At 42.8% G+C, this 144,179-nt stretch overlaps 6 protein-coding genes and 1 non-coding gene across 11 annotated transcripts; 3 read left to right on the top strand and 4 right to left on the bottom strand.

The window, feature by feature from the left end:
* Positions 1 to 7,317: 7,317 nt before the first annotated feature.
* On the bottom strand, positions 7,318 to 15,276 carry atf7ip2 (activating transcription factor 7 interacting protein 2). Of its 3 annotated transcripts, XR_011696711.1 has the most exons (13): positions 15,175 to 15,276; positions 14,707 to 14,782; positions 14,436 to 14,567; positions 13,483 to 13,575; positions 13,253 to 13,299; positions 13,082 to 13,122; positions 12,945 to 12,991; positions 12,687 to 12,732; positions 12,342 to 12,430; positions 11,919 to 12,050; positions 11,512 to 11,699; positions 8,094 to 8,600; positions 7,318 to 8,063 (listed from the first exon to the last, which is right to left on the bottom strand). XR_011696711.1 is itself a non-coding variant. In XM_071542135.1 (12 exons), exons 2-12 carry the CDS (start codon positions 14,776 to 14,778, stop codon positions 8,390 to 8,392), a joined length of 1,098 nt encoding a protein of 365 aa, XP_071398236.1. In that variant the 5' UTR covers positions 14,779 to 14,782; positions 15,175 to 15,276; the 3' UTR covers positions 7,318 to 8,389. The 3 variants fall into 3 exon arrangements, 2 of the variants coding, with proteins under 2 accessions (XP_071398236.1, XP_071398237.1); XM_071542135.1 differs by having other exon boundaries at positions 7,318 to 8,600; XM_071542136.1 differs by lacking the exon at positions 15,175 to 15,276 and having other exon boundaries at positions 7,318 to 8,600; positions 14,736 to 14,817.
* A 1,506-nt stretch (positions 15,277 to 16,782) lies between these two features.
* On the bottom strand, positions 16,783 to 33,546 carry emp2 (epithelial membrane protein 2). Its single transcript, XM_071542132.1, has 5 exons — positions 33,370 to 33,546; positions 21,632 to 21,949; positions 20,211 to 20,319; positions 19,981 to 20,121; positions 16,783 to 18,856 (listed from the first exon to the last, which is right to left on the bottom strand). Exons 2-5 carry the CDS (start codon positions 21,707 to 21,709, stop codon positions 18,687 to 18,689), a joined length of 498 nt encoding a protein of 165 aa, XP_071398233.1. The 5' UTR covers positions 21,710 to 21,949; positions 33,370 to 33,546; the 3' UTR covers positions 16,783 to 18,686.
* Positions 30,442 to 30,528, bottom strand: trnar-ucu (transfer RNA arginine (anticodon UCU)). Its single transcript is given in 2 exon segments — positions 30,442 to 30,477; positions 30,492 to 30,528. It is a non-coding gene; the product is annotated as a tRNA-Arg (tRNA).
* Positions 33,547 to 58,849: 25,303 nt separating the features above from the next.
* nubp1 (nucleotide binding protein 1 (MinD homolog, E. coli)) lies at positions 58,850 to 74,048 on the top strand. Its single transcript, XM_071542133.1, has 10 exons — positions 58,850 to 58,893; positions 60,432 to 60,536; positions 60,656 to 60,789; positions 64,292 to 64,360; positions 64,728 to 64,760; positions 64,912 to 65,002; positions 65,131 to 65,285; positions 68,822 to 68,932; positions 71,275 to 71,461; positions 72,853 to 74,048. The coding sequence occupies exons 1-10, from the start codon at positions 58,863 to 58,865 to the stop codon at positions 72,903 to 72,905; spliced, it is 969 nt and encodes a 322-aa protein (XP_071398234.1). The 5' UTR covers positions 58,850 to 58,862; the 3' UTR covers positions 72,906 to 74,048.
* Positions 74,049 to 76,340: 2,292 nt separating this feature from the next.
* Positions 76,341 to 100,622, top strand: ciita (class II, major histocompatibility complex, transactivator). Of its 3 annotated transcripts, none has more exons than XM_071542129.1 (22): positions 76,341 to 77,856; positions 88,015 to 88,065; positions 89,403 to 89,444; positions 89,594 to 89,653; positions 90,205 to 90,297; positions 91,100 to 91,165; positions 92,187 to 92,234; positions 93,527 to 93,745; positions 93,839 to 93,889; positions 94,059 to 94,172; positions 94,561 to 94,626; positions 94,783 to 95,000; positions 95,273 to 96,645; positions 96,872 to 97,396; positions 97,916 to 98,095; positions 98,341 to 98,412; positions 98,533 to 98,613; positions 98,721 to 98,804; positions 99,337 to 99,420; positions 99,533 to 99,616; positions 99,893 to 99,976; positions 100,094 to 100,622. In XM_071542129.1, exons 1-22 carry the CDS (start codon positions 76,377 to 76,379, stop codon positions 100,164 to 100,166), a joined length of 5,148 nt encoding a protein of 1,715 aa, XP_071398230.1. In that variant the 5' UTR covers positions 76,341 to 76,376; the 3' UTR covers positions 100,167 to 100,622. The 3 variants fall into 3 exon arrangements, with proteins under 3 accessions (XP_071398230.1, XP_071398231.1, XP_071398232.1); XM_071542131.1 differs by lacking the exon at positions 76,341 to 77,856 and adding an exon at positions 82,826 to 83,107; XM_071542130.1 differs by lacking the exons at positions 98,341 to 98,412; positions 98,533 to 98,613; positions 98,721 to 98,804; ... (2 more) ...; positions 99,893 to 99,976; positions 100,094 to 100,622 and having other exon boundaries at positions 97,875 to 97,940.
* Positions 100,623 to 104,985: 4,363 nt separating this feature from the next.
* Positions 104,986 to 106,465, bottom strand: dexi (Dexi homolog (mouse)). Its single transcript, XM_071542134.1, has 2 exons — positions 105,501 to 106,465; positions 104,986 to 105,164 (listed from the first exon to the last, which is right to left on the bottom strand). Exon 1 carries the CDS (start codon positions 105,927 to 105,929, stop codon positions 105,660 to 105,662), a length of 270 nt encoding a protein of 89 aa, XP_071398235.1. The 5' UTR covers positions 105,930 to 106,465; the 3' UTR covers positions 104,986 to 105,164; positions 105,501 to 105,659.
* Positions 106,466 to 106,793: 328 nt separating this feature from the next.
* clec16a (C-type lectin domain containing 16A) lies at positions 106,794 to 138,677 on the top strand. Its single transcript, XM_071542128.1, has 19 exons — positions 106,794 to 106,970; positions 107,500 to 107,628; positions 109,091 to 109,224; positions 109,797 to 109,945; positions 113,346 to 113,451; positions 118,300 to 118,423; positions 118,858 to 119,032; positions 119,357 to 119,407; positions 119,904 to 120,020; positions 126,685 to 127,015; positions 129,908 to 130,019; positions 130,230 to 130,330; positions 131,320 to 131,439; positions 131,650 to 131,759; positions 135,196 to 135,240; positions 136,773 to 136,823; positions 137,102 to 137,230; positions 138,355 to 138,475; positions 138,661 to 138,677. Exons 1-19 carry the CDS (start codon positions 106,897 to 106,899, stop codon positions 138,675 to 138,677), a joined length of 2,196 nt encoding a protein of 731 aa, XP_071398229.1. The 5' UTR covers positions 106,794 to 106,896.
* The last annotated feature ends 5,502 nt before the right edge of the window (positions 138,678 to 144,179 follow it).

Here is a 144,179-nt window from a genome sequence, read left to right as displayed (position 1 = left end):
GGGCGTCAATTCAAATGCAAAAAGCAAAAGGCAGTAAAATCGCTTTTTTATTTATTGCATTTAAATGAGTAAAGCGATTGATACGAAGGTACACACGTTTAATGCCACCCCCTCACCCCCCAATGCCCCTCACCTCTGATCCTGTTGTCTGACATCATCCACCTGATAGGAGGGAAGGGACGGAGGGAACAGGACGCCGTTCTGCCAACACTTCACTTTAAAACTTTAAAGAACACATTTGCTCCCTAATCACTCATGCTGCTCCCTCTGCTCCACCTCTGCTTTTTCTCTCTGGTTTCTCTGCACCTTTTTTTTTCCTCTTCCTCACCCTTTTTTTTCATAACCTCTATCTCCTCCGCTGTCAGCTCTAATTAGGCCCCTGTGTGTGTGTGTGTGTGTGTGTGTGTGTGTGTGTGTGTGTGTGTGTGTGTGTGTTTTTTTAAGTGGTCTTGGGAGGCCCATCGTTCTGCTATGCTTCTCCACTGGGTCCTGTTGGTCGACAGGAGACACACACACACTCACACACAGACAATTGCTGATGCTGGAAACAGACCGTCAATGTGGGTCTAATGACTCCCTGTACAGTTACTCTCCCACTCCTTCCTACACAGCATAATATCAAACTGTCCCTCACCAACAGCACAAGTACGGAGGAGCAGCCCTTCCTTGGAACCTGTAAGCCTAAATGTTTCCAAATACTGCCATCTATGCATGTATATTATTTCGAAAGGGAACAAGGAATACACCACGATTTTGGGGAAATTGGCCTATTGGTCAACTTAGCAGTTAAGTGATGAGAGCAGAGACACCAAAATCATACATGTGTCCCCGGTAGATCATTCACTCCGGTGCTCCATGCTAACACTTTAGCATACACTATGTTGAGTGATAGTAGGCGACTAGCATTATCCACTATCCAAGTAAGAAGACTTACCTTTTAGTAATAACAAGTTTTTAGTTTTTATTATATGGCCTATATATTCCTAAATGTAAAAAAGAAAGTGAAATGTTATTAATTCAATATAGCTGATGCAAGCCGTGGTTTATTATTGGAACTATTTCAGGTGGAATTGAATTATATCCTATGTACTGTGTAAATAAGAATGTAATTTCATTAAAAAAAATACTGTATATGCATCATATATGTATTGTATGTATGTATGTATTTGTATATATATAGCACACAAATTCAGACACACATGCACATAGACTACCTGTCATTAGTGTTAAAGTCAAAAGGAAACCGCATTCTGAGAGCATCCTGCTTCCTCAATGTGATGTATTTCCTGTTGATGGATATCGGATGTCGGGGGCGGGACATAACGCAGGGGAGGGATCATTGAAAAGTGTACACCAATGGAAGATCAGTTAGGGGGAGAAAGATTTGATGGGAACGGCGGAGGGGCGGGACAGTTCAAAAATTAGTGATGGTTTAATTGGTTGGAATTTTTTACCACTAAAGATTTTCCATTTTCCAGGAAGTAAAAGTAATGAGATTTTGAAAAAAAAAATCAATTTTTTTGTGTATAGGTGTATGGTCTGATAGAATGAGCTAAAACTGCATTTTTCATTTCAGCATCTTATACAGTACATCCCAGTGTGACTTATAGTGGCTTATGTGTCAGCCTGTATAGGAAAGTCTATGTGAAGTCCACATTTATACTGACACTGTCAGGATAATGTATAGTGCACCATGTTAGAGTGTGTGTGTGTGTGTGTGTGTGTGTGTGTGTGTGTGGAGAGAGAGACACTTTAAGAATACCGGTTAAGTACCATCTGGCCATCTAGCCTGCACACACTGGAGACATGCGACCTCTCAAACACTCGCTGCATTGGCTCTGGACGTCCCGCTGAACCATTTAACAACCATAAACAACATCCCCGAACACGGTTCCTCCTCTTCTTTCACTGTCACCCACCTCTCTCTTCGCGCTCTCTCCGTCCTTCCTCTCTGAAGCATGCCAAAGAGGGGGGGGGGGGTAGAATTGAAAATGATGACGGATGTAAGGGTGGGTGAATAATTTAAGATCTTACAACCACACATGCTGAGAAGAAGCGAGCACTCGCATGATACACAGACATTTTTGAAAACTGGTACATACTCGAGACAAGCGCACATACATTGTCACGCATGTACAAAACCACATACGGTACCTACATGTACACACGGATCTATAATGTGTAACTGCAACTCAGCTCCTGTGAGCTTAGGAGAGCTTTAAAGGAAAAACCCAACCTCTACTCTTCCAATTATATCAGCAATTTATCATGTTCACTGCAGTTATTTTGCGATGAAGTGTTGTAATTTACTTATTTGGTGTATCCACTTTCCCTCAACCTGCCTCGTCTACTTCGACTTCGGTTAGTGATTTACTACATTTCCCAGAATGCCTTTCAACAACCCCCAACGAACATGCCTGAACGTGTTAAATTCAGCTGTGGGTTATGTGTGCAGGTGGAGAGAGTGACAGGGATAGCGATAGTAAGAGCAAGAGAGTGAGAAAAAGTGACTCGCACCCTTTACTCAAAATGCAACATGACTTGTGGCTGCATTGCATTCTGGTCTATTGAGGCTGCTGTCGGTGGAGAAATTGGTATCTCTTCCTCTTCCACGATGGATTTCTCCCTGTATGATCATTGAATGCCGGTGCAAAATAGTGAGTCTACACAGAAGCCCTCGCTCTTTGATTCTGAGGAACTGACACCAAAACCACATCCGGTTCAGCATCAAAGTGCCTCTGGTTTTAGGTTGGCGTTAATCTCACAAACCTACAGTCTGTTGCCACTGGTGACATGTGACAAGTACTTTAATTTACATTTATTTAAAGTACTTTAGTTTACTGATGTGTCTGCAGACACAGCAATGCAAATTACAGTACATTTATTGTTCTTTGTAAATAAAACTGATTCTGAAAACTAGCTCAGTGACCGCATTTACATGTACACATTCTGGATAAACAAATAAATTACTGGTTATAGTCAGTATTTAAGTTGTTTACATGCATCTTCATATCCCATTTATTCTGTATAAGCTGTTTACTGTATGAGCCTCTTCATACCCTGCTCATGCATATCCCTGTTCACATGAATAATAGAAACTGAGCTTATACAGACCGCAAAACCCAACAGTAAACAGGATAAGGTGTACATGATAGTTGGGATAAGAGCAGGGTTATTATCTGGGGTTATAAATTGGATGTGATGTTAACATGCCCCCCAATTAATAAGCTAAATACTCGAGTCCCCTGACAAATTCCAAATTAGGCAGCAGACAACAGTAACGGTCTGTGTGATACTGATGTGGAGGTGCAGGTGCAGGGCTGTTAACAGCGGCTATGATAATGCATCAGACGTGTGTGTGTGTGTGTGTGTGTGTGTGTGTGAGAGCATTAGGCCGCCACAGCAGAGGCGTCAGGGGAGTAGACAAAAACACACACACAAATCTGCCTGTAATGTTAATGTTGCATAGGAGGGGTACAACAGAAGTCTTCATTAGCACACCACAGATTATGTAGCCACACACACACACACACACACTGACTTAGTTATCAGGCAGACACAGTATAGGTGAGATGTTGTGCAGACAAATGGTTTACAGTGCAATGGTTGGCGTCTCTGTCAAAGATAGGAAAGCAGCATGGTTCCATACAATTGGCTGAGAACGCTCTGAGCAAGACACATCACCCCAACTCCAATACTGTGGTTGTCCTGGTCAACTCTGATGGCAATTGACCTTATTCACACGGCAGCCATTTTGAACACACGGGGTGTGAAACTCTAAGATTGGCATAAATAGTGTTACTATAGTGGAAGATTGGCATAAATAGTGTTACTTCAACACATAAGTGCAGATTTCAGATAGACCGAACAGTTACCAGATTAGCTAGCAACATCGCGAACAACGACGACAACAACTGAATTTAGCAGGAAGTTCGTTAGCTAGCGTAGTTAGCAAGCTACTAGCTAGCTACCTAGGCTACACTCTGGTAAGTAGCGATATTGGGCCATTAAAATGTGAACTGATATCCCTCTGATTTGTTTCTAATATGTTTTTCAGTGGGGAATTTTGTGAAATACTAAATGGATGATGCATCTTAGTACACAACAGTACAACAGAGCTGGTTGGACTCACTCTTCCAGGTAGAGTTTCCCACCCTGAATGTTCAAAATGGCCGCCGTGTGAATGGTCAATGCAACACACTAGGGGTGCATCCCAAAGCTCCAAAAATCACTCTTCCGTGACCCGGAAATGTATGTTTGTGCTACACGTTGCTTGCTGTCCCAATAATGGAGGAGAGAAGCCGATCCTGGAGGATCTAGGTGGAGGATGCACAGGTGTGTCCTGCCCAGGAAGTCTTCCTCTCAAAACATAAAAGCGTACAGGGTTTTGATATGTAGGATGGGCCTATTTTAATTCGAATATCTCACACAAGCAATGCTGCAAGAGTCAAATTTGTTGGAATTGGGCCCATCAAGAAAATGTATTCACCAATGTAGGAAAAAGTTTTGTCCATGAATGTGTGTTAAGACCTGTACACTATAGCCCATGTTAATTATGAAAAGAACATCGGCAGCACAGACCAAACAATGCAATGGGTGTCCATAAAACTTTGATTGGCTATGAGGCATATAGTGGGCTCAGGCTACGTCAGTTCTGATAGGGCCACTTCATCTAATACACATCCATTTTTGATGATGAAGTAACAAATAAACTGTCCCAAGTGGCCTGCACTTTCCCACGCTCCCTCCTCTCCTCCACTCCATTCCTCCCCATGCCTCCTCCAAGTTACTTCCTGGTAGGAGAGGAGTGGAGATCTGAGAATAGTTCTTGAGTTCAAGTTCAAGCTGTATGCTTTACACAGGCCAGTGAAGGTGGGGTTGGGGAGGTAGTGGGGGAAGACATTAGGGAGAAGGTAGTGAGAAGCTAGAGGAGTTCCCTCACCATCAGCCTTATATCTGGTATCCTATACTGTTGTATCACAGATAGGCTAGATAGTACACGTGAGGGCTGATCTAGGGCTTTGTGCTGGGCCTCTAGGAAACTGTCAAAACACAGCTAATATTGATGTAAAAGTGATACCAAAGTACGCCACCGGTCTGTAGAACATTCAATGGATTTTACACTGTTTGCTGTACTGAACTGAGTTGAACTGGAAAGAGCTATTTCATTAATGAGACTGGGTACTGGGTACTTTTGGGGTAGAGCTGATTTGCTAGCTACACTTCCAGTCGCTCTCTTAATGCCTCTTTGCATTAAGTTCTTAAACCTGCAATAAGCGATATCAGACCTTATAACCAGATGGAGATGTCATTGAGACATAATGATATAAACCAATATCCACACAGCAGCAGCTGTGTTGCAGTTTTCACCTCTTTTCTAAAGCTTTTTGTCAAATTCTGGTCCGGAACGAAGCTCCTTCCAGTCCATTCAGTAGCTTTTCATTTTTTTTTTAAACTAGCTTGGCTGTTTAAAAGCAGCACTCACCCCCTCCCATTCCTGAAAATGTTCTCATAATGGTGGAATCGATGAAGCGAGCGAGTAAACTTGAGTAGTAAACTTGCTACTTCACTTGTCATTGTGGGATCTGTCAAAGTGAGACTGGTAACTGGTGAGCCTTCTCCGTAGGTACATTTAGATGCAATGTTTGTCCTTGGTAGGCCTCTGTAGTGCAGTGGCTTTGCTGTGTGTTATTTACAAATGCGTTGCAGTTTCTGTCGCCCTCTAGTGGTCAGAATATCTCACTTATTGAGTCAACAAAGGTAAAGATTTGGTTCAGTCAATGTACAAATGATGGTTTGGATAGGTATGTACTTGGAAAGGATGAGTGTGTACACTGCTGCCGGGCTTTTCCTGCTTAGCCCTGCTTCTCAGTATACAAACCTCCTCCTATCCAACCTTACCAGACAGAGCCACACAAACATGTCGCATACGCAAGTAAGCACACTCACAATAGTGGAGCAATTTGGCTGATATTCTTCTCGCCTCAGTTTAAGTGCAGAAACAGCAGCATCAGTAGAAAGTGTGTGCGCGTGTGTGTGTGTGGCTGGAAAATAGGCCTGAGGCGTTTCGCTTTCCTCCGCATTTAATGAAACCATTCGACAACTCAATTAGGCTGCTCTGCTTTCATTCCACGCCGCGCCTATTTCTCCCGCAAAGTCACAAATGTCAAGCACCCGCGACAAGCCCTTCTCAAAGGCAGCCAATTACAGACTATAAAAGCTATAAAACTATCTCCCATCCATCCTTTCCCTCCCTCTCTTCATCTTTGTCTTCCTCTCTTTTTCTTTCCTCTCCCACTTTCTAGTATGAGATGGAGTCATAATATATTTCTTTTTCCCCATCCATAGAAACATGACTTTTGCCTGTATTTCTTCAGTGTTTTTTTTTTTTTTTGGCATTTGGTCTCATCCTCCTTTGCTTTGATGACTGCTATGCATCTAACATGATGCCACTAATGCTAGGTATTTTGTTATATGCCCTCTTTTATTGTAGCATCATTGCAAATAGGCATTTGAAGAGTTTGGTTCCAAAACACGATTCAAACATTTGAAAAAAGTGACACTGATACTAACAGAAATCTCATTTGTTCTTAATTGGCAAGTATTTCAATGAAGGTTGAATCTAAAAAATAAATATTCCTCCTCCATCCCTCTCAATCTCTCCCTCTTTCCTTCTCGCTCCCCCCATTTATAATTCCATCCCTCTATTTCTCCAGGGGGGCAATGGTTGGGTGCAGGTCTAAACAGCGTGCACCGCTCGCCTCAGGCCTCTCTGTTAGCTGCTCGCCTGTTATAACACCGGAGAGACTGAGGCTACACTGTCACGAATAACAAATAATACCCTCTGTCTCATGCCCTTTAGATTTCTCCATCCTTTAGCTCTCTTGACACCTGCAGGATGGAAAGGAAATGCCTTTATCTATATGTTAATTAGGCAAACAACAAGGCTAGAGGTATGCATGATGGCAATCATGCTCACAGGCAAGTTGTTTGATGAAAAAAAAACAAAAAAAACAACACATTAGTCATTATTGCATCATTTAAACTTCTTTATATTTGAACTGTTTTGTCCCAAAATGAGATCTTTAGCATTTGAAAAAGTTACACCTACTTGAATAAAATGATTTAAATTATGGTTTAAAGGTAACTTAACTCTTTGGTTGACAAAATTACCCTTTACAGACTTTCATATTTTAGAAACACCCAACAATGAACTTCACATATTGATTTTTTTTTTTTTCTAAACGTGGACTTATGGCATTTTGGAATAGAAGTTTTCATTTGTTTACCAAAAGACTCAGTTAGAAAAAAGCATATAGAGCGCACAGCTTAAAAGCACTAACCCAAGATTTGTTTTTATCCATATTAGTCCATAAAGACTGTTGGAAGAGACTGACTTTATTAACTTTAAACTTTTGGCAACTTTATTAACCCATCAAAACAGTCGATTTTACATATTTCACATTTTACAAACTCATTCATATAATTTAACTCAAAACATCAACTGCTTTATACTGTATCAAGAGCTCTGACAATCAATGAGACAGAGAAAAAGTTTTTTTTTTTATGGCCCGCAAACAGTAACAGTACAAATAAAAGAACACCTCGAAGAATAAGAAAAAAAAAAAAAAAAAACTATATTAAAAACATATATACAAGAGTTGTTCAATGTCTTGCATAAAGACACTTGAATGGGACACATCGCTGCTGCTGCTGCTTTAAACAAAAGGGAGGATAGCAATGGAGCTGAGGTCGGGTACAAACTTCTCGTAAATGTCAGCTTTTCAGGAATTATTACAAAAACTGTCTTATGTTCACATGGACGGCCATGCATTTTTGAAATGATTCAATGGGTTCTGAAAGGGTCATAAAGCTCTCTTAATCCATAAAAGAAAACCGTGTAAGCCTTTGATTCAAGTAAAAAACGTGAAAATCTTCAAAGTCGGAGTTGCACGGTGCCCACAGTAAACTCATAAACAACACAGGGAGAGCAAATTAAAAGTACTGCTGTCTTCTTGCTTTTAAAGTGACCGCCCACCATACACACACACTCATTTTGAAACCTGTCAAAACATGCCTTAGAAGGTAATCACTGGAAAATCATATAAAAAAAAGGTGTATTTATTTCTAAATCCAATAGTATGAGTAGACAATCTCGTAGTTGGTACAAGACGCGTTCTTTAAAAAATGTCATCTACAAATCCAATCTTTTATTTTCATTATCCAATTATTCCACTGGGTCAATGAGGTATATGTAGTCTTATTCAGTGAATGGCATTACATTTCCATTTCACCCCATCTTGGATTTACAACCCAGCAAGAAAAATAGTCTCCATAGGCTTGCGGAACAGCAACACCTGCATCCCTGGATCCCAAATCCTGCTCCCGACTAGTCGGGTACGGTGGCCGGGACAACTTTGCTGTAGGGCCCGTACCGGCCGAACTTGTCTTTACCCACCACGGCGAAGCACACCTTGTACCCGGGCTTGTACTTGCTGATGATCACGCACATGGGCAGGGGGATGGCCGTCACCTCGCCGAGGGTTTTCCAGTCCGGGAAGACGCCGCTACCCTTAACCTTCTCCACCGTCATGAGGATACTGCAGGAGGGAGAGAGAGAGAGAGAGAGAGTCAGAGAGAACTTCATAAGTTTGTAAAGTGAAAGTAAATTTGACAGAGATAGAGAGAGAGAGTGAGGGGGGGGTATAGAGGGAGGGAGCAAGTAGGGTATGACGTAGAGAGGAGGAAGGGAGAAGAGGTCAAGGATATGAAGAGGGAAGAATGTGATAAAGAGGGAAGGGAGGAACTAGAAAATATGGAGGGGGAGAGAGGATGAAGAGGGAGAAAGAGGGAAGTGGCCGAGAAAGAGGAGGAGCAAACCAGTCGGACACAGGGGGAGGAGACGGAGGTGAAAAGGCTCAGAGGAGTAAAGGAGAGACAAGAGATGAAAGGAGAGAGTAAAGCAAGTGAGCAACTACAAAAACGTGTTGTGGAATGGCAGGGAAAAGAGTGGAGGAAGGCCGCTAACTGGCTGCACGCTGCCTCCATCTGGTGGCCATTTTGTTGAAGCTGCACATCTTACACCTTTCACACCAGACTAGTGACCTGGGCACATGGGTCGACCATCAGTGTTAAAGTGCAAGTCAACCCTGCAAAAGAGACCGGGCTGAGATCCGGGTCAAAGTCCACTCGGTGTGAAAGTTCAGTGTTTGTCGTCCGCCATGTTGAACGCATCGTGTTGCTTTTAATGACGTGATGACATCCGTAGGACAGTCCCATGCGTGAGGCTTGGTGTGAATCGCCTCCTACACAGATGGGCCGAATCAGGGTACTGTAACATTCCCGGATCACGTGTGTGAAAGAAGTATTAGGCTCGCTCTTCTAAGCACCTGGCTTGTTAAAGAGAGGGAGTTGTTTCGTATTCATAGTATTTTGAGCTATGAAACGATGGGCTAAGAAGAAAGATATGTCAGTCTATCTTCCATCACCAATGCAAACACTTCGAGAACAGTATGTGAATATAGCCTGGGTTTAGCTGGGTGAATACTGTATCTTTAAAGCTGCAGTAGCGAGACACAGGACACAATTTGCAGAAACCCCACAACCTTTCTGTGGCCCTTTGTGTCAGCACAGATGGCCTCCCACCTCTAGGCTGTAAAGGCGTCGATTTGACACAGTCCACGGCCCAAGGAGTTGAGCCTATGCCAGCCAGAGATGTCTCCACAAGACATCTCATGAGACTCACGACAGGATGCGCCCACAGCAAAACGAGGTTTGGTACTCTCTCACGCATTCCAAAGGTAAATTAACAACCGTTATCTACCAGCCTATCAGTGTGAGACGGACCCAGGGACACTTAATGAACCGCACACATACACACATGGAAATGGAGAGTCTTCCTCCTTTCTTTATCTGAAGTGCAAGACTGTTCTGAGGAATTAAAAGGGACAGTCACAACTGTAAGAGACTGGAATACACATTGTGTCATCACTGAAGAACCAAGAACTGTTTCTTTACCCTCTCCAGGGCTTCACCCACTCTCATTCTCCAAATCGCCTTAACTAAGAATCGCGTGCAAGAAGTTTGAACCTCGCTTCTAATAGTTAGGAAGTTATCAACGCCCGGCCAGCGAAGATTATTTTCAAAGCCATTTAAGAACGAGATCATTTAGTCTTATTCAACAAAGTTAGAGAAGTCAGAAGCTTCAACTCCTTCTTCGTCCAACTGCAGCCGAAAGACTGAAAGCTGAAAGCCAGTCACGCTGCCCTCCCGTGGAGGAATCATCAGAGACCTGGTTCTACTCCATCCCCTGCCGTTGCTAGGCAACCCGACCGCGCCGAGCTCGGTGGGATAAGGAAAGCCAGCCCAACCAGTGGGACTTCTCAACAGAACAAGTAGGCTCTGATCTATCCACGTCTTTGCTGCTGAGAGTTGATGCAAAAGCTTCGATTGAAATTACATAAATAATTCAGGAAAAGTTAGGATCTTATAGTTTAGTCGCCCTATAGCTTTCCACCTCGTTTCTCTGATTGATTGACCCACGCTTACATAACTACATTTACTGTTGCGAATTGTTATTCCCAAGTTTCATTCCAATTTCCCTTTCATTCTTATTTTGTTTTCATTTAATTTCGTCTATTTTTATTCTATAGTTTCAGTGTTCTATTCTGGGTGATCATTATATATTCCTTATCTTATTCATTTCATTGATTATGGTTATGCTTAGTGAGTAGTTAAATAAATATTTCCATTTATTGCAAAAGTCGTTGTTCTGTGTTTCCTTGTCTGCAGAGAAAAGTAATCCATGAACTGAAAAGATCTCACAATTTTCAGATTGATGACTATAGCCAAGGTCTATTTTCCCTTCATCTACGAAGGTGGTGCCCCTACGAGTGTAATTTGATATCTTGATCAAAATATTCATATTTCCATACCTTTACTTCATTCTATATTCAATGTTTTCGACTCTACACGCTACACTGCACTGTGCAGTTTTCGCACATATGCGACCCCAGATGGGAGCAAGAGAAATCTATGGAGTCTCAATTAAGGGGATGTGATGCTCTTCTTTGTTGTAGCCCCATTTTGTGATTTAGGCTGATAAGATGGGTGTATTTATCATATTTTCATATCATGTTTATCTTTGTATTTGTCATAAACATCTTGCATGATGCAACTTTAACCTACATGGAGAGGCCTTCATGTGTTACCATCAATGAAGCCCCTACAACAGGATGTGCCTTTAATAACAATAATAATGCGATACGTTATTGATCCATCCCTGTAGGTAAATTCTCTTTTCACTTGCCCCAACTCCACAGGGAGGTCAGAGGTCAGGCTCCGCTACAGAGCAGCATCCCCGGAGCTGGTAGGGAGTCAGGATCTTGCTCAGGGACACTTCAGCAGGGCAGTGGGACCACTTCGGAAGGTTCAAGCGCCTGCCGACACAGAGCTCGGACCCATCTCCCCGTTCGCCGCGCCCCCACCCTCTCGCCCTGCGCTGCGTCTCACCTGTAGCTGTCCATAGGGGGCGCCGAAGGGTCTCCCTCCTCCGCGTTCCAGAACACGGAGAGGCCGGGGGGGTTCCTGATGAGGGCCAGCTGCAGGGTCAGTCTCTGGGGGATGTTGTAGGAGGCGGCCTCCATGCTCAGGACGGAGGGGAAGGGGGTGGCGGGGAGAGGAGGGTACGAGAGCCCGTTCTTAGGGGTAGAGAAAGTAGGGATTACAAAATGAATCATCATCTGGGTATGTCATTCTACGCTACATGCTACTTTTTCCGGTTGCCAAATATCATTTAGAGGTCATAATCTACTCTAAAAACAAGTAAAATAATGGAAGTGGCTGGTTAATTCCGGGAGTGACCGGCCACGGTCGGCCGTTAACAAACAAAGGTTCCTTGCCCCGAGTGTGTGTATTACCTTCTCTGAATCTGTGTGTTCGGGGCTGCTGTCACCAGGGAGGTGCTCCACTTTCACCCTGTCAGCCTTCTGCTCCTCCACCTTCTCCTCCTGGTGGTCAGCTGACTCTTGGTCTATCACAATGAATGGCCTCTGAATGAAACCAAGCGGTGGAGAGGACAGATCAGGAAAGAAAGACAAGAAAGGAAGGGAGACGTTATAATGGGAAGACTATCACTTAAAAAGCCATGTAAACTATTGACAATGGCTATCTGCGATATATTCTACACACTCAGCTGGATTCTATGTCACGGCACATTTTTAGCCAGCTTGAGAATGTGTCTTCAATTTTACAGTAATATATTAATGATCAAATCCTGCATGGAGCATCTTCCAAGATTCTAAGCTCAACAGATATATGAAATAAATGTTGAAGCATCCTACCTTGCACGGAGGAGAGACGGGAGAGTCACAGTGCTTAAGAATCGGAGGCGGCGGCTCCTTGCTTAAATCTGCTATGGCAGCCTTCAACGCTGAACACGGATTAGGCAGATTAACAAGCGACAGAAGAAAGGATAGGAAAGAGGAGAAGAAGAGATGACGCTAGCATGCATTGACTCTTCATGTTGTTCCATTAAAGGCATTATAACAGCTTGTCGTGTCAATTTTCCCCACCGCCAAGGGCAAGAAATGTCACCAGAAACGGAAACAGAGAGGCCAGACAGATGATATTAAGCATACTCGAAACTTTAGCTATTCAACCGTTCTGTGGTGTGTATGAAATCTTACCTTCTTTATCTGCTCGCATCTTCTTTAGTGACTTTTTCGTGGCTTTCTGGAAAGGGAAAGCACCGGTCTCAATACGTGCTAATACAGGTTAAGATAAGCCCACCACCTGCTTTCACTGTATTTCTGCCCTTTATGGAAGTTGTGATAATGAAGTATGACGGTGACTCAAAAGATAACAAAAAAAACCTACATATCAAATCATTTCCCTCGTCACTGTATGCTACAGTGAATGAGAGAATAGACAATGAATAAATTTACCATTGTTCCAACGAGCTCGTCATTGACTTCCATACTATTATTGCCCACTGAAAAAACAACACATCGCATTAATAATACATCATGCGACTAACAAATGCAAACACTCATGAGCGCACACATCCTCGCAGGGTCCTTACTGTGTGGCACGGTTTCCATGACTTCATCCGCTGTGTCTGACCTGCAGAATACAATATTACATATTACATTGCGCCAAAGCTGACCGACTCTAAATGACAAGTGTACAGTGCTCTGCAATGGTTTCCCAACTTTCTCTGAGGACTAACATTGCCAAACTTGGCTCCGCATACCTAGACATTTCCAACTTGCCTGGAACTACAGGAGACAGCAGCGGACTCTGAAAGACAAACATTTAAGATCATATTTGAGTCCATCCAGACCATCAAGTATTCATCATTACTTTGTTAAACTGCAGCTACAACTGTATGTGCACGCGCATGAGGGCTTTGACACTGTGAGCATGCCCAAGTCCCTACACTGTTCACGTGTGTGTGTGTGTGTGTGTGTGTGCGTGTCCAACCTTTTTCTGTGTGTCTTGAGTCCCGTTGATCCCCATCTTCATGATGTAGGCAAGAGCTTCATCTCCTCTCCTCTTGACCCTTTTAATGTGAGCCTGAAAGACAGAGAGAGAGAGAGAGAGAGAGAGAGATTATTTACATTGATGATTTTAATATTATGGTGGTTTTATCGTGATTCTGTAAAGGTTTATGGTATTTATCGTTATTATTGATTCACTTAACACACACACACAGACACATTTGGTTCTTTTGGTTCTAAGGGAGAGGAGAACGGGCAGGAGGATAAAAACATGGATAAATAGGTGGATGGTTGGATAATGTGCATCTGTGTACAGTTCAAGCGGATTTAGTCTATGTTGAAGACACATGAGGTAGAAAAGGACATGAACAATGGATAAAGCAAGGATGGAAGACTAAACAGATGAAGGATGGCAAAAGCTTAATGATTTACCAACAGATGTCAAATGTAGATAGGAGGGAGGGAGAAAGATGAAGGGATGGGTAGATGGATTATACTACATGCAGGGCTCAATTCTGACCTTGACTTATGAATTACGCATGTCAAATTTTGTTAGGACTGAGTGTATTATCAGTATGTATTTTCCATATCAGAAGGGCAAGTTTTCAATTCAATCTTCGTGTGAAACAACAGAAAAGTAGGGGTTTGAATAGTTAATGCATTAGGCTTAAAGTATCCTAGTTGACTTGACAAACATATCTACAGCGCTGTAACCTCTCTGTAATATTGAATGCATAATTGAAGTCATTAAGTGGAAGATAAAGTTGAAGAAAGAACACCGATCGATTCAATGAAGAATGTGTTTGTGTGCAGCTTTAAAAAGAGCAGGCATATAACACTAATGTGGCAGTATCATCAAAACCCAACCTACGCCCATGCACACACCACTTTCTTGCTGACTCAGTCACTCATGCCATTGCAAGGACACACACAGACCTCCAGTTTGTGGATGGCGGTTTCATAATTGAGCTCACGCTCCATCTGTTGAACCCTTTCTAACAAACACTCCAGCTTGGTTTCGGTCTGTTTCACTGCACTGTGAACCTCCTGCTGGATCAGTGTCTGCACCTGTGGACACACACACACACCGACACACACAGCAGAGTTGCACAAATGTTGGTTATATAGTATTCATATGCACATGTAAATATATGCATAAACTCAAGCAAGTACACAGTCAGTAAACGTTTGTAATGCTGCCTCTCACTTCAGATTTGGAGATCATCTTCTTCTCACCACTGGCTTTGGGAGGCGAGGTGTTGGGCATCCTCCTCTTCATTATTCTTACAAACACACACACACGGGATAACAAGCTAATGTGCTGAGTCCATAGCTAATGAACGTTATTTTATGTGTACCATTAAGAACGAGACTCCTTTTCAAGACTATCTCTAGCTAATTTAATGTTTGTGACATTAACTTGCACGTTAGCTACCTTGGTGAACATGTTGTGTAACGCTACAAGTTCAGTCGGATTTGTCTGCAGTCACGGATAGGGCGTCATACCAGCCAATTAACTTTTACACTTTGTGCTAGCCTTCATTAACTAGCTAGTTAGTTAGCTAACGGTTAGCAACACTAGCACAACAATACTAGCTAGTTGCAAAAGGAGAAGGCTGCCATTCCGCTCCAGGTGTTTGAAAGACACAACATGAAACCCAACTGCAATACATACCTCGAATAACTCAACAAACTCAACGTCTACAATTATCTATTATCTATTATCTAGTTTTCATTCTTCGTCTTATCCCAACATTCATACGATGATGCCTATGACTGAAGGAACGGAATGCGAAACAGGACAAAATACCTCGTGAGACGTTGCCTGGTGTGGACTTGCCTCTTTTCTTCGTTTTGAGGCAGACGCAATCATAGCAGTGAAAGCAAACCAATACCGAATCTAAAATCAACTCTATGACACATATTCTTTTATTTTGCATTTTCATATACTATATGATATAGACTAAGTAGTGTTACTTCTTTGTCATGTTTTAATTATTTTCTTATAGCCTACGCTTTATGTTAAATATCTTTGAGACTAGTGAAAAGCACTATACAAAAGAAAAGAAAAGAAAAGAAAATAAGATTGTTGTTATCATTATTATTGTTAGTTATTATTGTTGATGTGGTTACAGTAGGACTCTGTGGAGGGAATCCATCACCTTGACAGATGTATGCGGGCAGGTGCTTCACTGCTAAGCCCTCACAGCCTCCTTTTATATGTATATAGCTATATATATGTATAATGCATTTATTTATTGAGTAATTTATGGAAGGGTACAGAATTAACAGTGTTACTCAATGAAAAACAAGGAGCCATATTTATTGTTTATTGTAAAATACATTTATTGAGATCAACAACAGGTGGGTGGGGGCGTTCTCTTTCCATTTATGTCAACAGGGAAAGAACTGAAATGTCGATGGATTGTTCCATGCTAGATGTTTCTACATATGTTCCACAATCTCTTCTAGAACTTACATGATCTGTGGTTCTGAGATCAGAGCAAGATGCATCCAACCAGAAACAAGTTCAATCATTTGATGGAGTGCCTGACAGGACTCTTATTCTGTAGCCTGAATCTAGAACAAACAAAAAAACCTGCAGATGGTGTAGTCTCCACTAGATGTCGCTAGCAGTCCAATGTTTTAGCTGGGCCAGGTGAATAAGACAGAGTAAAATCTAACAGGTAACAGAAGCTGCCTGTGACGTAGGTGAGGTCAAAATAAATAGTATTCTAGTTCATCGTCCTGTATATGAATCTGTCTAGCAGTGTGGAAGCAAATGAGTTTGTGACAAGCAGAAACATTTCCATTTGACATTGAACACACACTTAAAACCAACGGTGAAGCTAACAGAAAGCATTTAGATAACTCCTTTACAAAGATAGATCCTATTCCGGACGACCTTCAGCACTTTAACATTGAAGCAAAATGAGACTCACTCAATCGATATGGAATTAATACTTCATTAAGCATTACAAACATTTCAACGGCAAGAAATGAGTTTAAAAAACAAATCACCACAAATACAGTTTTGGCTTCAAAAATTCATATGTTTGGCTTTAGCTTGAATGGTTAGGAGCCAGTATGATCCCATGGTATTTATTTAAGTCTACAATAAACTAAACTATCTAATTCTTCACTACGGGAAAAAAATATCACAACCATAATGCAAAACATTTCCAACTCAAGTCAACAGTCTACTCTAATAATAAGTCAACTCTTACAAATAATGATTGGTGTAGTGTTTAATTTCTGCGACAGAATTTGTACAGAAACGATGTGAAGCGTTAAAAATTTAATATTGGTCTGATTGGAACCAAATACATCAAAACTGTACACAAATGTATAATAAACACCATATCTCCTTCACCTGCCTATTGTAATTGTTTACTTTAGGATCTCAATATAAGCTAAGGGGATCAGTTGAAAGACAAAAACATGTACATGCGAAAAAGTCGAGGATTCTTAATTGGCGAGACTCTCTTGAGAAGACGACTTAACAAAATCGGAGGGACTCTCTCTCAGCAACGGTCACATCCTTGGCCTCCAATGTGTTGTTTTGATCATTTTCAAGTATCATCTTGAGATAGCAGAGCAAAAGCTTCACTTCCATTTTCTTTTCCCTAAATCTTTTATCGGTAAGCGGATCATTTAACCGGCTCTGTGGTCCTTTGCCAATGCCCAACGTGACTCTACTCCTATCACAAAACAACCCAGTACACTGTTGGCTATAAGCGCATAGCTGAACTGAACACTTGAACACTTCTTTACACTTATTTGTTACCTAGAAACTGTTTTAGCCTCAAAACCCCCATCAAGAAAAACAACAATAGTTTCCCCTGTCCTAGGTGGTTGTGAAGCCCAAACAGATCTTCCAAATTGAGGCAGAAAGCTCAAGAGTTGAGAAGTAACTCTGCAAATTGGTGGCAGATAACTCTAGAAATAAGATAAATGCATTGCTGTCAAATCCAGGAACGCATGTGCAAAAGAGTTTTGGAGTTGTTTCAGTAACGGACCAAAGGAACAGTTGCTTGGCCACAGAAGGGAAAAGCTACGGCAAAACTTCAAAACTTCAAAACTACTTCATACACAAAGCTTTAGAATCGATAGGACCCTAAGAAAAACACACTTCGCTACAGTGGTTTCAAACAATAAATAGCTTTCATCGCTTTTCAGTGAGGCCTTGAACACAATATGATCATCATAACAAGAAAAAAAAGGTGTTTTTCGTTCTGATTTCAAGTTTACACGGTTCTACGTCTTCTTTTCAAATCCCAAACGTCACAGCACAGCATTGGTTCCTTTTTCACCGTCGAAACACGAGCGTCAGTAACATGATAAAAACACAAACAAAGGGTTAAAGTCCTACATATCATATCTCCACTACTGCTTCACTACACTTCCAGTATGCTACGGTTAACATAAGATTGTGTATATTTTTTAATCATTTTAGTATTTCAGTCTTAGACATATGCTTTTTTGGCATTTACCTGAACTATACATACAAAGCGAATATGTACAAAATAAATTCCTTTGACTATAGCTTCACAAAAAAAAAAAAACGTATGGACCCGTCGGAAAGTCCGGGGGCTGCGTCCCAATAAGACGCATCCCCCCGCCTTGCCTCCTTCACCTCTTTCCTTTGTGATCAATGATTTAGGACATGTCCCGATGAGTGGAGTTGGAAGGAAGCAGGAGACAAGGAGGCAAGGAGAGGAGACAGATCAGTTGGTTGGAACGGAGCTTATGTCCCATGTAGTGGCTGAGGGGTTTAAGAGGAAGGGTGAGGTGGTTCGGGACTGCAGTGAACGGGGTTTTGAGTGTGCAAGGTGGGCCCAAGTGTGTTGCTGAATGTTTCGGTGGTGTTTTGTCTGGTTCTGAACCTGAGATTTGAGACTAGTGGATTTTTGGTATAAGCGCCCATCTTCATTTCTACTGGATAATCTAAAACAACCTTTAAAAAAATGTTGGATTTGGATTGGCTGGTCGATTTGGCTTCAGCGGTTACGCAATTGCCTTACGTTCGCACTAGGTGGCAGCGTTGTGCATGTGTGTGAGAGAATGCGTGCATGTATGCATGTGTGTCTTATGTGTGTGCATGTGCGCGTGCTTGAGTGTCCAAGTGTGCCTAGTCATATACAGTATGGGAATATCTGCGCGCGTTTACATGGAGCCCCGTCCCGTCTATTTGCGTTTCCTGAGCACCAGGTACATGAGGCCGCTGACGAGAGTCATGGGGAAGCTGACCCAGGCCAGGATGTAGGAGGAGCCGAAGGAGCCGGCCTTAATACTGCCCACGTGGAAGGTGTCCTTCTGAGCCGTGTAGATGGACGCCGCCACCATCACGCACAGAGCTGGGGAGGAGGAGAGAGGAGGAGGAGGGAGGTTACACATGGGCAAGATGGAGATGGATATGAAGATGAAGGTAGAGAGAGACAACAACAACAGAGACAGATTAGTAGATTGATTTCTGGTGTCTGGTATCATTGGCCAGAAATCTTCTCCGCTCACAAATCAAAACTTAAGAGCAGAAACCAAAATTACTAAACAGCAGTGAGCGAGCACTCTATCCAGAGAAAACCGGACTCAACCATGGCTAAACCTGTTGCAAATTTTTTTTTCCCCCACCATCTCACCAGGCACTGAGAAGAAGACATTTAGTTCCAAGGTATGCACAGGTTACTGACATAAGTTACATGATTTCTGGGTAATGAAGTCCTTCAAACTTTCAAAAATGCAACCACTTATCATATGCTGCCACTTGGGGTCGCTAAAGTATGAAATTGCCTAATGTAGCTATAAGTGTAGTTCACACAGCTCACAACCAGCTGTGCTCTAGACCAGTGATTCTCAACCTTTTTCATATCAAGGACCCTTAATTTAGTCCACATTAGAGCCACAGACCCCCATTTGATGAGATTGTATCTCTCTGACCCAAATCTGAGAATATTTTTATTGCTAGATATGATTTTGTCCAGAATTCCATGACTATCTGTATTGTAGGTAGAGAGATAACAGTGAAACTATGATCAAAACAACCATTCTTCTACATTCTCTAATTGTGTTAACTTCTTGTAAATGAAATAATGCTGAAGTTTAACAATTCATCAATTTGCTGGGGACCCCCTGGAACCCCCTCAAGGACCCCCGGTGGTCCCCGGACCCCACGTTGAGAACCACTGCTCTAGACCTTTTGAAGCCTTGGACTAAACTGAGATTTTAGCCCAATGATGTCGCAGTGCCACATGCCAAAGTGGGCTAACCTTGACCCATGGCCCGGACTAGCAGATCCTGCTCTGGAACCTGGTTAACTCCAAGTTGACAGGGTTGACAACAGAATTTTAGCCCAGGACTTACTGGTGTATTGTGATAAGGGAAGTAAAATAGCTTCAGCTTAACACTTAGACTAGGACTCAAGATTGTGTGTGTGTGTGTGTGTGTGTGTGTGTGTGTGTGTGTGTGTGTGTGTAGTACTCACAGGACAGTAGCTGGATGATCGCGGTGAAGACAAATCTCTCTCCCTGTTTCAGCCTGAAGAGCTGAAGGATGAAGACAAAGAAGCCGACGCAACACAAAATGGTGGCCAGGATCATAGTAGCCTGGACCGCCTGCAGATAGGCTGGGGAGAGAGAGAGAGTAGGAAGCATTATGCATACATACACACACACACACACAGACATACACACACATACTCATACACTGTGATACCTGCATCAGCAGTATGGCTCCTCTCTACAGGGTAGCAGGTGACGTTGCAGGAGTACCACAGGTCAGAGTAGATGACAGCGCCTCCTGGTGGCGTCACCACCCACCACGCCTACAGCAGGGACAGAGGGACAGAGAGACAGACGGTTGGCTACAGGCAGCTGGAAAAACGACCTCAATACTTAAAGCTCGATGTGATAACTTGGCACGTCAGCAGCTACTCTGGTCAGAATTCGCAACCGCACTTTACTGCTGTCGCACTTTTGACTTTTGACGTCAGACAACAAACAAGTGCGTACTGATCACGTAAAAACTCACGACACTGTATGCTGCTTGGGATAAAACTGTACACAGAAACACTCACAATGCTGTAAGATACTTGGGGTAAAACACTGTGTCTGCCGCTGTAGAATACTACTCGCAAAAGCTAACAGGCTAATACAGCTACGATGCTAACGTGACACGGTAGTTAGCGTTAGCGTCTACCAGAGGTGGGGACTCAAGTCGCATGACTTGGACTCGAGTCAGACTCAAGTCACAGTTTTAATAGCTTGAGACTTGACTTGAAGCACGAAGAGAAGACTTGGGACTTGACTTGGGTTCTGGTGACTTGGGACTTGACTTTGACTTGTACTTTGATGACTTGAAAAGGTTTCTAAAGTCTTGACTTGAGATCTTGTGTTTGTGTAAATGACTTCGATTGGAAGTGATGAGATTTGTTCCAGCAGACGACTGAATTTAAATTCTGTTTTCTGAATTTGTATGGAATGACTGAATTTATTGAAGTTGAAACTGATTATAGAAATCAAACTCATGATGCTCTTACCAAGTTTTTATCCTATTAAAACCATATTGCATTGAGTCCTAGATATTTAGTTTTCTTTAAGATATTAAATTGATACTGGACTCTTGATTTGTTCTGACTTGACTTGCTGTTCTACATTTAGACTTGAGACTTGACATTAATGACATGGACTTGACTTGGACTTGACTTGGTAATCTACATTTAGACTTGAGACTTGAGACTTGTACCTCAAGACTTGAGACTGACTTGGGACTCGAGCGAAGTTGACTCGGTCACACCTCTGTCGTCTCCTAACATAGTACCTGATGTAACATAAAACGCATCACTTGTAAAGGATTATGACCCAGGCCAGGATGTAGTATTATGGTGAATTATCCAGAACACCACGCTCAGAATTGGCTAGAAGCCCCTCATGTTAATGTTGATGATTTCATTGGAGCTTGGAAAGGCAAATGTTTCCCGAAACAAAATGTTTTACCACAAAAAAGTCATCACATTGACCTGTAATGTGAGTCAGTTCTAAAGCATTTCAGCATTCTGAAACCACCTAAAGTTTTACAGGGTAGAGTCTGTCTATGTGCAGGTTTCATTCTTACTTGGTCCCACGAGTTTTACTCACATTGTGTATGGTGGCAACGAAGAGGAGGATGGCTGAAGCCACGTGGAAGAGGATGATGAAGGCTAAGACGATCAACATGGCTGCCCTTCTGTCGGTCTGTCAGTCTGACTGGTTGTGGGCTGGTTGTCGGGGGCAGTTAGCTCTCTTGCAGGCTGTCTGTCTCTCTGGCTGGCTGATTGTCAGTCTGGCTGTATGGCTGTCTGTCAGTCTGTTTTGTTGGCTGACCGTCTTGCTGGATGATGGCTGGCTGGTCGTCGGACAGGCTGGTTTGCAGGCTGATGGTCAGGGGCGGAACGAGGTTTCTCACATGAAAGGAATCTGTTGGCAGCGGCACATAGATGTAATGCTTTAATACCACATGTAAACTTTAACATTCTGGCTGCACTGCTGCTGCACCATTGCCCCAAAACGGTTTAAAAAATCCTGCAGTACTAATGCAGGATAAATGCAGCATGGGAGGACTTTGACAATTGCTACCAATGTGCATCCTTGATGTCAAATGCGTTGGTTGGACATGTCATGTTTTTTCACAACCTCTCTATTAGGAATGCAAACTTTATCTCCACAGCGATGTGTAATAACCGTGGGTGCTGGGGGAGGAAATGCTGTATCGGCAGTTCACATGCACTAATCTGTTACATCTGCAACCAATTACCAAAAATATGTCCAAACAACTGTGAAAAAAATGCTGGGATAATGATATAGCCTGAGAAATATTTAGAGTATGAAACTCATGCCTCAAATTACTGAAAACGCTACTGGGATTTAAAGGTGTGTGTGTTGTGTCTATATGTGTGCCTTCATGCCACACATACCTGTATATATATATACAGTATATATATATACTGCGTGTGTGTGTGTGAGTCTGTGTGTGCACAGTAAGTGGGAGTGTAGTATTTACTGTACAGTGATTGAAGGCCTGAGGCTAGACTTAATGAGAGAATGAGAGAGTTGACTGTTTATATCTTTGAGGCCACCTGTACTCTGATAGTCAGCCTTTGTATATGCAAAAATATATATAGGTTATGATGCATGCAGAGCTTTTTAAAAGGCCCACAGATGCGTTTTTTATGCAATTTTCATAAATGGTTCATAAAGGTCTATCTACATCATGAACTTCTGAAACAGTCCCCCCTTTTTTTCATTTGTGTGCAAGTCTCTCTTTCTGTTTGTTCTTCTTTGTTTATATTCTCCACCATGAAGTGTCTTGAGGGGGAAAATGGTTGCAAAATACCAAACGCAGCCGGAAATCGCTCTTCTTTTTGTCTTTCAACTTTTTGTTTATCCGGGAAAGGGTTTTGCTCAGCATGTGAGACGCTTTGTCAGCACCGTCCTGCTTCACATTCATGCTGTTACCCACGATCACATCTGACAGAATTCTGAAAACAAGAATATTCTTTGCAACAAAAGACTTGTGTGTGTTGAGAAATGTTTTATAGCAAAATTTAAAAGGCTGAGTGAATATCTCGACTCTGATACTACTGCTACTCCCTGTTCTCTGTGCATACTGCACACTTCAAACTCACCCTAAACACCCTATGTGAAGGGTAACACATATGAGCACGTGCACATACACACACACGCACACACACACACACATAGATGCACATGATTCTGGTTTCACTGACTTAACATAATGCCTATACTCTCAACAATGTGCACACTTAGAAGCTGAGTAGGCAAAGACACAAACACGTTTAAAAGCATGTGTGCAGACACACACACACACACACACACACACACACACACACACAGCCAGACAGCAGAGGAATTAGCCCTCTCCGCCAAAATGGAGTCACAGTAAAAACAGCCTCTCCCCGCCGACAGGAAGCAGCCCACAGATTTTGTGTATGTGTGTGTGTGTGTGTGTGTGTGTGTGTAACATTTGGCTGTGGGGTGTGCCAGGGGATAGGCCAGCCCCTGTCTGGGGTGGGGGATGAATAGAAAAGGGGGGGGGGGAGAAGACATCAAAAGTAAGCTATACACTTTGATTCATGATACATGGGGTTTAGATAGAAGAGTAAACAGTAGCTGCCTTTCCAGCTTAGTGATCTGAGAAAGAAGCTGCATTAAACTATGAAGTGGCATTTTCCCTTTTCCCCTTGAAACACACTTGATTTTACCCTTGAATGTAAGAGAAAATTCATAGATGGCGGCTGAAATTGGTCAATAAGTGTAAGCCTGCATATCATATCGCAAAAAAATGTCCAGCAGCAAACAAGTTATTACCATAAAGAATACAATGCAGGCCTATAGCTCCACATACAACTCATACAATAGGGATGCTACAGTATGTTTGAATATACAGTGGCGTGTCCAGGATATTTCTGCATGGAGTGGACATGTGGGACACAAACGTTTTATTATTTGGGGTGGTAACAGCACGATGGAGGCATGACTGTTGTAGTTTCACAGTTGTGTAAAATCCCACTCAATCAGCCAATCATAACATTTCATAAAAACTGCATTCCTGCAGTGGCCAATCAGTTTTGGGCTAATCATGTTACTTTTTTCTGTAACGGAGTAAAGTAAGGCATTACTGTTCCAGTTTCAGTAATCACAGAGTTACCGATCTAACAGACTGGTTGTTTCATTCCTTAACCTCTTTACTGGTGTAATATCTATCAAAAGATGCCTTCAAGTCACGTCGGAAATATCAGGATTACGAGTCGAGCGCGCATGAACGAGTCAACAAAGTAGTAAATAAGACCCAGAATGTCGGAATGCAATGCTGCAGGCTCTATCTTTATTAAAAACCTTTAAAGAAAGATTTAGTGTCTGTTGTTATTTAGACTTCTGCTGGTTATGTGGGTTTAGTCTGCAATATTTATTAGCCCAATGAACACAAGCAGCACAATCGTTGTAGTTTGTAATGCAAAAGTAATGTAAAGGAGTAAACTAATAAGTAATATAATAGTAGTAGTAGTAGTAGTATACTAAAAGTAACGAGTAATGTGGAATTTCCTACTTTTTCCCGGTAACCAGAATGCATCATTTTGAATTTACATTTGTGGCGATCTATGGAGAGCCACCTCTTTTATATACAGTAGGAACATTCTTTGGAGCAGCCAAGTAAATAATCTCCCAGACACACACACACACACACACACACACACAGCTGGATCTGATTCCGTCCGCAGCTGCCTCCCCGTCTCGGCGAGAGGAGAGGAGGGGAGGACCGAGGGAGGGGACGGAGGTGGAGAGAGAGAGAGAGAGAGAAGGGAACCCCACTGGAGGGAAAGGAAGGAGGAGAGAAAAACAAAAACACACACCACACACACAAACAAACACATACACACCTCCCAGCCTGCCAAAGAACGCCGTGTTCACGAAAAAAAAAAGTACAAACCTCTACCGGAGGGCTAAAACGTAAAGAGAGAGAGAGAGAGAGAGAGAGAAAATATTTCATCCAAACGATGCAGACTGCAGACATAAAACCCTGATGGTAACTGACATAGAAGAGATACATACAGTATATGTAGTGTGTATGTGTGTGTGTGTGTGTGTGTACAGTAAGTGCATGCCCCATTGTGCTTGTAATAATAATTTTAATAGTAATTCTATTTATATAGCACTTTTTTTTTAGCAAACTTACAACATGCTGAACACCAAAAGATTAAAACAATGACATCAAATAAATAAAAAAGAAGTAAAGAAATAACAATAAACAGAGAAAGAGAAAAAATGATTTTTAAAGAGTATGTTTTCAATTGTGATTTAAAAACAGTGACAGACCCTTCTAATATAAGCCGTTCCATAACTTGTTGTCATATGTGTGTGTTGTTGACACTGCCGTTAACAGTAAAAAAAAAAAATCATTACTTTTATTATCGCCTCTAAATATCAGATAGAAGGAGAATTATCCAAAAAACTATGATCAAGCAAAACGATTACAATTTATCATCATTATCTTTTCAGTTGATTTTGTCAATCAGAAAGATGATTGTCATTTTTGGGGGTGCAATGGAAAAGTAATATGATCAGTAATGGTAAGTATAGTAATACTTTTGAAATGAGTATGAGTAATGCTGTATTAATTTATTGGGAGTAAAGCGCAAAACACTTGTTCATAAAGATAATGCTCTCATGTTCTCTCTCTCTCTCTTTCTTTCTATGTCTCATTCACTCTCTCTCTCTCTCTCCCTGCTCTCTCTTTGTCACACACACACCCGCCCCGACTCAACACACACACACACACACACGCACACGCACAGTAACCTAATTGTGGACGCCCCGTATTCCCCAGGGAACCTTGGGAACGGTGTTGCATTGCAGAAGTTTCGCTCGGCCGCTGAGAGCGAAGTGTGAAATCACTGATACTCACCTCTGACACCAGACGACAGCTGCACACGCACACACACACACACACACACACACACACACACACACACACACACACACACAGAGCACAATCATAACCACATGCATAGCATATACATAAGCCCTGCTGGCCTGGTATGCATAACACGGATATTTCACAGATACACACACCTTAGCTATCATAATAGACATATGCACACACACACACACACACACACACACACACCAAGGGCTATCTCCCACATTAGGTGACAGCTGTGGTGCGTCAATCATAAAAGAAGCAGCTATAGCCTTCACCATCCCAGTTTGTGATAATCATATATTCATGATTCATCACTCTCATTAATAAACGAATACAATCTGGATTACAGTTGCACTCATCTAATCAACCTTGGCTAGTATAGTGGATAAACCAGTAGGACTGGTAGGTATGATGGTGGGGTAAACAACAGATGGGAGTCAGTCTACTAAAAAATTTATAGTATCTGCAAAAAGTATGTTATTTTTCTGAGTGATGCTGATGTTTTATGGAACTATACAATGCGGGTTTTATCAGGTTTCAACACTCAACACATTAAAATGTCCGCGGAAAGTTTTCAACTCACCAAAACGTTGTGTGGTTTTTTCCAAGGCAGCAGCCCTATGCTTCCATGCCATGGCACTGTATGCAAAATATCGTACGTTTTGTTTTCCCTTGACGCAGTTCCCCTTTGTGTTCAACTGCCATTTTGCATCCCCTCTAAGCATCAGGCTGAATTGAATTAGGGATGCAAAATAGCACGAGCGAAAGTCATCTACTGGTTGCTGCCTCTGTCTTGGATGAGGAAACTGACAAGATTCAGAGGTGGAAAGTAAGTACATTTACTCAAGTACTGTACTTATAAGTACAGTTTTGAGGTACTGGCACTTTACTTGAGTATTTCCAATTTGTGAGACTTTCTACTACATTTCAGAGGGAAATATTGTACTTTTTCTTCCACTGCATTTATCTGACAGTTACTAGTTACTTTGAAGAATAAGGTTTTACATGCAAAACATACAATAAGCTCATAATAAAACATGATGCATTGTTAGTTTAAACTCCAAAGAAGTATATGGAGCAGTTAGATCCAACAACATTAAACTACTTCTTACAAGTTAATGCTTCAATAATTTAACACTCTGAAAGATTGAGGACTTTTACTTTTGATACATAAGTACATGTTACTGCTAATACTCCTTTACTTTTACTTAAGTACATTTTTGAATGAAGGACTTTTAATGAAGTATTTTTCCATTATGGTATTGTTGCTTTGACTTAAGTAAAGGATCTGAGTACTTTTACCACCACTGACAAGATTCAGGTTTGGGAATGTATTCACCATTTGTTTGAATGAAACTCCACATTCCTAGCTGACCAAGCCATCAGATATCAAAGGTTTGGATTTTTGATGACTTAGTACAGGGGGTGGGTGGATGACAGATACACAGGCAGACGTATAGACCGGCTGCAATTGTGTAGTAACTCTAATACTAGTCAGGTTCTTCCCTTTCTTCCCAACATCCAGTGTTGGTCCCTGCCAGACTCCAGCTACCTAGCCTGACACACAGACTGACAAACAGGCAGAAACACTGCCATTCCTCCTCTCCACTCAGCCTTATAATAGGAGGCTGGGGGACTCAGTGTGTGTGTGTGTGTGTATGTGTGTGTCTGTGTGTGTGTGTGTGCGTGTACCGACCAGTTCCCTTGCCTGGTGGAAAATGCTGACTTTTAATGTTGTACTTTTTTTTTTTTTACCCTTTTCATAAAACACAAAGCCACAGACTTAACTGGGCCTCTGAATCTCATTTTCTCCATCTCTCTCTCAGTCTCGCCATCTCTCTCTCTTTCTCTCTCTCTCTCTGTCTCTCTCTCTCTCTCTCTCCATGGAAAATACGGATCGAGGAAGAGAAGAGGCAAGATAGCTTCCAGTCGAGCCCTCTGGCCCCTTATTAGGTCCAACAGCTGAGAGTGAAATGCGACATTTCCTCTTTTCCCAGAACCTTTTCTCTTGGATACACATTGGAAATCACTCTGAGTCACTGAGTCAATGAAACACTGATACATGATTTTAAAAGGAAACGTCCTTTTTTTAGTTTGAGTCAAAGTTCAGGAGAACTCCTCTAAACATGTTACTGCCAAAACAAACCCCATCCCCCAAACCCACAGTGTCAGAACACTGCAGAAACCTTACACCCTGTACGGCAGGCTTCTAATGTGTGTGTGTGTGTGTGTGTGTGTACACAACAACAATAGCCATTGAAGGCTTATTTTTAGAGAAAACACAAAAGGCAGATCTTCCCTGGAGCGACGCCAGTGACCAAACAAAGCTTTGTTTAGGAAAGAGCACACACACACACACACACACACACACACACATACACATGACTGTTTGAGCACTCATCCCAGTGAACACGGAGTTCCCCACCTATTACCCGACAGTTTCAGAATTAAAAATACATGTGGTTGAATCCCTGTACAGTATGGATCCACAGCAGGCGTTCTTACAGACAAAAACACCAATTGGCTGGCTACCAAAATTCAAAGATAACACACACAGCTCCCTGCATTCCATGGTATCTAAAAAAAAAAAAGCGTCCTCTGGTGAATCCATGCTCTGGGTCAAACCATCTTAGGTCTAATTGGACCCGAAAGAGAAGAAGAAGTATTAGCCAACATGGAAACTCATGCAGAGGAATGATTCACAGCAGGATTTCAGCCCCAATTAAGCAGAGTCACAGGCATTAGTGTAGATGAGGACGTATTATGTGTAGTAATGGGGCAGCAGCAGGGCAGCAACTATGTAAGAAAAGAGTTTTGGTGTCCAGAGGCAGTCCGGTGATTAAATCCCCGAACCCACTGACCCAGGATCAGATCCCACCTGGACTTTCCCTATTTTGTCTCTAAATTACAAATAAAAGTCCACTCTCCTGTCTAAAAAAGCCTGTTTATAATGATGGGTATGTCTTGATTCGATTATAAAGTAATAACTATCTCTCACTGGAGCAAATGACCTATTTTATATTGGCTTTCCACTGTCTATTATGTCACTGTCACTTTTACTTCTGTTAAGTTTCTTTTATATTGTTGCTGCTCTTTGTTTTCTCAAGCTTTGTACTGTCAAGCTAATACGGGCTCAGCTGTTAGACAGACCAGCAATTACTTGATCTGTACATTAATTGGAAATGGCAACTGTAAATAATACTGACTATGAATGCATAGATATGGTAAAATATTGTATTGGTATCTGGGCAAAATCGTCTATTTCAACATTAAATCCAACAACCGCTGCTGATGGCACTGGCGCATTTATTAGGAGTTTTATGGTAACTCCAAAATCCACCAGTGCCACCACCACTGATGGATCTGGTGCTTTTATTAGAAGTTTTACAGTAATCCAAAACCACACCTGTGCCACCACCACCGCTGATGGCACAGGTGTCTTTATTAGTAGTTTTACGGTAACTCCAAAATTTACCAGTGCCACCACTGCCGATGGCACCGGTGCGTTTATTAGAAGTTTTATGGTAACTCCAAAATCCACCAGTGCCACCACCGCTACCAATGGCCCCGGTGTGTTTATTAGAAGTTTTACGGAAACTCCAACATCCACCAGTGCCCCCACCACCGCTGATACCACTGGTGCATTTATTAGAAGGTTTACGGTAAATCCAACAGTGCCACCACCACTGCTGATGGCATCAGCACATGTTCACATTAAGCTGTAGAAGACTGGCTGCCTTGTGGCTTCCAAATGAAATATTTTAGCTATGTTGAGTTTTGCTGTGCCCTATAGGAGAGAATGGAGACATCACACTGCAGACATTGTTCTGTAGGATGAAGCCTACATTCTTGGATAGGGGTATGGCACGTGTGTGTGTGTGGGTGTGTGTGCGTGTGTGTGAGTGTGTGTGTGTGTGCCTAAACACTTCCCTCAGTGGAGACCTGAAAAATGGACACACACACACACACAGCCGTTTTTCCTGCTGAGTTTAAAGACTTCCCTCGGACACACGAATTCTTTCATGTTGAACGCTACCGTGGCTTTTAGGTGTGTGTGTGTGTGTGTGTGTGTGTGTGTGTGTGTGTGTGTGTTTTCACACGCATTCCTTGGGTGACAGCGCTGAGTAATGACTCCCACATGGCAGCGAGGAGTGAGGGAACACCGCACAGGGAGGTAAAGAGAGGAGACAGCGTTCCAGTTATCTCTCAACACACTTACATCTCCTTCCTTGCATCTGTCTATCCTCACATCCATCTATCCATCCATCTTCTTCTACACCTCTCTCCATCACTTCCCACTGGTTCAATAATAGTTTTCATCTGTCAGCGCCTTGTTACACCCCCCCCCTGACTGATCCTCTTCCTATTGGATATCACACACCTCTCTCTCCCTACTGCCTGGGACTGTTCTACTGAATGGATCCAACCTGTGACCTTTCAGTTACGGGACGTTCCCGGCCTAAAAACTCGACTCCGGTGGGACTCGAACCCACAACCTTTGAATCTCTCCGCTCTGCCTAGAAGTCCAATGCGCTATCCATTGCGCCACGGAGCCGCTGCATGTTCCCCTCCCCCTAAAACAGCATATGAACAGACGGACCTGTCAGCTAGTTTGGATGGAAGTTTCTAACAAATGTGTTGTGTGCAGAATTTGTAACTGAAATGTTGGTAATTCATATTTTCATGCATTCGTTCAGCTGGCTACTTGCTTGCTTTAACTATAAGTTCACATGTTCCTTTGTATGTATGTACAGTATATTTGCATGTTCGATGAAACCCATTCAAAACCCATTGTACAGTTTTTTCTCATGTCCTGAAAAATGAAAATAACTCAGTCCTCCTACAGGAATTTTCATAATCAGAACCAACAATTTACCACTGAACCCATGGGAAATCATAAAACCACCAGCCAGCCCAGCGGAGATATATAAGCTGACAAGGTCCCATGCAGGGATTCTCCTGACCAGCTCCATCAGATAGGAAGACTGGAAGAAGAGCGAGAAGTGAGAAGAACACGAGGGTTTGAGGGGTTTGGAGTTGTGTGTAAAAGTGAGGAAAATAGATTAGTAAAATATGAGAACTTCTGAACTCTAATAAAGCGAACTGGTAATTCAATTTTAGAGTAGCTGCTATTACAACTATGGTGACCTATCAACTGAAGGTTCTCAATTTTGCTCCGAAATGCTATATGTCCATTTTGACGAAATTTGGGAAACTTGAAATTCATCATTTAATATTTAATATACACATGATTCTTGAAAAAACACAACATTTCTTGTAGGAAAAGGTCTTAAGATGATGTTCAATGTGTTTCACTTATATGCCAAAAATCATTTCTACTTTTATGTCACCAATTATTTAAGAGTGGGTGTCAATTTTTTGGTCAATGGGGTGTCAGTGTGTGTGTGTGTGTGTGTGTGCTCGCGCTCCACAGTAGTAACAGCTTCCTGCGGTGTCTCACATCTGTACTTCATTCACACACACACAATAAATGTGCAAACACACACAGACAGACAGACAGACAGACAGACACACACATATACAAAACACAACAAACATGATACACATGGACACCCTACTCATTACAAACAGATACTACACACTCACACACACACACACACACACACACATGAAACAGCCTTTCACACATAACATACACTGTTGCTCCTTCTCTCATTGGAGGCAGATGCCATTGCTGTCTCACATGGACAGACTGGAAATGACAGAGGAGAGGAGAGGAGAGGAGAAGAGGAGAGAAGAGAAGAGAAGAGAAGAGAAGAGAAGAGAAGAGAAGAGAAGAGAAGACAAGAGAAGAGAAGAGAAGAAAAGAGAAGTAGAAAGCCAAGAATATCTGTAATGTCATCAAGAGACTCTCTGGAAACTCTCCATTAACAGCGAATGGAATAAAATATGTGTTTGACCTTTTACATGCAAGCAAGTGTCATTTCAGGCTTTGGGAGAGTTCCTCATGGATACAAATATAGACAACCATAATCATAGGAACAATGTGTGTGAAATCTGTTTTTTGGGTGGATCTTTTCTTGAATTTGCACTTTTCTGTTCAGCAGCAGTTTCCTAGACGATGTTGCAACATGGAGGGTCCAAATTTAATCTGGTTTCACAACTGATATGATGAAATGAGATGGGTGTGTGTGCTGACCTTCAGAGTCTCTCCTCAATTTTCTCTCTCCATGTGTGTGTGTGTGTGTGTGTGTTTTGCTGTCAGCATCTATAGGGGCTTTCATTCCAAAAACATTCTCCATCAGCCTCCATTCATTCCTCATTCTGGCTGGCTAGCCCAGTCTGAAAAATACTAGCCACACCGGGCCAGCAGGCTTCAATTCCCAATCCCCTGTCACCAGACACTGCACTAAGTTATTCCCATATTCAAACACAGGGGGGCGTCCTTCGTGAGAGGAGGCAGTAACCTAACACACTGCTAGGAGATTTGGTGTCTGCTTCAAGGAAACTAACATGCCAAGATTTAGCCTGTGACTATTGCAAGGCAGCAGCAATAACATTCAGCCCCAGTATTACACCAGTACATAGTAAACTTAATATAGCTTTCACTCACTGTCTGTACCTATAAGTGCAGTTCAATGACAGCCTTACAAAATGAACTATAGAAGGATACTATACAAATATAACAGCAAAAGTATAAGTCTCTGGAGGAATACTATAGGAATACTATAGCGATATTATAAGAGATAAAACAAATAAAGTACTATATTAAGTACTATAAAGTACCATGAAGTACTAAGGTCACTACTGAATACCACAGACATATTATAAGGAACTATAGTAATATTATAGGAACATCATAGTGATGCCATATAAAGTACTATAAGATCACTATTGAGTACCATAGACACACTATTAGTGCCTATAGGAATATTAAAGTAATTTTTCATTAGAGCAGTCCGCAGCAACTCTCTCTCTCTCTCTCTCTCTCTCTCTCACACCCACACACACACATACACACACACACGCACACACACGGGCGGCTGACAACGCCCCTTTCATTTCCAACGTCCGAAACTTGGAGCCACTCAGCAGAAGTTATGATCTGTGTAAAAATACCCACACCTCCTACGAGGGGGAAACACGGCAGCAGAATAACCTACTGTATGATCAATCATCCTATAATATATCCATATCATAAATGTGAATGACAGATATCACAACAAATCCTTAAGGAATATTATAGGAATATTAAATACCACAGCAGTAAATACGGTTGAGACGCACCATGAATCACTATAGGAATAAACATAGGATATAAAAATATAAGTCTCTATAGGAATATTATAGTGTTTGAATGTGGCATGAAGTTCATATAGAAAGTTCTGTGCAGGATTCAAACGATATGCAAACTAAATATATAAAATCTACTCACCGGATTTTTTTACCGAGAAGGAAACACAAAGCTGTGTGTGGCGTCCCAGACGTGTGTGTGTGTGAGTGTGTAAAAAAAAATATAGAGAGGGAAAGGAGGAAAAAAAGAGAGAAAGAGTGATGCAAGTAGCTTCCAAACGTGACAAAACGGCAGCCTGGGATCCTACTAGTAGTCCAAAAAAAAAAAAAGTTAGTTAGAAATGCGCGGTCACTGCGCTCCGGCTGCTGTGAACGCGCGTGGGTGGGCTGGAGCTGGGGTGTGGTTTCGGGTTTTTAATATGCTGGGAGGTGTGTGTGTGTGTGTGTGTGAGAGAGAGAGAGAGAGAGAGAGAGAGAGAGAGAGAGAGAGAATGTACCTTTCTGTGTGTGTGTGTGTGTGTGTGTGTGTGTGTGTGTGTGTGTGTGTGTGTGTGTGTGTGACACGAGAAGTTTGGTGACAACAGTTTAGGGCTTGGCGGGAAAAAAAGTGTCTATAAAAGTATTATGGTGTCAAAGGGGAAGTTAAAAAGCTGACTAATAATATCTCTATTTTCATCTCTGCTTCCCCCCCCCCCAGAACGCAGACAGAAAGAGAGAGAAAAGAAAACAAACGACAAAAAGAAGGAGAGATGAGAGAGGCAGGAAAGGACGAGGGAGGGAGGGGAAGGCAGGTCAGACGGACAGGAGGCGCGAGGATATTAAAAAAGATGAAGGGGGTGGAAGAGTGGAAAAGAGAGAGAGGGAGGAAGAATAATGGAGAGGATAAAGAGAAATGGGGAGAGGAGAGAGGGAGGGAAGGATACGGATAAAAAGGGAAAAAGGAAAATACAAGGGGAGGGAGAGAGAGAGAGAGAGAGAGAGAGAGAGAGAGAGGCCAGCAACAGGAAGGGAGATTTACTGACAAAGGAAATGAGAAAACCCCTTGTCCTTCCCCTCTCTCTCTCTCTCTCTCTCTCTCTCTCTCTCTCTCTCTCCCTCCCTCTCTCCCATTGCCATACTGACATACCGGTGAATCGGAGCAAGCACATCCTGTATACCCTATATTCCCTATATTGTTGTATATTGCTATACTGCATATAGATATTTTTCATAATTTTACAATTCACAATTTGTCACCTTTCCTATATTTGCACATCGTCTTGCTCAATAAGACTGTTTCCTACTGTTACTGCCACTACTTGTCAGGTCACTCACCTGTCAATCAAACAGTGTGGGCGGGGTTTGGAGTTTCTGTTGATGCAGTTTGAGTTTCTCTTTTCTTTTGTCTGTTCAGCCATGGAGGCTATCGCTGCTCATGCTAACTACCTAGTTCTTATTATTATTCTTCTTCTTATTCCAAACAAGCCGCTGTTGCTGCTGCTGGAAATGTAAAACGCATCACTTCCTGTGAGCCAGAGGATTTTTTCCCGGGAAAGTCCTACCAGACACCAGGTGTTTAGGACAGCAAATGTAAAAGCTTTCATGAACTGGGTATAGGTGGAATCAATATTGTGTTGTACCAATGGGACAGACATTTACTTATATGAAAATGTTGTGGATTATTACATTAACGTTTCATCTAACCTCTTCTAATCTATTCACAACAGGTGACAAAGCTAATAGCATAAAGAACCAACATCTATCCATTTAAAAAAAAAATAGGGTCATGAAATATCTCTCTCTCCTTTCCCCCCTCTCTCTCTCGTTCCTCCCCAGCTGTTGCACTACATTTCTTTTACAGCAGTTTTTGCCATCGTTGTTACCCATAGAGACACACAGGCACACACTCCGAGGCAGGGAGGGAGGGAGGGAAGGAGAGCATATTTGGTGGGACCTCTCAAGTAGTCTTGGTAATCTCTCAAATCATCACAGCTATGTCGAAGGCACACTATACAAACCCCTCTCTTTCTCTCTCATTCTCATTCTAACAGAGTGGATCTATATGTATAAGCTATAAAAAATGATGTATTAATTCAGGAATCTAGAAATACCAGATTTCCATATCATACACAGTGCTTAAGAATTTATTGCTTTGCATTTCGCGGAGACGCTAACTCCCATATGCTTATGTTGGCTGTGCCACTGTGTATTTTGTACTGTGTTTTGATTCCATTCACTTTCATATCTTTGGCTCTTTTATGTGAATTTGACTATATCCTTTAACTATATTGTATTTACTGGTCTGCAACTTTTAGGTTTGAAAAAGAGATTCTTAATCTCAGCAGGACCAATCTGGTTAAATAAATGATAATAAAATAAAAAAGAAGGGTAAGAATCAGATGAATGATGTCCTAGGTGGTGGGGGGGAGGTGTTATATAAAGCAGTGATTCTCAACCTTTTTCACATCAAGGACCCCTAAATTAGTGCACATTAGGGCCCCCATTTGATGAGATTTTGTCTCTTGGACCCAAATCTGAGAATATTTTTATTGGTAGATATGATTTTGTCCGGAGTTCCATGACTATCTGTATTGTAGGTAGAGAGATAACAGAGATACTATGATCAAAACAGTCATTCTTCTACATTCCCTAATTGCGTTAACTTCTTGTAAATTAAGTAATGGTGAAGATTAACAATTCATCAGTTTGCTGGGGACCTGGAACCCCCGCAAGGACCCCTGGTGGTCCCCGGACCCCACGTTGAGAACCACTGATTATAAAGTATATTTTTATTATTTTTCCAACTCAATTGGTTTGATGACATTTTTCACTGTTCTCAGTGTCACAGCAAAATCATGTGTTTATTCAACTCAGAGTGTAAAAGTGAACACCATGCCAGTGTTTACACAAGTCCACCCCCATCAGTCAATGTAACAACTGCTAGTTTTGCCTCAGAGCCATATCAGCTCTATGAGTGGACAAGCAACTCTCCACTCAACACATGTCAACATGTCAATAATTGATAACTGAAAAATCAACACTCCAATAATTGACTGTGATCGGTTTTATACGGGACAAAACTTTCCATGATGACCTCACAATGCCGGCTGCGCATTGCCACGGCGACATGTGGCGGCAGCGGGCCCGGTGTTTCCGAGGTTGCCGTGGGGACGGGGGGTGGGGGGGGGGACAGTGGTGGGATTCTTTTGTGAGGTCACAAGGAAGCGGTTAGGACGTGGGCACGAGGTCGTTAAATTGACGGGGGCATTGTCTGGTCCAGTTACGCGGCCCATAATTCTTTGCGTTTTTCTGCAGAAGGTGCAGTCCGCATGAGACCGGTAAAATCTTCACACTCAAAGTGAAGATAAGAATATAAGATCCGATAAGAATGATAAATTAAGACACAAATGCTAGGAAAACAAATAGAAAATGAGAGAGAAGTTCTGTTTTTTTTGGTTATTTTCAAGTTTTGTGTCCATTTTATTACATTATCTTGACATCTGATTCATTAACTGTTGATCTCCCATATTGAATGACTTTCTCAAATATGAAAAATGAATGAATGAATTGTCGTTACCATGGGCAAAAATTCCCATTAGACTGCAAATAGTTTTTAAAACGGCTTTTGTTTGTACACAGACACACACACACACACACTCATGCATGTACACTCTCAAGAATTAGCACATATGCATGGGGTTGCACACACACACACTCTTACTTAATGCAGGCAGGGCAGGAATGGGTGGAATCCGTATGTGCTGACTGTGCAACATGACTTAATTATGCAGTTAGGCGTGCATTGGGCAGATTCTCTCTCTCTCTCTCTCTCTCTCTCTCTCTCTCTCTCTCTCTCTCCTTGCCTCCTAGACTTGGACACACGCTTTTCTTGTTCCCTTGTTCTTCCTCTCCCACTTTCTCTCTCATCTGCATGTTTTTATATTTTGCGGCTGCCCATAAAATGTCACAGAAATAACAACAACAATAACAATTTTCCTCCATCCTTAGAGGTAATATCTCCTAAATGTGAAAAGGAAACATTGACTACGTTTACATGGACAGCAATAATCCGACTATTGGCCGTATTTTAAATAATAAGGCAAAATTCAGATTAAGCTGTTTACATGGGTTGCTTATAGACCCATTCCATTCATATTCCTGTTTCCATGCGGGTCAAAGTCCGATTAACAGGACAAAGGAGAATCAGTGGAGACACGGACAGTTTAAGACTTTATTGAAAACTTCATAATATCCATTTCCCTCCAAATCCTGAGCATGCTGACAGTTTCAGCCTCACCCCGAAAACGTTGGGACTTCTTCTTTCTGCCGTCAGCCATCTTTTTCCTCTGTAAAAAAAAAAAAGGTTCGCTGGAGGGTAGGTGTCACAAAAAGCAGCTAATCCTCCGATAGAGAGTCCTAGTGGGATTAAGGTGTTTACAGTCTCAAATGCCCTTCAATAGTGAGACTAAAATCAGAATACTGCACATGTCTTATGACCTTATTCGGGTTAAGGTGATCAGAAAATGCAATTTCTTATTCAGACTGTTGTCTTAATTGGGTTAATATTGGATTATTGCTGTCCATGTAAACATAGTCAAGTCTACTTTTGCAGACTAAAGACCTAAAAGTGAATATCAGTGTATTTCCCCCTTGATGTTGATGCATAACGGTTGTTGGAGTGTCTTTTATTTTGTCAGTCTCCTGCTGCACGGCTGTTGTTCATTTCAACACCATGTCACCCCAGATAACAGCCCACACACACACACACACACACACACACACACCGCCCGCAACAAATGTCTGTTTAAACAACAAAGCAATCCCATCATCCTCAGCTCCTCGGCCGGCCGACCCCACCACCACCACCACCACCATTAACAAAACACACTCACACACACAAACACGCACACACACACAGGGATGGTGGGAACAGGTTCAACCTCTTTTGCCAGGTGTCAGATGTCCACCACACAGGCAGACACTGCAAAAAAACACACACACACACACACACAGAGGACACTGTACGTCACTTTAGACACACTGCACATATCAGTTGCCTCCTATTGTTATAAACCTATAGATGGAAACAAAAAGGAGTGCAGATCTCCACCCAATAACCCTCCTAATGACCCTCTTTAGTACAGTACAGTATATCCCACCTGGGGCAGAAACACATCACCGCTGCCTCATGGAATTCTATGTATCTCCACTGTTGAAAAAAAAAAAAAAATCTCTCTCTGTTTTTTGTCAGTGTTTGCCTCTTCCTTTGCCTTCTATAATCCTTCATCAACATATATCTAAATATCAAATACTCAGCATATATTCTTCTTTCTCTCTTTGTCTCTCTCCGTTTCAAACAAGGTGAATGGGAGGGGAATACCACCCAAAATTCTGTTTCTTTTGCCTATGATTATTCCCTGCAACCTAAAAACATTAAAAAACAACATTTTTTTTTACTTTACCGACCATACATTTTTTGGGGAATTTATACTTTGTATGACTTTCATGGGTCCCAGGGTGAGGAAACTTTGTCCGGATAAAATACCATGTAAAGTTCCAATACAAGCAAAAAAACGAAAAGGGAGGGGGGGGGACATCAAAGTTGCAGTCAGGAAGTTGCCTTGCGATGCTAGAGATATGTGAAAATGTTTTCAAAATGAGGCAAATTAGGTGAAGCGGACTTGTTTTCACTCAGTTGCCATGAACAGTCTCCATTTTAGATGCAAGATAGGAGAAACCAAGCCTACCGTGTGAAACACAATATTTGAAACATGCCTTGTTTTCTCAGTTCTTTTCTCAGTGTAAGGCCCAGAGGCAAAGACTACTGCATAGTGAGTGTGGAGAAGGGGCCCAACACACACACACACACACACACACACACACACAGTGGTGGAAAGAGTAATGTCCTGCTCAAGTAGAAGTACTGTTACTTTGCTGCTATTTTACTTAAGTAGAAGTGAAAGTACTGGTGTAAAAATCTACTGAAGTGAAAGTACGTCATTTAAAATGAACTTAGAGTGAAAGTTACTTTTTTTGAAAAGAGATGTGATCTTTCCCATGCGATTCTGAAAGAGTTCAAACTAGATTCTTTTAATTGGAAAAACAGAACATTTCAAAATAAAGTGCACAAACAAAGTAAAGCCAGATTGGTAACACTTTACAATAAGGGTCACTAAGTTAAGGGTTAGTTAATGCTTAATAAGCATTAACTATGCTTAATAAGCATTAACTAGCCCTTAGTTAACTAATGTGTAATTTACTAATGATGTTCATGTACTAAGGTATTAATTTATACATTATTTAATAGTTTATAAAGATGACTATTAAATAATGTATAAATTAATACCTTAGTTAACATGAACACCATTAGTAAATGATTACCAGACACATTAGTTAACTGTTAATTATTAAGCATAATTAATGTACCCTTATTGTGAAGTGTTACCGCCAGATTCCTCTTCTCACTGTGAATCGCTTCACAATTTACATTTGTCCAGTTTCTGTTGCTGATGGAGAAACACAACATCTGTCCTCTGTAATGGAAGTGATTTAAAATGTACAACACTTCAGCAAAAAACATATTTAAGTGAAAGTAAAGTAAAACACTCCAAAAAGTACAAGTACACAAACAAGTTGCATATACACATACAAGAAAACGTACAACAGCATAAACCCATTCAAGCCACATATACAAATAAAGCGAATCTTTATGGCTCTGAAGTGGCCACTCTTGCATGTAAAAGTGGATGAATAAGTTTCAGTCATGAAAAAAATCGATTCGCATGCCTCTACATCTCAAACTATATTTTCAAACGCAGATTTTTTGGGGGGTTTATGAAACTCCACAGCAGCAGTAATGATGTCGTCTGCTGCTGGGCTCTTTCATCTGCAGCGCTGCCTCCTGTGTGTCCATTAAAACCCCCAGAAATCCCTCCATCTCTCCTTCCCCAGCACTTCACCTCTCTGGAAGCATGCCAGACACACGCACACACACACACACACACACACACACACGAAAACACACACAGGGAAACAGACACACACACACCCAGAACCAGACAGGAAGCATCCCCCCCCTGCTTACACACCTCCCCGGTTCCTGTTTCTCACAGCATGTGTGTGCGTGAGTGTGTGTGTGTGTGTGTGTGTGTGTGTGTGTGTCCACACAGGACAGCAGATTTAACTGCAGGCAACCAGTGGAAGGTAGATTGAACTGACATGGGGGGGGAAACTATACATAGATAAGAGAGAGAGAAAGATAGAGGGAATTAGTGGGGAAGAAAAACCATGAAAGAGTGATAGAGAGGCAGAAAATCACAGAGAGAGAGAGAGAGAGATAGCGACAGAGCCAGAGAGATGTGATTGCAGAACAATGCTGGCGGTTAAATTGTTTTTCACACCTCTCTCCTCCCTTCTTCCCTCCTCTCTCCTCCCTCCTCCCTTCCTTTCCTTTCCGAGATCCAGAGAGATGGAAAGAGTAGAAAGAGTGGACGTGGGCGGTTTACGGCAGAGAGAAAGAGAAGAGAGAGAGAAGAAGAGGAGGTAGCTGTGGAATAAAAGAGCGCACGCACACACACACACACACACACACACACAAGCCCAGAGACCGAGTGTGTGTAGCCAAACCAGTCTGGTAAAGATTAAAGGTCTCTACTGTCCACACACACACACACACACTACTTTCCATCGCATTTGCATCCTCAGATTTTCATTCATTTGCCTAAGCACACCTGGCCGAGGGAGGGAGAGAGAGAGAGAGAGAGAGAGAGAGAAAGTGAGAGAAGGTGGAGTGACTCTAAGATTTAGGTCAAGAGCCCTGCCATATCAGACCACTTTGTGTTTGTGTCTCACACACACACACACACACACACACACACACACTAGAGCCTCCCCAACCCCATAAGTCAACAAGGAAATGACCACTGCAACAAGTGCTACACTGATAAGAAGGCCGCCATTACAGAGAAATCTGCAATTTACACACTCCCCCTAGTTTATCAGCATTTTCGCTCTTAGCTGATGCATGCACACACTCTCACACACACACACACACACACTTAGATACACACACAAACACACATACAGACGCACAGGCAGTTTGATTCATAACCTTTATTTGCTGTCTAAATACAACATTTAATGATCAAGATAAGATGTTCTCACAGACAGGTATATGTGTGTGTGTGTGTGTGTGTGTGTGTGTGTGTGCATCCAAGTATATCTGATCATGTACATGTATTTGCCTACAACACAATATCAAGATTTTCTGGATTAATAATAATAGAATTACAGACAACGATAAAAATGAATGGCAGCTATTTTCTGATATAATTAGAGAGTGGAAAATTGTTTCATTTTTCAATTGGTTTCACAAAGGCAAAAATGAAACGGTCCAGAGCTTGTAAACAAAGCCGTTTGATTATTGGTCAGACAGTTGGCAGGTAATTTCATTTTATTTTATTGCTGCCTGTACTGTATCTGACATTATGGAGCAGCATCAGGGTCTGTTCATGTTGGTCTTCATTTGGAGGCAGATCAGCAGGCTTATGAATGTCAAGAATGCGGTTATTAAATCATTTGATAATACAGGCATTTCGAGGAGGACGCTCTGAAATCAGATGATCTTATCAGAGAAGAAGGATGGCTCTTGTTTGCATTTTCCATACCGGGACCAGTGAGGTAACATGTAAAAATCTGAAGAAGTTTCACCATTCAACAGGATGTGAAGATGTTGTTTTGAACCAACTCCAATGGTGTTCTCACCAGACATGAACTGCCCCGGAGTCCAGTTGGAAGCGGCCTGAGACCAGCTCTTCGAGGCGGATCAGAGAGCAGCTCTTTGGTCCGTACCAGGGTTCGATTAGGGTGTTCACACCACCCAAAACGATCCGAACCAAGGGGGTAAACACTCCCGGGTTTGATTCAAACAGACTAAACAAGGCTGGTGAGAAAGCATCCTTTAAGTCTTTGGATGGAAACATAATGTATTTCACAATATAGTATACTGATAATTTAATATTAGATGTTCCCAAAACACAGAACATACAGTCTGGAACCTCCCCCTCCCGGTTTCAGTGTTGATTCACATCTACATAATTTCCACTTTTAAAGAATAAAAAAAAATGTAAAAATTATCCCCACGTCGCCACCTGAACCAGCTGTGTGAACCAGCTGTGTGTGTGTGTGTGCGCGCGTGTTTGTTTGTTCATATGAGAGATACTGTTCTATTCATAGACAGCAGATACACTGATTCATTTGTATGGTAGGAAATACAGTGTTTAGCTTTTTCTTTTGTCTTCGAAGTTGGAAACTGTCCAATGTGTGTGTGTGTGTGTGTGTGTGTGTGTGTGCATGCATGCAGTAGAAAACATTTATATCTGACACTGTGTGACCAGAAATAGGCTGCTAGCCCTGATCTTCCTTCCGTTACACAAACACTGAGACACGCGAGGACACTCAGAGACACACACACACACACACACACACACACACACACACACAGTTCTGGCTTCCCTTCCTTGGAACAAAGATATTTTCATTGTCATCAACCCCCCCCCCCCCACACACACACACACACACACACGGTGTGGTAAAACTGGTGGATTTTATGGATATTATAGGTTATTTTTTAGCAGTCTATGCGGTGCTGTGTTGCTATTTTGAGTTTTTGTAGCTTTCTAGTAATCTCCTAAATGTATATTGTTTGTTTGTATTGTATTGTTTATATATGTTTTACTTGCCTTTCATGTTAAGTGTCTTTGAGTGTCCATAGCCTATGTTGTCCTCTTAGATATACAAATGTACAACTTTTGGTTAATTATTCTTTTTATTGAATCACAGCGTTTTCTTAGTAGCCGTAAGCCCAAAAAGTCTGTGAAGCCAGAGTTGCAGAGTGACTGGAGAAATATGGTGGAGAAATTACATTGAAACATTAATGCTGGAAAGAAATGACAAACGTTTAAGATTGTGTAGATTGTGTGACATTGTTCTGAAACGGTTGGTTTGATGCTAAAACTAGCATAAAAATGAACAACAAATATTGAGTGAAACCGCTTTTATCATATCATATCATATGTTTCAACAACATGGAGTGACACTATTCCATGTTTCTTTTTTAAATGAAAAAAAAAGAGCACAGCAGGTTTAATTTCTGTCCTCCTGTCAGCTATTGCAGTCAATGGAAAATAGAGCATCTCCAAACATCGGTTTTTCACTTATGGAGCATTCAACCCTTGTAAAAATAAATTACATACATCTTTATTTTGTCTAGATAAAGTACACAAAGTCTCAGAATTTTATCTTGAAAACTGAATATTTACTTTGAAATCCGCCTTTGTATGGATGGACAGATCTTATCATGGGTGCTGCAGAATAAACATGCGTTCTTTGTTGTTACTTTCGCTACATCTGGCCGGCCCCGTCCATGACTGCTTGCAGTCCGAGTTTATTTTTACTATACAGTGTAAACAGTTAATAAATTATAAAAGGGCTCTTGGCCCTAAAGGTTGTGAACAAGGCAACGTGTCGGTGAACAGGAATTAAAGCGAGACTAATATACCATAGCATTAGAAGCTGCCATGTAGACAATGACAGAGTGTTACCCTGTTACCCTGCAGTGTTGACCAAAATGTTATACAGTGTGCGTATCACAGTGATAAAGGTGATGATACATCTGGAGGTTTTGGGCAATGTAGGCAACACTCCCAATACCAACTAACCAAGTGAAAACACAGGAGTAACATCTATTCAAGTGTTGCCTTGCAAAAAGATTCTCCTGTTTGATTAAGAGATTAAGTGTGTGTTAAGGCAACTGCTTTATTAATCAATCAAATTAATCTTTAATAATTGATCATCATATTTGACCAGACATTTATTTTCCCTGGTCATCTCTGCCTTAACAGCTGAACCAAAACACAATCTATCTGTCATTAAGAGCTGAATTCTACTCCCAGTGACTCAACAATAAGTCCATTCCATCCTCCACAGAAACCTTTCCCTGAACACCCTCAGTTCATTTCAGCCACCAGTATCAACTGTGTTTGAGTGCTTTTGCGTCTACTCTGTAGTTGTGCATTTGGTTGTACCTTTGATTGTTGTTTCTCCACTGTTGATTTGTCATCCAGTAACAAACATCCATGGACTGGATTGAAGGAGAAAGGGTCATCTATAGACCCATCAAGGTATGTAAGCATTTATTGCAGTTAAATTGTAAAGATTTTGAGCTGTAATTGAAATGTAGCATAAGAGGCTTTTGAGTGACATTGTTTCATTTCCTTCGAAGGCATTGTTCTATGTGCCGATATACACAGACACTGTACAGCTCTGCTGGGAGAGGAAATATTACCTGTCACAAGTAAGAACAACTTTTGTTTCAGGCCCACACAAAACAAAACACCTGATAAGTTCTGGAAAAGTGTCTCTTATACTTATACATGAGGACATCTGATGTTGTCCATTCTGTTGTAGAAAAAACTGATGGTGCAGTTGTTGAGGCTTCAGCAACAAAACCATCTCCCATCTGAGCCGACAGCTGAGGACATGACTGACTGGCTGGTGGAGCGGGGCAAGAAATCTCTCAGGGAGCGGTGAGACTTACTGAGACACAATCAGACAATCCACCACTCTATCATCAACTCTGCACATGTTAAGATAGTTTGTTTCTAATGAGAAGAAAATAGAGCAACAGTTAAGATGACCCTTCTTTCTATTTGAAGATTGTGGAGGTTTGAACTGGAGGGTTTTGATGAGAGTGTCCAGCCTCTCCTCTCGCTGGTAAGACCATGATCATGAAAAGACTCAGACTAAATGATCACATAACACTAGATTGATCATGTAAATATGTCAAATGTTAATGCCGCATTTCTTGTTTCAGGTGTGGGAGGTGAACATCAGCATGAAAATGAGAGACATTGAGTTTGAAGCCCAAATGGTGCTCAACTCACCTGAAGTCAACAGTCCTTGTTTTCAGTAAGTCACATTTATAAGATAAGATGAAACTTGAACCTGATTCCAGTGGGGAAATTTGGTCTTTGCAGCAGCCAATTTTAATGAGATAGATTAAAGAAAATGTGTATTTCAACTCATTTTGAGCATCTCTTATTGACAGAGACCCTCAGATCATCCGTCTGGCTGACAAAGCCATCGGGAGCCTGATGGAGAAGCAGCAGCAGCGGCCCGGCTCCAGCCTCCTCGGCCCAGAGGAAGTGGTGATGCTGGTTGTGCCCAAAGTTCTGCAGGGCTTCTGGATTCATCCGGCGAGCCTCTCGTGCGTCATGCCCTCACTGGGGCTCAGCGACCTGGCTGTGGGACTCACCAAGGCCGTTCAGGATAAGCTCTCCGCCTCTCTGACCTCCATGGACTGTCAGGCTGCCTTCTCCCGCTCTATCCGGGACGAGAAGGTCCTTTCTATCCAGGAGAAGGTGAGAGAGAAGTTCACACCAGACCTCCTGGTGGAGAAGCTGAACCGCTTTGAGCCTGAGCTGCTGACCAGGATCGTTGACGTCACAGTGGGGGAAATTTGTGTGATGTTTGAGCCACAGAAACACACAGAGGTAAGAAGACCTGCGCATAAGTATGATGGAGTAGCAGCATAAGATACTGTGGAGTAAAAAACAGTTTCTCTCCCTCTTCAGGTGGAACTAGGTGATTCCACTCAGCCAGCTGTAGAGAATGGAGCCATGAACTCCACCCCCCTTGATGGAGATTTGAGCCTCGAAGAGGACACAAGCCTCCCAACTGAAGATCTTCTGGTTCCCCTGAGCCTCCCTACTGAAGATCCTCTGGTTCCTCTGAGCCTCCCTACTGAAGGTCCTCTGGTTCCTCTGAGCCTCCCTACTGAAGCTCCTCTGGTTCCTCTGAGCCTCCCTACTGAAGCTCCTCTGGTTCCTCTAACGCTCCCTACTGAAGGTCCTGTGGTTCCTCTGAGCCTCCCTACTGAAGCTCCTCTGGTTCCCCTGAGCCTCCCTGCTGAAGCTCGTCTGGTTCCCCTGAGCCTCCCCGCTGAAGCTCCTCTGGTTCCTCTGAGCCTCCCCACTGAAGCTCATGTGGTTCCTCTGATGCTCCCTACTGAAGCTCATGTGGTTCCTCTGACGCTCCCTACTGAAGGTCCTGTGGTTCTTCTGAGCCTCCCTACTGAAGCTCCTCTGGTTCCTCTGAGCCTCCATACTGAAGCTCCTCTGGTTCCCCTGAGCCTCCCCACTGAAGCTCTTCTGGTTCCTCTGAGCCTCCCAACTGAAGCTCCTCTGGTTCCTCTGAGCCTCCCTACAGACGCTCCTCTAGTTCCTCTGAGCCTCCCAACTGAAGCTCCTCTGGTTCCTCTGAGCCTCCCTACAGACGCTCCTCTAGTTCCTCTGAGCCTCCCTACTGAAGCTCCTCTGGTTCCTCTGAGCCTCCCTACTGAAGCTCCTCTGGTTCCTCTAACGCTCCCTACTGAAGGTCTTGTGGTTCCTCTGAGCCTCCCTACTGAAGCTCCTCTGGTTCCCCTGAGCCTCCCTGCTGAAGCTCGTCTGGTTCCCCTGAGCCTCCCCGCTGAAGCTCCTCTGGTTCCTCTGAGCCTCCCCACTGAAGCTCATGTGGTTCCTCTGATGCTCCCTACTGAAGCTCATGTGGTTCCTCTGACGCTCCCTACTGAAGGTCCTGTGGTTCTTCTGAGCCTCCCTACTGAAGCTCCTCTGGTTCCTCTGAGCCTCCATACTGAAGCTCCTCTGGTTCCCCTGCGCCTCCCCACTGAAGCTCTTCTGGTTCCTCTGAGCCTCCCAACTGAAGCTCCTCTGGTTCCTCTGAGCCTCCCTACAGACGCTCCTCTAGTTCCTCTGAGCCTCCCAACTGAAGCTCCTCTGGTTCCTCTGAGCCTCCCTACAGACGCTCCTCTAGTTCCTCTGAGCCTCCTTGCTGAAGCTCCTCTGGTTCCTCTGACCCTCTCTATTGAAGGTCCTGTGGTTCCTCTGAGCCTCCCTACTGAAGGTCCTCTGGTTCCTCTGAGCCTCCATACTGAAGCTCCTCTGGCTCCTCTGATGCTCCCTACTGATGGTCCTGTGGTTCCTCTGACACTCCCTACTGAAGGTCCTGTGGTTCCTCTGAGCCTCCCCACTGATGGTCCTGTGGTTCCTCTGACGCTCCCTACTGAAGGTCCTGTGGTTCCTCTGAGCCTCCCTACTGAAGGTCCTGTGGTTCCTCTGAGCCTCCAAAATGAAACTCCTCTGGTTCCTCTGAGCATCCCCACTGAACCTCTTCTGGTTCATCTGAGCCTCCCTACTGAAGCTCCTCTGGTTCCTCTGACCCTCCCTACTGAAGGTCCTGTGGTTCCTCTGAGCATCCCTACTGAAGCTCCTCTGGTTCCTCTGACCCTCTCTATTGAAGGTCCTGTGGTTCCTCTGAGCCTCCCTACTGAAGGTCCTCTGGTTCCTCTGAGCCTCCATACTGAAGCTCCTCTGGTTCCTCTGATGCTCCCTACTGATGGTCCTGTGGTTCCTCTGACACTCCCTACTGAAGGTCCTGTGGTTCCTCTGAGCCTCCCCACTGATGGTCCTGTGGTTCCTCTGACGCTCCCTACTGAAGGTCCTGTGGTTCCTCTGAGCCTCCCTACTGAAGGTCCTGTGGTTCCTCTGAGCCTCCAAAATGAAACTCCTCTGGTTCCTCTGAGCATCCCCACTGAACCTCTTCTGGTTCATCTGAGCCTCCCTACTGAAGCTCCTCTGGTTCCTCTGACCCTCCCTACTGAAGGTCCTGTGGTTCCTCTGAGCATCCCTACTGAAGCACCTCTGGTTCCTCTGAGCCTCCAAAATGAAACTCCTCTGGTTCCTCTGAGCCTCCCCACTGAAGCTCCTCTGATTCCTCTGAGCCTCTCTACTGAAGCTCCTCTGGTTCCTCCGAGCCTCCCTACTGAAGCTCCTCTGATTCCTCCAAGCCTCCCTACTGAAGCTCCTCTGATTCCTCTGAGCCTCTCTACTGAAGCTCCTCTGGCCCTCCATACAGAAGCTCCTCTGGTTCCTCTTGCCCTCCCTACTGAAGCTCCTCTGGTTCCTCTGACCCTCGCAACTGAAGCTCCTGCCATTACTGCAGCCCAGGAAGGCTTGAGCAGCAGCCTGGTTGGCACTGAGCAGAAGCAGGAGGTGGAACAATCCTCTGACACCACATCAGGTAGGAGTTCTTCATCAGGTCCGTTCACACTGTAGCTAATGACTACTTCCACCAAGATGAACTGAGGCACTGACTTTGCTCTTTAACTTTTCAGAGGTAAAAAAGACCAAGAAGAAGAGAGTCCGACGATTCTTCCGCCGGCTGTTTAAAACACTCTGCAGCTGCTGCTGTGCAGCCGAGGAAACAGAGAAGGACTGAAATTCCCTCTGCAAAAAATAAATTCAATCCTGCATTGCAATCAGTCCATGTCAGTAATTTTTTTCATTTATTTTGAATTGACGCAATGCAAAATGATGAAATTATCATACAGGAATTGCATTTTGTTATCATGTGAAGACCATGTAACTCCAACTTTGCTTATTTTCATGTTGTAACTTAATTTGAAGGATTACATGCTGCTCTATGGGTGGAATAAATTCTATGGCTCATGGTGCTTATGAAAGACTTTCAAAAACCTTTGGAAATTTGAAAAATGCAGATGGTGAAGCTATAAAACAAGCCTGTTTTTGTCTTAGTTCCTGAAAAGTTTATATGTTGGAGATACATTTTCACATGACAAGCGATATTTTAAATGCATTATCTGAATCCAGTAAATTCCACATGAGAGGTTTGAACATGTAAGGATACAGAATGTACTGTCATTGTCTTGCCACACGATCCAGACAACTGTTACTGCAGAGACTGAACCCAATAGTTGTTTGGCTGTTTTTAGATGGACTTGCAGTCAGTAAGGCCCTAACAGCCAGTTTGTGAACATGTCCAAAGCTGTCAAATATCAGGAGCATCATCTTACCAACATAACCTAGGTCATGGTCATTTTATCTAAGAAGGCTTGGGTCTCACAAATGTCAAATGGATGTTCTGTGTCAAAAATGAGCACAAGCCACTCCAACACACACACACACATGCACACACAGACACACACACACACACAACATAATAATCCCAGACAGAGAGATAGCCATCAGGGTCATTCTATTCAGGCAGTCAGGCAGCTGAGAGTGAGCAGAGACCCCTCCACACCTCGCCATGACCTCTGACCTCAAACGACCTCTGACCTATGTGGACTGTGTGTGTGTGTGTGTGTGTTTGTGTATAAGCAACCTCTCATGCATTCATTGAGCTGTAGCCTGTTTGAAGTGTGAAGGTTTGGGCAGGTCAAACGTCAAGCAAGGATATCAAGCGACTCCTGTACCCTCCCACCCCAAGAACACGCACACGCATGCACACACACACACACACACACACACACATACAGAGACACACCGGTCTTGACTAACCCCAGCACTCCCTCTCAGAAGCACCTACATTTCTATTCTATTCTATTCTATTCTATTCTATTCTATTCTATTCCATGCTCTTCTCTTCTCTTCTCTTCTCTTCTCTTCTCTTCTCTTCTCTTCTCTTCTCTTCTATTGTACTCTATTCTATTCTATTCTATTCCATTCTATTATGTTATATTCTATTCTCCTTCATATATCAACATTTAACTTAGACAAATAAATTGGTCTGGGCTGAGCTGGGAGCATTTAAGTGTTCATCCATTAAAAGCCAGTGGAGAGTAAGATGGTTTCTGGAAGCAAGGTCCTACTCTATTCTATTCTATTCTATTCTATTCTATTTTACTCTATGCTGTCAGAAGGGCCGGTGTGATTTGTGGGTGCAGGGTGTAGGGTGCTGTGCATGGTTAGAGGTGAGGGTTGAGGGTTGGGGGGGGGGAGGTATGAGGACCGGGTGGATGTCTGGGATTCCAACGGTTGGAGTCTGACCAGAATAACTGCTGGGAACATCTGAAATTCCTATTCCACTTGGACTGTGTGTGTGTGTGTGTGTGTGTGTGTATGTGTATGTATGTGTCTGTGTGTCAGTTGTTGTTTGCTCATCTATATAGCACAATACCAAGATCTTAAACTCCTTTTATGTGAGTGTGAGTGTTGGGATGTGTGGTTCATCGATCCATTCATTCCAAAAGCGATTAGGGTCCCATGTAAATTCCTAAAATGTAATGTTTTCAGTATACCCAGAATATACTGTAGTAACTGTCTTATTTCTTTTTTACCATGTCATCAGTTCATCTCTCTCTTCCCTTTTCTCTCTTTATGGAACCAAACACTGTTGAGTTCCATCTCATATATTATCTGTATGGATGACTAATACAGATTTGCATGTGCTGTCAGGGACGCACACACACACGCACATGCAAAATTATTGCTTATCATCACAGTGAATACATGGCGTGCATGTGTGTGTACAGTGTGTATGTGCCTGTGTGTGTGTTTGTGTGTGCATACATGTTATATTTTGCATTTTCGTTAGGTGTGGACTCAGATAGTGGGACTGGACTGCTCTTTGTTGCATAGAGAAGCTGAATACAGAGAGAGAGAGAGAAAGAGAGAGAGAGAGATTTTATATCCTAACATGTTCTTTTACAGGTGTGAAACTACTGGCAATTTTTCACTGACATTAAACTTAAACATCTCTCTCAAACACACGATCTTGCTCTCTCTCTCGCTCTCTCTCTCCACATACACTCACACACACACACACACACACACACAACTGAGTCGTTACCCACTGTGGAGTGTATAGGACAGAAAGGTGCAGTTAAAACAGTTCAAACAGGTCTCCGAGGGGGACGACCCGTCACGACCGCGGCAGCAGCTGAGAATGTCATACAACTGAGGGAGGGAGGGGAGAGGAGGGATGGAGGGAGAGAATGCAGGTTGAGGGGAAGGAGGGGTGAAAATAGAGGAGGGGATGGAGGGGGGAGATGGAAGGACGCAAGCTTATGGGACAGCGTCTCTAACCACAGGACCGTCCTGACACCCAAATCCTTTATCAGACAAGACTGCACCTGGAGGGTGGAGGATCCTGTCCTAATTACAAGGTGGCACACATGAACTAGCCTGGCCAGCTGGACCTCCAATCCAACTGTGGCTGGAAGGGGACGGTCTACTAACCTGAGATGGAGGTGAATAATGAGCTATAATCGGGTAAGAATTCAATTGGTTGCCAGGTCTGTCACTCAAACGAGGGTAGACAGTGGCATTAAGCTGTTCAAGTGTTGTGAAAGTAGCTTCCTGGCCATGATATAACCCCAAAATCATCAATTTATCAATCATCTGTTATCTCTTGCTCCGGTAGAGATGATTGGAGAATTGTGTTTTCTTCTCTCTCCATTCACTTCCACTGTATGGAGGAACAGTTTGAAAATCACTTCTAGCACATAAACTAACACAAACAAAGCAGATTCTGGCAACAGATTAAAAAACAAGTCATTCTTTTTTTTTTAAAATTGTGTGCAATAATTCAACTGTGCAATAATTATTTAATTATTTAATTTTTTACACTGTTGTATATATTGTAGCTTGATGCACATATTTGTACATAATTCTTATTTCTCTTATTTCTATATTATTATTATTATATATTGTAGTGTAATGCACATATTTTTACATATTTCTTATTTTCTTATTTTTATTTTTCTTATAATTTCTCTATGCTTACATACATATATCTCTTCTAGAATGTGAGCAACTGCAACATAACCCAATTTCCCCTCCGGGATCAATAAAGTATTTCTGATTCTGATTCTGATTCTGATTCTGCTGAATTGTTTTTTTCATGAATCGCTGAACAAGTGTAACTGAAATTCTTCCGAACGGATTTTCACGTCTACATTAAGTTTTACAAGTTGAATCCGCTGTAACATTCACACTTGTTACCATTTTCTCTCTCTCTCTGGACAATGATAAGACGAATCAGAAAGAAAATGCTCCAATCGCAATCTTTGGGTCAAAGAGTCAAAGATTTCTACGATACAATTTCTCCAATACCCGAGTTGCAGATATGTGACCGTTTAGAGGCCGGACAACATGAATTCTTATTATAACTTATTCCATATTTCCCAGCTTAATTGGCTCATAAGGCGATAAAACGATGCTCTTCTGCATTTTTGCACTGGACTGTTTTATGAATGGTAAATGAGCTAATTTTAGGGATTCTGATGCTAAAATGTTTTTTATGTGTTTTATGTGTTTTTATCTACAGTGTTCGTTCCATGTCGTTTTTACCTTTGTGTTTCCCTGACTGCATGGCCAATTTCCCTTTGGGACAATTGAACTTGAATTGAACTTGAAGTGATTATACAGCAACTGTTGGCTACCAAGTGAATTATTAAAACATCAGTTACATGCCTGATGTGTGTTTTTTTCTCTTCAATTTAACTGCTGCAGGGCAAATCAGCTTTGTGTCTGCTGATATAACTGCCACCAAAATTCATTTGTTCATTTTGGTATTATTTCCATGACAGTTTGTTTTCATGACTTTCAAATTAGTACGTCTGATTGATAGAAGGAGGGATGGGCGGAGGTCACTAAAAGTTCTTTGTCCTATATCTGAATCACGGCTGTCTATTTCCCATAAACGACTTTCTTCTCCTTTCCTGTGTAGTGGTATGACATCTCTTTCCACTGCCCTGCCACACACACACACACACACACACACACACACACACACACAAAGTTCAACTGACTAGACAGCTCATCATGATGTCACAGGCACATTCTGTCCATTCAGCAAGTGGCCTACACACACACACACACACACACACACATACTCCCTCTGTTAATCCTAATAGGAAAAAGTGAGGTTGGTTGAGGCCCAAGATAGGCTGATGTGTGTGTGTGTGTGTGTGTGTGTGTGTGTGTGTGTGTGTGCCTGGCATTGTTCCCAGTGTGATGACTGCTCATGCAGCCAAGGCTTAACTTTTGTGCTGAGTAACTCTGTGACCAACATCTGACCTGAGAGTGTATATGTGTGTGTTTTTGTGCGTTTGTGTGTATGTGTGTGTGTGTGTGTGTGTGTTCAGGGGTTCCTCGGAGGGTTGAGCCCATGATGCAGACACATTCAGACAAACTGGGTACACACAAACACACACACACACACACACACACGCAAACATTTCAAAGAACCACATCAGTTACAGTTATTAAACATGGGCGTACTTTATGCTTTTATTATCCATTGCTCACACACAGTACTCAAAATACACACAGACACAAACACACGTAGATTCAAACCTATGAGAGGACAGAAAGAAGAAAAAGAGGAGAGAATGCAGTCATTTGTTAGTAGACTTGCTTTCTAGAACTGATAGAAAAACCTGTCATTGGCTTGAATGATGACACTTTTCCCTCCATTCTGAAATTTACAGAATTATTTTTACATGGTTTACAACTATTTGAGCACAGAAACCCCCTCCACTGTATATCCCATAAGAAAATATTGTATATCCCGGGTGTGTAGAGAGCAGTAGTATCAACATTGTTGTACAAAGTATGTGTTCTTGCTATTTGAGGGGACAAAAATAGCAAATTTGCAGTCATACCTAAAATAATAACAACAAAACATATCAATTCTGGGGCATTTAACTTCATTACCAGTCCCTTTGCTGTGTGCATCAATGTGTGATGTATGATGGTGATTTTCCAGTTTTTAAATCAATTATAGTTTCTTACCAACCTGCATGAATTTGACTTTAGAGATATTTCGTTGCCTAAACTGCACTTTCAGCAAACTTGAAATGTAGCCTGCAGGTAAAAATAGTGTTTTAGTATCACATGGTCTAAAAGACTCGAAGAGCACGTGCACACACACACACACACACACACATGAACACACACTGTTTTTGCGGCATGTTGTTTGATGTGTAAACTGTCCAGAGAGCCTAAATACTAGCGGTTAAATGTTATCTCACTGACTAGGGGAGGGACAGAATCTGGACAGAGGCTTGAAACCACCTTCACACACACACACACACACACACACACACATACACCAGAGTAATCCAGCTCAAGGCATGTCATCCCCCCCCCCCCCCCCCCCCCCCCCATTGTGCCACTTTCCGCTGTGTATTACGCAGTAAAACAGAAGAAGAGTTATTTATTAAGTTGAAGATGAGCCAGTCACTGTGGCCAAAAGTTGTGTGTTCCTGCCCCTAAAACAGTTCTGACTTTAATTGGAATAACCCTTTAAATTAGAGACCATTAATTCCGTAGTAATAACGGGAAATAACTAGTAAGTAACTAGTAACTAAGTAATATCCAAGTAAAATAGATGCAATAACTAGTTATAGCATTAGAATGACTGGTAATTACTGAGTAATATACAAGTAAAAAATACAAGTGCTTTTTCTGGGGTTTCTGATGCTTTCTGTTGTTATTTGTGTAGAGTTGCTATACGTTTGTATAGCTACATAGTCAGTACTGGTATATATATAATGTATTATTGTATGTAATCTACATTATAAGCATGAAAACCTAATGAAATCAACTAGTTCCTCCTTCGCTTCCAGCACCTTTTTTCAATAGTGTGTGGTAGAGCCACTTATCTATTGGCAAAAGCACCTTTTTTTGTACTTGTATATTAATCAGTAGTTACCAGTCATTCTAATGCTATAACTATATTACATCTATTTTACTTGGACATTTCTTCTATTTCTATTCTCTTTTCTCTTGAGCCTGTCCAGATCAGAAGTGACGGTCACCTACAGAACAGCACCCTGGGGCCCCTGGCTTGACCCCAGGTCCTCTGCTTGAAGGACACTGACCCCTCTCAGGTGGGGTTTACAAAATATCAGGTGCAGGTTGGGATGGGACAGCCTCTCTACTGCCCTCTGTTGAGACTCAGAATGAACTACAGTACGCACAAAGATCTCCCACACAGCTGTTCGCACCAATAAAACATCTACATAAGCTCGACCCTCTGACACGCACATACCATAATATGCATGTTATGGGCCTCTGTAGCTCACCAGGCACTAACACTGCAGGGATAGGGGTTTGATTTTTCAATGGGGTCACCCATGCTAAAACCTTATGGCTTGAGATTTAACTCAACATTGTGCATTGGATAACTTTTTGATAACTTTGATAACTCTTATGAAAGAGCTAAGTGAGCCGCCTCTGTCTCTCTCTCTCTATTTCTCTTTCTCCCTCTCTTTCCCTCTTTCTATGCATCTGTTTCTTCCTGTCTCTCTCTCTCTCTCTCTCTCTCCCTCTCATTCCCTCTCTCTATGCATTTGTTTCTCTCTCTTTATTTCTCTGTCCCACTCTCTTTCTCTTTCCCTCTCTCTATTGCCCGGTCCCTCTCTCGCTCTCGCTCTCTCTCTCTCTCTCTCTCTTTCACTCTCTCTATGCATCTGTTTCTCTTTCTCTCTCTCTATTGCTCTGTCCCTATCTCTCTCTCTCTTTCTCTCTATCTATGCATCTGTCCCTATCTCCCTCTCTCTCTATGCATGTTTCTCTCTCTCTCTCTCTCTCTCTCTCTATGCGTTTGTTTCTCTCTCTTTATTTTTCTGTCCAACTCTCTTTCTCTTTCCCTCTCTCTATGTATCTTTCTCTTTCTCTCTCTCTATTGCTCTGTCCCTCTCTCTCTCTTTCTCCCTATCTATACATCTGTCCCTATCTCTCTCTCTCTCTCTCTCTCTCTCTCTTTCCATCTCTCCCGTCTCATCCTCCACGTCCATTCGTAACAGCCTCATCTGTAAGAACTGATCCAGGACCAGCCTTTATCGCCATGATACCTCAGAAACCTTTTATTACCAACATGTATTACCAGTGTTATCTATATAATCCTTACTGTAACAGCCAATGTGGTGTCAGTGCCTATAGGTGAGATTATCGTAAAATTCATAACTTCTTTGGTTCATAAAGGCAGGCAGCCTGGCTTGGTAATGGTTTGTGTGAATAGGAGTTTGCCAGTTTGTGAAGGATGGGCCAACACAAAGAACATATCCCATTACACACTCTCAACAGGGCAAACACTGAGGGGAGGGGAACACACACACACACACACACACACTCACAGGGACACTTTTATGCACATGTTTCCGCATGCAAAAGATATATGCACAAATACATAACACCCACATAACACACATACTGGACACTTGGCACACACACCTGCACGTAATAGCTAAGCATTGGGCAGGCTTCACACACACACACACACACACACAAGCACACACACACACTAAAGCTTTGGTGAGGCCAGAGGTGTGGATGACAAACGATACACTGTCAACCAATCACCTGTCCCCATAATGCCAAGACATTAGCCAATGGCACGGCTCCGTCACGCTGTTTTCATCGGTTTGAACAGAAACATCCGGAGCTGTGGGCTACACACACACACACACACACACACACACACACACACACACACGCGCGCACACACACAAATCCATTTTCCTCTGGTTCCACTGTGATACGAGCCCCCAGGGAGAGAAAAGGTAGGGAAGGGGCAGAGGGGAAGGAAGGAAGGAAGGAGGGAGGGAGGGAGGTGAAGTAATTGGAGGGAAAGAGGGCAGAAAGCAGAAAGGAGTGGAAGTGTATGTGTGTGTGTGTGTGTGTGTGTGAGAGAGAGAGAGAGAGAGAGAATGTGTATACATTACTTCAATAACTAGGAAAAGATTGTTGCGCCTCATTATTAATGTTAATTCTCAGTGAGCCACAGATTTAAAATCCAATGTGAAATAAATAGGCCAGAAAGAATTAAGGATATTTTTGCTATTATTCACCAGTGTGCAAACTCTTCATGACCTATCTACTCCAAAATGCATACATTATAAATATCATATTAAACATCATCTATCCCCTCCATGAGTTTTTTTTATATAAATTGATGACTCCGGCTCCTAATACTCAACTGTTTAGGAGAGTGTCCTTTAGCATTGTAGGTTTAGTTTCTGGGAGTGCAGGGATAATCTATTACTTATATACTGTGCATATTTAAAGAGACTATTCTGTCAATAGGTGTGTTCTATTTGGATAGGAACTATTTTTCCTCAAAGACGCACTACCTCCTAAGCCGGTGCAAGCGCCATGAGAGGCAGAAGAATCCAAAAATAACTGCTGACAGAAAGCTCGTTTTTTTTTAACAATTTTTTCAAGATAACATACTGATACGTATGATTATACTGTGAGCGTCGTGTTTTGACAACGTTTATCATAGTTTGCAAAGACTGTGGTGTATGCCCCTAGGTTTCGATTGCAGTAGAGTGGGAGGGGGGGCGGAGCAGGCGGCTAGCGAAGTTCTGGTTTCTACTAATAGGGATCATGATGGAAAACATGGTATTTGGGCCCAGGGTTCAAAACACCAAACTATCCCTTTAATTACAACATATATTTCTGTGTCTGAAACAAAACATGAATGACACATTATTTGAAAATGACACATCATCTTTAACAGTGTAGTCGGCCCAAGTTACACAGTGCCTTAATGTGTGAGTGCAGTATGTTTTTGTCCCTCCTGTGCAGCCTGTCCAGCAGACTTCTGGCCTGTTTCAGAGAAGCTCCTGGGCTAGTAGAAAATCATTAAGGGTGTTCTGGGATCAGGCTTAGAAGAAGATGAACCTAGCTCTCCTGAACCTAGAAACCTTTGCTCTAGTACCCGCTCAGCAGTGAGTTTGCTAACACATGATGCAAAGATTGATTTGATTGGATTGGATTTGATTTGATTTGATTTGATCTGATGTGATTCAACTCTACATGCTTTATATTCACAGGAATGACATGGAAAATAGGACAATCCTTCTCTCTGTTCCCCTCTCTCTCTCTCTCTCTCTCTCTCTCTCTCTCATACACACTCTCACACACACACACACACACTGGCTGAGTCTGGGTGGCTGTAACTTCTCCGAACTGGATCACAAGCCCCTCCTAGTGGAGTTAAACAGCCTAAACCCTAATAATGAAAGGGACAGAAAAGTGATGTTGATGATTATGTGTTCTTTATTGATCCCTTGCTCTCCCCCCTCCACAGGGAGGTCAGAGGTCAGGGTCAGGTACAGAGCAGAAGCCCTGGAGCTGGTAGTGAGTCAGTAATGATCACCCACATAGGGGCTTGAACAGCAGTTTACTTAACCAGTAGGCCACCATGCCGCCCCTCAGAGGTTGATATAATAGTTACAATATAAGATGGTAAAATAACCAAAGAATGGATTAATTCATCAAAATAGGTTAATTTAATAATCTGTGGCTCAATTGTCACTGTCACTCATTGACTTGCACATTAAATCCACAATAAAGTAGGTCTAATTTAGGACTAATCCAAACATGATTAAGGAGTTCTTAGGCTTAGGCTAATAATAGAATGAGAAAAAATAAAAAAAATAAAAATAAATACATAAACTCCTGTGATGTGTGAGTTAATTTACACCACATTAGTAGGACAATTCATATGGACTGAGGTGAGGTTTCTCTGTAGCAAAGAAAGACAGACTTTTCTTTCAAAGAATTGTCAAGCCTAGGAATTTCTTCTTTTAATATTTTGTTTCACCAAGGCAAGAATCGTCAATAAACTGAAAAGAAAATATGACATTTCTTTCACGCAACTGGCTTATATCAGCGAATACGATGTGAAGTAACTTTTGTGATTCTGACCAAGGAACTACGGAGTGCGTATCCGGAACCTTTGAGAGGGGAAGACATTAACGGGAGGACACCAACACCAAACATGGAGGACGTTCCTGATAATGCGCCAGAGCGTAAGTTTTAAAACTTAATTTCTTGTGGATTTTTCCATTTACAAGATAACATATTGGGCTCGACTTTGGCGTTTCATAATGTTGTCACCCTCTAAGGTTGTGGCATGTATATATTAATATATTAAAATCGGTCGTCTACATTTACCTTCCCGTGTTACCTCACCTGCATATAATAAAATCGCCTTAATATCCCCATATGGATTTATAGTGTGTCTGTTTTACTCAATAGTAAATTTATTGTGACCTTATCGCACTTAATTGTGTTTTCTATCGCCTATGGTATAACTGTCATATTCCTATAGGGACTTATACAGTGTCTGTGATAACGTTAAGTTACTCAATAGCGGGTTTACAATAACCTTGTCGTATAATTATAACTTTACTATTCATATAGGGACTTGTAGTTTTGCTGTGATATTTATATCTCAGTCTCTAGTCTCCTGAATTATATATTATTATATACTGTGTATATAATGAATGTACGACAGTAGTAGTTAACTACTATAATGACCCATATTGGCCGTTTTTTCCTAAACAAGAGATGGTTAAATATTTTTGAACGTAATGGTGTGACAAGTCCTCACGAGACTCCCTGTAATTTTGCTGCGTCATGGTGGGTAACGTTAACTTACCACATTTGTTAGCAAAATCATGCTAGGTCCTCTCATTACCGCAAGACAGTCAGTATGGGAATTTATCTATAAAATCTCCTTGGAAATGATATTACACTAATTATTGAACTGAAATGAACAGAAACGAGGGGTTCATGGTCTGTTTCTTGGTGTTACATCACACAGGAAACCAGAGGACTACTAACAGGCGAAAGGAAAATGAGGTAGCCTAGTTAGTTCCAAGTAAAAGTGAGGGAAAACAAACTGTGTAACTAGAGTAATATCAATATAACGATAGTATAATAGCTTAATTCGCATTTTAGAGCTGTAGGCCGTTGTAAAAGGTCTCAGGAATGTGATTACTTAACCTATAACTGATGTAATACTGCGTCAGTTGGCCAATGAAGAGGTCTGTTATAACCGTGACAATTTACAACCATAACAAACCGCCGTTTCACAGCTAGTCATATCACTCCGCAGTCGAGAAGTCCGGTTGTTTTGTAAAGTTTGAGTTGCATCAGTCTCAGTGGCTCCTAAAATCTTCAGCTCAGAACCCCACTGAAAGAAACGTACTTCCACCCTGGGACCCGGTCTAGACCTATACTTAACGTTAACAGAAACCTGGTTTGGATTCTGACACACTCATATACCAGACATATTGATACCAGTCTCATATTAGATCAGTTTGGAAGTCAGTAGGGTGAAGCAATGTGTCTGAAACAATAGTTCAGGACTCACAATGGGTCACAGACCTCCTCCAACAAAATACTAGCAATGTTTTCATGAGTCATGGGTCCCACATTCTTAATTAAGTCTTTTTTTCCCCCCCAGGCTTAAAACGTGTTATGAATCCCAGGGATATAAAGATGATTTTGGTTATTTGACCTGTTTTCTGAGTGTGTTTTTTTTTTGGGGTGATCATTTCAGACTGCCCCGGGACAAAGAGCGAGCAGGCAGGGAAGGTCTCAGCATGCCAGGGCTGTCCCAACCAGAAACTGTGTGCTTCTGGAGCCGCCAAGGCCCCCGACCCCGGTAAGAGACTGTTATCGCATCCTGAAGCTTTTATCGGTTTGTACGTGCATTCGGGTTGGGGCAGTTGGACAAATACATGTGGGATTTCTGGGATTTGATGGGATCGGTCTTCCCCACAGCCATAGCGGAGATAGCGGTGAAGCTGTCGACGGTCAAACACAAGATCCTGGTGCTGTCGGGGAAAGGAGGGGTGGGGAAGAGCACCTTCAGCGCTCACCTGGCCCACGCCCTGGCCAGCGACACCACCAAGGAGGTATTATTTCAATTTGATCTTTTTTGATGTATATAACAGTATAAAATGCTAGAATTAAAAGAAATACATATACAGAATGTGAATCCCTCATCTTGTCCTCCTCTCCCTTCTTTCCTCTGGCGAGACTGGGCTGTTTTTTACTTCCTAACACAGCTGGTGTGTTAGGAAGAGAATACACATTTGCATACGTGCACTCACACACACACACACACACACAGGCACGCACGCTCGTCTAGCAGAGTGGTTTTGGGTATAGGGGAAAGTGAGCGTGAGAGGAGCGGCTTCCTGGTGCTCCTCGGCTGTTATTTTCCCACTTCCTGTTGATAAAGGCGCTGAAAGGACTAGTGTTTGTGTGTGTGTGTGTGTGTGTGTGTGTGTGTGTGTGTGTGTGTGTGTGTGCGCGCTAACATTCTTATGTGTGCGTGAGAACTAGAAGAGGGCATAATTTATGTCTTTTGAGATTAAATGGAGTATTCTGCTGACCTTACATGAACTCAGTCAGAAATGAAGTGTAGTTAGTAGTGATGTTTTTGTGGGTTTCTAGAGTGGTTATAGTTATCAGTTTCATTTCTGATGCGATGGGGGAACCTGCACCCTTAGATATTTGATATCTGATGTCCGGCATCAGATATAAAATCAACATTTGTTGTTTTTGTTGTGGCTTTTCATGTTTAGTCGGGATGATTCTAATTGTGTTATAAATCAGTGATTCTCAACCTTTTTTCATATCAAGGACCCCTAATGTAGTCCACATTAGGGCCACGGACCCCCATTTGATGAGATTTTGTCTCTCGGACCCAAACCTGAGAATATTTTTATTGCTAGATATGATTGTCCGGAATTCCATGACTATCTGTATTGTAGGTAGAGAGATAACAGTGAAGCTATGATCAAAACAGTCAGTCTTCTACATTCTCTAATTGTGTTAACTTCTTGTAAATGAAATTATGGTGAAGTTTCACAATTCATCAATTTGCTGGGGACCCCCTGGAATCCCCTCAAGGACCCCTGGTGGTCCCCGGACCCCACGTTGATACTTCCTCCCCGTTTCAAGTTTTTAGATCATTCCACAAGATAGCTTTGTTTGAAAATACCTTTATTACCAAGCTGGCAAGTCTTATTCATAACCTTAACCCTTATTCCAACCCAAACCTGATTCAAACACTAACCCTAACATCGGGAAACAGGCAAAATGTCCTCACTTTGGGGGATTTTTCCTCATCTTTTTATCCTTGTGAAAGCATTTGGTCTTCATAAACAAAGAAGTACAACGCGACACACACTCCCCCGTCCTCGGGATGAGTCTGGTTTGGTTGTGGTGTGGAGGAATTCATTCAGGTTCCACATCCTGGTTTCTCCACAGCCCTAAGGTGCATGCCATCTTCTCTCTTTCATATTTCCTGTCCCTCTCCACAGTATGCAATTTCATTAAAAACAAAAACTACATTTAAAAAAGAGGATTCACTCTAATGAAACTACATTAGCCTGTAAGAGCGGCGGTTGTGGTCCATCAGTAGAAAGTGGGCCATTTCCTTAGCAGACAGATTACTACTAAAGGAATGGGAACTCAGTGACCTAGTTCTTAAATCCCAATTTTCCATTGTCTACACACACACACACACACACACACACACACACACGAACAGACTTGCGCACCATCTGTAATCTCACCAGATTCCCTGCAGGAAGTCCAGGAAGATACTTCACATTCCTGCAAGGTTAAAGGCTTTGGCTTTGTCACACACACACACACACACACACACACACACACATAAGGTTGTAGATTCAATTATTTCTAAATGGAAAGTAGGAACCTCAGAGGATTTTGAGAGTCAAAGGTTATTTAGACAGTAGACAGGAGGGGGGGAAGGCAAAGGGCGTCGCGCTGTATGACAGGAAGAGGTTTGCCCTCATGGAGGAAGTGTGAGGTGACGTCCAGGTCAGATCTGTCTCTCTCAAACTGCATGGACATTCTCTCTCTCTCTCTCTCTCTCTGTCTCTCTCTCTCTCTCTCTCTCTCTCTATCTCTCTCCTGACAGTAGCAGCTATGGAAAGTTGGAAACCAGGAGAGTAGAGCAGAAAGGGAGCATTATTCCCACTGAAGTCTTTCTAGGGAACAGCATAACATAAAAAAGCCTTCTCATTCTTCTTCTTTGGTGAATATACACCAAACTTTTTGGGGAGATTGGCCCGTCAATTAACTTTACCTGTTAAGTGATGAGTAAATAGACGCCAAAATCATCTATATGTCCCCGGTACATGGTTTGAGTTGGTGCTCCATGCTAACTCTTTAGCATACACAATGTTGAGTGATAGTAGGCGACTAGCATTATCTCAAAAGTGACTGTAACTGTTTAAACTACCAGGGACTGCTTTCTCTGTCTTCATAGAAAGTGAAGGTGGTGGGTGACGGGAGACGACCATGTACAGCTAAAAACCACTGAGCAGCGGATGAATACGTGGTTGCTCACCTGAAATAGTTCCAAAAATAAACCTGACTGCATCAGCTATATTCAGTTGGTGGTATTTGAATTTTAAAATGTATGAATCTACAGGCAGTATAATAAAAAACTAAAAGGTCTAAATGCTAAAGCGTTGGAGCACGGAGTGAATGATCTACCGGGGACACATGGATGATTTTGGTGTCTATGTTGTCATCATGTAAACTGACCAACAGGCGAATCTGCCAAAATTTTGTGTATTCCTTCAATCTACAGGTCAAAGCTCAAAATGTGTTATAGTAGGCCTACTAATTTTGTGTCTCCACATGTCATCAGTATTTTAATTTGTCTGGGTAAGTGTAAGACTAGATTCTTCATTTTGAGGTGAAGAGTGTGGCCTCTGTCTCCCTCTGCTGGTTAGAACCGGGACTACATGTTTGTCAGCCGTCTTAGCAGCAGTCTTTCTCGCCCCTCTTCCACGTCCACGTCCTTTCGCGCACAGCATTATGGGATGGGTACATATTGTTGTAGAGGGAGAGGGTAGCTGCATGGCGGCTTCACCCTTTTCATACCTTTTTTGATGGCGGACTGTTCTAGCTGTGGGAGAAACACTTCAGGCGGGCAGGACAATTTTGTTTTTTGGTTTATTCATGACAACAACGATACTCAATCGCAGAATATCAGAGGCACATGTACTCAAAACAGCTTGAACCAAAGAACTGAAGTGTATGACCAATAGCTGAGTGACTAGTTGGCTGTTTCTATTATGCCTTTACATATTGATAGTACAAATACATTACAGCCGGAGTCTCTGGTAGTCAGAAGTGGGATACAGGCTTGTCAGCCACCCTGCTAATCTCACTGCTTTCCAGTCTTATCTCTCCACACAAGTCACTTTGTTCCAGTGTTGTGTCAGCAGTAAACTCTCCTATAGTAACATGAAGTCTTGCAGTTCTCAGTGTCGCCCTTGAGAAATGGCACGAGATCAGCTTCTCCACCCCCAGCGCTTATCATCTCTCTCTCTCTCTCTCTCCCTCTCTCGCTCTCCCTCTCTCTCTCAGGTGGCCCTGCTGGACGTAGATATCTGCGGTCCATCCATCCCTAGGATCATGGGTTTGGAGGGAGAACAGGTAAGCAGTCCCAAAATAGTTACGACCACTCCCCAAATAATTTAGAGCAATACATTTATTTGTGTTTATCTGTTTATTACCTTCAATTTAAAGGCCCAATCTGAGATTCCTGTGCATGAATTAGTAATGGTTACATCCCATCATAAATGTAGTTCTATTTTAAAACAAGTTTCACAATCAATGCAAATGTGAAAATATAGTTGTACACTAGAACTAACTAGAACTGTAACTTGATCTGCTGTTACATATTCAGAGTCATTCCTTGTATCCAGACTTGAAATAATCTCATCTGTGACTCCAGTGAAGTGTTTTGACTTTTGACTTTTTTTTTTGGCTTTGACATTGTCTTCTGCTGTCTTCTCCATAGGTCCACCAGAGTGGCTCAGGCTGGTCTCCTGTGGTGAGTCTGACTGGAAATATTCATTTTTAAACAGTGTTGTTAGCTTTAGTGTCAAACATTATGTCTCTGTAAAAGATTTCCATGAAAGGTAAAGTCATACAAGTGTGTGTGTGTGTGTGTGTGTGTGTGTGTGTGTGTGCGCACGTTCCAGTATGTGGAGGACAACCTGGCAGTCATGTCTATTGGCTTCCTACTTAGCAGCCCTGACGACGCCGTCATCTGGAGAGGACCCAAGAAGAACGGTATGTGTGTGTGTGTGTGTGTGTGTGTGTGTGTGTGTGTGTGTGTGTGTGTTTATACAACGTTCGTTTCCCACTTACCAAATTCCACACCACTGTAACCCCTGCTTTGTGTGTGTATCTCCAACCAGGGATGATCAAGCAGTTCTTGAGGGACGTCGACTGGGGGGACCTGGATTACCTCATCGTGGACACGCCCCCCGGCACCTCCGACGAGCACCTGTCAATCGTCCAGTACCTAAGCTCCGCCGGCATCGACGGCGCCGTCATCATCACCACACCGCAGGTAGCATGCACACACACACACACTCACACACACACACATATTTATGTAACAATTACTGCTGCATGCCTACTTGTGATGGCTAAAACTAAAACCAATGCATTCCAGGAGTCATTTTGTGATGAAGTGTTGTGATTTACCATTTACCCTCCACTTGCCTTGTCTACTTCTACATAAATTACATTTCCCAGAATGCCTTTCGACAACCCCTGAGAGAACTTGCCTCGGCTCGTTGCATTCAGCCGTTTTTTGTGTAGGTGGAGAGAGCAATAACGATAGTGACAGTAGTAGCAATAGCGAGAGTTGTCAGCTGAGAGAAAGTGAGAGTTGCACCCTTTACACCTCTACACCCACTCTATTAAGGCCTATTGAAGCTGCTGTTGGTGGAGAAACCGCTTGAGAGAATTCCAGTGCTGCTACAATGGGGTTTGATAGCAGAATGTTTTTCAGCGTTCTAAAACATCAGCGGTAAATGTCAGGTTTTGGTGTCAGTCCCTCAGAATCAAAGAGCGGGGGCTTCTTTCTAGACTCATTTTGCACCAAGAGATGTTCAACAATCATACAGGGAGAAATCCATCGTAGAAGAGGAGAGAGACCAATTTCTCCACTGACAGCAGCCTCAATAGACCAGAATGCAATGCAGCCACAAGACATGTGATTTGAGTAAGGGGTGCAGCTTTTTCTCAACTGGAAACGCTTGCTCTGCTATCACCCTCACTCTCTCCACCTGCACATATAACCCACAGCTAAGTGCAACGAGTTCACACCTGTTCTCTGGGGGTTGTCGAAAGGCATTCTGGGAAACGTAGGAAATCACTAACCGAAGCAGAAGTTACACCAAAAATGTAAATCATCGGGTTAATCATTTTAGCCATAATCCTGCGTCTCTAGTCTCTCTTGCCTTTCCTACTGCCAGTAAAGAAAACATACAGTATGTGTATTTTTAGATTAAAGGAGAGTAGACTGTCTACTCTCCTTTAATCTAAAAATATACATATTTATATACAAAATATACATGCTCCTGTGCCTTGCTTTTGGTTACGTCTTCAGAGACTTCAATTTGGAGTCTCACCCTCCCCTGTTATTTATTCTTTAATGAGACATCTATCATAATCCATTCTGTCTGAGTAGCCTACTGTATGGCAACCAATAGAGGATGCTATTCTACCATTAAAACAATAAATCACTACTAAACCACAGTGATAAGCAGACTGTTATGACACCCTATAAAATTATATAACGCAATGTTTACACACATAGCACACACACACACACACACACACACACACTAAAACACTGTCAGCTTTTTATTGTAGACTGTATACCGTGTTTCTGACCTGGTTTTACAAGGAACATTTAACAGAACAATAAAGTTTAGTGTGTGTGTGTGTGTGTGTGTGTTTTTACCATAACAGTCACCAAAACAATAGCCACCACAGTTCTTAATCAAACCAACTCTGTTACCATATTACAGTGTCATTTGGACTTTGACACACGTGCGCACGCACACACACACACACACACAGAGAGAGACTCTCTCGCTCTCATACTTACACATATACCCCACACAATCATACACACATAAAGACAGTGCTCCAGTAGTCCTGCTGCCTGACCTAAATGTAGATTGTGATGCAGAATGTATTTAGAGAGCTTTCAGGTGATGATGTAACACACCCTTCCGCAGCCAAAAGCCAAGTGTTTGTTCAGGTTAACTGAGCTGACTCTTCTCAAACTACAACTCATTGACAGTTTCCTTTGCCAGAGTAGCTTAAATCTGGAAACAAATCTACCTTATCAGACAATTCACTTTTACTTAAAACATTACTCAACTGACCACCCACACCGCAGGTATCTCTGTTTTTCTTGCCCAGTTGTTATATACAGTATTTAGGCCCGGATCTACTAACATGACGCAATTCCCGGTGCAGCGCAAAAGCCAGTGCAAGGAATTTACTAAAGTAGGGCACGCAAATGAGCAGAGGCGCAGATCATTAATTAGAATTGCAACTGCACTAATAGAAGGGCACAATAGCCCATTAGCGGCAACATAATGATGGGGAAAAGAAGCGCAAATGTCTCTCCAGTGGAGCTGGAAGTGTCGGTGGCAGAGAAAACACAGAAGAGCCGTTTTACCTGCACGTAAAAAGTCACTCTGGAACGACATCAAGTGAATGCAGTTGGGCACCACAAGCGCGATTTAATGGAGGTAAAAAGCGTTGGTATGATACTTACACGCTGGAAAATGCTTACCATAAATAAAGCCAGAAAGGAGCCTTAACTCCCTATAGGAGCAAGTGCAGGAGAGCCTGCCTGAGACGCAGGTGCCAGGTGTGAGAGGGATGGAGACCTGGTGAAGGTACGGTTACATATAGCTAGAGAAGCTGGGCACACCTCTCCACTGTAGTGACAGTTATTACGCACACATGTTTTAGCTGCATTGTTTTCATCAAGGCAATATCGTGGCGATATTGGCTCATAATAAGTGTCAGCAAATCCAGAGAAGAGTGTGCAACTTTTTTGTATATTTAGGTAATAGTCTGCCTGTTGTCTGCCAATGAGGCTTAAATTGTAATTTTTTTAAGTCAGCATACTCGTTTAAACCCTGCGATCTAATGACTGCATGTTATGCTGTGTAGATGTCACTTTGATCTAAGAGCTGGTTCCAGAGCCAGTGTCAGCAGAGCTATCCTATGCGCAAAATGATAACATATGCTTTTCCTAGGTCTTCATTTCCGTGCGCAATCAGCAGGTGTTACCGGCCACCGCCTCTTGATAAATCACGTCCACTGCCAATTTCCATAAATCCCTCCCTTTATTTTGCGCTTTAGCCTTGGAACACCCACAAATGCATATGCAATTAGACCAAACTGCAAAAAAAAACAGCGCACACAGATCAACCCATGATTTCAGGTGCAAATGCCCTGTGCGCTGGCTTAGTAGATCAGAAAACAAGGTTTTAGCACCCGCAATGCAAATATACACACAGACAATATGTATATGTATGTGTCCTGTACTATGTGTGCCAGTATGTAGAAGTGTTACTCTTTTGGTCAATATAGCCCTTTACCAAAGACATTTCTGTGACCACACTCTTACTGCAGACCTTAGCTGACCCACGCTGTTACAATAGATTGGTGAGGTCAGACAGCAGTGGAATCACTTCCTCATTCCCACTGCTCTCACTAACCACTGACTTACACCCACACACACACACACACACACACACACACACAGTGGGAATTACCCATCTATGGGCCTGTTTGTTGTTTATTTATCTAGAGAAGAAGCATTCTCTTTCTCAACAGTGCCATGCTTCACATATTATACAGTTTCACACAGTAGTTGTTGCGGGAGGCGATAATTGATTCATGCTCATCCTTCTCTTGCTCTCTTCTCACCAAAAGTCTCTTCTTTCCTTTCTCCCTCTCTCTCGCCTTCTCTGGTATCTTCTGTCCCTCGCTCCTCTCTCTCTCTCTTTCTCTTTGTCTTTCTCTTTCTCCCTTTCTATTTCTGTTTGCCTCGCTCCCTCTTTCTAGGAGGTATCGTTGCAGGACGTGCGTAAGGAGATCCGGTTCTGTCAGAAGGTCAAGGTGCCAATCATCGGAGTGGTGGAGAACATGAGCGGCTTCGTCTGTCCCAAATGCAAGGTCATTCAGAGCTGCACGTTCGCAAACACACCGATGCGTGCAGATACACTCCCAGGCACACACACCGGGGTGTCAGTAATGCAGGATAAAAAATATGTATATAAACTCGGGGTATAAATATCACTCTAGAGGGAAATGCTAATAAGTTATGGTTCCACTTTGACACTGAGCTCCCTGGCACGTTTTCTCCAATGAACAGTTCCCCTCAACACTGCTTTTCTGATTGTGTGTATGAATTTAGATATATCGTTGTTATATCAATTGTTAAATAGAGCCATTTCGAACTGAGAATTAAACCTTGATTGGTGAACACCTATTCACTGTATAAAGGAAGTTTCTGATGGAGCTCTAAAAACCTGGGGCAATGTGCGTGCAGTCCTTTATAGTTTTTCAGTTGAACCACAAGATCTATTTAACTGTGGCATGTAAATACAATGTTCTCACCCTGCGCAAAAACCCGCCCCTCCCCCCGTCAGAGGAAGTTACCTTTCATCCGACATTGCATATTAGCAGTGAATGTGATCATCACCTCTTCTATGTGTGAGTTTTCAAAGCGACGTGAGGCAGCTAACCGAGTTCTAAAGAGGCCAAATTGGCGGAGCTGGAACTGCAGGTGCAATCAGTCACAAAAATTGCAAAATCAGTAAAGAGGAACAAATTAAAGCTGATCAGCAGCGATAGCATAACACTACAACCACAGAAATGACCACAGAGTTGAATCAACACGTCTGACACATTCTCAAGAAAAACTGCACAGTTTAGGACTTATGTGACAGCCGCTCAAGGAGGGTTGAAGCAGTTCTTAGGAGACCGACTCCTTGTTACAAACTGGATATTCATATATTGTTCAGTGTTTCTGTTATTTTACCCCTGTGATCACTGGCTGGCAGCACTGAACAAATACTGGGGGTTGCGCCGGTTGTTGCTAAGTTACTATTGCAAACCAGTGAGAAGCACCTAAAATGTAAAATATTTGTATCTTCTAGCACTAAAAATGCGCTAAGCTGTCAGCGGCGCTATCGGGAACGTGCAACAGTGTGTCCTTTCCATTCAGAATTGGGTCGAAACACAAGCTAGCACAGTGAAGAGAGGTTCCTGGTGGACACGAAGCCTAAGAGAGTGTGCCCAACATTGCCTGGGTCCAAAAAAAATTGACCAGTCCGATGAGCGCTGGGGAGGACTAACGATTAGCCAATCAGCGCCAGGGGTGGGACTAACGCTGTTGTCAAGCTGTTGCCAAGCTGTGCGTCGGAACCAAGGAGGAGTAATAACAACAATGGCGACTGCTGTAGACAAGGTAGACGCTGCTATCGAGGCTGTTCTAAATCCATTAAAAGTACAAATTACTTTGAAATCCGGACAGCACTCTGCTTTGAAGGCATTTATTCAAAGGGGAGATGTTTCTTTCGCATCAGTGTCGACTTAGAATGACATTAGAATCAGGCGGATACGTTGGTCTCTAGTGATTGGTTAGGGAAAATCGAATCCCCCTCCCCAGAGTGGAGGCAATGTCAGACTGAAGATGGAAACGGAGTGTAACGAGTTGACAATTCTGTCTGATATCAGGCAATGCCCAACACGCAAACTTTCACACAAATGAGGAAACGGTACAGATTCATTCTCACTCGCATACACACCCAGATTACACATCTCTGTCTTTTCCTTCATTCTTATCTCTATTTTTTCCCCCTCCTTCGTTATCTTTGTCCTCTAAGATGGAATTGGGAGAGGACTCTGGGCCATACGGTGGCCAAGAGAGCCCTACGCGCTGCGAGTTCAGAAACGCACCGCGAATTCAGAACACGCATGCGCTCCATTTTAGGGACGCGCCGCGAGGTCGCAGACATGATGCAAGCTCAGAAAACATATGCAAATACAGAAATGCTGCAAATAGTCGCAACAAAATGGAAGTGAGCCACAACACAGCGGATGTGTTTCCGGAGGACACTTGAACTGCTGCTGTCCAGTTGTAGTTCCGTGAAGCTCAATGGATAGAGAACGATGCTGACACCATCTGAGTTAGGGGCTACAAATACTAAAAATGCCTGCACTCATGCTACTGTAGGGTGCTTTGGATAGAGTCCAAGAAATGAGATGGTGTTGACCAAATGGTGTTAAATACGTGTCCATTCTCTTTCTCTCTCTCTCTCTCTCTCTCTCTCTCTCTCTCTCTCTCTCTCTCTCTCTCTCGTCAGATATACTGCGACAGCTTTTAAATTTGAATTACAGTTTTCCCCCAAATCTCAGAGTAATACGCAAACCGTAAGCGCACCTTTCTCCACTGCACGGTAAAGGCTGCTTAAAACTGAAAAACCCCTCTTTCTCCCTTTTTTCTCTTGTAGAACACGTCAGAGATCTTCCCTCCCACCAGCGGGGGCGCTGAGCGGATGTGCGTGGATCTAGATCTGCCTCTGCTGGGGCAGATACCTCTGGACCCCCGGATAGGACGCAGCTGTGACGAGGGGAGGTCTTTCTTCAACGAAGTGCCCGACTCCCCCGCCACCAAAGTCTACCACAGTATTGTGCAGAGTGAGTGTGGATGCAGAAGGACATGCACACAACACACGCATGCACACAATCTCCAGTGCTCATAAATATACAGGTGACAGAGGTAGGATGTTAACCTGAGTTATCTTAGACTGCTGCTTTTTTAGACGCAAAAAACACACTTTTTCTTTTCTGGTAAGGATTCCTGTTTTCCTACCTTTGCCTCCACTTATAGACCTTGAAAGTCTGAGGTAATTTAGACTGTCAGCCTTGCCCAAATATGGACTTCCAGATCCAAAAGCGATTTCTCTATGGGTAGAATGAATGGGGTTTTCACATCAGTCTCATGTCTCTTTAAAGGCACGGCCACATTTGCACCAACCTACGCAGAGATTTGTTTTGCTTCCCGTTGACCCCAGTTGAACAAGATAAAAACAAGTGTCATTTATTGTAGAAACCATGGTAGCTATATTCTAGTGATCTCTTCCACTACAAGTTTGAAATGCCACCCGACACAAAGCATAACGTCACATCCTTTTTTCGTTGCGATTGGGCGAATGTATGTGTGACCGCCCCTTAATGGCACTCAGGAAGAGTAGGAATCCCACCAGCAGGTGACGCAAATTACATGTGCGCCGGTGTTAGCTAGTTATTCAATGGACCCAGTGCCATTAGAGAGACAAAAGTATGTAATTAAAAAAGTTTCAAAAGCCTACAATAACACAGACATGGACAATTATGTGAAATCCTCATTCACTTTCCTCATAGAGAAATCCCGTTAGATTCGGAAGTGCGTACATGGGCAACGCTGACACCCAAAATGACGACACCACTTAACGAAGTCTGTTCCCACTTGGGTCGTCTGTATCACATTCTTGAGTATGGGAGTGAAACACGCACACGCACACGCACACATGCCTACAAACATAGCTACACCCACACACGCGCGCGCACACACACACATACAGACAAACACATTTTCTAGGGAAATTTCTCGATTGTTTTTGATGACTGTGTGTTTTCGTTGACGGTCTAATTCCTGATTAAAGTGAATGAAAGAAGAAGTGAGGATTTGATAAATGGGAAGCAGTCAACTAAAGGGGAAGAAGAGAGTTATATAGAAATTAAAAACCCTACCTACTGTATTAAATTAAAGTTAGGGAATCGGACGTGGTTTGTGTCGCAGACAGTGATTCACACACTGTATGAACACACACACGCACATACACACGCAGACCTTTAGCAACAGAGATATATTTGTTCGTTTGTGTGTTTGAATTCCACTAAATTCGTTAAAAGTGGTTGAAGTGAAGCCAAGACGTCTGGCACACTTCCCACTCGTCATCGCTTTCATCATCACCCTGATCATCTTCATCATAACTACCGTTATCATCATCATCATCATCATACTCTTCTCCTCTCTTTCTCACCAGGTGTCCGGGACTACTGTCTCAACCGTGCGACAGAGGAGCAGAGCGCCACCTGAAGCTGCTGTGACGGCGGCCATATTGGGCCAGAACACAGGGACAGATCACATGATGAGGGGCAGGTAGATTCATTAGGATTCTGATTGTAACCTAATAATAAAGAAATCATGCACAGTACTGCCAACGACATAACGTAGCCCCTTAACAGTGATATAGCAACATGTACCTAAGCCTGGCAATAAATTGTCTCACCAACTTCATTATAATGCATTGCATACAGTCACATGGCTGTCACTTCTATTAACTGCAACCTAAAGAGGGATGGAAATGAAACCAGTCCAAAATAAAAACCAGTCCAGAAAATTACCCAAACCACCACTGCTCCATAAAATAATAGGGGAAACACTGTCACATGGGAATTGTACATGAAATTGTTTCTATACTTAGTTACTCAGATAAATACACTCATATAATCCCTGAGGGGAAATTGATATGACATGCAGCTTGAAACATTTACATCACTGTTTCTTAAACTATGGGTGGGCACCCAAAATGGGTCCCAGGCTCACCTCAAGGACCCTTTCAGTTTGGGAACCACTGCTCTACACTTCCCCTGGTTGCAGACAATAAATAGTAAGCAGGGGCAGTCAATGGCAAATGTGTTGAAATTGGACTTTTCATTTGATGCTGCTTCATCAGTGAGCGTAATCATTCCACATTTGAAAGGAAAGTACCCATGTACCCAGACGTTCACCTCGTGAGCCATCTAGATGGTCTGCAGGTTGTTTTTTTCAGCTCATGTCGAGGGAATTGAAATGTAATCTATGGTCTAGAATGGCTTGTGAGATGAGAGGGATGTACACTGTGCACAGCAGGGAGCTAACTTCCTCATTCATTAGCCATAAAGGTTACTGGATTCACTGACCAAATGGTTCAGGATTTGAAAGCATTACCAGCAACTTGCAACCTAACAATGCTGTTACCCTGCAAGTTGACTGGTTATGTTTTCATACTTAAAAGCTGCAGGCAAAATGTACCAATTTTTGGCTGGTAGCAGGGTTAATTTTCTTTGACAAGGCATATACTTCAGATTCCCTGTTGTCAATTTCTGTGTTTTAATGTGTTGTAATGATTTGTTATAATTTGTTGAGCAGATATTGTTTCATATGATGCACTTGCTTTGACTCATTAATAAAAATAAATTATCACTAAACTTGAAATGGCAGCCCAGGCTTTGACAATCAAAATAACCAAGGCTTTTATTTCATCTGCACATTAATCTAAGATGCCACGACTGAACTCTATATACACACACACACACACACACACACACACTGTATCTGCATCTTTTGTCTCAACTTTAAAACCTATTATAGTTTCATACAGTTTTGCCAGCAGATTAGAATGATAATTATGGCTGCGTGGAGCATTTTACATTAGATCAGCAGTTTGATTACAGGCAGTACGAATGCTATTTTCCACAAGGTCTTTACTCCGAAGTCTTTATTTCGTAATATATCACTATCATAGTTTTGTGTGTGTGTGTCTGTCTGCGTGCGTGTGCGTGTGTGTGTACGTTGACGTACATTATCGTGGTTCCTCTAGGGCTTTTCACTGAAAAACACATGTGAAACTCCATCTGCATCCTGCTAACAGACAGAACAACAATAACAGCACACACACACACACACACACACAAACACACACAGACAGTGGGTTTCACACAATTCCTGCATTTCCCCAAGGGGATCAATTAAGTGTCACCTTGTCTTATATATACAAGTCCCATACACTGTAGTTTTTCTTTTATGGTAGTGTTGGTAGCAGTGCTTTAAATTGACATAGTCAGACTTTAAACCCATACTTCCTAGAAATCACTTACTCTTGTTTTACATTTTACATTTTTAGCATTTCATTGACACTCTTATCCATAGCAAAATACGATGACTGCACCAGTAAAATAAATATACCCTTGACTCAAATGAGCACCTTTTTTGCAACCAGGCCCTAAAGTAGTTACTGGGAGATAAACCAAGGATGTACACTGGGTTCCTCTCTGTTTGTTCATTCACTTTTCTGATAACGTTATTCTTTTCATGATACTTTTCTGTCATTATACGTTCTTCTAAAAATACCGAATTCGCCACATTGCAGCCTGTTAGCCCCGTTGCAGAAATTGGCTCAACCCAAAGGTTCCCATCCATCATCATCTTAACAGATACCATCTACTGTAAATGTGATGTTACCATGCAAAAGGTGTGGCAGGAGTCATGATAAGTAGGAACTGAAGCATGGCCGTGGAGCGTGTATGAAAGAATTTCTAGCATCTAGGTTGTTTTTTTTAGTAAAACCAGATCCAAACCCTGAAATAGGAGATGATAGAGTAGCCTTATTTGCATATTATGGTGACACCGGTTTGCACACTTGCATTTCTGAGAAAAGGAAAAGGGAGTGCACATGTGGGCGTCCATGATTGATTATGTGTGACTTGGTGGTGATGTGGGTGATTTTGTACACCAGTAAGCATATTTTAATCATGAGTGAATTGGTAGGGAGTGCTGGGTGGGGATTTCTTTTGTTTTGGTTAATCAACAAATGTACTTCCTCCATCAAGACTTTCTGTTAAAGAAAGTCCCTAAATTACTCAGACAGACAGACTAGTAGAACCTGATTTTAACAGGAGGAAATAACTGATTTATTCTTTTGGGATGTCCAAAGTTAAAGTGTGTAGTGTGTGTACTTTTGCATGTATTGCATACAATGTGTAGGAATGAAATAGGAAAAGATCGTTTTTTGCCACCTGCTTAAAACTTTGTATGTGCATCACTATCTCTTCTTAGTGTAATCCTGTAATGTATGTGTACCTCTTAAATGTGTTTATAGGGACATGAGTCTGTGCTTGGATGCATGTTTCATGGTTATGTGTGTTTGTGGCTAGGCTGATGAGCAGTATGAAACTGAAACAGTATCTGCCTGAAATGGACCTCCTATCTAAGCATATAAAAACCTCACTTCCTAATAAAGATATCGCTGCCTCCGGCTCCTAAAACAGTCACTTGCACAGACACAGTCACACACTAATACTGAAACAATACTTCCAACAGACCTCCCCCTTAATTATATGCACACCTCCCTCCATGTAGAAGCACGCCTCCTGGACTTAAGTTCTTCTGTATCCCTTCAAAATACACAAACAAACCATCACCACCGCTGGCTGTCTCCTTTTGCGAGACCTCCAAGCCCAGGAGGCGGAAGTAGAAGCCATGGCCCAGTTCGAGGAGGTTCTGGGCACGGTGCGGCTGGCTCTGACCTGGGCCTCTCCTGCTGAGATCCAGGCTCTGCTGGAGGGTCTGGTGGAGGAACAGGTCATCTCCGAGGACTACGGCAAGAGCTTCAGTCTACACTGGCTCACCAAGGGAATTGCATCGACACCGTTTCTGGAACATCAGCGGAGCGAGACGATTGAGGAGCAGCACCTCACCCAAGGTATTCAATCTAGGGAGACATTTCTTGAACTTCTGCTCAATGAGATGATGAAATGTGGATCAGGACTTCATGAATACTGTGTCGGTGATGGGGTGAAGTCCGGAGAATCCGCAATCGGTGACCACAACCACGGGGCTGAGTCTTTATCAACAATGGATGAATGTCAAGGCAAGAAATCTAGGCAAACAATTAACGAACATGGTCTCAATGGTGGAGTGAAGTCTCAAAGGTCAACGACGGGTGACCCAACACTTCACGAATCGCAACAGAGCCATTGGATGGGGGGGGCGGCGATGGACAAACACCATCTCATTCACAGGATTAAATCTACACTGACGGTACACGACCACCAGTGCAATCTCGGGATGGGTGAAGAACTGACAGAACTGGTGAGAAGCCTAGAGCAAATGGAGATCCCAAGAACAGATGAGGGGAATTTGAGGGAGGAGGATAAATGGTTAGAGGAGGTAGAGGAGACGGCTAGGAGGATAGCTCTCCCACTGTGGCAGCACTGGGACAGGGGACAGAGGGTGTTACTGCCCCTAGTGGATTTTATGCCCACTGACCATACAACAACAGACAACAGGGCAACAGAGAATGAAACACAGTACCCTATTATTCATATGGATGAGGAAACAGAGATGGCAGGTGCTGGCAGGACTCCAGATTCCTATGCTGTCAACAGAGCAACACAAGATGAAAACCACTCCCTTTCTGAAGAAGAAGATGACATTATTGCGATTAGCGCTGTCTTAATGTGGGATTTCAATGACGACCACGCAGCAACTGACAGCAGTACAGACGATAGGGCAGACGACAATACCTCACCTTTCTCCAGCATTAGTATAGAGGAGTTTACAGACACAGGCATGACGCTGGACCTTAACAGAAACAGAACAACCCACGACAGCACAGACAAAACAGACACAGGAATATCAACGGATGCCCATACAGGAGCAGCAACTGACAGCGGCACAGACAAAGAAACATACTCCGTCTGTAAGAGCGCGGATGTAGACAGCACAGAGATCACAGACCCAGGTTTAACTCGGGATACAGGTGGAGCGACTGACACGTCAACAGCCATCAGCGTCTCTGGGACAACCGACACAACGAGAGTTGCATCATCTGCTAAAGAGTGTACGGCGGCAGATGGAAACAACACAGAAGGACTGGCAGGCGATCTCAGTGTCTGCCAGGTTACAGACAGATCGACAGACACGGCAGAGGACAGTTACCTTCCTTGTTCGACAGCGGACACACAATGCAGCACAGACACCGGACTCACAGACGGCTTAGCACTTTTACTTTCTCCCTGTGAGGCAAAAGACGCTCTTGCTAACCCACTGGACCACCCATCGTATCCACACACACATCTTTGTATGCCCACAGACGACATTGCACACAGCCTTGACATTGCTGGCAGGGCCGCTGATAACACAGCAACTTCCTGCAGCACTGACCAAACGACAGACTCCCATGAGAGTGAAGAGGAAGAGGAAGAAGGGGTGGACACAGATTGGGGTAAGTTGGTCCAAATCCTCACGTCACCCTCTCCTCAGTGACTCATATCCCCCTCTCCCACATCGTCCTCCTCCTCTCCCTCCCATTCTGGAGAGATTTCCTCCCTTTTCACCTTTCTCCTTATTTCTCTTCCGTCTGGTTCTACCACTTCTCTTTTCTGTGATCCGTCTGGTGTAACAGGAATGATGACAGGCCGCGGTGGCTCTGATCCTTTCACTCCCCAGTATTAGTCACTTGTAATGTTGTAGTGATCTAGGGATTGAAGCTTATTGCACTCACTGTAAGTCACCCTGCATATGAGCAACACTGAAATGCTTGAAATGTAAATGAACACTTTTTGCTTATTACTCTTAACTTTCTTGTGCTCTTCAGGGCTTTCTGGCACTCAGCCAACATCTCTTTCTCTTTGTACCTTCCATTTTTTTTCTTGCTTTCTCACAGTTCTCTGTATTACTCCTCCTATATCCCTATCCGTTTCTCTTTTCACCTCTCTTGGGCGGAGCCCTTGTGTTGTGGTTGGCATGAACAGTGTTTAGGATAATTTAGGTCAGTGCTTTGGCAGGGTTCGGCAGTTATCGCATGCCTATCTTTCAGTTTCCTTTTGAGTGTGGCGAGTGCCTGGATGCCTGGTTCACAAAATAAAAACAAACAGGTTGCGACCGGAGAGGGAATTTCAGGAATCGCATCCTCCCACCCTGCTGGAATTCCCAACAAATCACAGCAAAGCTTGGCAGGGAGTGTCACTGTTTTCTCCCAAAACTAATCTCTTCTTCTTTTTGCACCTTGTTGCCTACAGAGCGGGCCATTCTGCTGGAACAAAGGCACCCATACTTTGTCATGTCAAGAACCCCCAGTTAGATGCAGTTTACACCACAGACCCCCATCCCAAAAGAGTTTGCTGCCCGTCTATTAGGTAGGAGGGGGGATGATAGTACAGTGTTAGCCCTCTGATCATAATAGTCAATCCATAATAATAAACTTACAGTTAAATAACATGTTGCTGGAACCCCTTGGAACCCTCTCAAGGACTCCTGGGGTCTAGTTTGAGAGCCACTGAGCTAGAGGACCACAGTTTCAAATGATCTAATAGTGATTTTCGTCATACATTACAAAGATTTAACAATTTCACTACTCTGCTGGCCTGTATATGGTTCAAATCAGGGAACTAGTTTCGTCATCAACTGTCTAACGCGTTGATGCTATTAATACAAGTTGAGTTGGCCTGGACCCTGGAAAGCCCCACTGAACACACTGCGCAAAACTGGCTACTGATGTTGGCAGCAAGACAAGGCCAACCCTGAGCCTATGACAGTTTTCCTTTCTTTTTTTGGAGCAAAAGCTAGAAGTGATTTATTCAATGCTGCACCACTGAACACAAAATAATAGCATGACCAGTTATCATGTTTTGCTAAGTGCCACAGTGTATTGTCATGTCCTGTTAATCAGTGTCCTGCTTGCCAAGTTGGCTGGGGCTGTAATGTGTTATGGTGTTCAGTGCTACTAGGTGATTACGAATTCCAGTAACCCATGCGCGCATTTTGCCATAATGTATTTTTTAACCCTAACCCTAACCCCCATGTGAAAATTAAGAATAGAGTAGAATAGAATTGCTGAGTCACAGAGCAATGGCTTCTCAGGAAAAGGACTCCTATTAAATAGTTACATAACTGCGAGAAAATTAGCCTTCCCACCACTCCATCCTTCCCTCCCTCCCACCCTCCCATTGTCTTCACTTCCCTCCCCCCTTCCTCCATCTTACTCACGCTCTTCTGCCTCTTTTCATCTTGTCTTTCTTCCCCATACGATACTGCTTAAAATACAATAACAGCGAGTAAAAAGTCGGCTACTTTAATATTTGCCAAGGGCAATATTCAAAGCAATGTGTGTGTGCGTGTGTGAACAAGCGCTTGTGTGCGTGTGTGTGTGTGTGTGTGTGCCCATGTGTGCATGCATGTCCATTGTGATTGTTGATGAGAAAATAGTTTGTCTGTATGGTGTCACTGAGCGAACAAACTGGTATCGATGACATGATAGTGAAGGAATGTGTTTGTGTTTGTGTGTGTGTGTGTGTGATTGTGTGGCACCTAATGAGTGAGCTAGGGGTGAGCTACGAAACTGTCACTGTCACAAGCAGGTAGAGCAGGTACATTCTAATTTGCGACAAAATGCTGGTGAAATCTGATCTCATCCCTGCTAAAAACACTACTTTCCTTGATCTTCCACCAGGAAATTATCGGTGTGGTTCATGCAATTTTACATATAAATGTACCACATACACCCACCCGACAACAGGAAAAACAATGAAAGTAAGGGGCATTATATCTTGTTCTATAAGAAATGTAATCTACCTTATAAAATGCCCATGTGGTTTGGCATATGTAGGAAAAACACAAAGAGCACTAAAAACCAGGATAGCAGAGCACAGGAGCTGCATCCGTACCCAGGACCAGCGTAACCCGGTGGCAGTGCATTTCAGAGAGGCAAATCACCCAGTGGCCTCTCTCAGATACATTGGCATCGAGCACGTTAGAACCCCGAGAAGAGGAGGTGATCTAAATACCCTCTTACTCCAAAGAGAAAGTTTTTACATTTTCACTCTCCAGACTCTCACACCTAGAGGTCTGAACCAAGAGTATGAGATCAAACATTTTCTCTAAAATAAAAAACAAAAATGGTGGTAGTATCATGATGGCTCTCCCTACATATATGGGTATTTTTCTAGACCCTGCGACACATACCTGTATTGTATGTTTTTCCATTGTTATTTTTTCTTTATTTTTTCCTTATTGTGATTCGATCCAGCTGACTTTTTATAGAAGGGTTTAAGACCCAACTTCTTACATGAATTTAAGATTTCTTCTTTTCCTTAACTGAATACAAAAAAAAAAAAATTTGAACGTAGGTTATGTAGTATTTTCTGATATATGGGATTCTGTATGTGATATTATGTTTATATATCTGATATAGATTGTTTGATATTTTTGAAGTATGGTTTTTGTACTCTGTTTTTTGCTCTATGTATTTGTTTTCTATGTACTTTATTGATTTGTTTAAGTATTTCTGGATGTTTATCACCCTGGGCGGTTTGGATGGTGAACCACACCTGCCACCATAGAGCTTGTCAGCCTATGGGAGTGCATGATGTATAAATATGGGCGTGGTTTCTATTTTTCAAACTTTTCCGACCTGACGAAGATCCAAGGAGGATCGAAACGTTGTCACCAGTAAACTTTTGTGGCATGGAGCAAGTGTGCAGGCGTTACTCCTTTTATTCATTGACACAGTTCTTCTGATAGCCTTGTACCTACGTGATGTGCGTATAACTACTCCTTCAACATTCTAATCTAACCAAAACTCACCATGTTTGCTTGTCCAGAACAAGAGACGGTGTGTGTTTGTGTGATGTAACGTGTGCTGGCATGGCACGGCACTTAATAAGTGAGATACCAAACTGGCATTGATAAGCAGGTGAAGCAGGTACTTTCCAGTCCAGCCAAAACTCCCCATGTTTCCTTGTCCGGAGCAAGACGCTGTGTGTGTGTGTGTGTGTGTGTGTGTGTGTGTGTGCGCGCGCCCGAGTGAGAGAAAGAAAAATAATGCTTCACTCACATTGCATCGTATTTGTCTGCAGACAAAGTTCGAGCTCAGCTGCTCCATTCTCAGCCTTTATTGGACAAATTGTTCACTGGTCAGTTCACCAATTCATCACTAATTAATCACTAGTGTTAATTTGTGTTCACGGACCTGTGGAGACGAGAGAGAAAAAGTCATGCTAACATAATAAACATGCGTGGTCTTGGTATACTGCAGGGCTTAAAACAGAATCGCATGGTTTCCTTCCTTCACTAACCCTAACCACAGGATAACCACCAGTTTAAACAATATGGGTTTTTGAAGGCTGACAGCATTAGACGTTTTGTGCCAATATTCAACGACTGTGACCGTATTCATGCCAAAACATTCCAGGTATTCAGTGTTTGCGCCAAAATGTCTTCTCTGAAACAGCATTCAGACCATCATGGGAGACTAAAACTCCACTGAAATCCAAACTAGGGAAACTCTATTAACTGGGTTGGCAGCTCATTAAGGCAGGGTGACCTACTGCACCTATTCAATGGTAGGGAAACTCTGGGATACAGTAGGTCTCCATGTTAAAAAAATAAAAAATAGAGGCATGTAACATAACTGCTTACAACTAAATGTAATACAAAAGCCTATTAAGTAATAAAAAGCCAATAATGTGATAGAATCTTGCAACATAACTAGCTATAACTGTTGATTTTGGCTATTTATTACATTATAGGCTTCATTACATGTAGTTGTATTGTGTAATTTGGTGCATTATAGGCAGTCATTAGGTTAAGGGCCTCTACACTACTCTTTATCTGATTAGTAGCTAGTGGTGGAAAGAGTAGTAGAATGTCCTACTCAAGTAGAAGTAGGCCTACTGTTAATTTGCTGATATTCTATTTAAGTAGAAGTAAAAGTACTGGTGTAAAAATCTACTTAAGGAGGCCTAAAAGTAGCTCATTTAGTACATACACAAAAAGCTACTCACTTACAGTAACGTGAGTAAATGCAATTAGCTACTTCACCCTCCGCCCTTGGCTATTGCTATCCCTCCCCGGGCGCAGTAACTCGTTCCATTACTTTTACATTACTTCTCATGTGGAATGATCCCAGTGACCAGCCTTGATATCCAATGCTGTCATCCTCGATAACAATCAAGCAAAACTCTTCCACCCGGAGAAAGTAAACCTCTTAACTAGCCTAACTCTTAACTAACTAGTGTGAGACGACGACGACTCATTAGGAAAACATAATTACAGTTTATGACTAATGCAACTTCAAAGCAGAGGGCTGATAGCAAAAGCAACAACTTTTTTTTTGACGGTTTGGGGCGTACAAGATGACTGAAATTGAAATTGCAGTTTGTTTCACTATTGCATTTATTTCATCATCACTGGAAGCCCCTTAACCGCTCGGCCCAGCAAACCGCCTCGGCTTTGCATCTGCTGTAAACATGAGCTCAGCGGGGAGCAGAGTGAAAGTAAAAGTGGAGTGTCGAGGCTGCGGGCAGGTTGGTGTCACACAGAGTGGAGCCGTAGGTCGTCTGAGGACAGCTCCGTATACCCACAGAGCGCGGGTGCCTATTTCAACGCACAGGGAATATACAGCGGGGAGTCCAGTGGCCTACTGCCGGAGGACAGAGCATCCACGCGGATGGAGACGCTGCGGGCCGCCGCGACAGGTGAATGGGCGTCGGGTGTGTTGGGATGGGACAGTCCGAGTCGGCAGTTGCGTCTCCAAAACTTCGCATGGCATGGATGACAAAATAGAAAGGGGGCTATCTTTTGTGATTGCACTTTCTTTTGTAAAATAAGTTGTTTTGTTTAATTAAATGTAATTATGTTTATATTAGCCTATGTTTTAAAATCAGGGCTTAAAACGTTTCTGTCCGCCAGGGCTTTTTAGGAAATCTAGGGCAACACTCATCTGCACTGTAATATTTATTTATTTATATCCTTTTTTATTTTCTTTTAAATGTGATTTTAATGCACTTTTCACTTTTCTAATCCTCTTGCACTGTCTTTTTCTGTACTTTTACACTTTTTTTGATGCTTTTTCTGCACTTAAAAAACCTCATCTTCCTATAATTTACATCAGTTGGAGACTGGAATGTATATGAATTTACATTATAAATAATCATGTGATCCTAAGAAGGTGAGTAAACTCTAAATAAAGACATGTTTTTAAGTGGCTTTAAGTGGGTTTGGCTACATTCCTGATTATATGTAATATAGAAGTAACTGCTTAACTGAGGGGAGAGGTGATGGTTAGAAGAAGCTGGGTGAAGACTGGGTATTTATGGGGACTTCCAGGGAATCAAGGGACTTGTCTACCCACATAACAACAGACAGATGTAGGTTCATGGTGCATGGTTCTTCGTTAACACAGTTTCCTCTAAGGGTTAAGAACAGGTGTGGCAGAAGCAAGTAATTTGAGTCTTTCACTGGTAAAGATGAAGTTTTTCTTCTTGCAGCTTTTCTTACTCTTGTCATGTGTTGTATTTAGGCAGTGATGTGGTTAAGTGATTTGCACTGTAAAGTTACGGCTGCTGCAAACTAGGCAGATACAACATGGCCACTGAGCTATATTTAACCTCGCTAGTTCCTCATAGTTGAAGCGTTTGTTTTTATCCATATAGTCACACAGGTAAGAACACATTCCCTCTGCCATTGCTTCCGAAGTGGGTTCAAATGGAATTGAATCTTCACCCTTAGCCTATTGTACATAGTATAAAGATGTGGTTTGATACTCCTCAGTTGATTTTTGGAGGCCATGTTCTCTGCCACCAGTCTGTCTCTATTGTTTTCCCCTGAATGTTTTCTTTCTTTTTCTTTCTTTCTTTCTCTTTCTTTCTTTCTTTCTTTCTTTCTTTCTTTCTTTCTTTCTCTTTTCTTTCAGCACATAGCTTTGTACAGCACTGGCAGGGATACCTTTTGTTTATATTTGTATATCAAATTGGGCCTTTAAGTCAAGTCGAGCATATTTGTGTAGCCTTTAATCACAGTTACCGTCACAAGTTCTCCACAACGCCCACATTACAGGACAGGACAGGATAACATAACATATACCAGGAATAGTAACTATGGCATAAGTCGTCACCTCCCACACAAGTCTCTGTCACAGTATAAATGATCGACAACCCAATCAAACCCCTGCAGCTACATTATGGCCATTTTGTGCTATGTAGTAAAAAGCTTGGCAGGAATGCCTGAAGAGACAGAAAGCACAGGGAAACAAATAAAACTACATGCTGCTCAATAACATAGCATCATAGTAAGACTAAGTTGAAGCTACAGAATAGAATAAAACCAAATCATCTATTCTATACACTAGGGCAGTGGTTCTCAACGTGGGGTCCGGGGACCACCAGGGGTCCTTGAGGGGGTTCCAGGGGGTCCCCAGCAAATTGATGAATTGTTAAACTTCACCATTATATCATTTACAAGAAGTGAACACAGTTACAGAATGTAGAAGAATGACTATCATATTTTCACTGTTATCTTTGCCTACAACACAGATAGTCATAGAATTCTGGACAAAATCATATCTAACAATAAAAATATTCTCAGATTTGGGTCCGAGAGACAAATGGGGGTCCATGGCCCTAATGTGTACTAACTTAGGGGTCTTGGGCTTGATATGAAAAAGGTTGAGAATCACTGCACTAGGGAACAGAGTCCCTTAATCTTACACCTTTAAACCTCCTTAAATTCACCTTAATTTACCTGAATAATAACCTTACTTATGGAATAACTAGGATTTCTTTCCTCAAATTAAGATGAATTGTGCATAGAATGTAAAAGTTTAACCACTTAAGTTGACCCTTAAAGTTAATGATGTAACCTTTTGATTTAACATCTGAAATGTCTTTTAATGAAGCCCTTGTGGAAGTTTTTAAGCAATCATTTTTTTAACTGAAGGTAAATTGTGTAATCTTAAGTGGTTAAGCCACTGAAGCTGTTCCTTAAAAGACCCCCAGTAAGCCTGTAATAGTAGAAGAGCAATGTTAAAGTATTATGTTAAAGAAATAAGGATGTCTTGAATAAGCAGTTTTCCAGTGAAGTCATTATATTACATAGATCAAGTCAAATATTTAATGATACATTTCTTTTTGGAATAAGTGTTTTTTTTAGAATTTACAATTTAGGGTTACAGCACTTTTATTTTTTCTGAGCAAAGCTGGCAAAAATACTGATGATCACACTCCTTTACTTAATAAAACAACAACAACAAAACCAAAACAGGAGGACACATTGAAGACAGTGCTTAAATGGTGTTGGACAGGTTCCAACACTAATAACCATTTCTATTGGAATTTTCCAGTGGCGTTTTGTAAAATCGGACGTACTTGTAATCCTTTGAGAATTTGAAATTCTTATTTCTCACTAATTGCTCTATTTCCTCAATCCACCCTCTGGATTCCACTAGTTCCCCCCCCCCCCCCCCCCACACACACACACACACACTCACACACTCTGCTTGTTGTTTCTTTCCACTATCTCTTACTTCCCTCTCTCCTTCCCACAAACTAGCCGCCCTTTCTCTCTGTTCTTCTTCTCTCTCTGCTGCCCTACCCGACCCTTCGGTCTCTGAGTTTTGTCAGTGAGTTTTCCACTATGCAGTTCCGTCTCTCTGAAAGCCAAGCGAACCAGCAAGTGATTCAAATAAATGATTGAGTTACAATGCTTCAGTTTGGAGGTCAGAAGCCTACTTTTCATATCACTGGATATCAGTCACGTGGATGTAAAAACCAAATTTGCATTGATTATTCGTATCACTCTTATGTGTTGACTGTCTAACCTCTGTCTGTACTGAAAGCTGCTAATTTGTCTTTGAGTATGATTGGTGGGCAGTGCTAATTGGAGTGTGAGGAAAGGTGTGGGCAATGTGAGACTACTCAGCTTCAGACATCATACATGTAAAACGATATGTTATTGCTAATAGAATTATTTTCATTATTCATATCACCTCTCCTCGTCACTTCCAGCTGATTTCAGCTCGTTCAATGCCAGGTATATTCAATGTCAGCTGATCCCATGGGGGCGTGTCCTTGAGGGAGGGTGCAGGGGGGTGGAGATATTTTGATTGCACAAACAGGGAAAAACAATGGGGGAAATCCTGCACTGTGCTTTAAAGGAATAGTTCACCCAAGGTTGCCAGCACAACTCCATAGCAGCCTTCTCCAAAACAACTGAAGTCAGTGGGGACCAGTTCTTCAGAGTTCCAAAAAGACCTACAGTATATTTACACCATCATTTAGTAAATAAAATATAAATCATGGTGTATAGGTCTTTCTATTCACAGTGTGATTGTTTGGCTGTTTTTGTTTTGGAACTCTAAAGAACAGGTCCCCATTGACTTCAGTTGTTTTGGAGAAGGCTGCTACCAAGTTGTGCTGGCAACCTCCCTGTGTGTTATATGGACTAACACATTTCACCTGTGTTTCATTTGGCATGAGGGTGAGTAGATGATGACAGAATTTTCATTTTTGGGTGAACTATTCCTTTAACATCAAGGCATCAAAATAAGACGTCATGCCAGTAAATATGGAAATTAGGAATTAGGAATATGGAAGTTCTTGCACTTTCAGGGCGTAGGCTGCACATAGGGACGCAAACTTTGCTAGTGATGATTCAGAGGATGACATTTGGCCGAAGCATTCACTTCCCATAATATGCCATTCCTTCAAGTTCAAGTTCATTTATTTCTATAGTCCTTCATCACAAGCCTGCCTCAAAGGACTTTGCAGAGAAAGAGACAACCTACAGTAGATCTGACTGATCAACAATCAACCACAGAGCAGGATGCAAAACAAAGCACAAGACACACAAGATTTAGCAAGACATAACCTACGTATCTATCCTGTCGAGCCTAACGTACCAGCACCACCAGCCTTAGACCTTCAGTGAAGACGAGGAGAAACTCCCAAGAAAACCTTAATAGGAAAAAAATGGAATGGGCAAAATAAAGAGGGATGGCTGAGGGTGCAATAGATCCCAGGACAGACAGTGGGACGGACAGTAACATGGACAATGACATAAGAAAACAGATGAGGCAAAGAGAAACATAATGAGGTCGAGAGATGGGCCCACAGTTGGTACTAATGTCCACACAACCAAGGGCAGTGCCTTTGCTTTTGTCTTTTAGAAAACAGCATGGGCAGCAGCATTGTGATTTGTTTTTTTTTTGTGATCAATTATTTATTGTGTGTATGAGGAAGGGGGAGCACCATCACAGTCACAAAAGTGACACAAGGCAAACAAAACAAAGTGTACTACAACAGATCCCCCCCCCCCCCGCCCCATTTTCCTTGTTTTCCTCCCACCGACCCACTCCACCCCCACCCTCTAACCCCTAACATGATGGACCAAGGCAGTGTACATAGATAAAAACACAAAAAACAGACACAAAAACAGCAAACAAACTTCTAATCAGTATACTCAAGCCAATAAAAGTTGCCAGCAGTTCAATAGGTTGCGCCCCGTATCTTTATGTGCCATTTTATGAAGGACTATTATATTAGTCTCTTTCTCCTCTGCCTTTCTCTCACTTTCTCCTTGTGTGTGTGTGTGTGCGTGATGTTATCAGGTACCAAGATGCAGGAAGTAGATTTGGACCCGGACTATGGAGAGATACCAGGTAAATGTTGTTAAATGTTCTCCCTGGTGCCAGGAAGGTGTTTGTGTTCGCCGGTCTGTCTGTACTGTACTCTAAGTATGAAAGCATCAAAGTAGTTATGGTTGAAATGATGACTAATCCAGAGGTGGAGATGAAGAGAGATGGAGAGATTCTACAGGTTATGCCCTTTGCCTCAGTAACCACATACACTATGTCTGCATCACCCCCGCTCCACATAGACACTTTCTAGAAACCTCTAGCGCTTGTCTTAACCCTAGAATCATCTCTTTCATCTCAATCTTGCTACATTTACTCACCAAATATTAGCTTGTCCCAACCCCTGGGACTGTCTCATTTTCTTTATCCCTTGTATTTGTTAACTTTGCGATCATTTGAAGTTATTCAAACTGTCAATGGTTTCCTCTGAGGAGGCAATTTGAGTGTACAGATATCAAGCATTCAAGACGCTGTTAGCCTTGAGTAAAGCAACATGAGTAAAGCAACTCTTTGTTGCTGCGATTGACCAGGACCCATCTAGGATTAAAGCTCCACTAGGCAACTTTGCACGTAAGCAGCTTCAAATATCAGCAAGAGATAACCGTTTGATCTTCAATACGCAGAAAGCATGTAATGTGATGTCAATAAACTGCACACAGCACGCTCATGTTTACCAACCTGGCCGGTCTGTGATAGTTCTATACCAAAAGATACCAAAGAGACAAGAGAGGTAAAAGATCTAACATTGGCTGGTTGTACGGTTGTAAATGTCAGTTGCATTTCGCTGTTTTGATTTTTCATCTCTGTGGGTTCGGGTTTTATAGAGAAGACTTCCTGCCTGTGACCATACCGACAGCAGAATTTCATCTGTGCAAAAAGAGCAAATCTCTGTGCTTTCCACTCTGTAGCTGCCCCACTTTGTGATTTAGACTCATACAACAGGTGTCGTTTTATATAAAAAATCTTGTCAAATCTTTGGAATTCAAACGGTCAATAAGCAAAGACAAATGAAAACAAAAACTAGAAGGGCACTCGGAGAGCGCAGACCAAGGTTCGTGCTATTATTGCTTGTTCGTGAGTCGGATCCGGATCAGCTCCAAAATTGAATGGGTTCTTTCTTGGCCCATGCTACACCCTTCCACCAAGTTTAATGAAAATCGGGCCAGTAGTTTTTCTGTAATCCTGCTAACAGACAAACAAACAAACAAACAAACAAACAAACGGCACCAAAAACATAACGTCCTTGGCGGAGGTAACGAGGGATTCACGGGTCTGGTTCCAGGCTCGGCAAAACTAGCTGATGAAATGTTTCGTCTTATAATCCTCATTATTTTGTTTATTATTTATGTTTTTGTCATCAGATTTGGAGGTTATCGAGCAATACCTGGAGAAAATGTTTACAGGTGAGTCCCAACCGAACACACACACACATACAGTACATACTGTATCTAAGATGACATTCACACCCAATCATACTCTATTGGGTGACTCACACACACACATGCATGAACAACCACACAGAGCGTGACTGATATCCTTTCTTCTCCCCCAGACCAAGATGCCATCTTTGACTTTGCCAGTTGGAGTTGTGACGAAGACCTAGACGACAGTGGTAAAGATCTCCTCTTCTGATTACATGATCACTTCCTCAAACAGGTGACAGGCGGTGGGGGGAGAGGAAATGAGAAAAAAAGAGAAGGGCCAAAGCAACAAAAACAATCTCTCTTTACTTTCAGTATCAAAGATGGGTGCGCAGACAGATTGGGAGAAAGACACATACAAAAGACAGAAAAGTAGATAAATAAATAGAACTTGTTTTAGACATGACAGTGTTTTGATCATGTGACGTTCACCAGTGCAGCGGAAGTGGAAATTGACAGTGAAGTGGGTCGAGAAACCCACCTACACCTAGGGAGATGATGTTATGTATGGCATCCGAAACTGGAAATCCTCTTATCCCAAGGGACACTAGCAAAACTAGTGTTTCCCTTCAGATTGTGACACTACTATTTTGTTGAGATCAACTTAGATGGACAATTCTGCCTGACACAAGCAAGATGTTTGGAGTGTCAGTTCAATACCGAGATGCGTAATAATAATACTATGGGATACTGTGTCTGCGGGCTGCTCGGCTGACTATCACTTCCTCTTTCGTGCTCGCAGGTGACGTTGCCGTGCCGACAGCGCTGCCCAGCCCGGACAGACCAGAGCCGACACAGAAAGACAGCACACCTACCAGGCGAAAGAGACCTAGAGGTAGATAACCAGTCGCCAACTGATGATTGACGTGTGAAAACCATATAGCTTCTCAGCACGGCCCTGTTTTCACATTCACACAGTTTTACGCATTCACACTTGGGAGCTGGCCATTACAACTACAGTATCCTACTTTTGGCCACTGAGAAGTTTCATTGGAACGCCTGCATATACACATTCGCTTTCCCTGGCTAGATTTCCCAGCAAATCTAGGGACCTCAAGTGACCTTGAAGGCGCTTCTCTAATCTTTAAGATACCACCGGCCCAAAATATTGGTGTTTTTCAATGAGAAAACCTGATTCCTTTATGTGCTGGATAAACACATGACCCTGAGGTCCAGTCAGCCCAAAAGCTGTTGTATAATTTCAAAATTATATTCGCAGCTGTTTTTCTTAGTTCTTAAAATATTTTCTAGAGTTTTCATCTGACAATAGTTATGTGGTTATTATAATAAGCTAAAGCATTTCTTGGAAAGGTTGATGCTGTATATAGTGCAGACGTACCGACCCATACTGAGAGTGGAACTATCCAGTGACCCCTAACATTCAAATCACATGAAAATGAGAGTGGAATGTTGGTGTGTGACAGGATGTGATGCCGATGGAGTCAAAGGGGTTTTCGTGAGCAGTTTGAAAATGACAATCACATGTTATTACAGTTATTTTAAATTGAGTAGAAGGAAGTTTCCATGCCAACAAGTTGTTTCACTGACTGAAAAGTAAACATGAATCTCAAAGCGGGGCCACAGTTTTACGTGGTTGTTTTTTTCATTTCCTCTATTTATATTTTTGTCTTTTCTAGTTCCCAGATCAGAACGGTGTACAGATGAGAACACTCCATCCAGACCAAAACGGCAAAGAGGTGCAGGTGACCAATCAGAGCTGTTTGTTAATTAGTTTATTTGTCTATCTGTCTACTATTTTTAGGACATTTCCGATTCATCAGCCAGGAAAAGTGGGAGCAATAATGATGCAATTCAATGTTAGCCAGATTCGAACACAGACAGATTTGAACGCACAACATTGTTTGACCTATCAGCCAATCATTTTCAGGTCAACTCAGTCACATTATAACAGAATAGACTCCATTAACTGAACCTCCTAATCCTCAACCTAGAATGAGGATTACTTACATTGAACAGGCAGTAAGTTTGCAAGAGTCGGAATATGCAATCTCACACCAAATATTAAAGAGTAACTAAACCCCACTGGTCATCTGCTATTGGCCGGTCTCTGTGCCCTTTGATGTCACCAAAGATTTGGGTTTGGGGTTGAGCTACTCTTTAACATCATCTACAAGAGGGGAGGCTATTTGCAGGACAGGTATATTTTTTGTCAACGTTGCTTTTTTCTCCTTTAATTTAATGATCTGGTAATAATGATAAATGAGTTACAAAGGGCTTGAAAGATAATAAAACAATATATTCCAATGAGGTACACAATAAAAATGCCAGATAAAAATCAAAAATAGTGTTTTAGAAGAATAAAACAGTCAAATACAAAGAGAATAAAATAGGTCAAAAGAAATTATATAGAAGCTTGTTGGTACAAATGTGGAAGTGATTTACACGATGACGCTGCTTTTGTCAGCCTAAGATCTGCAAGCAGGCCGTTCCGAAGGTGATTGTTACACTAATCACCTTTGGTCTTAAAGTAAAGGTCTTAAATTTGACTTTGATTACATACGACAAACCCCATTTGGACTCATTGTTAGCAGCAAGAAGCAACAGAAGCTTGCTGTTTCAACCAACAGCTGACTATAGGTCCAAAATCTGCGAACTTGTCCATTAAGTATAAACTTCAGCTTCCTGAATGTCCTGGGCGGTGCTGCGGCTCAGAAGAGCTTAGCTAGGAGCCATGTTTTGATGTTGGGTCTTTAACTCTTGCAGGTCGGGCAAAGGGCAAAGAAGCACAGGTCGAGCCAGCTGTCACTAAAGGTAAGATTCAATTCCTCCTGTTGAAGATTAGTGCAGTTCTTAAAGGAATAGACAGACAGCCTACAAGGATTTCTTCAACATCTTAAAGGGGCAGTAACTAAGCTTTTACTGCCCCGTATCACAAAATGACTGTAATTTATCTGCAGGGGGTTGATAGGGTTGTTGGTCAGTACCAATGACTCAACGATTACTTGGCCAGCTGCTGCGGTTTCTGCCTTTCAAAGCTCACTTTCCAGCACGTACTCTGTGTTGGAACAAAAACTCCCCGCCCATTGGAATTTCAAGACTCCCAAACGATTGATTAGCTAGCCCCCTCGTCGCTCTTTTGAAAATTTGATGTCATTGTTTGTGTAATTGCATGCTTCAGTAATTCAAGAGGATGGGAGGGGTCAGGGGTTGAATATCTGGGCTCTATGCTGACGACCTAACAGTGTTTATATACAATTGATCTGTTGCAGCTTAGAGACGAGGCGAATCATGTGAGGTTAGAAATGTTGGAGTTGGGTCTAAAGGGGATGTAGGTCAGCCATGCGTGATCTTACTTCCTTCATGGCTTTTAATTGTGTATTGAGAAACAGGAAGTTGAATTTTTATCAGATCAGAGGTCACATTGATGAACCAAAACAAGAACTCTCACCTTACTGCTTCCTCAAGCTGAATGTACTTCAGATATCAGATACTATAGATATCAGATGACTGGTTGTCTTGTTTCGTAGCAGTGGGCTAAAAACCTTGTAATTGTAATCGTGGTGCTGTGTTAAATATTGAGTGATTTTCATGTGCGAGATCGAGACTTTCTTGTCCCACATGGGGCATTAAACACTCAAATCTACAGAAACTTACACTCTATGCTGATGACTCACACTCCTATTGTTGCACAGATTCACACCTAGTCTAGTGCAATCACACTCTTCTACTGTTTTCCTGCCTAGTCAGTCTGGGATTCAAACCAACAACCTTCCAATCTCAAGCATGCTTAATAAATGAGAACTTAAATCTATTTTATTTAGCCTGTGGTTGCTTGAACCTGAAATTCTCCCTGTAGGATGCATGGGAAAGTCAGCATTTGTAATTCCTGAAATGTTTGCTTTTTGGAGATACGTTGATTTAGCATTACTGGTACTGTGTGTCCTCCATGTCTGAGGGCCTCAATCACACAAAATTATTCCATCCTAAATCATCAGGTCATATCAGTTTGTTTTCCTTGTTCAAAATACCTCTTCGATACGCTCACGGTTAACAAAGCTTGTTGACCAAGAATGAAGAGAGTGCTGTCTCTGGTTGTTTCACAGGCAGTGACACGGGATCAGAGCTGAGTCCAGCAGGGATGGTGTCCCTCTCCACACCACCAAGAATCATACAGCTCAGTCCCTCCATCCATCCCTCCATCCAGTTTATCACCCTCCCAGACACTCCGGGAAGTCAGTTTGTTCAGACGCTGAGGCTCTCTCCTCATCCATTCATTAGACTTCCACTGTCCAATACAGCTGCTACACCTACATACATATTAGGTGAGTGTGTGTTCATATATATACTGTATGTGTGTGTGTGTGTGTGTCTGTTTATATTATATCGACATATTCTAACCCATGTTTCCAATACAGTGCCTGCTGCCTCATCACCCTGCAGAAACCAAATGCCACCTCTCTCCCCAGGTGAGTAAAACACTTTGATCTGGCATGTGCATGTGCATGTGTGTGTGCGTGTGTGTGTGTGTGTCTGTCAGCCCGTCTGTCTGCTTCATGTGCATGTATGCAGATCTTCTCACTTGAGTGTGTCTGTGTGAATTCAGCTTCCAAATCCTCTCCTCTCCTGTGTTTGTAGTGGACGGTACGGTAGCTCCAGCCGTCATGGGTTCATCTCCATTGGGATCTCAGTCAGACACTGCCAGCAAAGCCCTGTCTCCCCCCTCGGCCCCACCACTATCCCCCAATTTGGGTGAGTATCAGTATGTGCCTCATTCCTCTGTCCCAATATGGATAAGTAGCCTCCCTCTTCCCAAATTTAATATCTCTCACCCTTGGAGTAAAACTGTCTTCCTCTCAGTCCTTTCTCTGTTTCATCCTTTGCCTTCTATTCATACTGTGTGAGTAATATTGTCTGTTCCCACTGTACGGCTGAGAAATTCTTCCCTTCTCCCGGTTTATGTGGTTGATAAAATCTAACCCCGACGTCTAACACATCAGTCCCTCTGTAATCCTACATCCCACAATCATTTCACAAAGCATCTATACCTATACCATCTATATTCGCTGGATAACTACATTTCATACCATGTTTATCATCATATTACAATATCATGACTTGTCTTATTGCTGTGTTTCAGAGTTGTCCCCTTGTAAAGAATCACCTCTCCCTCGGTGTCAGTCCCCCACTGTCCTAGATATTCCACGTAAGTTCCCACATGGCATATCATCTTCTCTTTTGTATGGTCATCACACCTAAATCTCATCATAACTTTCCCCTGCAATTTCTTGGAAATGCAAATTATGTTTCATGGAAAACCAGCTTGGTCTCGATTGTGCATTTCTGTGTGTGTTTATTCCAGAGAGTGTGAAGGACTACTTTCAGCAAGCCAAAGCTCACATGAGACAAACCTGCCAGGACATGGAGGCAGGCCTTAGCCTGACCCCTCATTATGTGGATGCACAGGTGGTCCAGAGAACGATCCTTCGCTCTCGTAAGAACGCCAACAAATGCCTGGACAAGGAGCTGATCATCATGGGAGATGCAGAGCGGCAAAAGAACTTCCTGGGGCGGAGTCAGGTCAGAGCTTCACTCTCATTGGACAAGTTCCAGTCCCATGATAAAATGTGTTTTTCCCTGCAGTCATCATCAAGCCATGTACTTATTGACCACAGCCAATTTCTTTTAGAATAAATGTAGGATAAGATAAGAAATCTTGGGCAGATATCGTAAAGTGTTGTGCAGCTCAATATTTGTATTTGATCATATGACTGATGAAAGCATCAAAAGCACTGGTCAAATCCCTGGTGTGCACCTCACTGGTACCAACATGTTCAAATGTTTCTTTTCAGATCTTTGAGGGCTCAGCCGGAGCCAAACCCAAACGCTCCGTATTGTTGCTAGGCAACGCTGGCATGGGAAAGACCACCCTGATCAGGAAGCTGTGTCTCGACTGGGCCAGCGACTGCCTCCCCCAGTTTGACTTTGTCTTCTCATTGGATGGCAAAGCTCTCACTCTAACAGAGCCGACCTTTAGCCTTCAGACCCTCCTGCTCCACCTCTCCCCCTCCGCCCCTTCCTGCCCGGACCCAGAGTCTGTCTTTGCTCAGGTCCTCGCGGCCCCGAAGCGTGTGCTGATCATCTTTGATGGGTTTGAAGACTTGCGGGACTATGAATTGTTACTCCAGATTCAAGAAAAAGATCTGGCATCGCTTCCGAAGGACAATAAGAAACAGGCATACACAGTAAAACAATTATACTCTGCCATCCTCCAGAGGATCCTCCTTCCAGGCTGCACTTTTCTGATCTCTACCAGACCGAGAGGCGCTGCCAGCCAGCTGCTGCGGCGGGTGGACAGCCTTCTGGAGGTCTGTGGCTTCACCTCCACAGATGTAGAGACCTATGTGTCCCAGTACTTCACCGAGCCTGCCCTCAGGGCCTCGGCTATGGACTGCTTGAAGAACAGCAGCTATCTTCTCAGCCTCTGCTGGAACCCCGGACTGTGTCGGCTGGTGTGCTCGGTTGTAGAACAGTGCAAAGGTTCGGAGGTCCTACCGAGAACGTTAACCGGGGTCTGCCGTCAAGCGCTTCGGCTGAAAATGGAACGTGAGTGTAGGAGCACGCACACATCTGCTGAAGCTCAAACACACACACACTCCCAAAAAGAGAACAAGAAACTAAGGGTAGGCAGCACTCCCGCGCAGAGGTGCCGCAAAAATAATCAGACCAACGTCAGAACACAGATGTGCACTCGCACTCGCTCTCGCAGCCAAACGACAAAGGTAGCGGAAGAACAGGAGAAGGAAGAGGACAAAGAAGAGGACGGGGAGGTGAAGGCTGGAGGAGGTGAAGTGGACAGAGTGGAGGAGAGGCAGTTGCTGTCCCAGCTGAGCTCGTTGGCCTGGGAGGCGGTCAAAGGCAACTCGTCCCTCCTGCCCGCGGGACGAACCATCTCTGCCAGACTCAGGGGGGTCGGCCTCAGGACGGGACTCTTCCACTCTCACCACCTGAGGAGGAGGCAGGGTGTCCCAGCTGGTGAGAGAGAGGGAGGAGGAAGAGAGGACAGAGAGGAAGAGGAAAGAACGAGAGCGGGAAGTGGAGAAAGAAAGAGAAACGGAGAGAGGACGGGCAGTGAAGACGATAATTTCGGCGATGACCACATCCTGTCGTGGGCCAACCCCTTCCTGCAGAGTTACCTGGCGGGGGTCCACCTGTCTCTGTCAAGGTAAAATGCAACAGTACAGTTTCACCAGTTCTGCTAGAGCCAGACTAAATTTGGATTCAAAATTTCATGGCCCGGTTTACTCTTACTGTGGCGTTTTATCTTCTTTGTCCCTTGTCGGATTGTGAGGTAGCATATCACTTTCGCTCTCTCTCTCATATCTCTTTCACTTTCTCTGTCTTACCCTCACCGACTTCCTTTCCCTTTCTCTCTCTTTCTCTTTCTCCAGGACTGTATCGGACCGTACTTTCCTCTTCCAGACCCTCCCCTTGCAGGCAGGCCCGAGGGGGCGTCGCCGACCCCAGAGGGAGGAGCTTGAACTCACTCAGCGATTCGTCGTGGGCCTGCTGTTCCTCAAGCGGACGGAGCTGCGGAGAGATCACGTGGACACCAACACGGCCTCCAGGGACACGGTGGTCGCCAAGCAGGCCATAGTAACGAAACACCTAGAGGAGCTTTGCCCCGGCGACCTGAGCCCCGCCCAGCTCCTGGAGGCGTGCCACTACGTCTACGAGGCGAGCGTGGCGCACGGAGACGGCGGCGCGCGATTGGCCGGTCACCTGGCGCAGAACCTCCCGGAGGTCCTGACGTTCCGCGGAGTTCCGCTCAGCCCGCCGGACGTGTTTGTGGTGCGGAAGGTTCTAGAACGGGGCGGAACCGAAGGCCGACGGTTCTGCTTGGGACTGGAGGACACCGGGATACAGATCACTGGACTCAGAGCTCTGGTGGGGCTCTGCAACATCAACACATTCAGGTACCAGTTAAAATATGCATCTCACCCCTCTAAGGGTGGGTAGAATGTGGCTTGGTATTGACCAATCTCAGAACCCATCGTCTATCGGTCTGACGACGATTAGACTCTGGGGGCAACGGCCAATATTTTGGGGTTTCCGGTGTAGCCAGCGGACATCCGGGCCAAGACTTCCTCTTCCGTGCGCCGGTCATTGTTTACAGTCCGATTAGCAACTTGAGACGCGAGAATGGAGTTGGAGTTGAGAGACGACGTCTCATATGCAGATATCTGTTTATAGAGATTAGCCGAAATGTCGTCTGGACCTAAAACACCTACAAAACAGTATTGACATAGATGTTGTGTTGGACTGTAAACATCGTCAGACCGATAGACGATGGGTTCCGAGATTGGGTATTGACTTAAACACAGCTTTAACTTCAAGAATGCATGAAATGATTATGGACTATGGGTTTGTCTCATTGTTCATTTGTGTGTTCAGCTGTCAAACCTTTTGAGACTGAACCTTTGGGTGTCTTCCAGGGCGTGCATTGCTGATGTCATTAACCTGTGGGAGGAGCTACAGCAGAGTGGGGAAGAGGAGCTTCTTAAAGGGGCGGTGTCTAAACTCAAGATCAACCCGTTGAAAGCCACTCAGGTCTGTCACATAGAGCACCTGGCGAAGCTGGTCAACATACACACACACAGGAGACTTTCGGACAGGTAAGGCAACACACACACACAGCTCCTTACTTCTCGCTTCCTTAGACACATTATATACGCTCCGTTTCTGTCTCTTTTTCTCTCACACAAATGATTTGAAGAGTAGGGAGAGTGCCAGATGGATGACAGCTAACCATAAAACAGAGAATGAGAGCATGACACAGAACACACCAACTCTGATATACTTTGTAACATACAAGCTACCTCTGGCTGGACTGTGAAATGTGTGTTGTGTCCTCTTGTAGTTCCAGCCAATCAGACTCCATCCTGGCAGAGGGCGTGCCAGCAGTCAGAGAGCTACACAAGCTGGAGTTGGAGTGAGTAGCTCTGACATTTGATCAAATTGATCTATAAATCAGTGCTTATGATGATGATGATGATGGTGATGATGATGGTGGTGATGATGGTGGTAATGAAGATGTGTTGTCTCCCTACAGGCTGGGTCCAGAGGATGGTCCGCTCGCTCTTCCTAAGCTGTGGGAGCTCCTGCCAGGTCTACAAAACCTGCAGCACCTAGAGTCAGTATACACACTTTTACACCTAGCTCTCTTTCATTACATCCATCTCCACTGTGTGTATGTGTGTGCCTAGTATCTAACTCTCTCTCTCTCTCTCTCTCCTACAGTCTAGAGAACAGTAAGATAGGAGACAGAGGAGCAGAGGAGTTGGCTAATGCTTTAGTCTCACTGCCTTCTCTGCAGATCCTCAAGTAAGTAATACATGTTAGCCTCTTTCTGATATTTCTCTTTATCCCTTTATTACATTATCTTACAATGAGTTTTCTTAAAGGAGTGGTTCTCAAACTGGGGGTCGGGACACACCAGGGGGTCACACGATAATTTTGGGGGGTTACAAGATGATTTGTAGGATAAGAAAAAAAAATATTATCATGTCATTTTTCAGATTTTTCTCTTATTTTTGCTTTTTTTTCTTGAAATACTGAATAGTCCTTCTTTTTCATAAAAAAAACAGCTATAACCAAATAAAACATGTGCATACCACAAATCCAAGATAGGAAAAATTGATGAATCCTTGTGATCAAAAATAAAGCATAACTCTCTGGGCCAACCCACTTTTCAATGAATATTTTGTGGATTTTGTTGTTTTGAAATGGCACTACTTTAATCATGTAGTCCCACAGAGATTTTACTGTATTTTTCCTTTATTTAACTAGTCAGTCCTATTAAAAAATCTCTATGTATGTGAGTGAACTGTGTCTCTTCTCTCCTTTTGGTATCCAGTCTGTCCCAGAACTGTATTGGAGACCAGGGGGTGGAGAGACTGGCACCCGCACTGAAGACCCTGCCCTCTCTGCACTGTCTAAGGTATACACACACTCAGGCACACACACACACACACACACACACACACACACACACACAGTGCTAATTTCACTTCCCTCTCTCTCCTCTTGCCCTCCCTCTGTGTGTTTTCCAGCATCTACAGTAGTTTGATTTGTGATGGCGGAGCAGAGAGTCTTGCTGCGGTCCTTCCTCACATGGCGTCTCTCACTGACCTGGAGTAAGATTTTAGATTGATGTCTTGTGTGTGTGTGTGTGTGTGTGTGTTGCTGCTGTGACAACTGAATTTCCTCACGGGATAAATAAAGAATGTATTTGTCTCCAGCTTCGAAATCATAGAGGGGAAACACTGATTTACAGTCCTGAGATGACTATGATGAAATTTGCTGAGGAATATGTTGATCAAATTATGTCTTTTACATACAGTATATGGTGACATTATGTCTTCTATCAGCCAGTTGTGTGAAGTGTAACCTTGTTTTATTCTGTTTGACAGTGTGACTTATAACAAGCTGACAGACGCTGGAGCACAGAGTTTGGCAGCCAGTCTGAAGAACTGTCCATGGATGAAGAGTTTGAGGTGAGAACGCGAGTGTGTGTGTGTGGGTGTGTGTGTGATCATCCTATCTGTTCTGTCACTGTGCAAAACGAAACTAAAACTAAACTCCTCTCCCCTCCTCCCCTCCCCTCCTCTCAGGATGTGCAACGAGTATATTCCACCCGGAGTATTTGACAGGCTTCAGCAGCAGGACCACAGGATCCTTTCGTAACAGAACCCGATCAAAGCCTTCTCACCCGCTTTTCCCGCAGTACGAGCCTATGAACTTTTGTTTACACTACAGTTTTAATTTTCGGGAACTACATTTTTTTTTCGTGCGCATGTGGAGAGACAGTGACGGGATGAAAGAGAGAGAGCATGAGAGTGAGAGAGAGAGAGAGAGAGAGCGCACTAGAAAGAGAGAGATTTCCTGCTTTATCCGATAGCTGATCATAGGGAATAATGAATTTCTCAGGAACATACAGTATAACTCAGTACTGTATATTGTGGTAACGCCTGTTACAAGCAGATTTGCACTATGATTTATTGTGTTGTTGATGATGTTTTCTAGATTTTATACAACTTGCACTTGTGAAGAACTACTGTTTGTATTCTTTTTATGGCTGTAAAATGTATGCTGCTTTACATTTCAAAATGCACTGACACTATACTATGAATAAAATGGATTTCAACCAATTCATTGAGTCTTTCGTATTTTCATATTTTGACCAAACTGGAAAAAAACCTAAAATTAAAAAAACCCAATAATTACCGATTTTTTTGTATTTGATGAATTCATCCTCGTCACTCTGTTTTGAGAACTCCATCACCAGTTTATGATTTTGTTTTGATCATATCAGTAACAGCATGATGTTATCTATCACACCCGACTGCTTGTAGACTGGTTTGCTAAAAAAAACACTCCTTTCACTTCCTTCCCAGCAAGTTTCTCTTCTTTATTTTGAGTGCAGATCTTTGGCGGTGTTTTCATGAAATGCCAGTCTGATTTGTTTATAAGCCAAAATGTTAAGTGACTATACATTAACACTGCCGGCGTTCCTTGCATTGACCTTACGTGAGCTTCGAGATTAAATGAATATTAAACAAAAAATATCACATTAACTAAGAATCAATTATGATGATTAAATGATTCGTAACAGTTTGGCGTACCCATCAACCTTCATGTGGAAGTGCATTATAGATTTGTAAGCGATGAATCTAGATGTCAGGGTGTTTTTTTTCACACCACAGTTGTGAAACAGTTTAGAAAGAGGGATATGAAAATACATGATACATACACTACCAGTGAAAAGTTTGGACACACCACATTTTTCTTTATTTTTGCTATTTTCCACATTTTAGAATAATAGTAAAGACATCAAAACTATGAAATAACTAAAATGGAATTATGCAGCGACCAAAAAAAATCTATCTTATATTTTAGATTCTTTAAAGTAGCCGCCCTTTGCCTTGATGGGAAGGCAAAGGCTTGGGAAAGAAATTCATACATAGGCATCAAGTTCACTATTTATATTTGTCTAAGAAACACATTTCAAGCATTTAAGCAGAAGCCTTTAGATCAAAATGGCTTTAAGAGAATGAAAAACATTCAATTCAATCAGGTGGGTCCAAACTTTTGACTGGTAGTGTACATCCAGCAGTTTAAGTGTCACTAATCACTAGTGATTACATTAGCTATTACAGATTCTTTTTTTTATCATGCAATCAGGCACAATCATGAATGGAGAACACCAGTCTTTCATATTAGAGTCAGTTATTCCCCAGTGGCTGCCATATATTGCTATAATTTCTCAATCCAGGTTCAAGTCAAAGTCCCAAGTCTTTTCATGATGTGCTTCATCACCTTTGGATACATGAACCCCTCTTAGAATTAAAATTCCAGTACAAATGCATTCGGTTTGTGTTTAAATGGAACAACAAGCCGCATTTAGACCCGAGAAGAATTTGATACAAATTTATTTCTCTTGCCCTTGATTGAAAAAATCTGATTCCGATCCTTGTCCAATCCTGTGTGGAGTAGTGTAGTGTCTAGGCAGAATCTTGTATCTTGTAAACAGTATTGCAAATGACTGATTCATTCTTAGCTTTATCGTTTTTTCTTAGAATAGCAAGATGGCTGGGATCACATCAGGACAAATTAGATAAGTGTCAGTTATTCATCAAAGAAAAAATATACCAAACTGTCTCAAACACTATACTGTGGTTATTTCTGGCACTCATTGCGCTGTAGCAAACCCTACTGATCTGGTACTCCAAGCAGATTCAACAAGTGTGAAGAATCACTTGCAAAAAACCACATAACCCCAGTCTGACCTATATTAGGCTTTCCATTACAGGCCTTGAAGTCTTCAGAAAAGCTCTACTAATTAGTGTACTGGCGCTCTCTTGTGGACAAAACGTTGTGCTGTACCAACAGAGTTCATGGTCATCCTGGTTAATAGCAATCAAACACTCTGAGATTGAGAGCATCTACTCCAAATAACTGCTTTTCTATTGTATTTATCCATCTACTGCAGGATTATCTAGAAATAAAGTGATAATCGTTCAAATAAAACAGGTAAATCCCGTTGGCATTCACTCATTGTTTATTAAATACACATCGGAAAATAAAACTTTTATTGTTACGATCCGTAGCTTATTATAGCATGTGCGTGTCTCCGAGGAAACGGTGGTGGAGGGAGAACACAAGCGCTGGGTGAAGGCTGTGTGATGATGAGATATCCAACACAAACAGTGGCTGTCATCCATCATCGTCCTCTGTCCATCTGAGTTCTCTCACAAAGTTTCAAAGGCCAGTCAAACATCTCCGGCTGTCGAACTCTGGATTCCAATATCGGACTTTTATTAAAAATCTGATATCGGTCAGTCAGTTTCCACCTCCCACATGATGCAGATTGATTATATACTGTATATGTTTATAGTAGAATTGATCATTATACTGGTTGTCTATAGGAAGCCCTTGAATTGATTCTAAATGTGACATTTTGACCAGATTCCATCCAGGTATGCATTAACATGTTCCATTATCCTGAGTTTTAGTGTTTTATGGTCTAAATGGTGTTTCGGAGGCCTTTCCATCCCGCTGAGAATATTCCAAAATGGGAAAATCCAAAAATATCAATCCAAAAAATATTGGCATCTGCCTTCAAAAAACCCAAATGGGTCGAGCCATGGTACCACCCCATTCTGAAAAGCACTGCTTAGAATGATGCAACCGTCTTAACTGCACTGTTACCTATTCATTCGTTTTACATTGACGATCCTTTTTACATTCCCATTTTTCGACCGTTTAAGTTGCAGCATAAACCTTTAAACTGTGTGTACATATAAACACACACCGATACAGGTATTGATACGGGTGTCATCATGTGATTAGCTCAGTATTAAAGCGATTCGTCTTTAGTGTACCGATTCCAGCTGAGTAAGCAAAGCGTAGTCTTGAGTGACATCTGAACTAAACACAGTAGAGCCTTCGACGAGGTTTTTGTCCGGGAGACGAAAACGTTCACAGCACTGAAAGGCGTTGACATTCTGGACCAAAGCTCCTTTACAATTAAACACAAAAAAACAAAAAACAAGACCGTTTATGAAATGCTTTTGCCTCTACAGTTTTAGTTATCTATTTGGTTAACAACAAGCAAATTATGATGCACAATTTGCTTATTTGGTAGAGAAGCTGGTTTAGAAGTGTGAGGTTTGAGGGAAACATGGTTCTGCTGTATTGCCTTGAAGGGATTGTACACTCCAAATTCAAAGTTTACTTGATTAGTTGATTATTTATGTAGGGCTGTAAGTGCTCTTCTGACTCTGAACACAGATCTATGTACAGTACTTTCAAGTCTTATAGTCAAGTCAATCTCAAATGAACTATCCCATTACAAAGAGATTTGATAGAAATCGAAGAAACTAATATGGGGCACTTTCAGGTGGATGACTCTCACTCTGTCTTTCATTCCCCCCCATTGCTTGAATCCAGTTTATTATTGCTGCCAAGAATATACATTTCATAGAGGTGGAGTCGTGTTCCAGTCAAATGAATTCATAACAAACAAAGTAAAAGGGAGAGAAAGTGCAATAAAATAGAAATCTCTCACATCGAAAGCAGATAAAAAAAAAAACAAAGACACTCAACTGAGATCATGCGCAAGAGTCTGGCCTGTGTGTCTCACACACACACACACACCTGTAGCGTTTCAAAGATGATATTCAAGCAAAAGAAAACAAGATGAAGAAGTCAAATATTCAAAGCACTTGTTTTGAGGTTCTCTTTCAAGTGAGGTTTCTTTGACACTTCTCGCACCGACATTTCCGACGTATTTGGCGCCTCTGATCGAGGCTGTCGTACGTTATCGCTTTTTAGTGTGGAAAAATAAAACATTTGCATATGACCCGATTAATGGTGTGATGTGGGTCGACAGAAAGCGTATCAAAGACACTATCCCTTGACGCTTTGATACTTTCTGCGATGTATTGAAGAGTGCGGCAAGTATGGCAAGTGCGGCGAGGTGCTCCTGGTTCACGGGGGGTGCCGGGCTGCAGGACGTCCCGAAAAATGACGCCATTAGTAGGGCTTTCCTGTGGTTTCCCCATCTTGTCAGTGGGCCCAGAGTTCCTGACAGTGCTCCTGAGAGTGTCGCGAATCACGCTTTGAGCATGAGTGAGCCTGCAAAGCGGCGATGTGAAACTTGTTCCGCTCTTGTTGTGTTGCGTTCTGAAAAATTAAAAAAGGACAAATCGTTAAAACAAGTGGGTCTATGTGTGATTAAGTGTGGCAAACTCGAGTTTTTTTATGGACAGTTTTCCTCTGGAGAGATGTCCATCGCGCTGACATCATCGGCTGCCAGATCTTCGCAATGCCCCGGATTGAGAAAGTCACAGTCAGCCGCATAGTCCATCAGTCCGAGATCTGACCCGGCTGCTGTCTAGGTGACCTTCAACGTGCCCCAGATCTCCGGTAACATTCATTTTTCACCCGCGGGACTCAGTGGAGCGTCTCTTCACTCGAAGCAACTTGTGCTTCAGTCTAAATCTCCTCGATTGCAGACGCCAGCGCCGACCTCCCCCCCCCGGTGTCCCACTGATGGAAATTGCGATTCAAATGGCAACAGATTGACTGGCAGCTGATCCAGGAGAGAATTATCTGTCGCTGTCCTTATGGCCGGCGGTGCTGAATCTGTCCTCGGGCTACCTTCGTTTGAGACGAGACAACCTGTGTGTGGACACGTGGAAACAAGCGTTACAATGGATAATCGATCTCTCAAACACTTTTTGCAGTTTTCCTTGAGCTAATTAAACAAGTGTGCAGCGGCAGTGACACTTTCGAAAACGGGGTGCTGGGAGAAATGAGGAAAAATGTTATGTGGAGTTCTCACGAGTGCCTGTGTGGGAGCTAAATCTAAAAAAAATAAAATAAAAAACTTTTTCCCTAGGCACATATGACCTATGAGGGTTTAAAAACAAAGCATAAAAAGGGTGATGAGAAGCATGTTCCAGACAAAACCTAAATTATACATAACTTTACATTTCTCATTTGCACTCTGCTTACTTTTTCACACTGATGTCCGTGCAGCCAAAAGGCAGCAGCAGCAGCATCCGCTCTGAGACAGTCTTTCCCCCCATCACTGACCAGGGTGTGTTCCCATCGGCCCTCTGCATCATCATCACCTCTCCCCCCACCCCCCCCTCCTCCTCCTGGGCCGCCTTGTCACTCCAGATACCCCTCAAACACATCCAGCTCCGTGTCCGTGTCGTAGGGGACGGAGGCCGGGTCGGACAGCACCCCTAGGTCCACCAGCGCCTGGTCCATGTCCTCGGGCAGAAACACTATCCCCACATTCAGGACGATGTACTCCATCAGAAAGGCATAGTAGAGGATCAGGACGTTCACAAAAAACAGGCCCAGATAAAACATATAGGGGAGTTCGTCCAAGAGCGATTCCACCGAATCTAGCTGAGCATAAATTGGGTGTGTCATAGAAAAGAACGAGAGCCGAGGTTTGGGTTCATGCGTTCGTGCAGAGCGGAGCACCGGGGGATGTGGCAGGCTGGTTGGTGGTGTTACGGCTAGAAATGTGCCAGGGGTGATGATGGAGTTGAGGTGTCCATTTCGGCCCTCGTCTGACTGCAGCAGTGATTTGGAAGGCAGCTTTGAGACGTTATCTTATCTGTACGGTCCACGTGAACACGACAGAAAAAACGGCAGACTCAAACGCGTAACGTTCATAGCTAATAATAAACGGTGTATCAAAATATCGCGCTCGCTCGACGCATTCTTGACATTCGTTCCTCGGGGCTGCGGAATTCGCAGCGTGCCAGCTTGCTAGGGCTAAAAACAGTAGCGTGCCACGCTAAAAAAATATACGAACTCTTCTATAAAGCAAGTATTTTGACTTCTCGGGTATACGCATCCGTGATGGGTAGTTTATATTACATTACGAAACATTCACATATAAACGGCTTTAACGGTATTTTTAGTATATTTTCCTGCCAACATTTTCCCCAACTGCATCAAAACAGTTCCGACTACAAAGCGACAACTGAACCCTCCGCAGCTGGTTGGCTCGCCTCTGGCAGCCTCTGTTGTGATTGGTCACTTAAAACGTCAATCAGTATAGTCAGCCCTCGCGCGGACACGTCGCGCGTTTTAACCGTCACCGCTAAACGGGGAAGTCAATATTGTAGTTTTTCCCATTCGCTGGTGTACGTCGCATCAAGTGTTTATCGTAGCGAAGGAACAGCAAGTCCCAAACTTCCTATTCACTAACCCTGTTACGCAATGACCCCCTCACTGCTGCTATCGCCTGATCACCTTCTGTTTGCTAACTAGCTATCTGTCTTTAGATGTGTACGGGGAAGTGGGTGTAATGGATCGATCCGGACACTAACCCCTTAGCAAAATAACGCACCTGACAAAAAGCATCAGTCCCTTTAAAACTGCAACCATGTTCGGGCGGTCACGCAGCTGGGTTGGAGGACAGGGGAAAACGAAAAATATCCACTCCCTGGACCATTTGAAGTAAGTAGCTAGCTTTAGATCATGGTTACCAAGCTAACGTTAGCCTCTCATCGGTTGAGCTCGGCTGTCAACGTTACCGTTAGCCCTGCTGCGAAGGAATGCTAAATGTAATAGCTACTCAGCTGTCCAGCTAGCTAACAAAACCAGCTAACGTTGCCATGGCATTTCTATTTTGTTTGGCAAGGTAGACTGTCAGGTGAGCTAGCTTGTTATCGCTAGCTTCGTGGCTAAACAGCGTTGCAGTTGTCCAGTTGCATGCAACCTGGACAGTAGGTGCTAGTGTAAGGGCGTGTAAGTTTTACTGGCTTGACTGTGGTGACATAGGGTGTTACGGCAATCTGTGCGGCATGACATTGTGTAAGTTGTGTCGTGCAAAGCCACAGCATGATGTGATGTTAGCTGGCTTCAGGGCTACTGTAACTGTAACACACACATGCACACTCAGACTTAACTCTCTCTCTCCTCCTTATCTTTATCTTTCCCCACTTCCCTCCACATTTCTCCCTTTCCGTTCCCGTCTGTCCTTCAGGTATATGTACCATGTCCTGACTAAAAACACCACGGTGACGGACCACAACAGAAACCTGCTGGTGGAGACCATCCGCTCCATCACAGAGATCCTCATCTGGGGCGACCAGAATGACAGCTCTGTGTTTGAGTAAGTCCTAGTCAAACTATTTCCTCCAGCATGATGACAAGTATGCAGATCTGCCTCTTTACCCGGGAACAGTGACAGCTTCATATTTGCTTTTTCTTTTCCTTTTTAACCTATATTCATACAGGTGAGGTTTGCTGAGCATGCACACTTTTTTTTCAGCCTCACATTCCCGCAGTTACACACATGCATGCTATCAAACTAGTGAGCTGCGCATTACAACCACCTTTTTCCATCTGCGTGATCCACACAGTTAACACTGTGGACAGCATGTTGGAGTGAGCAAGGCTTTTCTGCATCTGGGATTAGTTTTATTTATTTTTGGTGGATAATTCAATAAGGATCACCCGCCACACTGGCCAGTAACTTTTTGAGATGATAACATTTGAAGTCCTCGGTATATACATATAAGTCTTTGGTCTTTGCCTGTTCGCAAAGTTTGTCCCTGCTGACCACCATACACTCTCTGTCCCACCTGTATTGGGCAGAAGGCAGGGAAACACCTTGGACAGGTTGTCAGTCCAACACAGATAGACAAAGAGTCACACTCCCACTCCCATTTGCACCTGGAGGAAACTCATGCAAACATAGGGAAAACATACAAACCGGGAATCGAACCTGGGTCCTTCTTGCTGTGAGGTGACCATGTCCCTCTTTGTCTCTGAGTGTGAGCCAATCAAATTAAAGCAAAACAATGGCTTTGTATCAAACGGGCTCCTGATAGGCTGCCTGTTACACTGGCTGCACAAAGCAGTAGTTTCTAAACTTCTGCAAACTTTGACGTTAATTTCAGACGCTGTACAGAATGCATACTCAGCTTCCCACCTATTGATAGGCAACAATCTGTCTCTTTGTGTTGTTTATGCATCGTCTGTGAGATCTAACTCTTACAGTCCTTCTAATCACTAAAGGAATGCAGACTTGCAGCAAGCTTAGTCATGGACCTGAACTCATTCAACCTGCATTCTAAATAGAATGGCTTCAGTCGTACCCAGGGACCCAGACTCATCAGAAACAGCCCTGCAATTAATGTCGCATGTCATCGCCTCTCTCTCTCTCTCTCTCTCTCCCAGCTCTCTTAGCTTTATTACATGACTCAGAAAGAGGAAATGGCCTAAAATACTAATTTTATAGAGCAAAAAGACTCACATGATGTGGAAGGCGTACTTGGTGCCAGAATAAGGCAGTAAGCTGTCATCCTAAATCCCTAACTTCCAGGGTAATAGCTTCTGGATGTTTTATTCTCATTCTAATGGACTCTAGAATTGAGCAAAAATGTTTTGTTTTTGATTAAGAGTTGAACTTTTATTACGAGTCGGATCGCGCAATCTTTAGCCATCGTCCTGAGTTTTGTGTAAATCGTTGAGCCGCGTGATAATGCAGTTACATTTCCAGACAATGTCTTGATGATGTTAATCCTGTGATGATGTTAATCCTGTGTGTGTGTGTGCACGTGTGTGTTTAGCTTCTTCCTGGAGAAGAACATGTTCGCCTTCTTCCTGAACATCCTACGCCAGAAGTCGGGTCGATACGTCTGTGTCCAGCTGCTCCAGACCCTCAACATACTGTTTGAGAACATCAGCCATGAGACCTCCCTATGTAAGTCTGTGTGTATATATAGGTGTGTGTGTGTGTGTGTGTGTGTGTGCACGCTTTCAATACATTGCCTAGAACATCTTGCCTCCTAGGGGTCCGATCACACAGGATGCGTTTTGAAGGGTGAACAATGCAAAGACTACATTTTTGTGTTGTTGCTAGGCAACCACAGAAGCTGCCGATCAGCTGTCAGTCACTCAACCAGCTGTTTTTTTGTGCTTGCTGCAAAAAAATCACCAAATTAAGCAATTACTATAAACTATAAAAAACCATGAAAACAAGTTACCAGAACTATGAAGAGCAGCAGTAATTTGCCTCCATGTTTATTGTTTACAAGTCCCGCCTCTCCGTTGATCTGATTGGACAGTAAAGAAAAAAAAGGCGCATCCTGTATGATCGTGATCTAAGTCAGTCTCAGAAAGCCTAGACAATAAAGATGCTCTTCTCTTTCTCTCCTCTCCTCTTCTCTTCTCTTCTCTTATCTCCTCTTCTCTTCTCTCCTCTCCTCTCCTCTCCTCTTCTCTTCTCTTCTCTTCTCTTCTCTTCTCTTCTCTTCCCTCCTCTCCTCTCCACAGACTACCTGCTGTCCAACAACCACGTCAACTCCATCATCGTCCACAAGTTTGACTTCTCGGACGAGGAGATCATGGCCTACTACATCTCCTTCCTCAAGACCCTGTCGCTCAAGCTCAACAACCACACCGTGCACTTCTTCTATAACGAGGTGAGGGACGGAGGGGATGAGAGGGGCGAGAGAGAGAGAGAGAGAGAGAGAGAGAGAATGGCGGGAAACATAGAAGGGGGCTGTCAGTCAAAGTCAAGAACCGCATCGTGTCCGTAACGGCTGGAGAGGCTGAGAACGGAGGAACGGAGCGATGGAACGAATTAGTGAGAACGGGGAGGGAGAGAAAACGACAGACCGTCAGTCGGATTCAACAGCCGTGACTGTGCAGCACTTCTCTAACGCGGTGAAGGGAGGGAGAGCCGGAGGGATGTCATGTAGGGAGAGAAAGAGGGGTTCGAAAGAAAATCAGAGGAAAAACACGGAAGGGGACCAAGCTGCCCGGTCTGACTTGAGCAATGAAATGAGTGGAGGGAGAGAAGAAGGAAGGGATGGTGGGAGAGGAAAGAGAGCGATGGAAGAGTAGATTTGGGAGATAATTGCCCGTCACGTTCAACATCCACACCTTCCACAACCTGGATGTGAAAAGAGAGGTGGCAGGAATAAAACAGATGAAGGTCTGGGGGAAGAAGAGAAAGGTAGAACAAGGTTTGAAGCTGGGAAGACGGATGGAATTTAAAGGGGAAGAGCGAGAGATGGCAAAGTAAAGAGAATTTTAAAGAGAATTTTAATCTCTTGAATAGAAATACAAATTCTCTTTTAGTTTTCACGTTACTTTAATCTCTTGAATAGAGATCTCTTGAATAGAGTGTTAAAATTCTCTTTAAGTTTCTCTTCACTTTCTCTCTTCCCCGATATTCGATAATATCGCGATATTTTCAGCGATATCAAATTCATTCTTAAATCATTGTTGCGTCACAAGGTCAGTTTTCCAAGGCTAATTACTTTACCTTTTCAAAATTCGAGCACATTTCACATTTTTCACATGCATTTTTTTTGCAACCTTCAAATCAAGCTTGTATGCACTTGTTAGGCTACTTTCATCCACAAATCTTTGGCTGCAGACTTCCTGTGTCAAACACCAGCTTCCTGTGCAGCTGGGTCGATTCAGCAGCTACACCAACTGTCATCTTTGTCATCTTTCAGTAGCCTGTACAGACACGTACATTCTGTGTATAGCTATAAGTGTGAAATGCCAATGTATAAGTGTGGCATTGGTGGTCCAATACAAGGTCCTAGATTGGCAGAGGACTGATCATATTCACATCCAGTGGCTTTCTATGTTTTTCTCTTTAATAAATCAGTTCACAGTCAACTTGGCCTGATGAATCTGATTCAACAAGTCATTAATAGGGAACAGCCCTAGGGAACTATGTGTGTGTGTGTGTGTGTGTGTGTGTTAATAGATGGTACAAAGAATGCATAACACCCTAATACTCTCTGATGTTATTAACCCTTATTGTTCCAGCAGTATTAATAGCCGTAGCATTGGCCTGTGTGTCTTGGGGAAAGTTATTGGTGTACTGTTGATGGTAGCGCTCTGCTTGCCCCTGAAGCCAAAACCAGACCCACTGTGTAGATCTGACAGGCATTTATATGGTTAAGTAACCTATGATATGATTATGTTTTTAATTTAATCAATCGCAGTGCTCATAAGGATGACATTTCTCATGTGGATATAGAGTTGTAAGCCACTTGGCTGACATTTGGTCAATCTGAGGGCTGGAAAAAGTTTGATAAGGCCTATTTTTTTTTTTGTTTATTTTTATAATTCATCATTCAGCTTTTTAATTCGTTTCTAATTCATTTGTCCCAACATGCGATGGTCGATCACTTTGGCTTCTCCCGTTCCTGTCAGATCTACACAAGTCGTATTTTACGGACTTAAAATTCTCGGCTTGGTTTCGGTGTCAGGGTCGGACTTCTTCATTCGCCGCGACCTCCGGGTGACCTTTTGAACTCCGACCCCGGACCGCGATTGGCCGGAGGTCTCGGCGACTGAGGAGCGGCCGGGTGGAGGAACAGGCACTGACACAGAGAGAGACGACTCTGTAAGATGCAGAGCTGCAGACTGTACTAAATTTACTAAATAACTAACATTTACTAAATCCAACACACTGGCATGTTGCTACATGTTGACTAAATGATAAGCTAGTTCTTAATCCACCATTAGAGGAGTAAATTCAACAGTCACTGGAGACGTTTTGCATACAGCATCCAGCTGAAGTTGTTCCTTTTGAGTGTTTTGTTTGCATCATTGTGTCAGGATGGATCACCATAAGGGCCAAAAAACACCCAAAATCAATAGCTGCCAGATTGTTATTGTGCCAAAAACTCATCTTTTGATGTGAAATCCATAATACACTGTAGATGAGTCAACAACAAAACAGACTCAAGATCATTTTTCAGATACTTGTAAGTTCATATGTTTGGATTTTTGCCACTTCTAATTAGCTGCTACAACTATTACAAAGACTCATTACAAACCTAGGAATTCAATGGGATTTGAGTGAACTAATGCTGGTCCAATAGGCAGTAGGGTTATTTATTCAATGGAGTTACATTCAATCTCATACTGTTTTATAGTAATTGTTGTCTATCCAACATGTTGAAAGGAAATTCGTCTTTTTCCTTTTAGTCCCACCAGCAGAACCTATAATACATCCATGTACTGTACAAAATGTATTATTACAGTATTAAGAGATGTTTTAGGCTAGACCTTTTCTGTCTTATAGTAATAGTTATTCTCATGAATTCTTTCTCTATCCTAATCCTATTTCCCCTTCAAATTGGAATACTACATACTATTGCTGAGCTAGAAAAGTTTGGGATATATTTGCAGTAGATCCATTCTATTGTTTCTATCTAGAATTGTATTTTAACAGAAATGGAATGATAAATATCATATTCCCAATGTAGAACACTTTCTCAAATAAATTGCAGTACTAGATAGCAGCAGGCTACTCTCCAATTATCCTATACTCCTCTCAAGTATTGACGTCATTTCGGGGTTTTCGAATTCCATTTGGATCCTTTGGGGGGTTTTTTTCGCCTAAGGAGATTCGTTCTGTCCTTAAAGTGGGTGAAATAATTTAAGTAGAAATGACATATGATGAAGTTAGTTTTAATTTTAATGCGTGACAGAATAAAAAAAAAAAAGTTCTAAGTGCTAAGCTAAGTGTCGCTAGCAATTTATTTTATCTTTTTCATTGCAGTTTTAAAACCAATCAGAATCCACCTCAACAAATCAAGAAAAGCATATTAGAGGAACCCATGAGATCAAAAATAGGTGGGATCCAGAATCCCAGAAATGATGTCACACTTGAGAGGACAATAGTCTTTTCCCTATCCAATGGGAATACGAGGCAGCATGTCTGGCCCCCTCAGCCTGTCTTCCTCTCTCTCTCTCTCTGTGGTTGTTTGTGGCCTGAGTGTGGCGGTGCAGCGCAGTGCCTTGCTCACCGGCGCCCCCCCCCCCCTCCTCTCTGTCTCCCACACACAGCACACTAATGACTTTGCCCTGTACACCGAGGCCATTAAGTTTTTCAACCACCCCGAAAGCATGGTCCGCATCGCAGTCCGCACCATCACACTCAACGTCTACAAAGGTGAGTGCCGGGAAGACGCATGCACGCTCACACACACGCATACACACACACACACACACACACACACACACACACACACACACGGGATGCCTGGACTGCCTACTGCTTCGCTTCGTCCTCTTTCCTTCTTCTTGCTGCTGCTTCTGGCGCATGAGCATGACTAACAGGTAACGCTTTGACTAAGCACACACACACACACACACACACACACACACACAGCCTGCTGAAATACACAAAGATATCACACACAAGTGACCGTGCTTGACAATCCTGCAAACAATATAGAGATCATTTTTAAGTGTTCATTAACTAATGTTAACTAATGCATTTACTAACATGAATTGAACATTGGCTAATGTTAAATGCACATGAACAACTGCATCAATTAATGTGTTACATGTTTGTTAACTAATGTGTTTACCAACATGAATTACACATCAACAGTGACATAAACAAAGATGAGTTCATATTAAATGCACAATAAACAATTACATTAAGTAATATTATTATGCACGTTTGTTAATGCCAATGTATTGTCTAAATTGAAACCCTAACTCCTCATGTATTATTCAAACATATCCTGCCATTAAGTAAAGTAAGTAAGCCACAATACGCATTACCTAACATGAATAGTGTGTTATTCATGTAATTTGGTTTAAAGTGTCATTTAATTCATGTTAGTAAATGCATTAGTTATCATTAGTTAATGAACACTTAATGTAAAGTGTTACCAGTTCTTTTTGCGGTCAGTAAATTTCCATTGCCATTCATTTTACATTGTCATTTATGTGACTTATCACTTCATTGATAAACTTAGTCTGCACTTGGAACATTCATGATGAAGTCAATTGGAAACTCGGTAACTCTTTAAATTACAGGCCATTAATTACACAGTAATGCCCGGAAATAACTAAGTAATATCCATGTAAAATAGATGTATTAACTAGTTATAGCATTAGAATGACTTATAATTACTGAATGATATGACACATTTTCAGACCCTATTTAAACATTCACATACACATATGTACTAACTCTTGAGAAAGTCCACACTACACTACATGTGAAGCCATTGCAGAAGTCCCTCCACCCATCGTCCTATCCTGCACTCACGCTGCAGCTTTTGCAAAAGAAATCCTCTTGTGGGTGGAGCAGCAGTAGTGCAGCAGCCTGCCGACAGCAGGACTTCTGCAACGGCTCTGCTGCTTTCTGCACTTTGCTGCATCTGCTCTCCCTTTTCTCAGTCTTGGGCGCTGACTAAGGGGAAGTGGGCGGTGGAGTCGGTGGGTTTGGCTTTTCTGCACGGATTTACGCCTCTCTTCTTTATGCATAACATTACCTCCACATAGAGTCACTGCAACGTGTCAACTATATCTTCCTGTCTGTCCTCCTACCTGTTCTTGCATGCAACACTTGGCGCTCTCACGTCAGTCATAGGTGTTTCTGTAACTCTACGCTGACTGAAAAGGCGTCTCCAACAGTCATTACAGTTGGCGCTACTAACTCCAGTGTTTTAGTTAGTAGAGCTGTTTACTCTGTATGAAGTAACCTGATTGTGTGGGGGAACGTGTCATTGCCGGGGCCAGCCGTGTGCTATGCTGTGGTCAGGAATCAGCCAGAGAGGGAGACATCAGCTAGACCCCAACACCTATGACTGATGTTCATCCAGCAGCTGAGAATTGTGGCTGTTGTAATACAAGGAATTCAATAGGGATGTGACCACTGAGATTCTGAATGCATTGTGATTTGTATATAGTTAAAGCTGGCCTTGGTGAATTTTAGATGCAAGTTTTGATAACCAGAGTTTACATTTTACACTTGTTGAAAGTTACCTTGAACTTCAAAATGTTTTACCCTAAAAAGTATCATACAGTGATGAAATAGATTTTTAGTGCATCACTTATGTTTGATGCTTCCTCTTTGTGTTGATTCCTCGGGACATGCACTGCAAAAAATGACAACCTTGGCAAGAGATTTGTCCTATATCCAGACTTATCAAGCTAATTTGAGGATATTTTTGTTAAATAATTTCATTGCACTGGCAAATAATTTGGTTAAAAAATGTGACCCTTTTCACTGTAATGTAACTTCCTTCAAGACATTTACTTGGTGCAAGTGAAATTGTCTTAGAGCAAGTTAATTATTTCAAGATATTGTTTTGGGATGTTTTCACAAAACAAGTAAGCAGAATTTGGTATATAATCTGCTTATAGCACTTTATAATTATAGTTTTAAGCACTCATAAATATTCATAATGCCTTATAACAATAATTATAACACATTATAAAGCATTTTATAATGACTTATAAGGTCAAGTATCATAATACTTCATAATTGCTGGTCACTCACTGACATTATCAGTTATTATCAGTTATCAATTATAAAGTGCTATAAGCAGATTATAACGCATTATAAGTATGTTTATAATGCATTATAGACATGGGCGTCATAGAAAGTGTTACCCAGAATTTCTTTAAACCAGCCAAATGATCTGCCAGTGCAGTAAGATGCTTTGACAGAAAAGATCCTGAAGTAAGTTTGATTTCTAGAAGCGTAGATAACAGATAAAATCACTTGCCAAGATTGTCATTTTTTGCAGTGTGGTTTCTTTGTTTAGATACCTACAGGTTCCTTCCCAACCTTCACCAACCCTCCCCCCCCCACACAGCCACCCCCACAGCTACACCCCTTTACTCACATTAACCCTGTGTCTGTTTCCCCCCCCCTCTCCCTCCTCCTCCTCCTCCTCTTCTTCACCCACTCCTCTACCTCCTCCTCTTCCTCTCCTCCTCTCTCTCCCTCCTCTCCCCTCCCCTCCCTCCCTCCCTCTGCGCGCCCCATCTGCCTAACTCCAGTCTCATGTAAGTTGGTTCCATTCACTAGTCTTCTTCTTTGGGCTGGGTATCACTGGAACATTTTCTCTTTCATCTGTTTTGTTTTTTAGATGCCGGTACCGGTTGTAGAATGAGAACTTATTGATACCTTAAGCTGTTTAATTTCTGTGTAATATCTGTCAGTGTTTTTTACACTCAATTTCGATATTGATTCCAAAAATTGGCGCGATACCAATCGATCGATACAGATCGTGTGGTATCGCGTTTTTGATACCCAGCCCTACTTCTTCCTATTGGTCTATTTGTTGTAAATGTACCGATATGAATATCCTTGTAATTCTTGTTGTAAACCATTCTGTATCGCCCACCTACACACATGCAGATAAACCTGCATGCCTTTTTTTTTTTTTTTGTTTGTTTCTTCTTAGGTTAATTGCTTCCACAGACTTAATTTCAGCCGAGCCCCTGATGGTGCTTGTTGTTATGGTGATGGGGTTTGCCAATATTGGTTACTTTTGGTTGTTTAGTCGGTGTCTGCCTCTGTATGAGTTCTCAATTCATCCACAAACAAAAGCCGGAATGGCACCGTGACTCCTACCGGCGACGGCTTGCGATTGGCTCGTGTTTGCTTTTCTCCCATTGTGTAATCGGTTTGTTTGATTTGGCCGTTCCTTCACGACCGAAGTCTTCTGCCGGACCTGTGTGCAACAGCTTCTGGAAATGATTCTTGGCGTTGATTTCTTTCCTACCGGATGGGTGGGTTTTACTGCATCGGGATTGTTCGGATTTCTAAGAATTGACTCTATCTTATCTACTCCAAACAGATTAAAACAAACGCTAGGAATTATTTGCAAATGCTGATTCACCCAGGTCTCAGTATGAGGAGATATCATTGCCCGTATTTTTCCGCTCCGTAGTTCTCCTTCCCATTACTGTTCTCGCAGTGCCAATGCATTGAGAACTTTTGGATGATCCATATCTCTTTTTGTCCCCGATGTCAGTCTTCCTCTCTGGTGGAAACGGACCGTTCACCTCTGTCCTTAGTCTGGTCTAGTTTAGTTCTATCCTGCCCTCCCCCCCCGGCTTGAGTTGAGTCTAGTCCAACCACGACTCATTTAGCCCCCTGTCCAACCTGCCTAGTGTTAACCTTTTTGCCATTGGCTGTCGTTTTAGCCTTGTTTTTCCACATTGCACCACCTAACCCAGATCTAATCTTTAGAATTGTACCCTTGCAAAAGCAGCTCTGCTCTAAAACAGGATTACCCCGCTTAGGAAAGCAGCAGTGTGAGAGAAGACTAGTCTAGGGTTAACCAGAGAGAAAAGCAGTTGGTCCTGGGCTCATTTCAATCTGAATCTGAACCAGCTTTACATAGGCCTGGGCGATATGGTTGAAATCAATATGATGATAATCATAAGGATTTTTCTCGATATCAATATATATCACAATATGATTCATGTATGCAAAATCACATTAAATAATCAAATTAATGTTCATCTCATTGAACCGAATGGTGATGTTAGGTGTGATGTCAAACAAAACAGAAATATTCATATAATATTCCTACCATACCTCATTTTATGAGAGTTTTTAAGTAAAATTTGCTTGTCATCATCAATTTAGACAGCAGAAATGTGTCACGATATTAAAATATCTTCATATCATCACGATATGATTCCACTGAAAGACGATAAACGATAATGTTGAATTATCGCCCAGCCCTAGCTTTACACATACTCTCAACCCCACTCCCACGGTGCCCCCTTTGCATTAACAGTGGATTGACTTGACCGATTCATCGACTTAATTTGAGTTCATTTGCTTCGTTAATTTCCCTTAATTTCGCCTCACAGTTTGAACGGCTTTAATTGTTTTGTCATATTTAATTGTCACATTTCTGGTAATGGGTCACAAGGTGCGTGGGTGTGTGTGTGTGTGTGTATATGTGTTACCTGTGGGTAACCATGGTAACGGCCCCCCCTTTCGCTGACCCCTGACCCCCACCCCCCTCTCCAGTGGACAACCAGCACATGCTGCACTACATCCGGGACAAGACGGCCGTGCCGTACTTCAGCAACCTGGTCTGGTTCATCGGCAGCCACGTCATCGAGCTGGACAAGTGTGTGCAGACGGACGAGGAGTAAGTCCAGTCTGTCTTCCTCCATCCGTCCCAAACGGATTCAGATTCAACCTTAGGTATCACCCTACAAGAAGTGGCCTGTTATTCTCACTGTGGCCTCTAGGTGTCAGGCTTGCTTCAGGTTTGAGAGATGAAGTTGGGCTTGGAGTTTGCGCCCACAGCATCATCCTGGTGCTTATTAGATTACAGTTTTTACACAAGTACAGGATATTATGCATCTTAGGGATTTAATGAGAACTGGGTGAAATGCAAAAAAAGGGTATTGCTATTATCAAGGGACATATTTTCCCCTTTAGGCATTTTATGAACTTTCAAGCACATTTTTGCCTCAATTTCTGAACCTGAACAACATCTCAATCTCTCTCTCTCTCTCTCTCTCTCTCTGTCTCTCTCTCTCCCTCTCTCTACCTCCGCCTCTCTCTCCCCTCCGCCAGACACAGGAACAGAGGGAAGCTGAGCGACCTGGTGGCGGAGCACCTGGACCACCTCCACTACCTGAACGACATCCTCATCATCAACTGTGAATTCCTCAACGACGTCCTGACCGACCACCTCCTCAACCGCCTCTTCCTGCCCCTCTACGTCTACTCGCTGGTCAGCCCCGAGACGGTGCGTGTGTGTGCGTGTGTGGGGGGGTGTGGGGGGGTGTGTGTGTGTGAGGGAAAAACCATGAGGCAGCATGGTACTTTGTATATGCACTGTAGGACTCTTAATCTTGTGGTTTGTTTCGTTTTTTTATCGCATTTAATTTTACACATTTCTTCTTCTTTTAGCCTATTTTCTCTTCATTGTTTTTTCCTATTTTATCTCTTCATGATGTACTTTACTATTACTAAACTCTGCATTTATATGAGTGCAATATAAATAAAGTATATCATTACTATTACATGTGGAAGTGTGACCTCTCCTGGTCTTTCCGGTTGTGTTTTTCAGTCTGATGAGCGAAAGATCAACCCTCAGGTGTCCCTCTACCTTCTGTCTCAAGTAAGACACACACACACACACACACACACCAATACAAGTCTGTGGTTTATGGTGGAAAAGCTGAATAAGGTTGAACACTACCCCCCCCCTTAAGGACCTTCCCTCCAGAGACCTTACTCACAGTCTGACACTCATTTAAAAGCTAAAGGAGGAGTAACAGTAACTGAATCCTGTGGGAATATTTTGTGAGTCGTTTCACAAAAGTTTCTGCAGAAGAGCAAATTTTTTTTCCATAAATGAATTTATTCATTTAACAGGTACAATGAAATACAATATACATTAAGGACTCATGTTTTTTTTTTGTTTTTTTTGGGGGGGGGGGGGGTTTACAATTCCCCCCCCCCACCCCTGGTCCTACATAATATTCCTACGGCTGACTTTTATTTGACACATAATTCCCATTCATTTCCAGTGGAAGATTCCTGTTTTAAAGCCCTTTCCTTGTTTTTTCTTTATTGTGTGTGTGTGTGTGTGTGTGTGTGTGTGTGTGTCGCAGGTGTTTCTGATCATCCACTATCGGCCGCTGGTCAACGCCCTGGCCGACGTCATCCTCAACGGAGACTTGTCCGTCTTCACCCCGCAGACGGACACACACAGCACACACAAGAACACGGTGAGACACACACACACACACACACACACACACACACACACACACAAGAACACAGGAAGACACACACAAACAAGAACACATAACAACATGGTAAAACAAATGCAGCCACACACACACACACACACACCCGAGACACACTCACATAGACACACCGCAGACCCATGGACAGCATACACAAGAATGTGGTCAAACAAGCACACACACACACACACACACACACACACACACGGTATAAGAAACACACACACACACATACTGCAGACTAATACAAACCGCAAAAACATGCAAAAACATGGAACAACAAAAATATGCGCATGCACACTCACAAATATGGTAATATACACACACACACACTCACAGCACACATGAACACAGGATGACACACACACTCATACACACTTTGCGGATTGACACAAACGGCACACAGAAGAACACGATATGAAACACACACACACACGCATAAATACAGTAAGACACATACAGGTTTACACACACACACACACACATACCGCAAATTGACACACATGGTACACACAAGAACATGATAAAATACACTCACTCAAACACACACACACACACACACACTGCAGACAGAGTACAATACACACGCTCTGGGAGCACAGCACAAACAAGAACACACACACACACACACACACACACGCGCAGCAGAGTTCCAGTAGAGAGTGTAGGTGGTTGTGAGAGCACAGGGTCATGGTTTTCTCCATGATTCACCCACATCAAGGCATGAATATGCAAATCACCCACATTGCTCTGTCTTTCTTTCTTTCTTTCTTTCTTTCTTTCCATTTCTCTTCTCGCTCGCTTTCGCTCCTTCCACCTGTCTTCCTGTCTGCCTGGGCCTTGGGGTTGCAACGTGTGACTCGTGTCGTTCTCTCTCTCTCTCTCTCTCTCTCTCTCTCTCTCTCTCTCTCTCTCTCTCTCTCTCTCTCTCTCTCTCTCTCTCTCTCTCTCTCTCTCTCTCTCCTTTGCTCTCTCCTTTCCTCCGCGTCTCTATTTATGTTTTGTCTCGCCTTGTTATTTCCCTTCGCTTTTTTTTTTTTTTTTTATTTCCCTCCCCTTCTTTCCCCCTTCTCTTCCCCATCCGATTCCCCTCGTCTCTCTTTTTCTACTTCTCTCTTCCTCCCATCCCCTCTCTCTCTCTCTCTCTCCCTCTCTCTCTCTCTCTGACCATCTGCTTGTGTAGCCAGGTGGTTGTGTTGTGCGAGGTAGTGAGCGTTTCTCAGAACCCTTGTGGTTTTTCTCCGCTCTGTTTGTGTGTGTGTGTGTGTGTGTGCGCGTGTGTGTGTGCGCGCGTGTGTGCGTGTGTGTGTGTGTGTGTGTGTGAGGCTTGCGGCTGTTGTAAGAAGGAGCCTACCTTTTCAGTGAATGCGAGTGTGAGGGTGCGATGTATTAACAACGTCGGTCTACCGCAAGAGGGGCCAGCCAGACGGCACTGCGATAGACTCGGGAGCATTTTTCAAAGCATCGGTATAGCATTGCAGGAACGAGTTGTTCTTCGTTGGTGTAATTGCCGCGTGCGTTTTATAGCTCGCGGCTCGATTCCCACATCAGATAGACACGTCTCTCGTTTGATTTACCGTCGATCGGAAAAAAGGGGGCCGGCAGACGCAAAAAAAAACACGGGCTCCGTCTTTTTCGGCGCAGGTGGTCAGGTGGCACTTCCTGTTTTGCCTGTGATGTGGCAGGAAATGAGGTCACGCGGCGGAGCACACCGTCAAGAGCCGGCTCCCCTAACCCAGATGTCGTTCCTGGAAGAGGATGGTGCGCGTGCGTGCGTGTGTGTGTGTGTGTGTGTGTGTGTGGGCGTCACTGTTGATGCACCCTTACCCTGCTCAGGACGGCCTTTGCGTTCTTCTTCTTCTGTCTTTTCTTCTGTACACATGTTGCAAGTGCACCAGTTCGATACAGTATGCATTTGCGTGCATGTGTGTTTGAGTGTCTCGTTTTCAATGCACATGCAGATGTTTCGTTGCCCATGGTGTTTGCATTAATTAGTTCATGTTTCGCCTCCAAGTGCCCTATTTTGGTGTGCGGTTGAGTGTGTGTGTGTGTGTGCGCGTGTGCATTTGTGTGTGTGTGTAGGTTTGTCTTACATGCTCTCTGACCTCCATTAATTTCTCAGCATCGGCTCAGAGTGTGAGTGGTTTACCAGAACTTAGTCTGCAAACAGGTGCACCGCACTCACACACACACACACGCGCGCACACACACACACACACACACCAATACTAGTCTGTGGTTTATGTCTGACAGTATACACACTGCGTATTTAGCAGCAGCACAGTACAATCCTGACTGCTGAGATGCAACAGTGTATCAGTGTTTTTAAAGTATGAGTCCAAAAAAACAAAGTAGATTACATAGAAACCCACATTGCAATATTGCATAGCATGAAAAACAATTCAAAATTAAAAAGCATATTATCTTGTTATTCACACTTCTATTAAACTTTACTTCTATAAATTTGCATTTTTCAACATTTAGCTGATTTTCCTGTCCAGAGTGACTTACAATGAGGGAGACGTTACCGGTTTCTTGCTTTCTGATTGGCTGCCCTGTACTTTGGTCTGTCTTCTTAATGTTAATGCTTCCCTCCCTCTCTCTCATAAGTACATGGAGAAAGGCCAGGGAGTGAGAGAGAGAGAGAGAGAGAGAGAGAGAGAACGAGGGATGGAGGAGAGCGAGAAGACAGGAGGGATGAGCGAAGGGCATGGATTAAAAAAAAAGATAAACGGAACCGCTTTCAGTTCATTCGGCACACTTTTTTTCCCCATAATGCACCGCTTCCTTCCAGCAAGTGCGTACTGTATTGCTGAGAAACTGCAGAGGTTTTCTTGCCACAAATTAGAATAAGGAGGTTAGTGCCTACAGTTTGCAACACTGTACACCAGGTGTATGTGTGTGTGTGTGTGTGTGTGTGTGTGTCGGTGGTTTGCGTTAGCGTAACAAGTACAGTGAACTAGGCCAGCCCAGTTTCAGTGTGCGATACCTGACCCTCTTCCTCTTTGTGTCCTGTAACAGAGTTATGTAATGTTATGTAAGCGGCGTTATACAAATGAAATCAGCTTATTACCACAGAAATATGATACATCCCGGAATCCATCGGCCCCCTATTTTGCAAAACCTGCCGGACTCTCGCCATCTAGATCAACTTACCAGCCAGCCAAGTGAGGCTGAGTGGCATTTTTCCCTTGCGCTTAAGCGACTGGTATGTGTACAGATGCTTCTCCAACCCAGTTCCATTTTCGGCTTACACCCGGTCCCCAAAGTCTGGAAACCTATCGAAACTGAACTTAAGAATACCCAAGTCTTGAAAAGTCTGGAAATTACATAAAATGTTCAGAAAAGTACGGACCAAAGCTATTATTCAGTTGCAATACGCACAACTACATATTTGATGTACTTGTAGACCCTCCATGTGAGGGGTCGTGGCTTAGTCCGGTGGTTCTCAATGTGGGTCAGGGGGACCACCAAGGGGTCCTTGAGGGGGTTCCAGGGGGTCCGCAGCAAATTGATGAATCGTTAAACTTCAGCATTATTTCATTTACAAGAAGTGAACACAATTAGAGAATGTAGAGGAATGACTGTTTTGATCATAGTTTCTCTGTTATCTCTCCACCTACAATACAGATAGTCATGGAATTCTGGACAAAATCATATCTAACAATGAAAATATTCCCAGATTTCCGTCTGAGAGACAAAATCTCATGGAATGGGGGTCCGTGGCTCGAATGTGAACTACATGAAGGGTCCTTGATTTTTTTTTTAAATTCTTTTTAATATATACAACATCTAACAACATATAACATATAACATATACGGTACATACATTCATATCTGGGGATCACGTAATATAGCCAAAGCTCCCCTGGCCACCAATCTAGACGCACCATGGTATTGACATGTCATGACCAAAAGAACCAAACTAATTCCCCCAAACAAACACCATAACTTATACACATATACAATACATACGCACATCCACATACAGCCACACAGACAATGTAATACATAATACACACACACTCATGCTTACATACACACACACAAATGTAGTTACATGAAATCAAGATATGTACAGGGGTAGGTGAATAGGCCAAAACAATTAGACAAAAATAAATAAATAAATAGATAAACAGATAAATAATAATATATACACAAACATAATCAAGCGACACAAAAAAAAACCTAACAGCCCCCTGGTCCTCCATGACCTTTTCATCCGCAGAACTACTATTCCCATCCTTCCCCAAGGCTTAGTTGTTCCCATCCCTTTAGGAATTTCAAGGTTTGTAGTTTTCTTTTAGATGTTAATCTTTCTATCATCCAGTGTGTTTTTAAGGTTTTGCAATCTGAAATATTAAGCTGTGTGCCTATTTTCCGCTTTATTATGAATGCTTTGCCAAACAGGATTACAATGTTACTGATATCTGATTTGCTGCTACTTAAGTCTCCTAAAATTACAGTTTGTAAGTTGATAGTATATTTTTTTTTATTATAGTTCATTATCCACTTTTGGACTTGATCCCAAAATAAAGCAACAACGATTCCTCTTCATCATTGCAAAACCTACACAAGCAAGTTTGTTCTAGGCCCCAAATAGATAGCGTCTTGGATGTTATAATGTCACATGCCTGAGAATCGTCTTCATCTAGCAAGATAACAAGGACACAAACCATTGCCATCAGCCTGCATGGATAACCAATCTTTCATTTCCCATAGATATGAGAACCGAGCACAACATACAAACAGGCGGCTTAGTTTTACTGTAAGTCAATGTGTTTGCTTCTCAGCACGCCGTCTTATCATGTACCAGCTGTTTCCTGTGTGTGTGTGTGTGTGTGTGTGTGTGTGTCTGATGGAGTGACTGTGTGTTGAGAAATGGGCTCCTTCTGGTTGCAGTACGGCCTCACCTGTCATCGATAATGTACAGCCGTTTGTGTGTGTGTGTGTGTGTGTCAAGTGGTCATTGTCTTATCTGATAATATATGAGGAGGAAGTGGCTTGTGTGTTTTAGCAGCATTTGACCAACACGATAGCGCAAGAAGGATTTACTGTAAGGCCTTGTGTTTTTGTGTGTGTGTGTGTGTGTGTGTGTGTGTGTCTTCACATGCGTGTTTGTGTGCATCTGTGTGTTTGCATGCAAGTGTTCCAGTAAAGAGCTGTGGTGATATTGTCTTCTGGGAAAAGGACCGTGAGAGCGAAGTCTCTTCTAAGTAGCCAATCTCTGAGTGCGTTTATTATTATTATTATTATTATTTCACTATCAGTTCTAAGATGTTATTATATTATGTCAGTTTATTACAGAAACAGGTTTTATTGCATTTTTGAGTCATTTAGAGGAGCCTTTTATCACACTTTGGTTATTCCATTATCTGACAGTTATCACATGATCAGCTGCTTCACCCCCTCTCTCTCTCTCTCTCTCTCTCACTCACCCACTCACTCATGCCTAGTTCACGCTATGTGGCTTGATGTGTGCGAGCTCTGTATGAACATGCCCTGCAGACCTGCCATCCATGCACCCTGGCATGTTTCTTGCTCTTTCATGACAGCCACACGCCCGGAAACTCCACTAGCCTACTTTTAGTGGCGCTGTGGGAAAATTCAGCCGTCCAAAGGCCCCGGCAAGAGAAAAAAAAAAAAAAAGAATCAGCCAGTAGTTCCAGTTCCTCTTTGTTCAGGCAGTCCTTGATGGAAAAGCGTCTAGGTAACATGAGCCAGCCATTAGCGTTGTCACAATACCAGTTTAGTATCTAGATTACTTTATTTGAACCAAAACCATGGAATGCACCGTTAAGTTTAACATGAGAATCAAAGGGGGGATATCCTAGGATGTGGCAATTCCTAGTGTTTCTGGTGATTTTGGTTCTTGGAGGTGTGAAGTAATCACAGTAAAAAAAAATGGAATCATGTTACTGTGCCGTTTCCCCAGAGTCACCAACTATAAAACACATCAGATTTTGCTCCAGTGTCTATGTAGACAGTGTCTATGTAGACACTGGACTGTCTGAAATCGACCAATCAGTGCTAAGAGGAGAGTGGCAAGCCAATCAGAGTAGTAGCTCATTAGCAAAAGAAGCTGCTTATGTAAAACAACCTATTTTGTTGTAGGTGGGAAACAAACACTGGGAAGTGAATAGCTAAAGCTAGAACTAAATGATTTTTACTGAAAAAAACGTTATAGACTGAAAGGCTGAAAAAGCAAAAGATCCCCCTCCTTTAAATAACTTCATAAATATTCATCTCTGCAGTGAGAACAAATAACAAAAGAAATACATCAAGAACTTGAATAAAACTCCCGACACAAGTTTAGTCAGTTTAGGAGGACATTCAGGGATTCAGTTGGAGACCCTCTTCAGACTCAGGCTCTGTCCATTCCAAAGCTACTTCTCCTTTTCTTAACAATTCCAATCCACGTGCCATCTGCATGTGTCCGCCTTCTAGAGCAGATGTTGAAATGGAATTTCAGCTTGCAAAACACATTTGGTTAAAGCATCCAAGTCTCTCAAAAGACTATTGGTTATCATGCCAATGCTTCCAGGCGTTCTTCTCTTGGTTAATGTGTTTCTCTGTCTCCCCCTCTCTCTATCCCTTTCTCCTCCTCTCTTTCCCTGCCTCTCTAATTCCCCCCTCCCTCCAGGCCAGTGCAGGTGGTGTGCGTCGCTTCACCAAGCCCCCCGAGTCCCTGGAGCGCTCCCTGGAGCTCTCGCGCCACCGGGGCCGCAAGAGAACCCAGAAGCGGCCCAACTACAAGAACCTGGGCGAGGACGAGGAGGAGGACAGGGCCGGGGGAGGCGGAGGAGGAGGAGGAGGCGGAGGAGGGGGAGGAGGAGGAGGAGGGGGGGGAGGAGGAGAGGAGGGCTGGGAGGACGACGGCCGAGAGAGGGAGAAGGGAAAAGGTACAGAGGGAGGAGGAGGAGGAGGAGGTGGGAGTTCTAAGGGAAGCAGAGCGAGTGGGGAGACGGCGGAAGGTGAGTGGACACGGGAGTACAGGACTGTGTGTGTGAGTGTGCCTTCACTGCCATCGATCAGACCCGACCTCCCATGATGCACTCTGATTACCCAGCGGCCTCCACGGCAGCAGCCCTCCTCTCCAAACTGACAAGAGAACGACTAGAACAATTAACAACAGAAAAGTAAAACGATGATAACAGCTTAATTCCAATAACAGCTTAACTATTAATCATAATGTACTCTGCTTGCTGTTTGCTGTAACTTCAATATTTTTTCATTTTAGCTAACAAATGAGACTTAGACTATTTAGTGATGTGTTAGCTCAGGGAAGAAAGAGTGGATTAGACCTCGCTTCAGCCTCTCCAAACTGGCCGAGAAAGAAAAATCACTCAAATGCTAAAACAATGAAGACTATGCTATGATATGAAAAGCGAGAAAATGTGAGAAATAAGGAAAAGGAAAGGATGAAGGAGTGATCACACTTAAGGGTTAAGAAAAAAGTGGATGAAAAAGAGCAGAAGCAGGAAAAAAAAACCCTCTTTGGGCAGTTTTGAGACGAGGCCTCCCTCTTTCCGCTGATTCCCCCGTTTGGCACCTTGTCATTTCCCCACGGTTACCATGGCTACCACTGATCGCCGCGTCCGCCGCGGCCTCGGTGGCAGCCGACTGTCCATCTCCACGGTGATACACCATCCATCCTGTGCTCCTCACCTCTCCGCCTGTCTCTCACTCTCTTGTGTGCATGTGTGTTAGCATCTGAGGGTCTGTGTGTGTGTGTGTGTGTGTGTGTGTTTATAAGTAAATATGTTAGCATTTCACTCGTCTAAAGTGATTCCTTCTTTCCTCGGACTGAATAGGGAGCCGAAGTTGACGTCATTTTCGTCAACCCTTTGGTTGACTTGACCCTATATCAATGTATGGGAGGTTACTTCATATAAGCAATTTAAAAAGCATATGACTTTTATTTTGAAATATGTTGTTGGTAGCATCAACATATTTCGCTCGGCTTAATTTCACAAAAATTCATTCAGTATTATTTACATGTATGACAAATTTAACTACACTACCTGGCAGGCGTTTAGCTGGAATGTTCCATCTCCTGCAAAGGGAACAAGCTACATTAGCTAGCTAACTAGCTAGCTACAGCTTCACAGGCTACAGTGAAAACATGTTGGTAGTTGCTATCATGAGCCTGAACTCAGACTTTAGCGAAATCCCAAACTGCATCTCAAGAGGTGAAAACCTAGCCATGCGCGACACCGTCTACTCCCTACAACAGTTGGTACATTCTACATTGTCGTTCTCCATCATCTCCATGTTTTCTGTACGTTTCTACGCCATAAAATAACAGAAGCGTGTAAGTCGTCTAAAAGCTTATACTGTGTAGTGAGCCGAAGGTGAATCTCAAACCATTCGTTGCTTTGTTTAGTTGCAGAAGACATTCTACTTTGCAGTTAGGGCTGCAACTAACGATTATTTTCATTGTCGATTAATCTGACGATTATTTTCTCGATTAATCGATTAGTTGTTTGGTCTATAAAATGTCAGAAAATGGTGAAAAATGTGGATCAGTGTTTCCCAAAGCCCAAGACGATGTCCTCAAATGTCTTGTTTTGTCCACAACCCAAAGATATTCAGTTTACTGTCATAGAGGAGGAAAGAAACCAGAAAATATTCACATTTAAGAAGCTGGAATCAGAGAATTCTGACTTATTTTTCTTAAAAAAATTACTCAAACAGATTAATCGATTATCAAAATAGTTGCCGATTAATTTAATAGTTGACAACTAATCGATTAATCGTTGCAGCTCTATTTGCAGTCAATAGTAGAGTAGCTTGTTTGTATTAGCCAACTGTTCCATCTTCTGTCCATAGACACACCAAGGGCATTGAGTTTAAAACTTGTTCATCTTTTAAAGACTCGATTTTTGTTGATTTGTAAGAAAACTTCAAACTGTCTAGGTGTTGCTTAAATGTGTCAGCAATTAAATGATACAACGTTTAAAAGTTTCCGGTAAATGTCCACTGACCATGTTCATTCATCCGTTCATGACACACAATATCTCCAACACTGCCAATCGGATTTTGATTAAACTTGAGGGAATGATGCATCTCACCATCACACTCCAACAGTTTCGAAATTAAAGAATGACCCAAGGGTAATTCTACAGTTACGGTACAAAACACAAAATACTGATTGGCCAAGAGGGGGACTGATTCATTTGTGGGGGATGACATATTTACAGTTTTTGTTTCATTTCGCGACGGTAAGGATATTTTCAAATAGTTGATATCTGACTTTGGAACGCGCCTTGGCTGTCTTCACAACCGGAGAACTTTCTAAAGGTCGCGATGCACAGGCAATATTTTTCGGCAGAGCAAATTTGCATGGACAAAATTCAGTGTGAATAACATTGTGGGCTGCCGCGGAACAAACACTTTCAAAATGAGGCATCTACCATTTTTTTTGGGGGGGGGGGGAATGACACCTACTCTCACAAAACGATCGATAAGAAAAGTCAACGAATTGCAATATGGTGCTTTTGAAAGGATAGTAGGTAACTTCTAACTTGTAGTTAGTCCTTGGTTGACAAAATGAAACACTTTTAGATCTGACAAATATTGGTCATCAGGTAATTTTCTCCCTAATGGATATAAAAATTGGCCCATCTTTATTGCTTCAACATGTTGCCCATGTTTTGAACTAGTGTAGGGAGAGAGGGAACCACTTTAGACTGTAAATTCATAATCACTGGTGAGTCCATTTTTCTCTCCACATCGACCAGGTGTGTTTCTGTAGGGTGTGTGTGATGTGAGTGTGAATAGCACGTGTTACCCTCACGCAAATGTGTGTGCTTTTATGTAAGTACTAAATCTGAGTGTGTGTGTGTGTGTGTGTGTGTGCACAGAGATAGAGATGGTGGTGATGGAGAAGTGCAAGGTGTCAGAGCTGACAGAACAGAACATCACTGATGAGGAGAAGACCGCCGCAGCCACCCGCACACACGCACAGAGGAGCAGGTACACACACACACACACACACACACACACACACACACACACACACACACAAAGAGATAACCCCACCAAGCAGGCAACCACACTGAATGGTTTAGATAGTTTTGAGATGGAAAGAATGAATAAAAGGAAAGAAATGAGTCTCTCTGGACTGATGTTATCTTCTTTCTCTCTCTTTTTTTTTTGTCTCTCTCTCTCTCTCTCTCCCTCCAGGCCGTTCCTAGACATGGTGTACAGTGCTTTGGACTGCACCAATGAGGACTACCACGCCCTGTTTGTCCTCTGCCTGCTCTATGCCGTCTCACACAGCAAAGGTAAGCCTGGGTCACAACGCATTTAGACGCATACCCTTACATACTTTTACATTTACAGTCATTTTTTATATACTTTACATTTTGGCGCATGCTATAGAGCGGTGGTCTTCAATCCTCGAGACCCAGAGCGCTGCTGGTTTTCATTCTAGCCATCTAATCAGGGACTGATTCACAACGCAATTAACTACCTGGTAGGATAGAAAACCAGCAGGACCAGGATGGGGGACCACTGCTATAGAGGGGCTTTAAGTGATGTTACTCACCCTCTGGCAGCCATATTGGAGGTCCTCAGCTCTTGGGCAACTGGGACTTTGAACAGGTGGTTGCATTTCTAAATATACGACTTGGCTATCTCAACAGAATTGAAAAGACATGGTTCAATTCTGTGCTGTTTATGAATGGGAACTGCTCATTTCACCACTGATATATTGATTTAGTGTTTAGATAATGCCAGCTTGTTAGCTAGCTCACCATAGTATCTGATCAGCTAACCGCTACCGTCTTGTAAACACATCTGATTTGTGCACTAGCTAACATATCGAGTAGAAGCTAGTGTAGAAGCTTCTAGTGGCTAGTAGTCTTAAAATGAATATTGGTTGCTTTGCTAAATTAGCCTCCAGGCTAGTTAGCTAGCTAACAAAAAAAACAACAGTTCAGGTTAACTGAGGTGACTCTTCTCAAGCTACAACTCAGATTAGAGCTAAAGATAAGACAGTTTACGGTCACTGTAACCTACATTTGGAAACAAAACAACCTTATCAGACTGTTCTTTTACTTATATCATTACTGATTCACCTACACCCACTACTGAACTTCTTTTTCTTTCTTGGTTGTTACATATTTAGTCATTATATGGAAACGGCTAATTCTCCACTGCAAAGCCTCTGTTTGAGCTCTCAATAAAAGTGCGTGTGTGTGTGTGTGTGTCTGCATCTGCCTGTGTGTGTGTGTGTGTGTGTGTGTGTGTGTGTGTGTGTGTGTGTGTATAGGTATAAACGGTGACCTTCTGGAGCGGCTCCAGTTGCCAGTTCCTGACCAGGAGAGGAGCTCCTACAGCCTGGTGCTGGTAGAGAGGCTGATCAGAGTTATGAGCCAGGCAGCACAGCCAGGTAACACACACATGTACACACACACACACACACACACACACACACACACACACACACGTACAACACTTATAAATACACTGGACGGCATCGATCATGTGAAATACTGTATAAATGAAAGCAAATATAATGTAAATCTATACAGAAAACCTTGTTAGGAGATCAATGTCTTCATGTTCCTCTCTTTGTGTGTGTGTGTGTGTTTATGTGTAGATGGTAAGGTGCGTCTAGCTACCCTGGAGCTGAGCTGCCTCTTACTAAAGCAGTCTGTACTGTCTGGACACCACTGTATCATCAAAGATGTACACCTGGCCTGCCTGGAGGTATAGTACACACACACACACACACACATACACATACACACCAAGATACACATGCTTGCACACTTACTAACTCTTCTCACACATGCACAAACACTTCCACCTTTCACATACCAGAGTCAGATTTATTTTCGCCAGGTACATTTTCACATACTAGGAATTTGGCTTGGTGAAGTTGGTGCAGTGCAATATACAGGCATATAGACAGACAAACAAGCAGCAATCAAGCTTTACAAATATAATTTAAATATCAAATATAAGATACGAAGAAGAAGAAAGAAGAGATTCCTGAAAAATACCAGACAATAGGTGTAAAAAATCATTCCTGTGTTCCTAGAATGATCATGCCTAAACAAGCGCACTCTGATCTGCTTGACATTAGATGAGGATTAGCCTTCAAAATAAAAGCGCAAAGGTTTATATGTGTAGAAATAGATTTAAACCAATGTATTTGTATTTAATAGTCACACCCAGTAGTTGAGTACAAAGATTAATATTTTATGTCAGTTATGTTTAGTAAAAATACTATAATATGTGTAATCTGTAACTATAAAGGCTTTCATTGCTGTCAAAACACCAAAAAAGTAGATTCAAACAGTAAGTTTAAATCTATTTCTACATGTGTGAACCTTTGTGCTTTTATTTTGAAGGCTAAACACCATCTAAGTCAAGCAGGTCAGAGTGGGCTTTCTGCCTGAGCAGCCCTAAGGTCCTATGGTGGCAGCACAAAGTCAACAAATTAATGGCAGTGCCATCAATATTACTCAAAGACGCTAGTTTCACCGCTAGTTTCAGTGGCTCAAACCAAGACGTAAATACAACTGGATTACATTAAACAGCTGTGCCATGTTGGCCGTCTGTGAAATGCAAGCTCATCATCATCTCCACCCATTTTCTTTTTTTTTTTAGCCTGGGTACATCAGTTATATTGAGTTACGGATATTTCATTTTTTGAAATTTCAAGAATCTACAGTCTAACCCTAACCCATATAATAAAAACAACAAACAATTATTACTAAAAGGTCAGACTCCCAAAAACTGTTTTCCCATCATGGGAACTTTCCTGGGAAGCCTGTGGGATCTCTCTGGAGAAATCATTGGGCACCAAACCAGTCATGATCAGCAGGGTCTGATCACTGCCAAATCCAGGAAGCTGTAATTCCCTATTTAGCCCTCTAGAGGCACTGTTATCCTAATTCAGTGAAACAATCCCCGCCCTTTCCATTTAACACAAGCACTTCCTCAGAATCCGCATTGCCGTTAAGTTTCTCAATAAGCGGTAATCCACCGTTATGGCCCAAGAGGTTTTTCACACCAGATACCGTGCGATAGAAGTGATGTCCCGGACGAGCCCAACTTCCCTTTTCCCCTCCTCTCACTGCTCGGTCCTCACCCTTCCTCCCCTTCCTTTTTCTTTCTTCAAACTCCTGTCTCTCTGTCTCTCTTTCTCTCTCTCTCTTTCTCTTCCTCCTCTCCTCCTCCTACCCCCCCGGGATTGCACAGCCATTCACATAAATCTTCCTCATTCTTCTGGGAAACGGTTGAATTTGATTTCCTCTTAATTCAGTGGAATTCTCCCCACCCTCTCTTTCACTCTCCTCCTCTCTCTTCCTTCCTCACCCTTCCTCCCCTTCCTTTTTCTTTCCTCAAACTCCTGTCTCTCTGTCTCTCTCTCTCTCTCTCTCTCTCTCTCTTCCTCCTCTCCTCCTCCTACCCCCCCGGGATTGCACAGCCATTCACATAAATCTTCCTCATCCTTCTGGGAAACGGTTGAATTTGATTTCCTCTAAATTCAGTGGAATTCTCCCCACCCTCTCTTTCACTCTCCTCCTCTCTCTTCCTTCCTCACCCTTCCTCCCCTTCCTTTTTCTTTCCTCAAACTCCTGTCTCTCTGTCTCTCTCTCTCTCTCTCTCTCTCTCTCTCTCTTCCTCCTCTCCTCCTCCTACCCCCCCGGGATTGCACAGCCATTCACATAAATCTTCCTCATCCTTCTGGGAAACGGTTGAATTTGATTTCCTCTTAATTCAGTGGAATTCTCCCCACCCTCTCTTTCACTCTCCTCCTCTCTCTTCCTTCCTCCCTGCTGAGTTACACGAAGTCATCTTGTTACTCGTGATGCTACAACTTTATGAAATGACTGAAGCATCAAGTTTTTAATTTGACTCTCTACAGTCATTGGCCTGGTTTCCACTGCAGGGTCTAGCAGCACTGGTCAGGTCTTACCTACTATTGATATCAGTCTAGTTTAGCATCACTGGGGGTTTCTGCCTCAATGATTTCCCAGCTCTGTCATGGTTTCACATAAATGAATAGTGCTGCTGTGTCTAAAATTGTAATCCTGATGGTTTTTGTAGATATCATAATCAAAATTATTAGTCACAATTAATCATCAGAAGATATTTAACTTATTTTTTTGCGTCTTTTATCAACATCTTGTCTATTTCTAACTACAGCAGAAATTCTAAATGAAATGAAAAAAAAAATTCAGTATGCATATTCTGCATTTTTAATGGTGGAAACTGAAATTGTAATATATTTTTATTGATGATTAACTACTTTCAGTTTCATGTTATTATCATAATGAGTTGGCGCTGACCCTGCTAATTCTCCAATATAATCTCTGGTATTGTTGGAAGACACTCCAGTGTTTCCAGCATCAATCCATGCAGTATTAATGGCACACTGCTTCACATTGGTTATTGATTTCTTCTTCTTCTTCTTCTTCCTTAAACCACTTCTTCTTACGCTGACTGCCCTTCACCTGCCACTATGGCACTAATTGAGAATCGATAGGTCAATGAAATCTTTACTGCCCTTGAAGGAATTAGCCTTGCACAAGATAACACATGAACAGAAGCATTATTAAACAATTAGACGCTCCTGTTACATCACACCGTGTTCCTGTTATCTGTGGGATTCAGCAGTACTTACTCAGAGGAGGTCTGTTTTACAGTTGCCACCCATTCCTAGAAACGACAGTCAGTAGAGAAGACTTCACCTTCGTTTCAGTTCATGTGGTTTTCAGGGTTAAGCCTTGATGTTAAGGTGGTCTAGTGCTTAGTAAGTTTTGTAACTCAAAGTTCACAGTTGCCCTCAACTGCTGATCATTTGATTGATGTAACCTCAGAGATGTATGAAATGGAAAGACTTACATTTCTGCTGAGGTTAGATAGGGAAGTTTTTGAGAGAAAATGGAAAAAATTATTTTTATACCCCCCACCATTTTTGATTAAAAAAAAAAACATTATTTCTTTTTTATTATCTTATTTATTTATCTACCATTTAGCTGTTTACTTATCTACTACTTTCCCACTCTTTTGTACATGGACCTGTAGAATTCAAATTTAAAACAAAAGTCACATAAAATGTAATTAATGCTGTATTTGTTATTAAAGGCTTTATTGCTTATTACTTTATATTTTCTGTTTCTACTTGCAGGGTGCTAGAGAAGAAAGTCTGCATTTGCTGCGGAGATTCTACAAGGTATCTAGTAACACACACACATACCACTTACCACTTTAAACAACTTTTTCAGACAGACGAGACAGGAGAGCAGCTACAGTGAGGCGGAGAAATACGGAGTGAAACGGATGATTTAAGGCGAACAAGCGGAAAGACAAAGAGGCAGACAGGCAAACAGCCGATCTGATCCTTAAATAACTGAGACAAGTCCTAACACAGAGCACTGTCATAACAAAGGTAGAATTATGCTGTATCTGGTTTAGAATCACGGTCTGTTTTGACAGGCATCCAAACCTTGTAATTAATAGCTAAACCGCTGTCATGCCCAGGAAATAACTTTTGTGTGTGTGTGTGTCCTGAGTGTCTGCTGATTATAATAGGAGCTGTTTCCTTGAAACCTTGACAGCTGGACTCTCAAAGTTTCCCAGTGATGCCTAGTTATGTTTCCTCATACACACAAACACACACACTTGTATTATGCCCTGTGAACAAGGGTTATCAGTCTGATAACGACACACTGAGGTCATTGTCATCGCAAAATGCTTTCACTTTCCCTTTGAGTAACATGGATAATGGCATCGGAATGATCGGATGAGCATTATTAACTAAACTCTAGCCAGTGTGGTGAGATAGTCAACTGCGCATGTCTAACCGACTTCACTGCTCGTCTTATCTGTCCATCCAGACGTGCATCTCCTGTTTAGTTCCACAGCGTCATTTTGTTGATCTTGTATCATCTTGGAATTTCTCCTCAACATTTGGGATCAGTTAGAGCGGTCATGTGGTGCGGCCCAGAGGAATCGTTCACCCAAAAATGAAAATCCTGTCATTATCTACTCACCCTCATGCCAAATGAAACACAGGTGAAATTTGTTAGTCCATATAACACACAGGGAGGTTGCAGCACAACTTGGTAGCAGCCTTCTCCAAAACAACTGAAGTCAATGGGGACCTGTTCTTTAGAGTTCCAAAACAAAAACAGCCAAACAATCACACTGTGAATAGAAAGACCTATACACCATAATTTGTTGCAAATCAATCAGCTGTAGTTCAGATTTGCACTAAATGATGGTGTAAATATACTGTAGGTCTTTTTGGAACTCTGAAGAACTGGTCCCCACTGACTTCAGTTGTTTTGGAGAAGGCTGCTATGGAGTTGTGCTGCAGCCTCCCTGTGTGTTATATGGACAAACTTCACCTGTGTTTCAACTGGCATGAGGGGGAGGAGATGATGACAGAATTTTCATTTTTGCGTGAACCTTTAAGGCACGTTTCCAACAGAGCCGCTCAGTGGCCCACAGTAGAAGAATGTGAAGAAGGTGTGAACAGGCATCTTAAGCTTTGAAACAGTTGAGATGTGGGCTGCGCAAAAGGGGATGAAACTCCTAATCCTAACTCCTAATCACACACAGTGTTTTGTCCCGTAGATGTGTTGTCATTCTTGAGTCTGGTGATTTTGAGGCTTGCCGTTTCACTCCAGCTGAATCTGCTCTCTTCTTCGCCCCACTGTATCTGATCTCTAATTGGCTCTTCATTTTGTGATGTCATCACAGGGCGAGGAGATCTTTCTGGACATGTTTGAAGATGAATACAGGAGCATGACGGTGAGTTGGCTTTCATTTGACATTACGTTTGTGGGTTTGTTTTCCCTATAAAAAGTATCACCTACTTGAATGTGTGTGGGTGGGTAGGTGGATGGGTGTATACTTGCTTGTCTGTGCTCATGGACATGTACGAGTATGTTCATCTTTGTGTGTTTTTATGTCTTTGTACATGTCTGTATGTGCATGTATGTCCATTTCTGCTTGTGTGTATGCCCATCTGTATGCAGTTGCCTATAAGTGTATCTGTTAACGTGCATTTTTGTGTGTGTGTGTTGCAGAGTAAGCCGCTGAACGTGGAATACCTAATGATGGATGCCTCCGTACTGCTGCCGCCTACCGGCACCCCGCTGACTGGCATCGACTTCGTCAAGAGGCTGCCCTGCGGAGACGTGGAGAAGACACGCAGGGTGGGTACACACACACACATATAAAACACACTTCAAGTCAAGCATACTTTGATTTCTGCCCTGTCACACCTGGCACTTGAGTCCGGAAACAGTGGCACTCAAATGTAACAGATTGTTGAATTACAGTTTAGTTAATTAATTAATTAATTAATTAATTAATTACAGTTTTACCCATTCCATTTAGTGAAAAGTACGGTTAGGGCCACATGTAGAAAATGTATTTGAGTTCTGAGTTTACAGTCAAAATTCTGAGAATAGTCAGGATTCAGAGGAAAAATTCAGAATTCTGAGAATAAAGTCAGGATTCAGAGGAAAAAATCTGAATTCTGAGAATAAAGTCAGGATTCAGAGGAAAAAATCTGAATTCTGAGAATAAAGTCAGGATTCAAAGGAAAAAAGTCAAAATTCTGAGAATAAAGTCAGGATTCTGAGGAAAAAAGTCAAAATTCAGAGATTAAAGTCAGGATTCTGAGAAAAACGACAGAATTCTGAGATCAATTAATTACAGTTTTACCCATCCCATTTAGTGAAAAGTATGGAAGAGGTTTAGGGCCACCTGTGAGTTCTGACTCAGAACTCAAATATTTATTTCCCATGTGCTCCTCTTCCGCAGAAAAGGACTCGGATCAATCAATTAAGTCAGTTTGCTTTTCAGGCGTTGTGACACCTGAAATCAACCATGCTGAACACGCCTCGCTTGTTAATCCTTAATCACTGTATGTAAACACCTCAGCATGACAGTTACATCTGCTTTGGCGTGTTGTGCGCATGCATTCTTATTCATGACAAATACTTGATTTTCAAACGCGCGTGAAATTACACTGAGAAATGCAGCACAGGTGCTCTTCCTCCCATTAAACCTTTTTTTGGTTTGGCGTGCTGCCAAAATCTACAGACTGGCTTCCAAGGCACTCCCAAAAAAAAAACACATCAACACCCTGATGAAACCCTGTACGCCGAAATGCAGCATCCTTCCCGTGTCTTTTCATGGGTTGGAGCCATCGAATACAGTTTCAGAGAGTCAGGTTTCATACAAATATGGTGGGCTGGGCCTTGAGGATAAACGGTGTGTGTTCTCTCTCTGCCCGTGTGTGTGTGTGTGTGTGTGTCCCCTCTCCATGCAGGCGATCCGCGTGTTCTTCATGTTGCGGTCGTTATCGCTCCAGCTGCAGGGGGAACCTGAGACCCAGCTCCCTCTGACCAGACCCGAAGACCTCATCAAGACGGACGACGTCCTAGACCTCAGTAAGACGCACACGCACACACACACACACACACACACACACACACACACACTGTACACACATACGCGCGCATATGCAAACATTCACACCCACGCAGAGACACACACACAGACACGGTCGCAGACGTCTGTGCAGAGAGCTTCCCATGCTCAGATAATGTGAATACTGTTCTCTTACTCTATTCAGGTGAGGTGATGAGGTGATGATGGTGACGTTATAGAAACTTGCACGTGGTTAACTGTACCGTGGATATTACACACGCCACGGCATGGAAACGTGAGCAGCAGAGATTACACACACACACACACACACACACACATAGAGTGCAGGAACTTTGCTCATCCTCGCTTGCGTGCGGCTTACACCTTGTGTGTATGAACGCAACTCTTCTCCCTTCATTTGCGTGTGAAGCATTGTTCTCAAAACTGCGACTTGGCTTACACCGACTGTAGATATGAGAAGTGCTGTTCTATGCGCTCGTCACTTCACAGCGCTCCACCTCTCAGTGATTAGGCTGCAACTGAAAATGAGATGAAATGCTGAATTGTGTGAGTTTCGTTCACGAAAGCAGCCCGCACTCCTATATGCATTCCAGGTTCTCAGAGTAGAAATGTGTCATTGAGTCGTGGAAAAAAAAACGTTTACACATTCAAGCACCGGATGGAGGTCTTGTGACCGAAACATACAGTGAAGTAGCAAGAACTCCAGTGTGCTCGAATGAGTTCTTTTATTGTTTTGTTTTTTTAGATATGTATGTGTTTACAATGTTTCTGATCAGTTTAACTGCAGTACAACAGTACAATAAATGTAGAGGAAGAGAGTATAGAAGCATTGACTTACTGGGTTCTACATACGTACATATTGATATATGTTACAGGATCAACAGAAACTCCCATACTGTACAGTGTAAAAGGACAGTGCAAGACATACTATGGACAGTAGACAATGCATATAGTTCCCACTGGTCATGCAGTTTCTGGAATAAAATGGAATATTAAGGATGTATTCCAGACAGGGAAAGTCAGGGAATCTGGAGAAGTCATGGAATAGCAAGGAATTCAGCAGGAATTCATTTTCAGCTGTAGTTGAACTGTGGCGGAATCAAATTTCCAGGTAATGCGAGCATTCCATAGGGAAAGTCATGGGAAAGTCGTGGAATTTTACCCTGCATATCATACAAACTCCTATAGCTGCGTGGGGCAGCCATAATGTATACTGTATATAAAGAGAGTGGGAAACGACTCTTAGTCGGCAGGCGAGTTAGTCTGCTCAACCAGTCATCACTTGGAAGTCCTTGGAAGTCCAGTAAAATAAAGTCGAAGTGGCCGGTTAGTGTTGGGACTTGCCAGCCACTGTGATCTATCGACAGATGAGCCACATGTTAACATTGTGGCTCATCACAAATGTGACTAATAATGCTACAGTATTGTGCTCTACATAACAGAATAATGGAGACTACTTCAGTGTTAAAGTCACTTAGTCATATTCACCAGAATTTAACTGAGTCATATGTTTAAAGTAGAAATGTGTCAGGCGTATTCACTGTGGATAAGCTTAAGCATAAACACTGAGACTTTTGAGGAAAATGCTTTGGCTTTGCGAAGGCTTGGCTGTAGTGCGCCGTAGTCCTGAAGGTGGAACAGGAGCAAAGCATCTTCATTGATTGACCGAAATGTAATTTCCTCATGTTGATATGAAGGTACACGGTAATTACACCCTCCTAGGCTGAAGTTAGAGGCTTTAAATTCCTGACAACAGACGACATAAATCGGATCGTTCATTACTTGCTACCTGAATGACTTGTTTCCCGAAGCCTTGCGGGACAGGCGGTCGCACTCTTTGTTTAGGGCAATGTCTCAAGGAGCTCCTTTTCCACTACTTATCATTGTATTCTTGTCCTGTGCGCTGTATTTTTCCTATTGTTTCGCAGCTGTTTGCGTAGCTCTCATTGTCTCTTGCACTTCCTCTTTACTAGGATGCTTGGAATTATGAGAAAAATATTATTGTTCCGGTCCATTGTAGATGTGGGTAAAGGCGGCCATTACTAACTGATGCCGGTACAGCTTTTACTCACAGGTTGTGAGTAGAAGCTTACAGATGTCAGATGATTCAGGGCTAATTGTGGGCTTTGGCTGTAGAAATATCGGTTGTAAAAAGAAAACCAAATGGCACAAAGCAGGATGCCGTAGAACGCCAGGGCACCAGGAGCAGTCATAACAACATTCAGAGACCTGCTGCCCAGCCTATAGCAATGTCATCTTCCAGTTATCGGCAGGCCTCAAAGAACTTCCACGAAATGTCTAATGGCCTCAAGCAGATTTCATCCTGATCATTTTGGATTGCTACAAGGAAGTGAGCAATATATCTAGATAAAAGAAAATAGTAATCCTCTAATGTCTTCGTGGAACTGGGAAGGAAATGCAATACAAACATTTCTTTTGTACAGCTGTCATACACTTTTAGTTGGAACAATTTCATGTATGACTCAGCCAGATCAAGGCAACCACCCTGGAGAGAAGGAACAAGCAGCAATACTACTCTGCTTAGTCTCTTGCTCTCTAGAAGTAAGGTAAACAATCGGAGTCGTCGTTATTTTACCTTTTTGTATATCCAGGGAAAGTTGACTCGGCATTCATGCACTTTTTGGCCAGCGTCCCGCTTCACATTCACATCTGGTAGTGCAACCGCAGTCTTCTATGGCCAGTGGGGGTTAAGCTGGGGTGAGTGTGTTTCTTCTTGCCTTTTTCCCCACTCCAGGCTTCCCCAGCTGTTTGGGAGATTAGAATCGGGCAACCTTTCAGTCCCAAACTCGCTTCTCTAACCTACCGGCTACTATCACCCCCAACCCCACTCTTAAGGATCCAGAGTAATGATTTGAACTCAGGGAAAAGTTCGATGTTGATTTCTAACACAATGAGCATCATTGTGCCATCCACTGCATACCAACATTTCTATCTTTGCGGAACAAATATCCAGTGTGAGAACTTCAGCTAGCTTTAACAAGTAGCTGGCTGCCTATGGAACACCTGATTAACTACGCATACTGTCGACCAATCAGAGCATTCATTAAAACCTGGGTGTAGGTGATCTCATTATACCAGGAAGTAGATTGGAATTCTAACTTTGTTTGATTCTGTTGACAGATCCTTTATTCAGTAATACCATATACAATTCTCAATGCACTGGACCTTTAAACTATGGGTTGGTTCCCAAAATGGTTTGTCACTTTACTCCTGGTGAGTCTTCATGTCAAAGGATAAAGATGTTTTATATGAGAATGCGTCCCAAAGTGAGAGGCTGAATTACTCCTACGGATCTCTGGGCTGAAACGGTTTCACAACCCCCACATGACTCTGCAGTTCAGAGCCTGTATGACTGTGTTTGTGTCAACGTTAGATTTTACTGTCGAGAGCAGCTGGGAGATCCCACCTCTCTTTTCTGAAATCAACTCAGTCCATCAGTTGCCTACATGAAGTTCTCTGAAAAGGAACTTCTGCGTGGGCCGGAGGAGAGTAAAGTTCACCGTAAACTCCCCTAGATAGTTCGCATGGTAGTTGACTCCACAACCAAGGCAAACACAATCACCTTATCACCTCTATCTCTTTCTTTTCCTCTTTCACACTCTCTCCCCTGCATATTCTCTTTTCCTCTTTCCATCTTTCACCATCTGTCTTCTTCTTTCTTTCTCTTTCTATACCGACCGATTGCCAGACGGTTGAGATCTAAAGTGAAGGTGTTGAAAAGGGCACACTTTCTGTTAGAGGTGAGAAGAATCTGCAGTGTAGAATTGTATGATTTCAGTTATCTATACACCTTTCTGACTTAAGACTTTTAAAATAGCGTTAAAGGTTACCTTTAAAAACACTTCCTAGAATTATAAGCAGAGAGTGTATTTCATTGTAAATTCCACGGGGTTGTTTACCTCACAGTGATTGCTGTACTATCTGTGATAATTTAGGCGATGGCAGCCCTTCACAGCTATCTCACCATCTGTGATGACTTATCACTTTCGGTACTTTTTTGCACCTGAAAACATGTTCAGCGATTGAGAAGGTTACTGTTTATCAAATATCATCATCTGGCATCTGTGTGTTTTAACCCTGCCGGTATATAGTTGAATAAGCTCTCTTCCTTTGCCAGGTTCTTCTATTGTCTGTAATTCTTCGCTTTTTAAAAGAAGGTTGACTAAGAACGCACCCCTAATTGTAGTAATTGCGTGGGGGGAGGGGTGGGAGGGTTTTTTTCCTCGTGGGTTGGGGGATTCAAACCGGCAACCTTCCAGCCGCGAAGCTCCTCTCTCTGACCATTAGATGCGCCTCCGCCCCCGTGTCACCACATCCTCTGGTTTGTTTACCGAGCGAGTCCCAGGTCACGTCAAGGAAAACAAAGGCAGTCATCTTGTTTGTGTGAGCCGCCCGTGTGCCGCAAACAGAATTTCTGTCACTGAGCGTTTGCCTGTCTGCAGAGTAGAGTAGCCCGGCGGTCAGAGAGACAGTCCCGGGACTGAAAGGTCACATGATCGATCCCAAGGTGTCCGTCCTGGTTGAAGTGAGTTAGAAATATAAAGAGTGTGTAAAGGTTGCTGTGGAACTTAGCAGGTGGTTTGTCGTGGTTGTCATTCGCGTGGGTGGACATGACCTTCCTTGGCACTTGAATGTATGAGTGTTAAAAGGAGGAGTCACTGTTGCAGAATCTGAAGACACTTCAGTTCATCTCATATATACAGTATAATGACCCTGCCCAAGTGTGACCAGACAAGTTCTCTGTCTCTGAAGGGCTTGCCTGTCCTCATGTCAGTACGCTGAAATATGACACTTGAAACCGTCATTATTGATTTGTGTGTTTTTGTTTTTTTTGTATGCCAGCGAATACAGTCGCTCCATTGTCTAACTTGGTTAATCTTTGTGTGACCGGGCAAGTCGTCTTGGAACACTTAATTATTTATAGTAAGAGCTTGGGGGAGTAGTTGCAGGGTGAGGCAGTGTAAAAACTGGAACTGAAAAGCTGGCACTTAGCAGCTGCAGTCTTACCTTGCTCAAGGGCACTTTGGAGGGAGGACAGAGCGTCTTGGTCCCTTTCCCCATCCAGATATTTCCAGCCGGACCCGGGGTTTGAACCAGTGACCGGACCGCCAGTCGTTCTCCTGCTTCTCTAACCTTCTCCTACTCGAGGGGTTTTCATTCAAGTTAGAAAAGCTGAATAGAAACGGCAAATTTCCATAAAATGTCTTCAGTTTCAAGACATTTGGCGAATGATTAATGACGTAGGCTTGGCAAGGTCGGCCCCGATACATGGTTCAAACTCATGACACAGCAGTTGAAAAATGCCTTTAGATGGTCTGAAATGTCTGTGAATTGGTCTACCACAGCCTTCTAGAAATATTGTACGTGTCGTCATTCCCATATATCAAGCGGTCATGGTTGTATGGTCATTAGTTTGTGCATTAGAATATTGCTTTATTTTCATCTTCAGACAGCTTGAAATTTGGCCAAAATTTGACGATACCACAAAACAACAGCTTGCCCAATACTAAATTCTTGAGAGGCTTCCTTTTTTTTCTGATGGACTGTTTTCTGAGGCAGCTCTGCTTTCAGGAAGGCTATTTATCTAATTTGCATTGTATTGTTTGTGACATTTCAGAAATTCACTTAAAATTTGCTTGTAACATACCCACTGAAACCCAGTTGTCCGTCTCTGCAGTTCTC

This window comes from Centroberyx affinis, unplaced genomic scaffold (genome assembly GCF_046629955.1).
Source record: "Centroberyx affinis isolate AG114_WGS23_722 - 3 ecotype Tasmania unplaced genomic scaffold, CSIRO-AGI_Caff_v1 ptg004020l_1, whole genome shotgun sequence".
Lineage (NCBI taxonomy): Eukaryota > Metazoa > Chordata > Actinopteri > Beryciformes > Berycidae > Centroberyx > Centroberyx affinis.
The sequence above is the reverse complement of the archived record's forward strand: the minus strand, read 5'-3'. Positions and strand labels throughout refer to the sequence as shown.

Excerpts from the sequence above, each read along its gene's own strand:
- atf7ip2 (XM_071542135.1), bottom strand. The coding sequence starts at position 14,778 with ATGAAGAGGAGGATGCCCAACACCTCGCCTCCCAAAGCCAGTGGTGAG. Across the intron at positions 13,300-13,482 it reads CTCAAGACACACAGAAAAAG|AGTCCGCTGCTGTCTCCTGT; the intron begins GTTGGACACGCA and ends TTTGTCTTTCAG. Across the intron at positions 8,601-11,511 it reads CCCCCTATGGACAGCTACAG|TATCCTCATGACGGTGGAGA; the intron begins GTGAGACGCAGC and ends TCCCTCCTGCAG.
- emp2 (XM_071542132.1), bottom strand. The coding sequence starts at position 21,709 with ATGTTGATCGTCTTAGCCTTCATCATCCTCTTCCACGTGGCTTCAGCC. Across the intron at positions 20,320-21,631 it reads TCGTTGCCACCATACACAAT|GCGTGGTGGGTGGTGACGCC; the intron begins GTGAGTAAAACT and ends TCCCTGCTGTAG. Across the intron at positions 18,857-19,980 it reads GATCATCCAGCTACTGTCCT|CTCTGTGCGTGATGGTGGCG; the intron begins GTGAGTACTACA and ends CCTCCTCCCCAG.
- nubp1 (XM_071542133.1), top strand. The coding sequence starts at position 58,863 with ATGGAGGACGTTCCTGATAATGCGCCAGAGC. Across the intron at positions 60,537-60,655 it reads CGCCAAGGCCCCCGACCCCG|CCATAGCGGAGATAGCGGTG; the intron begins GTAAGAGACTGT and ends TCTTCCCCACAG. Across the intron at positions 71,462-72,852 it reads CTACCACAGTATTGTGCAGA|GTGTCCGGGACTACTGTCTC; the intron begins GTGAGTGTGGAT and ends CTTTCTCACCAG.
- ciita (XM_071542129.1), top strand. The coding sequence starts at position 76,377 with ATGATGAAATGTGGATCAGGACTTCATGAATACTGTGTCGGTGATGGG. Across the intron at positions 88,066-89,402 it reads GGACTATGGAGAGATACCAG|ATTTGGAGGTTATCGAGCAA; the intron begins GTAAATGTTGTT and ends TTTTGTCATCAG. Across the intron at positions 89,654-90,204 it reads CGAAGACCTAGACGACAGTG|GTGACGTTGCCGTGCCGACA; the intron begins GTAAAGATCTCC and ends TCGTGCTCGCAG.
- dexi (XM_071542134.1), bottom strand. The coding sequence starts at position 105,929 with ATGACACACCCAATTTATGCTCAGCTAGATTCGGTGGAATCGCTCTTG.
- clec16a (XM_071542128.1), top strand. The coding sequence starts at position 106,897 with ATGTTCGGGCGGTCACGCAGCTGGGTTGGAGGACAGGGGAAAACGAAA. Across the intron at positions 109,946-113,345 it reads TGCACTTCTTCTATAACGAG|CACACTAATGACTTTGCCCT; the intron begins GTGAGGGACGGA and ends TCCCACACACAG. Across the intron at positions 127,016-129,907 it reads GAGTGGGGAGACGGCGGAAG|AGATAGAGATGGTGGTGATG; the intron begins GTGAGTGGACAC and ends GTGTGTGCACAG.